The sequence below is a fragment of the Anolis carolinensis genome, chromosome 3 (assembly GCF_035594765.1).
Source record: "Anolis carolinensis isolate JA03-04 chromosome 3, rAnoCar3.1.pri, whole genome shotgun sequence".
Classification (NCBI taxonomy): Eukaryota; Metazoa; Chordata; class Lepidosauria; order Squamata; family Dactyloidae; genus Anolis; species Anolis carolinensis.
Genome location: NC_085843.1, coordinates 35,925,419 through 36,069,597, shown reverse-complemented (window position 1 = coordinate 36,069,597; position 144,179 = coordinate 35,925,419). Strand labels below are relative to the sequence as shown.

At 40.1% G+C, this 144,179-nt stretch overlaps 2 protein-coding genes across 5 annotated transcripts; one reads left to right on the top strand and one right to left on the bottom strand.

Annotated features, from left to right (window-relative positions):
• The first annotated feature begins 40,197 nt into the window (after positions 1-40,197).
• On the top strand, positions 40,198-106,502 carry smad9 (SMAD family member 9). Of its 4 annotated transcripts, XM_062974734.1 has the most exons (8): positions 40,198-40,493; positions 43,369-43,611; positions 67,661-68,275; positions 78,676-78,930; positions 83,158-83,295; positions 86,184-86,405; positions 87,542-87,798; positions 94,744-106,502. In XM_062974734.1, exons 3-8 carry the CDS (start codon positions 67,864-67,866, stop codon positions 94,885-94,887), a joined length of 1,428 nt encoding a protein of 475 aa, XP_062830804.1. In that variant the 5' UTR covers positions 40,198-40,493; positions 43,369-43,611; positions 67,661-67,863; the 3' UTR covers positions 94,888-106,502. The 4 variants fall into 4 exon arrangements, with proteins under 4 accessions (XP_062830804.1, XP_062830803.1, XP_062830805.1 ...); XM_062974733.1 differs by lacking the exon at positions 43,369-43,611; XM_062974735.1 differs by lacking the exon at positions 43,369-43,611 and having other exon boundaries at positions 40,198-40,497.
• A 2,755-nt stretch (positions 106,503-109,257) lies between these two features.
• rfxap (regulatory factor X associated protein) lies at positions 109,258-137,645 on the bottom strand. Its single transcript, XM_062974347.1, has 4 exons — positions 137,600-137,645; positions 118,828-119,666; positions 111,855-111,962; positions 109,258-110,596 (listed from the first exon to the last, which is right to left on the bottom strand). Exons 1-4 carry the CDS (start codon positions 137,643-137,645, stop codon positions 110,486-110,488), a joined length of 1,104 nt encoding a protein of 367 aa, XP_062830417.1. The 3' UTR covers positions 109,258-110,485.
• Between the last annotated feature and the right edge of the window lie 6,534 nt (positions 137,646-144,179).

Genomic DNA, 144,179 nt, shown 5'->3' with positions numbered 1-144,179 from the left:
CTGTCATGCCCTTTTCTCATGATATGACCAAAATGCAACAGTCTCAGGTTAGTCATTTTGGTTCCTAGAAAGAATCCAAGTTTGATTTGATCTAGGACCCATTTATTTGTCTTTGTATCACTCCAAGGTATCTGCAGAACTCTGTGCAAATGCAAATCCCAGGTCTTGTTAAGTATTTGAGCAGATCAAATCAGATCTGTTTGCTTTATTTTTAGCTAATGGCTGATGGAAACAATTACGGAATTGACTGCAAGAAATCTTTGGTAGCTGTTTTAGTTTTACTTTTTTCAATCGAGCCTCCGATGGTGTAGTGGACTAAAGCCTCGTGACTTGAAGGTTGGGTTGCTGACCTGAAAGCTGCCAGGTTCAAATCCCACCCGGGGAGAGTGGGGATGAGCTCCCTCTATCAGCTCCAGCTCCATGCGGGGACATGAGAGAAGCCTCCCACAAGGATGGTAAAAACATCAAAACATCCGGGCATCTCCTGGGCAACGTCCTTGCAGATGGCCAATTCTCTCACTCCAGGAGCGACTCAAGTTGCTCCTGACACACACAAAAAAACTTTTTTCAATTTTCATTAAGGATCATCCAATGTGTAAAAAAATTCAGGCTTACTCCTATTGCTACTTTACCATGTTTTCTGCTTGCATTTACCTGTGTAAATTTTGCTGGGTATTGCATCAATCTTCTCCAATTTAGATGCTTGGGAATACTGGGATGAAAACCCCATTGAAATGTAAAGCATTTCTATTCTGAGAAATAGGCCACTTATCAGCATTCCCATCCCAGTACAACAAACAAGCCAGTAACTTATTGTTCCGTCCCCCAGGACGATGGTTTGCCTTACTTATTGGTCGTTTGTTTGTTTTCCCTCCTTTGCATTTTTTTTCAGCCTCTGGCTGCAAAAGCCCAGGAAAGGTGGCTTGAAGTCTGCAAGAGCTGGCTGCAGTTTTCTTTGCAATGATTGGTCAAAGAGTACAACATCTTAGGACCGCCCTTTTTACCAGGGTCTAGTCTCCATTTTAGAGTTTCATTCTGGCTATAGTCTTCCAACGTGCTGGAGCTGTGCAAGGCTAACTGGGACAAATCATCCTCAAAACCAGGCCAATCTAAGCCTATCCAAATTAGATAAGTATTGAATTATACTGATCTGGAATAGGAAATCTAGTTAGAGGAGCAGGGTTATTCCATCGCTTCTAGAACTAATCTTTGCTGTAAAGATAGGGAAGGAAAGAGTTTCTCCTTCTAATATAGACAGCGTGATTAGGGTATAGTGGTTTTATAATCACCTTTGCCTTCTGGAACCAGGGATAATTCTGCAACTAAAACCTATGGAAATTTGTTTCATTTTCTGCAACTTTAAGATCTGTGCCAGGTTTACAACCTTGTATGAATAAACATCCTTTTTTGAAGTTCTCCAGACTCAGTCGTTCAATATTTTAGGACAGCTTATAGGGATTTGCAGTTCGCCCGGATAAAGGACGGCACGTTTCAGCTTTATAGTTTTTTTTTATTGTCTGGCGGACGGCACAGTTTTGAGGACGATCAGCGGTTTTCCGCTTGAGCTAGCCTGCACGGCCATAGAGACTTTGATTTTGTTGGTCTGTTGCAGTGAAGCTTGCTGCCATTCCTTCAGCCTCTGCAGAATCCTGCTCTTCAGCTGCGGCTGTTTCTGCAATTGCACGGCTGTGCAAAACCCAGCAATCTACCCCGAGCTCCTTCGGTGGCAGGTATCGAGCCGCGGAGCTCCAGCAGCAGTCTTTGGGCTCACACAGAGGTGGTGAGTCCAGAAGCACCAGGCCGGGACCCAGATAAGCCTGGCAACTCCAAAAGAAAGTTCTGGCTGAGTCTTCACAGTGGCTAGGATCTCGGCCGGGACAGTCGCCCGGCGGTGGTGACCTGCCTCATGGTCCGGCGGTGGTGACCTGCCTCATCATCCTGCGGTGGTGACCTGCCTCATTGACCTGCGGCGGTGACCTGTCTCATCATCCTGCGGTGGTGACCTGCCTCATTGACCTGCGGCGGTGACCTGTCTCATCATCCTGCGGTGGTGACCTGCCTCATTGACCTGCGGTGGTGACCTGTCTCATCGTCCTGCGGTGGTGACCTCCCTTCACAGCGGGGAGGAGGCGTCTCTTCTCTCCTCCTTTCCAAAGCCAGCCTCGGTGCTCCTTCGGCGGCAGGCCTCGAGCCGCGGAGCACAAGGTGCTTGAAAATTTGGCGAAGTCGCCATTTTGGCAGTTTACGTCACTCGGGCAAGGGAGGTATCAAGTGGCAAGTTGCTGTCAGTTGGCATTTTGCAGCTTGCCTACCAAAGTTTGGCGCCAAAGGTCACAATCTTTGTAAAGTATAGTTACTTAGTGATATATATTGCTATGGTTAAGTGCTGTGAATTGTATTATATATTGAATTTGCTTTTATTGTAAATTTACTTGCAGGTATATTGCATTTGCCTTTGTTGTAAATTTACTTGCTATTAAGAATACATAATGTCTATGCAATTTCAAGATGATGCAGATGGTATACCTCCTTCTGAGGCTGAAAGTAGGAATGAAAGGCCCCAAAGGATAAAGCACCCTTCAGCCAAGATGCTAGCCCATCTAATAGATGAAAAGGAGCTCCTCCATGTGAGGTTAGGTTCGGCATGGGAGCGAATTGTAACATTAATGGACAGAATTGAGAGCTTGGGTATTACAAGGGTGCCATCCATATTACAGACAGACCTTGAAGAGACCTTCGGTATTTGGAGGGGTTTGGTGTCTAAGATAGTCCAGGTCCTCGAGCGCATTAACGCCAAGGATTCAGAGTTAGAAATAGTGAGTGTCTTAGCTGACACTAATGAGAAAGAAAATAAGGTGAGGGCAATTCTAGATGCCTTGGAATTTAGTTCTCCATCTGTTAATCTAAGGTCTGAGCCAAAAGGAAATCAGTCTTCCTTATGCAGCCATGAGACCAATCTTTTAAAATCACTTGCTGTGGCACTTAGTCTTAAGTCCAACCGCTCTAGCCAGGTATCTAAGCTAAGGGAGTGTGCATCATCTAAACATAGCCACTCTAGCAAGTCTTCTGCTGCTGGGAGTGCCATCTCTTCCCTAGCTGCCTTGCACATTAAGGAGGCTGCACGTCTAGAGCTAAAGAGCAAGGTAGCGGGGGCGGAGGCTGATGCTAAGGCAGCTGATCTCACCCTTCCCTTTAAAGAAGAAGAGCAACGACTGCAAATAGAACAGGCCCGTAGACAAAGCGAAATGCAAATGGAACAGGCCCAAAGGCAAGGTGAAATAGAAATGCTTAGAATAAGGATGGATGCTACTGCCAAAAAGGTAAGGGCTGAGACTTTGGCCAAGGCCCTAATTGAGCCACTCACAGAAGAAAATGTAAGTCAGTTGCCGAAGCAGGACCCTTCTTCCAAGGTGCTTGTGCATCTTAATAGCTTAAACAGCCAGTTTTCGGATGAGGAACAGGAAGACTTCTCTCCTTACCCAGAGCAGGGCCCCAAAGTCACTTTTGAGTTTCCTGCAGAGCAGAGCGTCATAGCGGGGAGCTCACCCTTGCCCGAGCTACCTGTGCCTCCTGCTAAATCCCTAGGTCAGTCAATCAGGGCCTCAAGGCCAAGTGCTAGTTGGCCCTTACAGACAGCTGCACAGGGAGCCACCGATTCGTCAGTGGTCGATGTCATCCCTCCAAGAGGCCAAAGGTTGACGCAAGGTGCACGGTGGGAGTCCACTCCACAACAGCAAACTCCTCAATTGTTCCCTTCGACGCCAGAGTCCCAGCTTGTCTCCATCATCAGAAGCCCCAGAAGAGATCTTAAGGACAAGGGTGTCGAAAAGTTTTCGGACAAGCCTGAGGAATTTCTTCTCTGGAAGGCCACCTTCCAGAGAGCAATCAGAGACTTAAAGTTATTGCCTGAGGAAGAACTGACTCTTCTGGCTGCATGGTTGGGCCCAGCCTCATCCTCACAAGTTAAGAAGATCTACGCAGCCCACGTAGCCGATCCCGACAAAGCCCTGGAAAAGGCCTGGGCCAGGTTGCAGCAGAGGTATGGGGCCAGCACAGAGATTGAAGCATCTCTTATGGACAAGCTCCAAAGGTTCCCAGCTTTGAAACTCAAAGACTTCAAACTCTTGTGGGACCTCAGCGATCTCCTTACGGAATTAGAGTCGGCCAAGGAGAATCCAGAACTGCCCGGTTTGAAGTGCCTCGATCAGCACCTGTCCCAGAGGTAGATCTTGACCAAGCTGCCCTTCACTTTGCAAGAACGCTGGGGACAGGAGGTCTTCAACTACAAGGAGGCCCACTCCCAGGCATACCCTCCATTTTCTCATTTGGTCCAGTTCATCACCAGGGCGGCCAGAGAAAGGAATGATCCGCAGACGGGCCTCCCCACCTTATACCAAGGGACCCAGCCAGAGAAGGCACCTAAAGTGGAGAAAAAACCATCCAGAGAGGCCAAAAGACCGGTTAGTGTTAAGGCTGTTGAAACTCAGCACAGGGCCAACGAATCCAAGTCAGAGGTGAAGGAGGTGCTCTGCCCCATTCACCAAAAGCCTCACAGTTTGGCCAACTGCCGGGAATTTGGCAAGAAGCCTTATAAAGAAAGACAACAGATTGTACAGAAGCTGGGCATATGTTTTAGGTGCTGTGGAGCAACTCCTCACTTTGCATCCAACTGCAAAGAGGACGTCAAATGCGCAAGGTGTAACAGCCTTAAGCATTGCACCGCGATGCACAACTCTGACGCTGTCTCCCGCGCCAAAGGGGACACGTCTTCCAAAGAAGGGTCATCTACTGAAGCCACCAACATGCAGACCGCGTCATGGATGCAGGAGGATGCTCCATCGGTCGCCTGTACTGAACTATGCTCTGACGTGCACCAGTTCAGAGTCTGCCATCCCATCTGCCTAGCAGATGTATATCCAGCCAGAAGACCTTGGCTTAAAAAGAGACTTTACGTGGCTTTGGATTCACAAAGCGACGCCTCCCTGGCGACTCCAGAGTTTTTCCAACTGTTTGACATAAAAACCCAGACGGTCGACTACACCATGTCCACCTGTGTAGGGAAGAAGAAGTTGCAGGGTCGCATAGCATCCGGCTTTGTTGTCTCCTCTTGTGACCAGAAGAGACTGTTCGAGTTACCAGACCTCATTGAGTGTTCCTCTATTCCCCGGAACAAAAGGCAGATTGTCACCAGAGAAGTCGTGGAAGCCCATCCTCACTTGCGAAAGCTGAAGAACGCCTTACCTGCTTTCCGTCCAGATGTGGACATTGCCCTTCTGCTTGGTGCGGACTGTCCGAACTTGTTCTATGTGAACGACCAAGTTAAGGGACCTCCAGGGGCGCCCATTGCTCAGCTGCTACCACTAGGCTGGACAGTTACAGGCCCAGTGTGCATAAATAGGATGCACCCTCCATCGTCGGTGGGCACTCGTCAAGCGCACGTGCTTCAAGGCAGTCGCCCCACACTAATGCATAGCTGTTTGAGTCATATCTCGGTCTATTGTCAGGGGATAACACCAGAGTATTCTTCCATCTTTGAAGTCTCCGAAAGGGATGAAACTACAGCGCTTTCCAAAGATGAACAGAGGTTTTTAGAGATCATGAACTCTCAAGTTTCCCGGAGTCCCGAGGGAAATTGGATAGCCCCTCTGCCTTTTAAAGCAGAAAAACCCACTTTGCCAAACAACAGGCATGTGGCAGAAAATAGACTCTGGTCACTGAAGAAGAAGATGCAGAAAGACCCCAAGGTAAAGGAGCAAATCGTTGGCTTTATGGAAGACATGTTCCAAAGTAACTACGCCGAGGTCTCTGATCAAAGTGAGGTCAATGAAGAAAACTGGTTCCTGCCTTTCCATAAAGTCACGCATCCCCAAAAGCCTAACAAGGTCCGAATTGTATTCGATGCCAGTGCCGCATGCCAAGGCATTTCTCTTAATAATGTTTTGCTAAAGGGACCAGATCTTTTAAACAGTTTGCTCGGAGTCATCTTGAGATTTAGAGAGAAAGAGTTTGCTGTTATTGCAGACATCCACAAGATGTTTTACGCCTTTTTAGTTCGTCCTGATCATCGCAGGTACCTCAAGTTTTTGTGGTACGCGGACACTCAAAATTTGTGTGACGTTCGGGTTTTTCAGATGCGCGTACATGTCTTTGGAAATACCCCGTCTCCAGCCGTTGCAAACTACTGCCTCAAAAGAACCGCAGATGAGTTTGGGCACCAGTTCAGTCCAGAAGTCGCCAGCATAGTTAACCACAACTTCTACGTGGATGATCTTCTGGTTTCGTTTGACTCCGTTCATCAAGCCATCCAAATAGCGCATGAGCTGCAGGCTTTGTTAAAAGGTGCCAACATTCGCCTGCACAAACTATTATCCAACAGCAGACAAATCTTGCAAGCCTTTCCCTCCGAAGACTTAGCGGAAAGCAATGTTCATGAGTTATTCAAAGGGTTAAGCTCCCAGTCTAGTTTAGGACTTCTCTGGGATGTAAAATCGGACCATCTTTCGTTAAGAGCATCTAAATTTCAGTTTGTGAACACTAAGAGACAGATGCTTTCCGCCATCAATGGGATATTTGATCCCTTAGGCATAGCTGCTCCTGTCCTGATCACTGCTAAACTTCTGTTCAGACAGGTGATCCAAGAAAAAATAGGATGGGATCAAGAGCTGTCTCAATCAATAAAAACGGCTTGGTCAAACTGGACTGCCCAAGCTGAAGGCCTGGAAACCATCGCAGTTCCCAGACAATTTGCGCCCTGTAAGGTAATGATAGAACCCACCACAGAACTTCACATCTTCTGTGACGCATCTGAGCGAGCTATAGCAGCTGTGGCATACATGCGACAAAAGGACAGAGATTTTTGTCACGCAGGATTCATCATGGCAAAGGCTAAAATAGCTCCTATGGGAACTTCAATACCCCGGCTGGAATTGTGTGCAGCAGTTCTTGCTGTCCAGCTCTGGCGCATCATCCAGCAAGAGATAGGAGACTTGTTTCAAGATGTCCATTTCCACACGGACAGTACAGTTGTGCTTGGTTACATCAACAACACAACCAAAAGATTCAAGGTGTATGTGGCTAATAGAATCAACAACATTCTATCCAGTTCTACGCCTAGCCAGTGGCACCACGTCGCCACCAGCAACAACCCAGCTGACATCGCTTCCAGAGGAGCTTCAACTCAACGAGTGTTAAGTTCAAGTTGGCTGACAGGCCCCAGATGCTTGACCGAAGTCAATTTTCCATCAGCCTTTTCTCCCACCGATGATACAGAATTGCCCGAGTCCGTTCCAGAGGTGAAAGTTTGCAAGATGACCACAGAAATCAAGATGGGCCAAAGATCTTGCCTGGAACCACACCGTTTTGAATGTTTTTCGGAGTGGCACAGTCTTCTTAGAGCAGTTGCTAGGCTTATACATCGTTTAGCTTGCAAAGATAGTGAGCCTTTACAGGTCCAGGATATGATAAAGGCTAAGAGCGTCATATTCAAGTCAGTACAGAGATCTGCTTTCAAGCAGGAAATAGCTAGGCTAGAGCAAGGGCTCAACATCCCTAATCAAAGTCTTCTAAATGAGTTAAACCCATTTCTAGACAAGGAGGGTATTTTGAGAGTTGGAGGAAGGTTAGCCAAAGCTAAACTCAAGGCGTGCATAAAAAACCCCATCATCATACCCCCTAATAGTCACACTGCATTGCTGCTCGTTCGGCATCACCATGAAAGGATCCATCATCAGGGTAGAACTCTAACTGAGGCAGCCCTTAGAAATGAAGGTCTGTGGGTAGTTAATGCCAAAAGGTTGGTCAACAGTTGTATTTTCAAATGTGTTAAATGCAGGCGCCTTAGGCGAAACTGTCAAAGTCAGTTGATGGCAGAACTACCTCAGGATAGGACTTTGACAGACCCACCCTTTTCCCATGTGGGAATCGATGTGTTTGGTCCTTGGGAGGTTGTCACTAGGAAAACCAGGGGTGGTGTTGTAAATAACAAGAGGTGGGCAGTTTTGTTTACTTGTTTAGTAATACGAGCTGTCCATATAGAAGTCATAGAAGGGATGGACACTTCATCATTTTTAAACGCATTAAAAAGGTTCATAGCCCTCAGAGGGCCAATTAAGTCAATTCGGTCGGACTGTGGCACCAATTTTGTAGGTGCGACCAAAGAACTCAATTGTGTGTCTAGGTTTGGGAGAGACCCAAAGGTTCAGAACTTTACGAATACTGAACAAATTATGTGGACTTTCAATGTTCCTCACGCCTCCCACATGGGTGGTGTTTGGGAGAGGATGATTGGTATTAGTCGCAAAATCCTTAATGCCATGCTTTTGAGTCATAGGTCATTGACGCATGATGTTTTGGTGACACTTATGGCGGAAGTTACCGCAATTATCAACAACCGGCCGCTGGTTCCCCTTACCAGTGACCCTGAGAACTTACAACCACTGACTCCTGCACTTATTTTGACACAAAAGGTGCCAGGATGGAAGGACATCATGTTGCCAGTTCCGGACGGAACTCACCGTGCCCTGTGGAAACAGGTGCAGTCCTTGGCCAACCACTTTTGGAAAAGGTGGAAAGCTGAGTACTTAAGCCAGCTTCAAGCTAGAAGAATCTGGCAAAGCCCACAGGACAACATTGAGGTTAACAACGTTGTGTTGTTAAAGGACAAAGACTTGCCCCGCCATGCATGGCCCATGGGCATTGTATTAAAGACCTTTCCTTGCCCGGATGGTAAGGTCAGGAAAGTTCAATTAAAGACTTGCAACAGAGACAAAGTGTCCATTTTGGACAGACCAATTAGTGACCTCGTGTTGCTTATTGGAGATGTTTAAAGTTCTAGTGTTTGTATTGTCATATGTGCAAAGGTGTTTGTATGTTTTTGAGTGGTAAATTCCCACATCCTGGGAATTTAAGCGGGGAGTGTTCCGTCCCCCAGGACAATGGTTTGCCTTACTTATTGGTCGTTTGTTTGTTTTCCCTCCTTTGCATTTTGTTTCAGCCTCTGGCTGCAAAAGCCCAGGAAAGGTGGCTTGAAGTCTGCAAGAGCTGGCTGCAGTTTTCTTTGCAATGATTGGTCAAAGAGTACAACATCTTAGGACCGCCCTTTTTACCAGGGTCTAGTCTCCATTTTAGAGTTTCATTCTGGCTATAGTCTTCCAACGTGCTGGAGCTGTGCAAGGCTAACTGGGACAAATCATCCTCAAAACCAGGCCAATCTAAGCCTATCCAAATTAGATAAGTATTGAATTATACTGATCTGGAATAGGAAATCTAGTTAGAGGAGCAGGGTTATTCCATCGCTTCTAGAACTAATCTTTGCTGTAAAGATAGGGAAGGAAAGAGTTTCTCCTTCTAATATAGACAGCGTGATTAGGGTATAGTGGTTTTATAATCACCTTTGCCTTCTGGAACCAGGGATAATTCTGCAACTAAAACCTATGGAAATTTGTTTCATTTTCTGCAACTTTAAGATCTGTGCCAGGTTTACAACCTTGTATGAATAAACATCCTTTTTTGAAGTTCTCCAGACTCAGTCGTTCAATATTTTAGGACAGCTTATAGGGATTTGCAGTTCGCCCGGATAAAGGACGGCACGTTTCAGCTTTATAGTTTTTTTTTTATTGTCTGGCGGACGGCACACTTATCCTCCTCCTCTCTGCATTTTTGCAGACTGGGGAAAAAAACGTAAGACTGCATCACACTATCCACTTTAAATGTTGTGGCTGCAGAATTCTGGGATTTGTAGTTTAGGGAGGTGCCTTTAAACTGCTCAGCCAGAGAGGTAATTCCTGGGCCTCACTAAACTACAAACCCCATAATTCTGCAGAAGGCAGCCATAGGGCTGAAAATCTGTCTATGCCCTCCAGTGTGATCATGGCAAATTTCCATCAGATATTGACCATAGAATCATTCTGCAGAAATTAGAGATTCTTAGCAAATACATTTTAATCAATTTGCAAATCATAATATTTGCAAAAATCAAACCCTCAAAATGCTAGTGCTCCAAATCCTTCCATCAACAGGATTTGAGACCAGTTGATTGTTAGACAAGGATGCAAATAACGCCTTTACAGTAGCTTCTACGCCCCCTCAAAACGTCTCTAGAAAAAAGGAAATGGGCACTGCAGAAATAGTTGGAGCAACAATTCCTAGAAGTTGTTAGTCTTCAGCTCTCAGAATGGTCAGTTTAGTGAGAAGTTCTAGGAACTATACTTTAATCTCTCTGAATTGGCAGACTATGAACCACTGAGCAAAAACACCATCCTGGTTGTGGGATAGTGATAAGATGCTTTCGGGCTATGAGAAGGGAGAGATGAGTGTCCTTTCCATTCAGGACTTTAATGCAGTATGATCTCATATCCATGGGGAATATTTTCTATGACCTCTGTGGATACCTGGAACTATGAGGGGAAAGCAAACACCCCATTTTGAATATACTGGAATCACACTGGGAGGTCCTAGCGAGGCCTATGGAAAGATTTTTTTTTAATGTAAGTAAGTGAAATTGTGCATATCAAATCCATGAATAAGGGGGTTGTTCTGTGGTCAGATATCTGAACCCGGCGGTCAACTATCTGGTCCTAAACTTAGCTCAGCTAACAAGAGATAATGGATAAAGGTGGAGTGGGAGGTGGCTTAACATGTCCTTACCAGATGACATCTTATTTATTTATCATAACATCCAGCCTATAAAAAGATCTCTGCAAATCTAGCAGACTTTTGTGACTTTTCAGTAATAAAGGTATTATCCTAGTAATGTTTTTATTCTTTTTTGTGGTCCGCCACAATTGCAGACATTTCTGTAAACAGATCAATTTTTAATAACATTTTATTTTCAAAAATCCCTTTTACTGCAAACTTGTGGCTCATCTCCCGAAATGTGTATTTGTTTAGCAAGTTCATATTCAGTAGAGAAAATGGGTGGGTTAACCATTGTAGCTTCTACCACAGTCAGTATGGAGAAAAAAATCTATAGAGCTATGTGCAATTCACTGTAAATTAGCTGTGAGTTTTTGGATATTCTGAATTTTGGGTAAATTTTATTTAAAAATAGGTTTGGCTTATTTAATGCTCCCCCCCCCCAAAAAAAAAAATCTACAGGATTTAAATTACTTTGGCTAAATCATGTTAATACCTAGACAGGGTAGCATGATGTGTTTATACATTAGTTGCTTACAGTGGGCCCTTAGTAGCCACTAGGTTTTGGGACCTCCTGTGGATACTAGAATGCATGGGTGATCAAATACATGGTATGGTAAAATGTCCCTTAAAGGAAGGGGAAAATCAAGCATTACATTTTCAATTCTATGGATATGGAGGGCCGATTGTACTTTGTTGTTGTTTACTCGTTCATTTGCTTCCGACTTTTCATGACCTCATAGACCAGCCCAAGCCAAAGCTCCCTGTCGGCCATTGCCACCCGCAGCTCCTTCAAGGTCAAGCCAGTCCCTTCAAGGATATCATCCATCCATCTTGCCCTCTTCCTTTTCTCTTCCATTTTCCCCAGCATCATTCTCTTCTCCAAGCTTTCCTTTCTTCTCATTATGTGGCCAAAGTACTTCATCTTTGCTTCTAATATCCTTCTCTCCAGTGAGCAGTCAGGCATTATTTCCTGGAGTATGGACTGGTTGGATCTTTCTGTGGTCCAAGGCACTTTCAGAATTTCCCTCCAATATCACAGTTCAAAAGCGTCCATCTTCCTTCGCTCAGCCTTCCTTATGGTCCAACTCTCACATCCATAGGTTACTACGGGGAATACCATTGCTTTGACTATGCAGACCTTTGTTGCCAGTGTGATGTCTTCACTATTTTATCAAACTGGTCATTGTTCTACTCCCAAAATTGTACTCGTACCTACAACTACATTACAGAACTGCAAATCTTGTCCAACAGAATTGGTTCTCTTATTGCTCTTAGCATTAATGTTTCAGCTTCCAACTAGCCTTCCTTCATACCTAAAAACAAACAAAGCAAAAAAACAAAAACAAACCCTGTACAGCAGATAGTTCAAGAGAAAGCATATCAGACATAGGGGACACTTCTATCTCATTTGCTCATATGTAGCTTTGTTTTTCTCTCTGACTGTACTGGAATAGAGCTCCTGCAGATCCCAAAGGTGAAAAGCACAGATGGATGACACCTGGCTTGAAAAAAAGGACAAGTGAAAAGGATCTAAAAGTCTTAGTAGACCATAACATGCACGAGTCAACAGTGTGATGTGGCAGCTACAAAAGGTAGAATGGAATTCTAGGCTGCACCAATAGAAGTATAGTGTCAGTAGTTAAAGGAAAGTAATAGCCCCACTCTGTTTGATCAGACAGCGTGGGGCTATTCAAGAATATTGACAAGCTGGAATGTATCCACAGAAGGGTGTTCAAAATGGCCAAAGATCTGGAAACCTAAACATTAGGAAGAACTTCCTGATGGTAAGAGCTGCCTCAGAGTGTGGTGGAGTTTTCTTCTCTGGAGGTTTTTAAGCAGAGAGTGGGTGTCAATCTGTCAGAAATGCTTTGATTGTGTGCTCTTGCATGGCAGGACAGGATTGACTGGCTGGTCCTTGTGGTCTTTTCCAACTCTGTCATTCTATGACAACAGAAGTACATAACAGCACAGAAATAATTCTCCATAAATACTTCCAAACAGTCTTACAATTCAGGTTCAGCCTCTGTCCTCACGCTAGTGCCATTCAACCTGGAACTCTTGAATCAAGCACTCTCTCTCTCCCCCCCCCCCCCCCCCCCCGTCCATTCAACTACTGGACCTCTCCACGCAACATACTCCTATTATTTCTAGGTAGAAGGACTACTTCCTAAGATATATGATTTCTGTAGCTGAAAACCAGATACATTTTAATACTTTAAGCATAATTCTGTTTTATTTTGTAGTACATGATGTCCTGCTAAATAAAGTTTTTTAGTTCTGTTTTTGGATTTCAAATTGTTTTCACTTGAACTTGAAATGGAAAAATTGTAGAAGGGGAAGGGACCTCTGGTCATTTTGTTCTCTCGCTGAAAACGATCCCCTCCACAAACACACACACACACACACACACACACACACACACACATGCTTTTTTCTGCGAAGTAAGAAATACAGCTAATGTAGCTCTGTCCTCAAAATCATTTCCTAACATTATTTAGTGTAGAGTTTAAATTGGCTGCCATATACATTCCATTTCAGCTCTAAATTGTTTTTCCACATTTTCAAACTATATATACAGAAGGACAACAAAGAGTGTCATATAAAATTGCTCCTGATCTCTGCAAAATAGGAATAGAAGCGTGAATGCATTTTCAGCAAATATGTTTGCCAACCTTTTTACAGTTAGACTTTGCAAGCAGTGAAACCCTCTCAAGAGCGTCGAACTATTTCAACCAAATCCTTTTTCTTCCTTTTCTTTTTTATTGTTTCAACATTACAACATCTTGCTTACTTAGTTTCCGTTGGTGCTCATACTTATGCAAACTTCATATCCGTGTAACATTACAGCACCTTCTCTTTTTATACACACTTCTCTTAAAAGATGACCTCCAGTCTATCCCAATCTAGTTGCAAAGAAAGCTAGTATTGTATGCTTCACCCTCTAGACCTCTCTATGCTAGTTCTTTTCCCATATGGCAACAACAAAAACCTTTAATTTATTGGTCAAAATGACAAGTCAGAATGGACAAGCCCTTCTTTTCTTCATGCAAAAAGTGAATAAAAGGTTTCCAGTCATTTAAAAAAGTTTTCAATGTCCCTTCTTTAACAAACATGTTAATTTGTCCATTTCAGCTAAGTCTCTCATTTTTATCATCCAATCCTCTGTTGTTGGAATTATTTCTCTTCTATTTCTGCGTGTATAGCAGTCTGGTTGCTGTGGTCATATATTGCCATCTTTAACTGCTCCAGGAAGGCCTTTTCCATCAGCTGCCTGACTGCCTAGCATTCTAATTTTCTCGCTGGCTCATGTTTATCACTGAAGACTAAGCTTAGAGAAATATAATATTTAATGGATGAGTCTCTACAATAATTGTAAATAGTTTAAAATGGCTTTAATGCTTAATATTTATTTATGTCTTATTTCTGGATGTTATTATGCTTTGTGTGATTTTTGTCTTGTATTGTATGTTAAATGTGCTTTGATTTGTATTGTATCATATTTATACACTGTGTATTTGCTATGTGGCACTGAAGTGGACAAAATGTAAGCCGCTCTGAGTCCCCTTTGGGATGAGAAGAGCGGAATAGAAATATAGTAAATAAATAAATAAATAATCTTGCTGATCGGAAGGTCAACAGATCAAATTGGGGTGTGTTTCTGCCATCAGCCACAGCTTCTGCTTACCTAGTAGTTCAAAAAGAGTAATGTGAGTAGATAAATAGGTACCACTTTGGCTGGGAGGTAAAAATGTGTCGTGAAGATATGCCAGCAATTTGATCAGGAAAGCATCCATGGACAACACATTCCTCAACGGAGAAATGGAACAATAGCACCTCCTCATGGCTGAGTTAAGAACGACCTCCAGATGCCAGAAATGAAAAAAGAGGGAAGCCTTGCCTCTGTCTATGTACTGTCTGCCTTTGTTGTTAATTGTATAACGGCATTGAATGTTTGCCGTATATGTATTCTGCAATCCGCTTTGAGTCCCCTTGGGGAGATAGAGTGGAATATAAATAAAGGTTATAAATCTATCCTGGTGATTTTTGTCAGTCAGACCAAGTAGAAAAGTCTCAGGTTTTAGCTGTATGTTTCCTCCTAAAATTTTCTGGATCACTGTGTGTATATGAATTCAGTATTTATTGACATGTTTACATGTCCACCACATATGACAGAAGGACCCCACTTGTTGTTACATGGAAATTTTATTTCAAGTTATCGTGTAACATGAATTGTACCCCTTTATTCCACATTTTATCCCATTGTTCCAACATTATATTGTGCCCCACATTTTGTGCCCACTTTATCATGAATTCTTTAACTTGCTCATCTGCCATTTCATAGAATCATAGAGTCAGAAGAGACCTCATGGGCCATCCAGTCCAACCTCCTGCCAAGAAGTAGGAAAATCGCATTCAAAGCACCCCCGACAGATGGCCATCCAGCCTCTGCTTAAACCTCCACTACACTTCAGGATGGAGAGTTCCACTGCTGAACAGCTCTCACAGTAAGGAAGATCTTCCTAATGTTCAGGTAGGATCTCCTTTCTGTTTGAAAGGAGATTCCTTTCAAAGTAGTTTGAAGCCATTGTTCCGTGTCCTAGTCTCTAGGGCAGCAGAAAACAGCAGAGAAATATTCTCTTCTCAATTTACCCCCATTTCTTTGAGATGCATTTAGAAATGTTTGGTGTGAGTCTTAAAAAACTTAAAAAAAACCAGTTTTGAAACTCAAAAGGCTTTATGCCAGCTTAGCCTTTCTCAACTTTAGGAAATGTGCTGGCCAAAACATCCTCACAGTTTGTCAAGAACAGTGTTCTTTAAGGGCTTGACTTGTGGCTTCTAACCTTCTAAAATATTCCCCTACAGCATTAGAGCAACCTATCAGGTAATTCTTCTGTCTTTTTTATTTTAGAATATAGAAAAAATAACAGTATAATAAATCATAATCTAATATCTTCCTTTTATCTCACAAACCTTCCCACCTCTCCATGAATCAGGTCCTTACAGAAAATATTTCTCTATCAGTTCTCTATGTGATGTATCAGCAAATAATTTATGCAGATCCAAGTAGGATGGCCTTTTGCAGCTGACATATGGTAATTTTGTCAGCGCTAATTGTTTTTAAGTGCTGGCCAAGGTCTTTAGGAACTGCACCCAGTGTGCCAATCACCACTGGGACCATCTTTACTGGCTTGTGCCAGAGTCTTTGCAGTTTGATCTTTAAATCTTCATATCTTGTCAGCTTTTCCTGTTGCTTCTCATCAATTCTACTGTCGCCTGGGATTGCAACATCGACAATCCATACTTTGTTTTTTTCCATGATCGATCATGAGGTCAGGAGTATTGGGCTTCAAAACTCTGTCAGTCTGAATTCAGAAAACCTAGAGTAGTTTTACGTGTTCATTTTCTGTAACCTTTTCAGGCTTGTGATCCAACCAGTTCTTTATCACAGGCAGATGGTATTTGTGGCACAAGTTCCAATGGATCATCTGAGCGACGGTGTTATGCTTATTATTATTATTATTATTATTTCCCACTTTTCTCTCCTAACATAGACTCGAAGGCATAGCACATATTCTATTTAACCATCCTGGTGATTAAATAAAGATGCCCCTCTCAAGTGGACTTTTTCTCCTGTTATTCAGCTTATTCAAGTTAAGACCTCTTCCTCAAACCTTCTGATCTTTGGACATATCAGTCACATATGGATCCCCATATCCTCCCCAGCAGAGAATTCCAAATATAGTACCAAACTGCATATCCCAAGTTTCTGGAGGATGGAGCCATTACTTTTACAAACTGCTATGGATGCAGTTTAGATATACTCCAAGGCATACTTTAACAGATATTCAGAAAAATTCAGGAAGCCAATGGATTTAGTGCAAATATATCATCGAATCCTGACAATTTCTTCCTATTGTTAAGAAAGCATGTCATTGTAGTTTGCAGTGTTTGGGGTAATTTTAGTATACAATTCACACAGATATTCCTTCACTGGTTTGTTATTCCTTTGCTATTTATTAATTTGTTTCACATATGTCATCCTCTGCAGACCTTTGCTAACCAAGCTGTTTATTTAATGTGTATTTGTTCTAAATGTTTAAAAATCAAATGCCATTTTTAGACATTTATCTTACAGTATTTTCAGAGACAAGCCTAGCCGTGCTTGTCTGTTTGATATCAAAACGTTTTGGCTTTCATTTGCTTGTTTTAATAACAAAAGAAAAACCAAACATTTCCCTCTTTCCTCAAAAATAAAGCTTCATTTAGATAAAAGATTGTGGTTAAAGGGTGAAAAGTCCATCAGCATTATCTGCATTTCCAATGCTATTAACCTGTCTCTTCAATAACCAAGTTTGTCTTCATTCTACATTCCGATAAGATGTTATTACGGTAGTTATTTTAATCAAATCTTCAGCTATTACATTAGTGCATACTAACATAGGGTTTCTCTTGGCTGGAATAAAAGAACAATTTTCAGTCATTTATGGTGCCTTTAAGTCTTGTGCCAGAAATAGAAAAGCATTTGATCTTTCTTTCTTAGCTGCAATACTGAATTAAATTGTGAGACTCATGGGTTCTGAATCCATAGATTCAACCAACTGTGACTTAAAAATACAAATAAAAAAAAACAACTTGATTTTGCCACATGCCGAGCACTATACCAGTGTAAGTTGTTTGCCATGTTATCAGATGATATTTTACTACACCATTGTATATAATGGGACTTCAGCATCTATGGATTTAACTATCCGTAGGAAGTCTTAGAACCAAATCTCAGTGGGTATTGAGGTCCCACTGTGTATATATATTTTAGCTGAACTCCAGGTTTTTAAATTAAAACTATGCCCATGAATCCTCTTTGTTCAAGTATGCTTCCTTCAACAAGCTACAAACAATTCTGAAAGTTGGAGATGTACCCAAATTCTTGTCGACCGCCAGTTAACAATACTCTCTAAAGACTCAATCTATTCTATCTGGCCTCTCCTAAAAATAAGGACAGTTAATGATTTGGGCCTGTCTCCATTCAAACAAAATGGAATTATAAAACCACAGCAAAACATGTGTTGGAGTTCTCATTTGTTTGGAAGAAACAAAGGAAAACCTCCAAAATGGATGTCACAGTAAGCAAACCTTCTTGGGGTGTCTGTGCTGTTTAACCACTTTGGATGACAGAAGAATCCAAGCAGGGGCATTTGGGTGATTATCATGGCAGAAAGGAAGTGGCATGAAATAGTCATGGCAAGAAGTAGTCAAGGAATACCTGGCTAGCTACTCTTACTGAATTCAAGTCCCCAGGGCCAGATGAACTATATCCAATAGTTTTGAAGGAACTAGCAAAAGTCATTTCAAAAACACTGACAATATTCTTTTAGAGTTCTTGGAGAACAGGAGAAGTGCCAGCGGACTGGAGGAGGACAAATGTTCAAGAAGGAAAAAAAGAGGACACAAACAATTACCATCCAGTCAGCCTGTCATCAATACTATGAAAGATTCTGGAGCAGATCATTAAGAAGGCAGTCAGTAATCCCTTAGAAAATAATACTGTGATCACTAAAAGTCAACATGAATTTCTCAAAAACAAGTCATGCCAGACTAATCTTATCTCTTTTTTGATAGAGTTACAAGTTTGGTAAATGCAGGGAATGCTGTAGATGTAGTATATCTTGATTTCAGTAATCAAGATGTGATCTTCTTGCAAACTAATTAGTCAAATGTGCACTAAACAATGCGACTGTTAATCAATCTGTAATTTTATAAGTGATCAAACCCAAAGAGTGCTCACCAATGGTTCCTCTTCATCCAGGAAAGAAGTGACTAGTGGAGTGTCACAGGGTTCGGTCCTGGGCCCAGTACTGTTCAATATCTTTATTAAGGGCTTGGATGAAGGTTTAGAGGGCATGCTTATCAAGTTTGCAGATGACTCCAAATTGGGAGGGATAGCTAATATGTTAGCGAGTATAGCAGAATCCAGCAGCGTCCAGTTAACACCATGTGCAAAAGACTCACACCAGGCAGCGGAATTGAAAGAACAAAAGAACTTTACTCTTGCTTGTTGAGTTGAAATATAAAACAGTTCTGCAATCGTACAATGTCCATGTAGTTGCATAAGATCAATAACATCAGCATTCTATTTACAGCATAGCATATTCAAACTGCTACTTGACCGTAGCTAGAGAGCTTCTCCATTTCTGTGCTCTCCCCGCAAGCTCAGATTACCAACTGACAAACCCAGCCATCTGCCAGCAAACCGATACATTGTTTGAGGCGTGGCTTGCCTCTGCAAAAAGCTCAGCTCCCTTTTTGCAGAGATCTTTTGCAAGCAACTTTGCAAGGATTTCTTTACACACACACACATAGCAATTTGGCGCAATATAATATTCCAAAAGACAAGATCAGAATTCAAAATGGCCTCAACAGATTAGAGAGTTGGGCCAAAACTAACAAAATTAATTTCAACAAGGACATATATAAGATACTACACTTAGGCAGAAAAAAAATGAAATGCACAGATACAGAATGGATGAAGTCTGGCTTGACAACAGTGTTACATGTAAAAGAGATCTTGGAGTCTTTGTGGACAACAAGTTGAACATGAGCTAACAATGTGATGCAGCAGTTTAAAAAGACAATGAGATTTTGGGCTGCGTTAAAAGGAGAATAGTGTCCAGATCGAGAGACTTCATGGGGGCTCTCTATTCTGCTTTGGTTAGACCTCAGTTAGAATACTGTGTCCAATTCTGGGCACCACCGTTTAAGAGATATTGACCAGCTGGAAGGTGTCCAGGGGAGGGCAACTAAAATGATGAAAGGTCTGGAGATCATGCCTGATGAAGAGTGTCATAAAGAGCTGGGTGTGTTTGGCCTGCAGAAGAGAAGGTTGGGAGGAGACATGATAGTCATGTATAAATATGTGAAATGATGCCATAAGGAAAATCGGGCAGGCTTGTTTTCTGCTGCTTTGGAGACTAGGACTTGGAGCAATGGGTTCAAATTACAGGAAAGAAGACCTTCCTGACAGCCAGAGCTGTTCAGCAGTGGAACTCTCTGCTTTGGAGTGTGGCAGAATCTCCTTCCTTGGAGGCTTTTAAACAGAGGCTGAATGGCCATCTATCAGGGGTACTTTGATTGTGCTTTTTCTGCATGGCAAGGGGTTAAACTGGTTGGCCTATGTGGTCTCTTCTACTGTAACTCTATGATTCTTTTATTCTATGATTCCATGGTTAACTATGGGCCCTTACAAATTTTTACAGACCCATTTTAAAGCTTGATTATACACTAGTATTCTATAACATGCCTTCTGGCCCTTTTAGTTGGCTTTATAACAAAAGTGGCTTGTGTGATGTTAGCATAACACTAAAATGGATTCTGGAGGAGAAAAAAATCAATATGCTTGCGCCAGACACTGCCCAAACTTAAACTGCTTTTCTCAGATCAGGGATCATTGCATACACCTGATTCCATCCCACCCTAGCCTGACTGCCCAATATACACTAGATATCAGAGTCAAATCCTATCTTTCCCATATATCTTTCATAAGCACTTATTCAATATTCATAGGATAAAAATGGTGCATGAAGGGGTTTAAGAACTCTAGCCCAAGAGATACATGGAATGAAACAACACTTAAAAAGGTATTATTTTATAGGTTGCATCCTTCTGGCCTCTTTGGCTGCAATCCTAAATTTAACTTGAAAATAAGTCCAACTAAACTCAAGGGAGCTTAATTTTTTTTAAAAAACCATACATCTTGATCAAAATAAAACAAAATATTCCACAGAGTAAACAATCAATACACTTCTACAAATGCTGGACATCTACAAGGGGTAAATGATGCCAGAGTAATCATTTTTGTTCCTACCATAATACTGTGCTATGGAGATCAATGAACAAATATGTTCAATTGTGTTGTTATTTTTTCTTCTTATTATTTTTTTCCAAGGAAATGTGTATAGAGATTGTCTTAGCCTTGTGTTGCATGTAAGATTCAAAGAAAAGGAGATTGCTAAATACAAGCTGTAAATGAGTTATTATTTAAGGATGGGAGAACAGCTGCACTTCATTCTTCTGACTCAGGTAGATATGGGAAAGAAAAAAGCTGCTGTTCCTGCCTCTGAGTTGTTAAGGATAGACAGAAGTTATAATACTATCTGTTTTGTAAAATTTAGACTAAGGAATAACATTGGCTAAAAAGAATTAATCATCCCCTTTTAACAAGAGAGTGAGTCACCCCTTTATTTTATTATTGCCGTCTGTCCTTTCTGACCCATGGCGGGCTGGGGTGACTCTATCATAGGGTTCTCTTTGCCACATTTATTCAAAAGGGTTTTGCCATTGCAGCCCTCTGCAACTGAAAGCATGTAATTTGTCCAAAGTAGATGTGAGAAAGTGGGTTTCCAGGTCTGAGTGGGGATTTAAACTCTGGCCTCCCAGAAGCCTTGTCCAACACTCAAACTACTATACCAGTGGTTCTCAACCTTCCTAATGCCACAACCCCTTATTACAGTTCCTCATGTTGTAGTGACCCCCAACCATAAAATATTTTCGATGCTACTTCCTAACTGTAATTTTGGTACTGTTATGAATCGTAATGTAAATATCTGATATGCAGGATGTATTTTCATTCACTGGACTAAATTTGGCACAAATACCCAATACCCCCAAATTTAAATACTGGTGGGATTGGCGAGGGGGGATTATTTTGTCATTTTTGAGTTGTAGTTGCTGGGATTTATAGTTCGCCTAAGCTTTCTGAACTCCACCAATTATGGAATTGAACCAAACTTGGCACATACAACTCCCATGACCAACAGAAAATACTGGGTTTGGTGGGCATTGACCTTGAGTTTTGAAGTTGTAGTTCACCTGCATCTAGAGAGCACTGTGGACTCAAACAATGATGGATCTGGACCAAACTTGGCATGAATACTTAATATGCCCAAACGTGAACACTGTTGGAGTTTGGGGAAAATAGATCTTGACATTTCGGAGTTGTAGTTGTTAGGATTTATAGGTCACCTACAACCAAAGAGCCCTTGAACCCCACCAATGATAGAATTGGGCAAATTGGTCTTTTGGTGGGAGGATTCACCATCTGTTTCCAAATAGGAAGAGAACGACAGGCGAATAGATATTCAGTCTTCTCTGCCAAAGGGGTTCCAAAGAACATCAGAAATATGTGTTTTCTGATAGTCTTTGGCGACCACGCTGACACCCCCTTGCGACTTCCCCAGGCGTCCCAATCCCCAGGTTGAGAAACGTTGCACTATACCATGCTCACTCACTTCTCTCCACCCTCCCCGAAATCCCTAGAGCTGAGTAAATGAAGTAAAATGACTCCCTCACCTCAACATGGAACTATAGCAGTATAGGTGAATGAGACATATTTCAAGGAGCCTGCTGCAATTTCTCTCCTCCCTTCCCCTAGGGATTTGGTAAATCATTCTACACTCACTTCAACAGGATAATTTTCTTTGCCAAAGACCTGTCTAGCACTTCTTTCGTTACTAAGAAGAATGGTTGCACTGCCTCACACCAAATTAATCTTTCTTCCTCTTCTCCTTCAAACTGGGTGGTTTTCAACACCTGCTCAATTGTTTTATCTCGCCTTTCCCTGGTCTTCCCTATCAAGGTCTCTGTTTATCTCCTCTTCCAGTACATCGGAAGAAGTAAAATTAGATAAATGGAGGAAGAAATCTGAACCAACAAGAGGAAAAGGTTTTAAGGGATTCGGAACTGAAACTTTAACATACTGCATGTCACCTTGGATCCTGTATGTGGAGAAATATATGATGTAAATTAAATAAACAAGCACGCAGTATAGGCTCATTCTCTTCCTAGAAGTCTTGCAGATCTGCTTCCCATTGAATATTTAGCTATCTCTGGGTAGCTGTTACAGAGAAAGAAAAACAAAAGGACTGCCTCATGAGAATACCAAGAAAGTATTGTAGATGTTTCAGTTGGTATAAAATGGCATTTCTCTATCTATTGACTCCAAGTCAGCATGAAAATGCTGATTAAAATTAATTCCTCCTCATTATATATATGGAATCCCAGAACATGAGGGAGAGGATATTAGAATCAATAGTTTGGGTGCAGGACTTCAATTTTGGGAGGCCAAAGTTCAAATCCCCACTGAGGCATGAAAATCCACTGTGTTGCCTTACAAGAAGGCACTGGCAAGCCTCCTCCAAATAAAAGCCCTAGGATAATGTTTCATGAGTAAAAGTTGACTGAAGGCACCAGTGTGCTGTGGTAACAATACTGGTAACACTCAAGAAGATCAGGGATTGAATCCCCACCGGGTGATCTCAGGGCAGACATGCTCTCTAAGTCCGAGAGGAAGACTGCCAAGCCTGTGTGTGTGTGTGTGTGTGTGTCCCTTCAAGCCACCTTTTGATTTAAGAATGACCTACTGAATTTCATCGGACTTTCTTAGGAATGCAATAATGCAGAGATGGTTTGTCTCTCATGCAAGTACTCATCAAGTTTCTTGGCTTCTTGGCTTCTAAGTTCAGATGGGATCTAGTGTATGCCAAACCTAAACAGTATGCCATTAGGGTATGCCAAACCTAAACAGAATAAATCTTGCCAAGGAAACTCTATGATAGGTTTGCAGTAAGAATTGACCTGAAGTGACAAAACTACAACACTTGTCTGAGGCCCCATCTACACTGCCATATAATCCAGTTTCCAAATGCAGATTATCTACTTTAAACTTGATTATATGGCAGAGTAGGCTCATATAATCCAGTTTAAATCAGATATCCGTATTCAGAAGATGGATTACAGTGTTTCCTCACTACTTTGTGGTTCTCTTTTATAATAATAATAATATAAGTCATAAAATAACATTATAAATCCTTCTACTTCCTTCCTAAGAAGACGCCTAAGGAAGGAAGGAAGGAAGGAAGGAAGGAAGGAAGGAAGGAAGGAAGGAAGGAAGGAAGGAAGGAAGGAAGGAAGGAGAAGCCGAAGGGAGAGAAAAAGAGGCTGAAGCAGCTTTTCTTTTCTTTTCTTTTTTTTTTTTTGCCTCACAAGGCATGCACGTGCTTGAGAGGCAAGGAGGGGACAGAGTTGCCAGTGAAATTGTAAACAACACAAATATAGCGTCCCTACTTTGCGGATTTTCACTTTTCGCAGTTGGCCTTGGAACGTAACCCCCGCAATAAGTGAGGGAACACTGTATATCAGGGGTCCTCAAACTTTTTAAGCAGAGGGCCGGTCCACTACCCTTCAGACTGTGGAGGGGCCGAATTATCATTTGGAAAAAAAACCCGAACAAATGTCTTATTTGTAGTGCAAAATAACAACAACAACAATGAAACAACAATACAATATTTTAAAATGAAAACAATTGTAACCAGCATAAACCTATCAGGATTTCAATGGGAAGTGTGGGCCTGCTTCTGCCCAATGAGATAGTCAAGTTAATTAGGATTGTTGTTGTGTGCCTTCAAGTCATTTCAGATTTTGGGCGAGCCTAAGTCTAAAATTATTTATTCATTAATTTACTACATTTATTTATTACATTTATATTCCGCCCTTCTCACCCTGAAGGGGACTCAGAGCAGCTGTATGTACATACAATATATTATATTATTAGCATAGCACAATATTAGCATTATATATTACTATATCGAACTATACCACTATATTGTAATATAGATAATATATAACATATAATTAATATTATTATATGGTATTTGTATTAGTATTACAGCAGTCTCTCACTTATCCAAGCTAAACGGGCCGGCAGAAGCTTGGATAAGCGAATATCTTGGATAATAAGGAGGGATTAAGGAAAAGCCTATTAAACATCAAATTAGGTTATGATTTTATAAATTAAGCACCAAAACTTCATGTTATACAACAAATTTGACAGAAAAAGTAGTTCAATACGCAGTAATGTTATGTTGTAATTGTTGTATTTATGAATTTAGCACCAAAATATCATGATGTATTGAAAACATTGACTACAAAAATGGCTTGGATTATCCAGAGGCTTGGATAAGCGAGGCTTGGATTAGTGAGACTATACTGTATATTGTATAACATTATAATATTATTATCAATGTTATATGTAAATACAATATATTATTTAAAATGATATAAAAATATTATATTATAAAACTGAGGGCAGGGGCCAGGTAAATGACCTTGGAGGGCCGCATCCGGCCCCCGGGCCTTAGTTTGGGGACCCCTGCTGTATATGGTCAGTGTGGATGTAGCCTAGGATGGTTATTTCTCTGGCAACTCTTAAAAACATACTAGCTGTGCCTGGCCATGCGTTGTTGTGGCTTATGGGAATAATTTGTTGGTCAGGTGGAATAGCAGTGAATAGCCTTGCAGCCTCAAAGCCTGGCTGTTTCTTCTTTTGGAAATCCTTGCTTGGTGAGCTGGAATGCAACGGAATAGGCCTACTGCTTGGAAGGCTGGGGACTTGCATTCTAGGGGAATGGTTTTTTGGGCTGCTAGAATTGCATTTAATAGCCTCACTACTTCAAAGCCTGGCTGCTTGCTACCTAGGGGGATCTTTGGTTGGTCAGCTTCAATAGTACAGAGTAGTATCACTGCTTCAAAGCCTGGCCGCCTTCTACCAAGGTTAATCCTTTGTTGGTCTGGTTGAATTGCATTGAATAGCCTTGCAGCTTCAATGCCTGGCTGTGTTATAGCTAGGGGAATCCTTGTTTGGTGAGCTAGAGTAGCACCCTCAATCAAAGAGCTGCTTTGAAGCCTGGCTACTTGCTTTGTAGGGGAATCATTGTTTGGCCAGCTTGAATTGCACTGAATAGTCTTGCTCTTGGAAGCCTGGTCGCTTTCTACTTTGTGGAATCCTTGGTTGCCCAGGTTGAATAACAATTAATAGTCTCAGTGCGGAAAGTATGAATGCTGCAATTAGTCACCTTGATTAGCACGTAATGGCCTTGCAGCTTCAAAGCCTGAATACTTCCTGCCTGGGGGAATCCTTTGTTTGGAGGTGTTAGCTGGCCCTGGTTCTTTCCTGTCTGGAATTTCCCTGTTTTGAGAGTGTTGTTCTTTATTTTCTGTCCTGACTTTAGAGATTATATTGTTCTGTATTATTATACTACAGTAATTATTATATATTATATTTATAATCTTATATCATCTGCTTAGAACTAGATTTCAGTGTTCCCTCACTTATCGCGGGGGTTATGTTCCAGGACAACCCGCAATAAGTGAAAATCCGCGAAGTAGGGACACTATATTTATTTTAATATTTATACATTATTTTAGTAGTTATACACTATTTTAAGTCTTTATCAACCAATCGTGTGTTGATAAATCGCCTCCTTCTCCTCCCGTTGTTGCTTGGGCTCCTTTTCTCTCCCTTTGGCTTCTCCTTCCTCCCTTCCTTAGACTGTAAATTGTAATTTTTTATGATTTATAATATTCTTTTAGAGTTTATTGAAAAACTGCGAAACAGCGAATTCGCGAAAAGTGAACCGCAAAGTAATGAGGGAACATTGTATATGAGGCCCCTTCTACACAGCTGTATAAAATCCACACTGAACTGGGTTATATGGCAGTGTGGACTCAAGATAATCCAGTTCAAAGCAGATACTGTAAATTATGTGCCTTGGCATTCTGGGTTATATAGCTGTGTGGAAGGGACTTGAGTCTACACTGCCATATAATCCAGTTCAAATCAGATAATCTGTATTTTATTAGCAGTGGGGATGAGACCTAAGTGCACTCTGCCTGTGCCCTGGGCGCCATTTTGGCTGAGGGAGTTGCTAGGATACAAAGGGGATGGGGGAAAACGGCTCTTTCTCGTCCTCTAATTTGGGCTTTATTATTTTTTTGTTCGAAAGACATAGACTGGATGACTATGTCTTTTGTGGCCAAATTTGGTGTGATTTGGTTCAGTGGTTTTGTTGTTTACTCCATAGTAAAACAGCACATTACATTTTTATATATATACTAGCTGTGCCCGGCCACGCGTTGCTGTGGCGAAGAATGGTGGTATGGGAAATAAAGTATTGAGGAATTGGTGGTAGTTAAGGTAAAGGGTAAACATTTTCCTCTGACATTAAGCCCAGTCATGTATGATTCTGGGGGTTGGTGCTCATCTCCATTTCTAAGCCGAAGAGCCGTCGTTGTCCGTAGACTCCTCCAAGGTCATGTGGGATGACTGCATGGAGCGGCGTTACCTTCCCACCGGAGCAGTACCTATTGATGCACTCACATTTACATGTTTTTGAACTTCTGGGTTGGCAGAAGCTGGGGCTAACAGTGGGGGCTCTGTCAGTTCCCCCAATTCAAACCTGCGGCCTTTCGGTCCAGAAGTTCAGCAGCTCAGTGCTTTAACATGCTGTGCCATCAGGGGACATTATTTCCTAAAGGTTGTGAATATGCAATATTTCTGATTGTTGTTTTTTTTTTTGTCTGTTGGAGGCAAGTATGAATGCTGCAATTAGGAAAAATGATTAGGATGTAATGGCCTTGCAGATTTAAAGCCTAGCTGTTTCCTCCCTGAGTGATTTGTTTGTTGGGAGGTGTTAGCTAGCCCTGATTGTTTCCTGTCTGGAATTACCTTGTTTTCAGAGTGGTGTTGTTTGCGATATTTTATATGCTTCTACTGTCTGTGGCCCTGAGAAAACAGAGGATTGGCCAGACTTTGATGATGGGAATCCTTTGTTGGGAGGTGTTAGCTGGCCCTGATTGTTTTCTGTGTGGAATTCCCCTATTTTCAGAGTGTTGTTCTTTATTTAGTGTTCTGATTTTAGAGATTGTATTGTTCTGTTTTATTATACTACATTAATTTTTATATATTCTGATTTTAGTGTTTTTGAATACTTAGAGCCAGATTGTATTCATTTTCACGGTTGACCGCAACACAATAATAATAATAATAATAATAATAATAGTAAGGATAGTAATAATAATGACTTTGGTAATACATAGTGCTTCACTGCCTTCTCAGCTTCCTTTCTGGAAGAATCCTTTCTTGGGAGGTGTTAGCTGGCCCTGATTGTTTCCTTTGTGGAATTTCCAATTTCCTTGCTTTATTTACTTTCTTTATTTCTTTATTTCTTTATTACTGTCCTGGTTTTAGAGATTATATTGTTCTGCATTATTCTATCCTAGAAATTATTTCATATCAAAGTAGAATCTCACTTATCCAACATTCGCTTATACAATGTTCTGGATTATCCAACACAGTCTGCCTTTTCATAATCAATGTTTTTGTAGTCAGTGTTTCAAATTCATTGTGATATTTTACTGGTAAATTTGTAAATACAGTACAGTAGAGTCTCACTTATCCAACATAAGTGGGCTGGCAAAATGTTGGATAACCGAATATGTTGGATAATAAGGAGGCGTTAAGGAAAAGCCTATTAAATATCAAATTAGGTTATGATTTTACAAATGAAACACCAAAACATCATGTTAGACAACAAATTTGGCAGAAAAAGTAGTTCAATACGCAGTAATGCTATGTAGTAATTACTGTATTTATGAATTTAGCACCAAAATATCATGATATATTGAAAACATTGACTACAAAAATGCGTTGGATAATCCAGAATGTTGGATAAGCGAGTGTTGGATAAGTGAGACTCTACTGTAATTACTACATAGCATTACTGCGCATGGAACTACCTTTTCTGTCAAATTTGTTGTATAATATGATGTTTTGGTGCTTAATTTGTATAACGATTATCTAATTTGATGTTTAATCAGCTTTTCCTGAATCCCTTCTTATTATCCAACATATTTACTTATCCTGCCGGCCTGTTTATGTTGGATAAGTGAGAGTCTACTGTATATTTCTAATCTTATATTATCTGCTCAGAACTGGATTATATGAGGCCCTTTCTTCACAGTTGTATAAAATGCACACTGAAGTGGATTATATGGCAGTGTGGAGTCAAGATAATCCAGTGCAAAGCAGATAATATAAGATTATAAATGGGTTATATAGCTGTGTGGAAGGGCCTTGAGTCTACACTGCCATATAATCCAGTGCAAATTAGATAATCTGTGGAAGAAGCCTAAGTGAGGCCTAAATTTGCCTGTCCCCTAACTGAAACCTGGCTGTCCCTTGGTTGCTAGGCAACCAAGTGGGCAGAGATTAGCCCTCTAAACTGGCAGCAATTGGATAAAAAAATTATTGCTCTCCCTCTAATTAGGACTTTATTTTTCTTTTCTTTTTGTTGTATCAACCTTGAGGCGTGGATGATGGGTTGTGTTGTCAAATTTTGAGGTTGGGGGGCCTGTATTTTTGTTGTTTTGTGAATTGCCGTGATGCCATCACTCTTTTATATATATAGACTAGCTGTGCCCGGCCACGCGTTGCTGTGGCGAAGTATGGTGGTATGGGAAATAAAGTATTGAGGAATTGGTGGTAGTTAAGGTAAAGGGTAAAGGTTTTCCCCTGACATTAAGTCTAGCTGTGTGGAAGGGCCTTGAGTCTACACTGCTATATAATCCAGTTAAAATAAGATAATCTGTGGAAGAGGCCTAAGTGAGGCCTAACTCTGCCTGTCCCCTTGGCTGAGTTGGTTGCAAGGAGACCAAGTGAGCGGAGCTTAGCCTTCTAACTGGCAGTAATTGGATAAAAACAATTATTCCTCTCCCTCTAATTAAGACTTTATTTTTCTTTTCTTTTTGTTGTATGAACATAGAGGCATGGATGAGGGGTTGTGCTGCCAAGTTTAGTGTTTCTGGGATGTGTAGTTTTGTTGTTTTGTCCTAGGCCGAAATTTCATTACCCTTTTATATATATAGATATATAGATTGCCTATTCCATTGCTCAACTGATGTGGAGTATTTTTTGTGATTTAAATTGAAATGATTCAAGTGTCAACCACATTATCTGTTTTTTGAAAATGGGTGAACTATTATATATTATCTGTGAACCACCATGGACTGTTTTCTTGTTAAAAGTAGCATACAAGTATAAAATCCAGCCATCACAGGGGAGCCATTCGCTTCCTGAAAAATGGAGTTCAGGACTTTAAACATTTAGCACACTGCACTACTGACCCTTGCCAATAAACAATCCCCTTCAGTGAAAATATCTTACTGATCTCAGTCTCCCAAGGGCTTTAAGCAGTGATTATCTGTACAGTGTATTGTTTTCTTTTCCCTGTTGGTAGTCAGCTCCCCAGGTAGAGGGAATCGGTGAGGTGAAGAGTTCATAGAGTCCTTAGAAACAGCTATGTGCAAACAGATGGTTCACCTTGTTTGTTACAAGCATTATGAATGAAATTCAGGAGGCAGTGAAGCTGATGGCTGTTTGAAGCAGTGCCAGAAGAAAGAGTGAAACAATTAAACATCTATACCACTAGAGAACTGGTTTAAAAATATATCTAAGTATGCAGCCACTTAGAGTAAATAAGAAAAGATGTGGAAACAGAAACACAGACATTTATCACAGGAGACTAACCATATACCAGGTGGGATTATTTTTGGCCCCTTGGAGACCCTGCAAGGCTGCCCTGCAACCTGCCATTTTTAGCAGCATCCCATCATTGTTGATTGCTTTGGGCTAACCTTTTGGGCCTTCTTCTCACAGTTTGGAGTCAAAACAGTGTTTTAAAGTGTCCCTCTGAGAATTTTGAGCTAAAAAGCATTTCCTACTCTCCAAAATCTTTGTGTTTGTATGCGCGCGCAAGGGGTTTAGAGGAGTCAGGAGAATCTAGAAGGGCAAGAGCTTCATTGGATGACCCAAAAGGCTGTTTGCAGCAGAAGTCAATACCATCACCACTCTTGCTCTAGCCAAGTGGTTCTCAACCTGGGGTCCCCAGATGTTTTTGGCCTACAACTCCCAGAAATCCCAGCCTTTTTACCAGCTGTTAGGATTTCTGGAACCTGAAGACCAAAAACACCTGGGTTTGAGAACCACTGCTCAAGACTAAGACTCCAACTACACTACCATGTAGATGGGGCCTAATATTGTGTATTCTGACTAGCAGCAGCATTCCACCATGGAACCAAGGCAGAGCACAGATTACAAGTTAAGACAAATGAATATTTTTCCCCTCTCAGCTGAGTATGGATCCTTTTAATTAGAGATGTCAGGAAATGAATCTGGGATGTTCTATTTTTAAATGTCACAAAATCTGGGACATTCTATTTTAAAATGGCTCTATCTTCAGATAGCTAAAGTTAATCCAAGTAATCAACAGGCATATACCAGGCATGGGCAAACTTGGGCCCTCCAGGTGTTTTGGACTTCAACTCCCACAATTCCTAACAGCCTCAGGCCCCTACCTTTTCCCCCTCATCTGCTTAAACATAAAAGTATGTAAATAACATAATAAAATTCATATTAAAACTCAAATGAAAACAGCGCTCATCCATCAATAGCGGTTAATGTAAACATTATGGTAACATTATGTCTTTTTAGTATCACTTCATTTTAGGTAAACGGAGTAAAATATCTTAATTGGTCCTAAATATACAGTATTTTTAAATGTTGGGAATTTTGGGCATTTTTGGAATTACCGTTCATGCTTTTTTTTTTTTTAAAGAAAGTTAGCTAATTAAACGAAGAGCAGTTTTCCAGTAATGACCAGTGCATTATGTTGACTTTCTAACTATGGGGAATTTGCAAAGGCAAGAGTTTCTTTTCAAATTGTAGTAGGTAAATGAGGAACAAATTATTCTTTTTAAAGTAATATTTTCTCAGGTTGACATTAGACAAATCTGTTGGTTTCTGTAGGTTTTCTGGGAACCTTTATTATACTGATTTTAGGAACTAATACATATAATCTGTTTGCCATTCAGCAGCATTCTTTCAACCTAAATGTTATGATTGAGCCTCATGGCTCTGCTACTGGCAGACGTGGGCGTAAGACTCCTCGAGAGTCAGATACTCTCGAGGAGCGAGAAAGAAAGAGGCTGCGAGATATCTTTGCAGAACCATCTGACGAAGAGTCTTTTGAGGGGTTTACAGAGAGAATGGAGGAAGAGCTGGTTAGCTCAGAAGAGGATGAGATGGATTGGACTCGGGTAAGGGAGGAATTGGGTGCCACTGGCAATGATGGGATGGAAGATGATTGGGGACCTTCAGGACTAGACCCATGGACAAGCTGGAGGGATGGGACGGGATCCACAGCTGGGGATGCTGTGGGGCGTAGTCAGAGGTGTTCCAGTTCTGATGAGGAAAGTGATGAGGAAACGCCCGGGTTAAGGAGAACAGCTGATAGTGATGAGGAATTGTAACTGGCATAAAATGGGGCTTGGGAGCAATAGCAAATTGCGTTGGGCAAGGTAATCTGGACAAACGCTTGGGATCTGTGTGGGACGTTTTCCTGAAGACGGGTGTGTTTCGTGTGCTGATTACGTAAGTTGTTTTGGAATTTGGGTTCAGACGGCGGGAGGAATTGTGTGGGCTTTTGTTTGTGCAAACCTCTGCTTAATCTCAATAGCTTTGACCTTCCGTCGTCTTCTTGACGGACGCCATCTGCTACTCTGGATTTACGGACTGAACTGACTACGGGCTCGGATTCTCCTACTGGACTTGGGAAAACTGCAAACGTCTGCTTCTGCCTATCGACCTTCGGAAAGAACTGGGACTACTCTACTGCTGCAATCCTCGGCTGTTGTGTTTGTATTGGAAATTTGCCTGCTGTGTGTAGGAGTGACTTCTAAGTTACTCAAAACATAGTACTGGCAGCAGAGAGGCATCTGCTGCCAATTAGTTACATTCTTTTGAACTCTTTGTTTCCCAGCTTCTGTTTTGTTTGTTCCCAAGCTGAAGCAAGCTGTTTTGATTTTACCTGGATTAAACTCCGGTTTAATCCGGTTATCTTTTGAACGTTTTTCTTGCCCCTTTTTGCTTTTTGAGGCTAATATTGCCTAGCCCTTGTCTTTTACGGGCATTTTGAGTTCTGTAAATCCAATAAACTCTGTTATCTTTGATCTTGTGGCGTTCTGTCCTTGACACTAAATGTTGTAAATATGTCATCTTTTACAACCATTATCACATTTTCTGACAGTGATTTCTACAATTTGAATGAATATCCATTTTCCTGTCCTGAAACTCCCAATATTCAATTTCAGTGGTTAGGCCAAATTCCAGGAGCAAAAAGCAGAATCATTTCTCCCTGTTACCTTCCTCCACTCTTTGGATACATAAAAGGGAACTGCAAGAGAAGAGAGGTAACCCTTTTGACAGGACCAACATTTCTGAAGTGCCCAGAAACGATTTGGCACATTGTTTTGGGCTTCATTTAAAGTCAATTTCACCACGTTTTCAGCATGGGGGAACGGCACTGGGGCATTGCAGAGGTAAATATCTTACTTGAGTGGCATTTTAAAGCAGGTTTCAGCGCTTCGGGACAACAAACTCTGCAAAAAGAAAAAAAAGGTATCCAGGTTTTACAAATGCCATTTATGGCAGGTTGTAAAATTAGGTCCTAAGGCTGTTCTGTATCTCCTGTGGAATACTTTCTCCACTTCTGCTCTAGTCATGTGATAATTTTGGTACCTCTATTTTGCACTGGTCAAAACAGTTCACTTGTTTTTCAGAATGGTTTATACGGTAGCATAGAGGCAGTTTGATGACATATTGCTTGTCATTATAGATGCAGTATGGTCTTTAATGTGGAACCCCTAAAATAGCATAAAGTTTTTATCTTACTTCATATAATCAGCAGTCCCTAAAAAAGCACCTCCTTACAATGCACATTATGCATGAAATCTGAAACTGGCAAGAAGCTTGAAAATCACAACAAAGCACTTTTTATACCATCTTTGTGCTTCACTCCAGACATTGCAAAATCTGCTTCAATGAATTGGCTTTAGTGAAAAACAGAACTGCCCCAGGCTAATTTGGATCAATAGTTACCGAGATGCCAATCCTGTCCATGCCTATTACAGTCTACATTCTTTAAACAATGTAAAGCTCAATTAGAATTTCTCTGTATTGAGGGAAATGGCACATGCAGCTTCCAACCTTTTTATATTATCTCAACAAATGGTCAGCAATAATCTACAAGCCAATCAACACAGATTGCCATGAATTTGCAATATGGTTACTGATTGAACATAGTATGGATTAGCTTTTTGCCAACCCTTTGTCATGCTGATATGAGATCACGTGTGTGTGTGTGTGTGTGTGTGTGTGTGTGTGTGTGTGTGAAAGTACCTTTTTCTTTTGTGATATCTGAAAGTGGACTTTGTAGATTTGACAATCATTCTTCTTTGATGTATAAGCTATCACAGTTGTTCCCAATATCTCTGTTATTTGAACCTTATCTAGAAATTAACAGTTTGCAGTAGGTTTTGTTCAGCTTCCCAACAAGGCTAGGGAAAAAAGGCTAAACAATCCTGTTGGCAAATAAGATTAAGGAAGAGAAGCTTTCAAGAAACCAGCTGTTGGATAAAAGAAAAAAAAAAGTAATAACCAATTAAGGTGACATTTACCAGATCACTGTGCAATGTATATTTCCTTTAGGATATACAAGATATATTTTGCAAGAGGTCAACAGCAAGTCACCACACTAGAATTTACAAATATCCCTGGCCCATAAATGACTTAAATCTACTACTGTTTATTCTTGGAAGACTGGTAATGTTAACTGTTGTTGTGTTTCTTCCAGTTATTTTCAATTTATGGCAACCTTTAAGCAAACCTAGAATGGGGTTTTCCTGGCAAGATTGATTCAGAGAGTGTTTGCTGTTTCCTTTTTCTGAGTCTAAGAGTGGATAACTTGCCCAAGGTCATCTCATGGGTTTCATAGACCGGGCAGAAATTTGAACCCTGGTCTCCAAGATCCTAGTGCAACATTGAAACCACCACACCACACTGGCTCTCAGTGTTAACTGCCCACTATTTTTACTAGCATCCTTTAAGTAATGTAGCCAGATACAATCAATATACAGTAGAGTCTCACTAATCCAAGCCTCGCTTGTCCAAGCCTCTGGATAATCCAAGCCATTTTTATAGTCAATGTTTCCAATATATCGTGATATTTTGGTGCTAAATTCGTAAATACAGTAATTACAACATAACATTACTGCGTATTGAACTACTTTTTCTGTCAAATTTGTTGCATAACATGAAGTTTTGGTGCTTAATTTGTAAAATCATAACCTAATTTGATGTTTAATAGGCTTTTCCTTGATCAGTCCTTATAATCCAAGATATTCGCTTATCCAAGCTTCTGCCGGCCCGTTTAGCTTGGATTAGTGAGACTCTACTATTTTACCCAGTTACACTATACACAAGTTATTCTACGCAACACCAGTTAGAAGGGATGCTGGAACTTCTGTGGTCTAGTCCTATTTGGATTAATTCCAATGTTACCTAAGCAAGCAAAATTCATTGTAGAGTGTGTCCATTACTTTGTTTTTCAAATTGGAGCAGAGGAAAAAGCCCGTAAAATACAATGTATTATCTCTAATGTGAGATTTCAAAGTCTGGGAGCAAATCTCTATTTCTTGTGACATTTGACAGACAGAAACAAGTGCACCAAAACTTCTTATAAATTTTGCCTTCGATAAACTGTCCTGCCTCCCTAGAAATTGCCGCTCAGGATTGCTAGTGAAATGTGTCAGAATTTGGATTAGTCTTCTAGGGCAATTTACACTGCTTGCACACACAAAAGCAGAGATCATGAATTAAACAATATACTCTGGGGAACAATCTGGCATTTGGCAGGACCTAGACTGGGTGACCTAGTTAGACTCTATTGTATCTTGTTTCCCACAAAGATATGCCCACAATCCAGACTGATCTAAATAATTCTGCTAAAAAGAGCAGAGGGAGTGTTAATAAGCTGTTTGGCTACCTATATTCATTTCCTCCTAACACGAATAGTAGAATAGAAGCTACATGGTCAAGTTGACCATAATGCAAAGAAAATTGAATACAATTTGGACAGAGACTGAGACACACACATGAGCCAGGAAACTGACCACACCTTGGTTTTGAGACATACAAGGGGGGAAAAAATCAGCATTAAATAGGCAGCACAACCCCACAGATGACAAGAACCATTTTGCTGAATTTGGGAAATTACTTCTATGAATATCAAGCCATACTGAAGACATATACCATTGAGAACTGTTAAGATGACCTTCTGTATTTAATGATATTAATTTTTCGTAAACATTAGAAGAGTTATGGCTTTCCCCCCACTATGTCTAATTATGGGGGAAATCCACTCTTAATTTGCCCAAAAGAGAAAGAAGTTGTGAAGATGTTCAAAGCATGTTAAGAGTATTGCATTAATAGTGGACATAAGCAAGTCTCCACTTGTATTGTTTTGAGGCAGCAGTTAAATCATACACAGCAAAACGGGCAAAGGTGCTTTGGTATCACATGTGACAACACTTTAATAAATTTGCTTGAAAACTATGATTTCACTGTACCAGCCTCATTTCACAAAATGTGGAAGAACCAAGAAGCTTCTCATAAATTAATTTAAAAAAAAAGTCTCCAAAGTTGAGACCTCATCCCATCTGTAAGTGATGGATATAATTAGTGCAAAGAAAGCAATTGAAACGGTCTGTCTGTGATCTTAAGGTGGCCATCTTTGAACAAAAGGACTTCAAAAGACAAGATTCCAGTGAGAAGAGTTCAAGAAGAGTTGAACTCAGAGTTCATCGACAGGTTCAGCTCTGTCTTCTCTGGTTTGAATTGAAGCAAATTAAATTTTTCAAAATCTCACTACATGCATTCATGAACTTATCAGTGTAAGTAGGTCTGTGGGTACATCTGCAATAAAAATTTGATGCCACATTAGCTACTATGGCTCAATGCTATGGAATCCTTTGTGTACTGTTGGTACTACAAGTTGAGCCTCCTTTATCAGGAATTCCAAAATATGAAATACTACAAGATCCAAAATTCTCCACATGGGTCGTTGAGATAGTGATACCTTTACTCATTGTTCCATTCACAAAATTATTAATAACATTATATAAAATTGGGTTGCTGTGAGTTTTCCAGGCTGTATGGCCATGTTCCAGAAGCATTCTCTCCTGACATTGCTTCTGGAACATGGCCATACAGCAATCCAGTGATTCCAGCCATGAAAGTATTCGACAACACATAAAATTATCTTCAGGCTATGTATATAAGATGCATAGGTAAAGGTAAAGCTTTACACTGGCATTAAGTCTAGTTGCATTAAGCCTATGTGGTCAGTGGTTCCCTTGATGTATGGTAAGAACACTTTTCCTTTGGGTGGATCTTTCTCTTTACTCTCACGGCTTGTTCTTGGACTTACAGATCTTCTGATGTCTGTGGTGGAGTTTCCATTGGCCTGTAGAGCCCAGTTTAGGGGGTTTAGTTCACTTTGGAGGAGGTGGGATTTGCAGATTCTTTGTGCATGGTCTGTCAGGACTTTGATTGTGTTATTATTATTATTATTATTATTACTATTATTATTATTATTCCTACTACTAGCTTGGGTACTCGACATTGCTTGGGTTATTAGAAGAAGTAATTTTTTATTTTACAAAATGCATAAGATTGTGGGTGTACTACAACTCATATCATGCCAGGTTAATCCCCAGAAACTTTATATGTATTTAGTTTGTCATGTTGGGCAAATTTGCTCTAGATGCATCATCGGCGGGGTTCAGTATGCTCTCCAGCTGTGGATTTCAATGGCTTCTCTGTGTAGTCTGACATGGTGGTTATTAGAGTGGTCCAGCATTTCTGTGTCCTCAAATAATATTCTGTGTCCAGGATGGTTCATCAAGTGCTCTGCTATGGCTGACTTCCCTGGTTGAGTTAGTCTGCCGTGCCTTTCATGTTTCTTGATTTGAATTTGGGCATTGCTGCTTTTAGTGGTTCCTATGGAGAAGTGTCCACAGCTGCATAGTATACGGTAGACTCCTGCAGAGGTGAGAGGATCCCTCTTGTCCTTTGCTGAACATAGTATTTGTTGCATTTTAATGGTATTGAACAAATTAAAACTGAATCCAGACAAGACAGAGGTACTCCTGGTCAGCTGAAAGGCCGAACAGGGCATAGTGTTACAGCCTGTGTTGGATGGGGTTACAATCCTCCTGAAGATGCAGGTTTGCAGCTTGGGAGTTCTTCTGGACTCATCACTGAGCCTGGAACCCCAGGTTTTGGCGGTAACCAGGGGAGCTTTCGCACAATTAAAACTTATGTGCCAGTTGCTCCCGTACCTTGAGAAGTCTGACTTGGCCACGGTACTAACTTGGCCAGGACTAACTGCCACTCTGGGCCAAAGTGAAGAAGGGGGCCAGGAAGACACCATGTCTCCTGTGTCAATATAACAATATAATAATATATAATACTCATATTATGCTATACTAATAATGTAATATATTGTATATACATATAATATTGATAATCGTATTATAATGTAATACAATATACTGTAATAATAATAATAATACACTATTATAATTGTATATTTATACTACATGTAATATTGCTAATATTGCAATATAGTGTTATAGTACAATACAGTAATATACAGGGTGTTTGATAAGGAATTCCCTAGTTTTAATGTGTTTTAACTTAAAATTAGAGAGTGCTTTTTCAAACACTCTGTATAATGCTTATATTTTGGCAAAGTGTGTTAAAATGCTGAGCTGCTGAACTTGCAGACCGAAAGGTCCCAGGTTCAAATCCTGGGAGCGGAGTGAGCGCCCGCTGTTAGCTCCAGCTTCTGCCAACCTAGCAGTTCGAAAACATTCCCATGTGAGTAGATCAATAGGTACTGCTCCGGCGGGAAGGTAACGGCGCTCCATGCAGTCATGCTGGTCACATGACCTTGGAGGTGTCTACGGACAACGCCGGCTCTTTGGCTTAGAAATGGAGATGAGTACCAACCCCCAGAGTCAGACATGACTGGACTTAAAGTCAGGGGAAACCTTTACCTTTACCTAATAATATAATAGATTGCATGTACATATAACTTGTAAGCCGCCCTGAGTCCCCTTCGGGGTGAGAAGGGTGGGATATAAATGTTGCTAATAATAATAATATCTGCATTCATATGAGGGGGCGAAGTAGCTGGTGAATTTTGCTTCAAAAATGTTTTGAATTCAAGTGAATGGTAAAGTATGTTATACAGCTAAATGGGCCAGCAGAACCTTGGATAAGCGAATATCTTGGATAATAAGGAGGGATTAAGGAAAAGCCTATTGAACATCAAATTAGGCTATGATTAACAAATTAAGCACCAAAACATCATGTTTAACAACAAATCTGACAGAAAAAGTAGTTCAATACACAATAATGCTATGTAGTAATTACTGTATTTACGAATTTAGCACCAAAATATCACAATGTATTGAAAACATTGACTACAAAAATGCGTTGGATAATCCAGAATGTTGGATAAGCAAATGTTGGATAAGTGAGACTCTACTGTACCATTGGTATTTAATTCTGTTTTAATGTTTGTATATTTTAAATTGTATTGAAACCATTTTAATGTAAGACACTGGAGAGAAAATGTAGGGTATAAATAAACATAATAATAATAACAATAACTCCTTGGGGAAGAAAAAAAATAAAAAAATGTGTTGGATAATCCAGAACGTTGGATAAGCGAGTGTTGGATAAGTGAGACTCTACTGTAATATAATAGATTGTATGTACATATAACTTGCAAGCTGCCCTGAGTCCTCTTCGGCGTGAGAAGGGCGGGATATAAATGTTGCTAATAATAATAATAATATCTTCATATGATATGAGGGGGAGAAGTAGCTGGTGAATTTTGCTTTGAAAATGTTTTGAATTCGAGTGAATGGTAAAGTATGTTATACAGTAGAGTCTCACTTATCCAACATTCTGTAGTCAATGTTTTCAATATATCGTGAAATTTTGGTGCTAAATTTGTAAATACAGGAATTACAACATAACATTACTGCGTATTGATCTACTTTTTCTGTCAAATTTGTTGTATAACATGATGTTTTGGTGCTTAATTTGCAAAATCATAACCTAATTGGATGTTTAATAGGCTTTTCCTTAATCCCTCCTTATTATCCAACATATTCGCTTATCCAAGCTTCTGCCGGCCCGTTTAGCTTGGATAAGTGAGACTCTACTGTACTTATTTTGCACAAGTTGCCATTTGAATACAGAGCTAGACTCATTTCATTATTTTTTTTTGAATGTGTATTTTCTGATTGTCTATTAGATTGTTGTGTCAAATAATTAATAATAATTATTATTTTTTTAAAAAGAATGGTTATTGGGTTGTTGTATGTCTTTCGGGCTGTGTGGCCATGTTCCAGAAGCATTCTCTCCTGACGTTTCGCCCACATCTATGGCAGGCATCCTCAGAGGTTGTGAGGATGCCTGCCATAGATGTGGGCGAAACGTCAGGAGAGAATGCTTCTGGAACATGGCCACACAGCCCGAAAGACATACAACAACCCTGTGATCCCGGCCATGAAAGCCTTCGACAACACACAGAATGGTTATTATTATTTCCTCCTCATCTCCCCCAACCTGGTCCCTTTTGCCTCTCTTCCCTGCCCATTCCTAGAGGGAAGGGTCTTGTGTGTTTTGAAAGGCCGGCGCGCGCCCCCTGCAGCGCGCGCCCCCGACTCCCTGCCCGGCTTGGGTTGTCCGTCGCGCGCTCGCCCGCGCGCCCAAAGCCAGCCAGCCAGCCAGAAGGGATTCCTGGCCGCGTTCCAGGTCGGCGCACTAATACAAGCTCCGAGGCTCCCGCCTGACTGACGCCGGCTGGAGGCTGCTTGCTTGCTAGCTAGCTTGCTTGCTTGCTTGCCTGCCTCGTTGCTTGTGGCCGCTTCTTCTTCCTCCTCCTCCTCCGGCGGGGCAATTTCGCAGCCGCGTCCCTCCCCTGTTTGGCCGAGGGAAGGTGCAAAAATTTGCAGAAATTGGCGCAGCCCCCGAGAGAGAATCGCCCTACGGACAGGTAGGTAAGAAGGCTTGGTGATGTTAATACTTTATGCAACCTAATAATAATTGGCTCGGGTCCCTTTTCTTTTCTCTGCACTTCTCTCTGCCGACTTCTCGTCTGCTTCAACTTTGCAAACTTTTTTTTTTTTTTTTTGCATCCTTCAGAAGGTGCGAAGCTGCAAAGTTGCGCGGTGGTGACGAAGCCCCTCGGGAGGACTTTGTTTGCCCGGCTTCCTTGGGAGGGGCTTCGTCACCACCGCGCCTTGGCTTTCAGGAGCTCACCAAAACCCCTCGCGGGCAGGCTGTCCCAGAAAAATGTTTACACCTTTGAACCGCTCGTAGTAACTCTGTGGTAAAGTGTAAGGCTAAGGAAAGGCATGCCTCTGGAAGAAGGAATGTTATAGTAGGGATTGCATCAGAGATATAGGAATTGAATCTTCAGCAACCATTTTGGTCAGGTGCCTCAATTGTCCTGCTGCAGCAATGCACTGGCTTGCAGAGTCCAGGCATGGGGAAAGTTCATCCTTCCAGGGGTTTTGGACTTCAACTCCCACGCTTAAGCGGCTGAGGGGGGAAAGGAAGGGGTCTGAGGCTGTGAGGAATGGTGGGAGTTGAAGTCCAAAACCCCCGGAGGTCTGAACTTTCCCCATCCTGATCCAGACACTTGAGTTGCAAACCTCTCTCTTCAAGCTGGTCATTTCGCCACACTTTGCTACCTTTGCAACCTTTGATGTATTCATTTAAAGGGGGAAATGGCAAAGACAGACAGATTTAAATACGTTAAGGGTGTATGCATATTTATAAGACACCTCTATATACAGTTATATAGGTCATTTGCCTTTGTTCGGCGGTTGCTGTCCCTTGACAGGTCATTGAAATGAAGCCCCATGGATCTGAATGAAGTAAACTGGAAGCAGATCCAGTTCAGGTCACCAGGAAACAAAAAAGTGTCAAGGCTATTGCCGTTCCTTGCTCAATCTTTTGTGGAAGGCTTTCATGGCTGGAATAATTGAGTTGCTGTGAGTTTTCCAAGCTATATGGCTACGTTCCAGAAGCATTCCCTCCTGACATTTCGCCCACATCTATAGCAGGCATTCTCAGAGATTGTGAGGTATATTGGAAGCTAAGGAAAGGAGGTTCATATATCTGTAGAAGGTCCAGGGTGGGAGAAAGAACTCTTCTCTGTTGGAGGCAAGTGTGAATATTGTAATTAATCACCTTGATTAGCATTTAATCACCTTGCAGCTTCAAGGCCTGGCCGATTCCTGCCTGGGGGAATCCTTTGTTGGAAGGTGTTAACTGGCCCTGATTGATTCTTGTCTAGAATTCCCAGATTTTCTTCATGTTTATGGTTTTCGCCTTTCTGTTGAAATTGTCCACATACTTGTGGATTTCAATAGCTTCTCTGTGTACTCTGACATGGTGGTTGTTAGAGTGGTCCAGCATTTCTGTGCTCTCAAAAGAAGCACAAGTGAAACTGCAAAAAGAATACGAACTCCACCCCCTCCAAGGGGAACTGAACCCCCTAAACTGGGCTCTACAGGGCTATGGAGACTCCACCACAGACATCAGAAGAGCTGCAAGACCAAGAACAAGACTCGAGATAAAAGACAAAGATCTACCCAAAGGAAAAGTGTTCCTACCAGACAGCAAGGGAACCACTGACCACATAGAGAAACTGATCAAGAAACACAACCTACAAACAATCTACAGACCCACTAAGGAAATCCAAGAAATGCTACATTCAGCAAAGGACAAGAGGGATCTTCTCACCTCTGCAGGAGTCTACCGTATACCATGCAGCTATGGACAAGTCTATGTAGGGACCACCAAATGCAGCATTGCCCAGACATGAATCAAGGAACATGAAAGGCACAGCAAACTGATTCAACCAGAGAAGTCAACCATAGCAACATAGAAGTCAACTTGATGAACCAACTGGACACAGCATATTATTTGAGAACACAGAAATGCTGTACCACTCTCACGACCACCATGTCAGACTACACAGAAAAGCCATTAAAATCCACAAGCATGTGGCAATTTCAGCAGAAAGGAGGAAACCATGAAAATGGACAAAATCTGGCTACCTGTATTTAAAACCTCTAAAATCAGAACAGTAAATAAGGAGCAACACTCTGAAAATGGGGGAATTCCAGACATGAATCAATCAAGGCTAGCTAACACCTCCCAATAAAGGATTACCCCCAGGCAGGAATCAGCCAAGCCTTGAAGCTGCAAGGCTTTTCAATGCTAATCAAGGTGATCAATTGCAACATTCACACTTGCTTTCAACAGAGAAGAGTTATTTCGCCCATTCTGGACCTTCTGCAGATATATAAGCCTCCCTTGCCTAGTTTCCAATATACAGAACCTCACAACCACTGAGGATACCTACCATAAATGTGGGGGGGGGGGGGGGGGGGAAATCAGGAGAGAATGCTTCTGGAATATGGCTATACCGCCTGGAAAACTCACAGCAACACAGTGATTCCAGCCATGAAAGCCTTCAACAACACATTTATTGTGCCTTTGTTTGGTTGTTACTGTTCCTTGACAGTTCATTGAAATGAAGCTCCATGGATCTGAATGGTGCTTTCCTTGAAATAAACTGGAAAAAGATCCAGCTCAAGTCATCAGGAAACAAAAGAGTGTCAAGACTGTTGTCATTCCTTGCTCAATTGTGGAAAAAATTGACAAAAAAAGATGACATCACCTTTGACTGTTCTCAACTTCTTATGACTTTTGCTGCTGACAATTCTTTAAAAGTTGGAAGCATTGAGGTCGGTATAAATGGGGATTGGCTAAGGACACTTCTCCTTGCCCTGCTGTAATGATGGTGTTTGTTTCTTTTCTCCTTTTGTTTCCCTTTCTCCCTTCGGTGTTCTTAGCTTACAGCGGCAGATCCTTGCAGAAGGGAAGGAAGGAGGGGGAGAGAAGGGATAGATACAGGAGACAAACTGACGCCAGCATTGTGATCGGAAGGAAGGAGGGGCGCAAGGCGAAACGTTTTTATGGCTAATTAAACGCTGTCAGGCCCGACTCAGCCTCTGTTTTGATTTCTTCCTCTGCTCATGGAGAGAGACTGGCAGAAGGCAAGGATCAGTTTCATATTGGAAAAAAACTTTCATTTGGTAGGTTATGCTCTTGAGCTTCTGCCCATTAGCTATGAAATAAGTCATGGTGCTGAAAAAAAGACAATATATGGTCAATATACACCATCCAAACAATTAGGTCTTCTGGCACTTAAGCAACTGACAAAAGGAATTATGGGTTCAGTTACTAATGTCAAAGGTGACACGTGATTTCTTTTTTGTTGTTGTGGAGAGGTCTCTTTAAGAGGGGTAGTGTAGTCCTGAATGCATTTCCTTTATTAACTTCCTTTCCGGAAGTTAATATCATCCGGGGACACCCTGCTCTCAGTCCTACCTCCTTCTCAGATGCAACTTGTGGGGACGAAAGACAGGGCCTTCTCAGTGGTGGCCCTTTCTCTCCTGACATTCAGGAAAAAACTTAAGATGTGGCTTTGGGACCAAGCTTTTGGAAAGTAATTGGAGTAGTGCACTAAGTGACTACGAATCAATAAATGGAATGGCCCTGGATTATAATTTTGAATTGTGTGATTTTATTTGATGTTTTAATTATTCATTTTTTAATTGTTTGGTTTTTAATTATAACTGTTTATTTGATATCTGTATGTATGGCGTCAAATTGTTGCCTGTTGTAAGGCTGCCTTGAGTCCCCTCTGAGGTGGGAAAGACGGGATACAAATATGGTATGGTAGAGTCTCGCTTATCCAACCTTCGCTCACTTAACGTTCTGCATTATCCAACGCAGTCTGCCTCCTGTCCAGATCCACAGCTGTTTCTCTAGGCAGCAACGTGCAACAGGCAAACACATCCAACAGCAACCACACGAAGTGCAGCCACACTCCCAAACAAGTGGCAGACTTGTTGTAAAACATGATGTTTTGGTGCTTAATTTGTAAAATCACAACATAATTTGAGGTGTAATAGGCTTTTCCTTAATCCTTCCTTTTTACCCAACATTTTTGCTTATCCAGCGTTCTGCTGGCCCGTTTACATTGGATAAGTGAGACTCTATTGTAAATAATAAATAAATAAGATCATCTGAATTCAGTGGTACCTAAAAGGCACTGGAGTGGATATTAAATTCATAGAATCATAGCGTTGGAAAAGACCCCAAGGGCCATCTAGTTCAACCCTCTGCCATGCAGGAATGCGCAATCAGAGCACTCCTGACTCCAGCCTCTTTTTTAAAACTTCAGAGAAAGAGACTCCACTACACTCCCGAAGCAGAATATTCCACTGCTGAACAGCTCTAGCCATCAATAAGTTCTTCCTAACATTTAGGTGGAATCTCTTCTCCTGTAGTTTGAATCCTATCTGTTCTTGAAACTGAGCAGGGTCAGTCCTAGGTTGGATCTCCAATAAATTCCAGGTGCTATAGGGTGTGTTTCAGAGGAAGGGATTGGGAAAACCATCTCTGAATCTTCCCTGCTTAAGAAAACCCTAAGGAATTCACAGGAATACTATAACAGGTGACCTGAAGGCAGATAAACACAGGAATGCATAAGATTGTAATGTGATAACGTTTTGGAATTTGGCGTCATCTAAAGTTTAGATATTTCAAGGAGTTTAGATTCCAGAGAGAACAATTTAGAGAAAAACTTTCAATATCAGTTATGATTAACTGTTATTTATGTAAAGGAAGCCTTTGTCAGCCACAGATGGATCAAAACTGCAATTTGCTTAATTAGGAGTGTACTAACTGGGTAATGGGATAATTGGTAGGTAATTATTCAACTTTCATGTTCTTGATATGGGTGGAAGGAAAAATAGTTAGCTTGTTCTGAGGTGTCTTTCCAGTACAGTCGAGTCTCACTTATCCAACATAAACAAGCCAGCAGAACATTGGATAAGCGAAAATGTTGGATAATAAGGAGGGATTAAGGAAAAGCCTATTAAACATCAAATTATGTTATGATTTTACAAATTAAGCACCAAAACATCATGCTTTACAACAAATGGATAGAAAAAGCAGTTCAGTACACAATAACATTATGTAATTTTTTATTGAAAAATTGACTACAAAAACATTGACTACTAAAAGGCAAACTGTGTTGGATAATACAGAACCTTAGATAAGCGGAGCTTGGATAAGGAAGACTCTACTGTACTATTGCTATCTGAAATATTAATTTCCCCCTCAGTATTAACAGAATTTACACACATAAAAAAGCCACACTTACGTAATCATAATCAAAGTTAAACATTAACACTGTAAGAGCAAATTCTGTTGTAAGTTTTGTGTTGGGAGACAACAATGAAAAAATGTCTTAACTAGCAACATTTCTCTCCATGAATGGATTTTCCCATAGCCCAAAGATACAGGAAATGATAAACAGGTTCTTGGGCTATAGCCAACTTTGCGGCTGTCCAAGAAAGACACTGCAGATAAGAGAAAGGTGTAATATTTGTAACTGAGAAGCTTACAAATACATGCTTTAAAAAGGCGCGCTTTAAGGATCAGAGTTTTATTGTCTTCTGCAATGTAATCTGAAGGCATTGTAGTAAAAATGTTTCTAAGGGCAATAAAATTACAAGGTAATGATTATTATCATTGGTATAAATACCACCTTTCTACTTAACTCAGAAAGATCTGATTATTTTCCCAGCCACTGCCAGTGTGTGTAGGTATTCAATTGCTTGGTGTTTTTCTTTTAAAGTGGTGATAATTTGATTCAAATATCAGTGAAGAAAAGTTCTGTTGAAAAATATAGGTAAAGGTTTTCCCCTGACATTAAGCCCAGTTGTGTCTGACTCTGGTGGTTGGTGTTCATCCCCATTTCTAAGTCAGCGTTGTCTGTAGACGCCTCCAAAGTCATGAGGCCAGCATGATTGCATGGAGCGTAGTTACCTTCCCACTGGAGCAGTACCTATTGATCTACTCACATCTACATGTTTTCGAACTGCTAGGTTGACAGAAGCTGGGGCCAACAGCGGGAGCTCACCCCTTCCTGGATTCGAACTGCTGAACTTTGGGTCAGCAAGTTCAGTAGCTCAGTGGTTTAATCTGCTTTGCCACTTGAGGCTCAATTGAAAAATATATACAAAAGCGATTTAAAATATTAGGGATAAGTGTTACACTTATCCCTAAGGGATAAGAAACACACTTTGGCTTGCCATCATTAGGTTCTGGTTCGTGCTCTTGCACAATTCTTACAAACTACCATGGATTTTGAGCAGGAAGACAATCATATCTATGATGACTTGATGGATCTGTAATTGGCTAAGTGAACGAACCCAAAGGGTGCTCACCAATGCTTCCTCTTCATCCTGGAAAGAAGTAACGAGTGGAGGGCCGCAGGGTTCCGTCCTGGGCCCGGTTCTGTTCAACATCTTTATTAATGACTTAGATGAAGGATTAAGGCATGATCATCAAGTTTGCAGACAACACCAAATTGGGAGGGATAGCCAGTACTCCAGAAGATAGGAGCAGAGATCTTAACAGATTAGAGAGATGGACCAAAACTAACCAAATGAAGTTCAACGGACAAATGCAAGATACTTCACTTACGCTGAAAAAAATGAAATGCAAAGATACAGAATGGGGGGCGCCTGACTCAAGAGTAGTACATGTGAAAAAGATCTTGGAGTCCTCATGAACAGCAAGTTAAACATGAGCCAACAATGTGATGTAGCGGCAAAAAAAAAAAGCCAGTGAGATTTTGGCCTGCATACATAGGAGTATAGTGTCTAGATCCAGGGAAGTCATGCTACCCCTCTATTCTGCTTTGGTCAGACCACACCTGGAATCACACTGTGTCCAATTCTGAGCACCGCAATTGAAGGGAGATGTTGACAAATTGGAAAGTGTCCAGAGGAGGGTGACTAAAATGATTAAGGATTTGGAGAACAAGCCCTATGAGGAGCGGCTTAAAGAGCTGGGCATGTTTAGCCTGCAGAACGGAAGGCTGAGAGGAGACAAGATGGCCATGTATACATGTGAGGGGAAGGGAGGAGGGAGCAAGCTTGTTTTCTGCTGCCCTGGAGGCTAGGATGCGGAACAATGGCTTCAAACTACAAGAAAGGAGATTCCACCTGAACTTTAGGAAGAACTTCCTAACTGAGAGCTGTTCAGCAGTGGAACATTCTGCCCCGGACTGTGGTGGAGGCTCCTTTTTTTGAGGCTTTTAAACAGAGGCTGGATGTCCCTCTGGCGGGGATGCTTTGTATGCGATTTTCTTTCTTCTTGGCAGGGGGTTGGACTGGATGGCCCATGAGGCCTCTTCCAACTATGATTCTATGGCTTGTTCCTACATACTTTATTCACTACATTTTTTTCAAAGCAACCAGTGAATTATTACCTAAAACCTGTTAATTGCTACAAGGTCATCATCAATTTCAGGTTGTCCAAGTCACTCTGTCATCAAGCCCTGCAAACTTGACTTCCTTGACTGAATTCATCATCTGCGATGAGACCTTTCTCTTTTCTTACTGCTTTCCATCTTACCAAGTAATATGGTCTTTTCTAATGGGTCATATCTTCTCATATGAGCAAGGTATGGTAGTCTCAGTTTAGCCTTTTTGGGCAGTTAGTAGATCTTCCAGGACCACATTTCAAATTAATCATAGAATCATATAGTTGGAAGAGAACCCATGGACCATCCTATCCAACTCCCTGCCAAGAATCAGGAAAATCACATTCAAAGCTAGATTTTCTTCTTGGCCCCTTTCTTCACCAACTGTACATAGAAATATGATATAATATGCTATGGTTGATTCTGATTTGGATATTCAGTTGTATATATTTTCTCTAGTTGCTTCACAACTGCCCTACCAAGCCTTTAACCTCTGCATTTCTTTACTCCATTTCTGATTCCTTTTAGAACTCGTGAATAATTAACAGTGGAATCTGATTGTAATCCCTTCTGTGATGTTCAAACAGATTGTACATGGCTAAAATTAGAAATGGTCTTTTAGCGTTTTTGCTGATTCCAGAAAGGGTGTTTGCAAATATACCACAGAAATCAGAACTGTATTGACCTCTAAGATAAACATACACAATTTTTTTCAAGCCTACAATGGAGACTTGTGCTCCCAGAAGCTATTGGGGTTTGATTCTTAATTTTATATTTCGGGCTCCAAAGGACAGTTAATAACATTTATAGATTTCAGAAAAGTTAGGATGATAATTCAGTACTGTTGAGGGTGATAGAAACTTAGTGTGAACCTAAAATGTGTCATTATGTTATGTTTGGGTGATGAGTCTTACGTTGTTTAAAGAAAAGAGGAAGCTACCTTATATATGGAATTATATTATCGGAGTTAATTGCTATCAAATCAGCTTCAACTTGTTGAGTCAATTTCCTTCTTTCAGCCTGTCTACCTGGAGTGCAGTTTTCCTCTTCTCCTACTGTCTTCTTCCTTGCTAACCATCATGATATTTTCTAATTAGTCATGTCTTCGCACAATATGTCCTGTCAGTTTAGTCATCTTGGCTTCTAGGGAAGAATTCAGGCTTTATTTGCTCTAGGACCCATTGATTCATCTGTCCAAGTGTAAATGGCACAGGCTAGCAGTGGCTTTGAGGTCAAGTATGGTGTGATGCTGTGAGCATTGTACTTTGACTCTGCAAGCCATGGTTCAATTCCCAAATTGGCCATGGAAATCCATTGGGTGACCTTGGATGAGTCACACACTTTCAGCCGAAGAAATCCCCATGATTAGTTCATCTTAGAGTCACCATAATTCTGAAGCAACTTGAAGAGACACAACAACAACAATTGTAAAGTATTGACTTGCAAGGTTTTCAGGCCTTTTCTGAAGGTGAAGTAAGGACCTTGTACAAGCAAAGTATGCACTCTTCTACTGAATTGCATTCCAGCATCCATTTTACACTATTATATAATATATTTACTGTGGGCCAGATAGGAAAGTGAAGCTAGTGAACATTCATTTTGGTAATGACTCAGCTCCTGCATGATTTACAGGATATTGCTCCTCTTCTGTCTATAACTTAGGTGAAGGAGTTCATACTTGGTTTTAGTTGGCTGTTAACCTGTCATCTAAGCTGAAAGCAAGTTTCTTTCGGGGTTGTTTGTGACATGATATTAAGTTAAGGGAGCAAGAGGTGCAAATGACTTGTACTTCCTGTTCTCTGTGGTTGCCTGACTCACTCAGAATTGATATTGTGCATTTCCTTGCCAAAGAGGTGGCATACTAGGAGTGATGCACAAGACGAATTTGGGCAAAATAAAGGGAAGACAAATGTAGACTTTCAGTTTATGTCTTATCCTTTCTAGTCATGTTTCAAACAACTCATACTTGTCAGACTTGCTTTTCTCTGTTAGCCTGCCTTTTCTCAGTAATAGGGCGAATATTGGGAAGGGTAGTTTCCAACATTTGTTCATAGAGGGTTTTGTCATTGTCTTTCTCTGAGTGCTGAGAGACTGAGTGCTTAGGGCCTTTCCAGACAGGCCCCATATCCCAGGAGTCGATCCCAAGTTTTCTGTTTATCCCAGATTATCTGGCAGTGCAGGTTCATATAATTCGGTTTCAAGCAGAAAACCTGGCATCAGATCCTGGGATATAGGGCCTGTCTGGAAGGGTGCTTGTTGGGTTTCCATGGACAACTGGAGATTTGAATCCTGGTCTCACAGAGTCCAAGGATTCATCTACACTATAGAATTAATGCATTTGACACCAATTTAACTGCTATAACTCAGTGTTGTGAAATCATGGTACAGTAGAGTCTTGCTTATCCAACCTTTGATTATCCAACATTCTGGATTATCCAACGCAGTCTGCCTCCCATCCAGATTCACAGCTGTTTCTCTAGGCAGCAAGGACTGAACTTTTTACAGATTTTATTTCCAACAATGTTGTTACTGTAAGTTCATTTTATGCAATTCTGTCTTTATTTGTAGTCATTTCTTAGTAACCAATGTTTTTGTAGTCAATGATTTCAATATATTGTGATGTTTTGGTTCTAAATTTGTAAATACAGTAATTCCTACACAACGTTACTGTGTATTGAACTGCTTTTTCCTTCGATTTTTTGTAAAACATGATGTTTTGGTGCTTAATTTGTAAAATCATAATGTAATTTGATGTTTAATAGGCTTTCCTTAATCCCTCATTGGCTTTTCCTTAATCCCTTACTATCCAACATTTTTGCTTATTCAACGTTCTGCCGGCCCGTTTATGTTGGATGTCTCTGCTGTAATTGTGGTTTTTATAAGGTGTTTAGCCTTCTGTGCCCACAGTATAGATGTACTCCTAGAGTGCTAGTGCCTCACCAAATTACAACTCACAGGAGTCCATAGCATTGAGAATAGCAGTTTGCGTGGTGTTAAACTGATCAGGTTTAAGTAATGTTTGGGACATTAGATTGCAGCTCCCGTCAATCCTAGGCAACAATAATGTATGAGAACTGCAATCCAGTAGCATCTGGAGAGCTACTAATTCTTCTCTCTGTAGTTCATGACTGCTTATCTCACTCTGAAATTTAATTATTGCCCTTTTTCAATATTGAATGGCATTCATATTAGAATATTATGAACATGCAAATAATAATTAGATTGTGTATCATATTAAACATACACAGCTATCACAATCATTATTTACATTCCTGTTGTCTTCCAGACCCACTCTGTAAACTTGCCTATTCCTCCAGCTCAGTTTGTCTGAATATGCATTTATCTGTTATCTTCAGTACTATACTTCTTGATAAACAAGAGTCACATGAGATCATGTCATGTTAGGAAATGAATGATGAAGGTGCCTTTAGATCCAGTCTGTCCAGGTGTTCTTTTATGCAAGCCCCTACTGAAAGGAAAAATTCAATTATGCAACTGAGTTGTATAAAATCACATCTGATTGCATTTCTTCAGTTACTTTCAAGTGGGAGAACATGTGACAAATTTGATGCTTGAGGCTGCAAATTTCGAAGAAGAAACCAGTTCTTGGATACTTATGTTTCGTTTATGGTCCTTCCCGTATTTATGCCTTTTTATATAGGCAACTGGTTTCAGAGCCCTGCTGTTCTTCTTATTGGTAGACATGTTTATCTGCTCATTGATCACAAGCCTCCATCTACAGTTAGCTCTTTAGTCATCGGCAGTCACAACAACTCAAATTAACAACTCATGCCCTAGAATTGAACATCCAAGCAGAAATAATTGGGTGCGGTGTCATGGTTTGTGACATTGTGGTGGCAGATCATTATATGCCTTCCAAGCACATTTTCAAGTGAGAATTTAACTGGGCTGCAGAATCATATTTTCTGCATCAGTACATACCCATACTTTACCAGAGGTGAGCCCTGCATTTTCAGTTGAGAACATAAGACCTCTGGCTTGTGTCCATTGTTTTGTGGCGGTTTTTTCTGGTGTAAAAATAATTCAGAGACACCGACAGGTTATGAAATGAAATATACTCTCTGGTACTTTTAAAAGCTTGCACATATATGGAAGTTGGCTTTTCGCATTTGAAGGTCATGTTATAGAACTGTGCACGTTCAAGGTGTCTTGATTTGACCTGATTTGTGATCAAATCTATTTTTGCAGGTTTGTTTTCAAGTCTTAAGTGGGATCTGGAAAAAGCGGAAAACATCCTACATCACTAATACACACTTACTGGATCACTTTTAGAATAGGTTTTGAAGTTTGAAATTATGTGTAAGTGAATGGAAGAATAAGAATAAAAGAAAAATTGTGCTGGATCAGATCAGTATTCTGTTCATATAAGGTCCACCCATGCAGGGTCCATAATGTGGGAGTTCCCTGCTTTGTCCCAAATTAATTTGATTCCTGGTGAGACCTGGATCTTTGGTAAGATTCGGGCCTTACCAGGTGTGGACCCAGTATGGATTGAGCCTGGAGACTGTGTCACGTGATTTCTGGGTCCAATCCACATAGCCCTCGGGTTTTTGGGGGCTGAATGAGCCTGGAAAACCCATTAAGTACCCCCCCCCCCCACACACACACACCCAAAGGCTTTAAAATAGAAAATAACTTAACCGTTTGCCATTAAAGTTCTTCCGGAGTCCTCCTGGCACATAGAAATGATGCGCCTGGGCGGGGGGGGGGGGGGGGAGCAATTTTCTTTCTACGTGCCAGGAGGACTCCAGTAGGACACTAATGGTGACTGGGTAAGTTATGTTATATTTTAAAGCCCAGTGGCACCCACTGGGAAATGCACATGCTTTGGGGGGCAGTGTGGGAACTAAAAGCCACCCCAACCCGGGTTTCTTGAACCCAGGTCAGTCCTAACATTAATGTTGTCTTGAAGCTCCCATAGTGACAAACTAAATGTCCTAAAAGCAGGACATACATACAATAGAATCTTCATGCTTCCAACCGGCTGATGCAGTCTTACCTATCCACACCTGTCACTATGAAGTCTACATTTTTATCGATGTCCTATCAAGTTCTTTTTTCCCCATTTACAATTCTGTTAGCAATTTGTTTTAATCAGTCATTTCATTATATAACTGTAGCATGAAAGTATGGGAGAGTGTTACAACAGAAGTCAGGATAGAAACAAAGATAGAAACTATGACAAAACATGAGGCTATCTAATGTTCTGTGTGTGAACTAATTCTAGTAACAGTGATCGGATTTAGATTGTTCTATGTCATGCAGATTTATATAGGTACTGTATTAGTAAAGCTGCTGTATGAGCTTAAAATGTTTAAACTCTGGTCTTGAAAACTAAGTAGGGTTGTTGTGGTCGGTACTTTGATGGGAGACCACAATCAAATGCAAGGTGTTGTGGGTATATTTAAGAGGAAAGAATTAGCAAAACGTACCCCTAGTATTCCTTGCCTAGGAAAATTCTATAAAATTTATAGGGTTGCCTTAAGTTGACAGGCAACGTGAAAGCACACGAATACACAAAACTACTGCAGTGCAGTAGAGCTACTTGAGTTCTTGTTTTTCTATGGTCCCATCTACACTGCCATATACAATCAGCTTATCTGCTATGAACTGGATTATATGGCACTGCAGAACCAGCTTGTGATAAGTGCTAGTTCGGCTGTTTAAGTTGAAGAGGCATGCCTTGTTGTAGCGGAAGCCAGATTTCCCCTCTTCCCGGCTTCTCGTGTGTCTGTGCGGACGCAGTGGAAGTAGGAGACAGACAACTGGAGGTTTTTCCAAAGAAAGCAGTTTTACCTGCAGCTGCAGAGGTTCATCCCACGCACAACTAGATGCTGAAAAGGGAGAACCCCGCAGACAGGGTCGAGTGTCTATTTATACAATTCAGTGGGTTCAGTTTACGACCGCCCACATATCAAACCATTGGTGCATATTTGTGGTGCAGTATTACATTTCATTACTTTCGTTTCTCTCAAAACACATGATTTCAGGGAAACCATGTGATAACCCATCGGCTGTGTTCCTGGCCTGCTCGTACCTCCTTATATGGCCATTTCCTCCTACCCCTTCATTCCTGCCTTATTGTCTTAAGTCTCTCTGGCAGACATCATGGTAACCTATAGTAGTCCACTTGCTTACAAAAATGTGGGTCTCTTCCTATTTTTCTATCATCAACTATATGACAAGATGCTGCATTTCATCATGGTTGGGGATACAACAGATTTGATGTAGTGAAATATGGGATTGAGGGTGGGGTATACAGTGTCCTTGTGACTTCTGCAAACACACACACATGCACACACACATTAGGCAAAACATTCCAATGCTATAGTTCCATTTGTATTAAACACTACGGCTCATTTTCCCCCACGTTGCAGTGTACAATGTCAGTGTTCAGGAAAGAGCAGTACAGATCCACTATGGTTGCATGCCAGTAGTGCTAAATTGTTAAAACCAAAATGCAATGCACGTATGTGCTTATTTTTTAAAAAATCATTCTGCACTCTCACCCACAACTATTTCTTGGCATCAGTGGTACCAGTGGCTTGCATCTCTTTGATGTATTTTAGTAAACTCATTTATGATCACATAAAGATTGAATTGCACTGTTAAGCAATGTTCATGTTCTCAGGAGGGAAATGGATATATAGATAGGCTATTGGTACCGTTGCAAAAGAACTGTAGAGCAAGCAGCGTATATATTGTGAAATGGTCCCATAATGGCAGCCCTCTTGTTCAACAGGACATCTTGTGCAATCCAGTGTTGTGTATGGTTGTGTATCACGTCAGCAATGCATCTCAGTCTTGGTCATAAAAGACGGCAGTATTGAACCTGAGGACTTGGTCAAGGGCCAAAGGACCAGGCCCGTGTTCTCATTAGGGCTTTTGAGTTTATCTCCAAATGAATCAGCAGCTCTTTCCCATCCTCCGCTCTAACCCTGAACAGAGGCCTAATGAAACTCAAGGGATTTTTAAAAGTAGTTTGTAATACAATACGGAAAGCTGCTGCTCCATTTTAAAAAGAATTCCACTGGGAAAATGCAGTCATGTGAGTTATCCTTTTAAAAAAGCTTCTGGGTTATGTTTCTTAAAATGTATTTTCTGGCTAAAATGTACATAGAGAGATAGTAATTAGGCAACTAAGGATTATTCCGGAGTTCTAGATGCCACATAATTGTGGTGTTGTGAATCATTTGGAAAAATACTTTGCTTGCTGGAGCTAGAAATGGACTGGTGGTGGTTTGTAGTCTGTCAACTCTTAACAAGCAGTGCAAATGCACCAGTAAGGTTTTATCGCTGAAGATTTAGCCTAATATAGACGGGTGTGTGCTCAGTTGAAGAATCACTGTGAATGGCTTAGAATAATTGGCTTTAGAATACTATGAAAAAAGTATCCATAACTGACTAATCTTTATTTGGGGCATTGAAATAAACAAAATGTGACATTTCTTGAAGAGGAAATTCATAAACCAAAAGAGTTCATTATTTTATTTCCAGTGAAGTATACTCCTAGGTAAGCAAGCAAAGGAGTACAGCCCTAGTCTATCTTCTACATGGTGCCCTGAAAGAGTTTCGTGGGGAAAAGGTGTTTTATTACCAGTCCTTGTTTCCACAACAAGCCAATTTTTTTTTTCAAAATCCAATTATTACAGGGACAGAAAGTGAGGTGAAACCTTGAACAGGGGCACAGACAGCAAAACAAACACCACAGGGATGTTAACCCTTCCTTATGCTATCCAAAGCTAAAAAATAGATGATTTTGGCTGGAGTTAAACTTTAAAAAATGCACCTATTCCAACTTACATAGAAATTCAACTTAAGAACAAACCTACAGAAACTATCTTGTTTGTACGTTGCGGACTGCCTGCATTGGTTTATTGTTATGTAGGGCTTTATGTCATTTCTGACTCAAAGAGACCCTGTCACAGGATTTTTCTTGGCAGATTGGTTTGAGTGGGGGTATTGTCTTTGTCTTCCTTTGAGGCTGAGAGAGTGTGAACTGCCCAAGTGGATTTTCATGGCCAAGTAAGGATTTAGACCCTGGTTTCCACAGTTCTACTCCATTACTGAAACCACTACACCGTGCAGGCTCTATAGAATACAAACTGACTTTATTAATTGGTATATTATGGTGAAAATTGTATGAAGATGATGTGTACTTTGTGTGTGTGCGAAAGAGAAGGGTCCTTTGTTTTTGTGTCATGTCATTTTGTGAATGTGAAAAAAATCAGAGGAAATGTTTCTGTTGCCACTTTGAATTGTATTAGCAAAATAATTGGGGAACTACACAGGCCAACAGGGTATACAGGGAAATTATTGAGATAGAAGGTGGGAATGCGTGCTTAGCTGAGGTGAGGAAATTGGATTATTCTTTCAGCATTGAAAACCCAATCCTATATATATAGAGAGAGAGAGAGAGAGAGAGAGAGAGAGAGAGCAAGCTTCAAGACGTTCCTCCTCTCATTGTGATTATGTGCAATACGGAAAGAGATCTCCCCTCTCAGTGCCATCCCAGTGTACCTGGATTACAGTGTAAAGTATGAAGAAGTTCTGAAAAAATACTTTCTCCTCTGCCTGTCTAATAGCTATATACATGACAACTTTCTGCAGTTTCAGTATTTTATTGCAAAACCAGAAGGGTGGGAAGTATTTCTAGGTAAGGCAGATAGCTATTGATTTGATATTAACTGCAATACTAACATAAAGGAGTCATACAGACTGAAAACGCTGTGTATCATTGTGATGCTCGAATAACATCTTTTTATTGAAATAATACAAGTAAATAAGAACTGCTCCAATAGGATGGGACTAATATGTTTGCAAGCATTTTTCTTATTTTAGTTGATCCAAATTGTCATCTTTGGATTCTAGTAAGCAGAGTGCCAATGTGTTGTTCCCTCTCCCCATCACCCAACAGTACAGAAAGGTTGAGTGCGACATCTGTCTAGACAGGCCTCTCTTGAGCCCATGAATTGATTTGGCACTTTTGGTGACATTGAGACCGATGACATCATCTAGCAGTTTTTTTCTGTGTAGATATTGAAGTCACTTGTACAGTTTTAGAGATCAAATGAGGGCGAAGATCTTACTAATCTCATAAAGTACGCAAAGATCCTTTCATAATGAAAAAAAGGAACACTTTGAACCTTTAGAGTAAAGGGTAAAAAAACTTCATTTCACCCTTGCATATTAAGTGGAATCTTTCCTCATTTTCTGTCTTGTGCAAAGCAATGTGCTTCCGTTTGATTCCAGCATGGATGTACTGCGCACTTTTTGTTGTACATCAGGCTTGTGTTTAGGCAGCAGTGGACACCCAGGACCTATCAAACAAGTAATCCCCAATTAGTCATGGGAAGGCATCAAGGAGTGCATCTACACTGCGGAATTAATGCAGTTTGACACCACATTTAGGTACCATGGCTCAATGGTATGGAATCATGGGAGTTGTACTTTTTATGAAGTTTATACCTTTGTCTGTGTAAAAGTAAATATTCCTCACCCAACTACAAATCCCAAGATTGATTTCCCCTAAATGAAGGGGATGGTCTGTTGGAAGAAAACTGCAGCCTTCCATCCTTCTTCTACTCCCAGTGTAGAAATTAACTCCCCTTCTCCATGCATAACATGGAAACACATTTTGCCCCTTTCCCTGTCAGCTCCCACCAAGCTAGTAACTTTGGTAGTCATACTTACTAGGGTGTTATAAATGTTTATGTTTTTAACTTCACATTTCTCAGAGCCAGTACTATATACAGTAGAGTCACTTATCCAAGCTAAACGGACTGGCAGAAGCTTGGATAAGCAAATATCTTGGATAATAAGGATTAAGGAAAAGCCTATTAAACATCAAATTAGGTTATGATTTTACAAATTAAGCACCAAAACATCATGTTTTACAACAAATTTGACAGAAAAAGCAGTTCAATACGCAGTAATGTTATATTGTAATTACTGTATTTACAAATTTAGCATCAAAATATCACGATCTATTGAAAACATTGACTACAAAAACATATCATGTTGATGACACACTTTTTAGACATGCATCATTTTGTGACAAAGAAATTCAGTTTTAGTAGCAAACTAGAGATTGCTTGTAAGAGATACAGACACATACATAAAGTGTGAAATGAAATGTATGGGGACACAACATATTTCATGAAAACTTTTCCTGTGTGTGTGTGTGTATGTATGGTAAAGGTTTTCCCCTGACATTAAATCCAGTCTTGTCTGACTCTGGGGGTTGATGCTCATCTCCATTTCTAAGCCGAAGAGCCAGCGTTGTCCGTAGACACCTCCAAGGTCATGTGGCTGGCATGACTGCATGGAGCGCCGTTACCTTCCCGCAGGAGCGGCATCTATTGATCTCCTCATATTTGCATGTTTTTGAATTGCTAGGTTGGCAGAAGCTGGGGCTAACAGCAGGTGCTCACTCCGCTCCCCTGATTCGAACCTGGGACCTTTCGGTCCACAAGTTCAGCAGTTCAGCGCTTTAATACGCTGCACCACCAGGGGCCCATGTAAATGTATGGCCGATTTCACATAGACTTAGAGGTTTCCCATTACATTTGCACAATACACCTACACAATGCAGCCGACTCACTAATATGTCACAACATACAGTTTGGAAAGCTCTGATCTACACTGTAGAATGAATGCAGTTTAACACCATTTAACTCCTGTGGCCTAATGCTGTGGAATCATTCTGACGGGGTTAAAGATCTTGTAAAACTACAACTCCCATGCTTCCATAGCAGTGAGCCATAGCAGTGAAAATAATATCATACTGAATTAATTCTACAGTGTAGATGCACCCTAAATCTAAAAAAACTTACGTTATCAGCTTGGTTCGTTTCGTTATTCTCTCATGTACTACAAGATCCCTTTGCATGTTTTCTTTCATTGTGTTGTGTCAAAGCTTAGAACATTTTCTCTTACCTGAAAACCCTCATGACTGTGCTAGCTACAAAATCCTGGGAGTTCTCATTCCGCAAACAAAACAAATAATGTTTCCAAGTCTTGATGCAATACCTGTTTTTGTTTTTATTTAAATCTGATCAGGCATCCTGATAAGAACAGTATCTGTGGTTGTATTCTGTCTGAGGCCCAAGATAGGAAAGTGACAGTGAAACCCAGTGATAGGCTTCCTTTATATAGGACCTCCGTATCAAGCAAATTCTCCCCCTTCCTTCTTCAAATTGCCATCATTTTTACATCTTAGAGCGCAAATATTTATCAGGCAGAGGGCTGGCATCATGCCCAGCCACCTTGGCATGATGATATGACATGCATTCCTTATTCTTGGGAACATAGTAATCGTCTTACTGCATTGTTGACATCAGAAATGAAAGATGAAGCCACACCAAATCTAGTAAGAGGTGCTCCTTATGAAACAACATTCCTAGTCTGTGAAAACAATGCAAGGACATTTTAACCAAAAAATACTGGTGCCCGCACAGATATTTTTGTAACAGCAATTTAAACATTTTGAAGTTAGCAGGCCTCATTGCGCCATCTGTGATTGCTGTGTTGTTTCTCCTATCAACATTTACTGGATATTTTCATCTATTGCCAGTAAACAAGAATACTTGGCATAAATGGGAGCATGCTGAGACTTTATTTTGGTTCATGTAGTTTATAGGATTCTGTTTTAGAGCTCTAATCTCTTGGTTTCAGATTGTGACTGGATAGGTATTTGTCATATGCAGACATGTTTGAAGTTCCACAGTAGGCAGCATTAAGGAAGTTCTCTGAGATCTGAGTACCATCAAGACAGTTTTGACTTTAAGTCAGTTTAAAAGAGCAGTGGGTTCCAGCTCTGGAGACCAGGGATTTGAATCCCATTGAGCCATGTTAACCCTTTTCATAACTTTGGGCAAATTATGCTCTCTCAACCTTAGACAAAATCAAAACCAACCTCCCTCTTGTTGTCGACCGCGTTTTAGGGGATCGGGCCCTTAAGGAGAGACCCGATCCGGTCCTGAGGGAACGGACCTTGGCGAAGCCAAAAGGAGAATTACGAGCCGCAATACAACCTGAAGCCGAAATGAAGAAGGTCCGCCAAAGTTGAAGAAAAATCCGCCAAGGAGTCTTTATTGAGCAATTCAGCTGAAGAGGACTCTAGTAGCGATCATTCGGTCTACTAGGGTACCATACAATCAAAATAAAGCCATATTTATACAAAATTTCAGTCTGACAGCCCTTTGAATTTCCCGCCCTGCTCCCCCGCCCATCTGATCGTTGATAGGCTAGAAGGTTGAACGAGGCGGGCTTTCGTTTCCCGCCTTGCTCCGTTGGCCCAATAGGAAGCTGCCTTTTGTCTCTACTCGGGCCAATCAGGAAAGAGAAGGCGGGAGTTATTGAAACAATGAGGTGACAGGACAGGAACTGGCGGATTAAGTCCTGCTAGACCGATTTCTAAAGGGTGCTTAATTTATTAATGGCAGCAATCAAGGGTGTCCGGGTTTCTGTCACGTATACAGATTTTAGATATGCCTTGGGGTGTCAGAGATGGAAGCAAAGATGAAAAAAGAGTTCTGGGGTGATGAGCCATATTGACAGGCTCTGCAGGGCACCTTCCTGAGGTGTCCTGGTTTTTCCTTTGGGTGAGATATGACAATGTTTGCCTTGGGGCAAATCACCTTTAGGTCAGCAAACTCCGAATTCGGCGACTCAAGCCCTATATTGTCCATGCAATTTGAATTTGATTGGGTTTTGCGGTGGCAGATTATCCTTTTGTTTTTGGGAAAGGAAGCCTGGGTCATAGGAAATGGGATAAGTTCTGGGGTTATTTATTTATTTATTTATTTATTTCCAACATTTATATCCCGCCCTTCTCACGCGAAGGGACTCAGGGCGGCGTACAAAATTGGCAACAATTCGATGCCTATACATAATTAAAACAGCTATAAAAATCCAATAAAACAATTAAAACAATATAAAAAATATAAAAACATATGATTAAAATCCATTCAGGTTCAGGTTGAGTTCAAAATATTTCCTATTTGATTTCATGACTTGACAATTATATGAAATAAAATGAAAAATAAAATAAAGTTGGAATATAAACCATGCTGGGAAAAATACATATTTTCCGGGGATCCCAAAGAGTACAAATACATATAGGCAGATAGATAGATTTCATGGAAATAAGGGAGAATCCATAAAAGTGAGTTACATTGCATAAAGGGGAATCATGAATGATATAAACAATTGAAAATATTTGATAACGAAGTTCATAACATCTGGAGAACCCAGCATGGAAATTCATAAAAGTGGAGTTTTAGCAGCATGATTTTACAATTCATGAAGTTGTTATCTCTTGCCTCAGAGTGCAGGGATAATCCACAGTAAACTCCAGTAAAAAGTCTCAATCACCTTCTACTATAAATATATGGAATATAGAACATAAAGTCTTGATTTTTGAACTATCTTTTACAAAGTCCTGGGGGGGGGGGTGGTCACCTCGATCACACTCTGAATCAATCTTGTCAAGAAAACCCAATAATGGGTTGTTTACATGTAGGGTTGCCGTACATGGAAAATGACTTGAAGGCACACAGCAACAATAAGCCATCTCAGGGCCTTGGAGAGTTCAGTCTCGAATGCTGAAATCAACTGGGCTTGCTCTTTCCTAGGCAAACCTTTCCTCTTTTCCTTATTTGTCATCTCTTCCTGATATTCTGAAACCAAAAATAAAATGAACAGTGCTTTGTTGGAAGCATAGCTCTTTTTTCAGTTCAGATTATTACTTGGCAGTGATAAGCACATACTGATACTTAATCAGAACATTGTCCTACCAAGTATGGTGTCATTTACAACACAGTCATGCAACTACCTGGGAACTGTATACATTTCCATGGAACTGGGGCTGGTGGGGGGCACACTCCCCTTCATTCCCATTGCTTGCTTTTAATTTTAATATATTTTAATTTGTGGCCTTTCTGGAGCTCTTTGTGAACTTGGGCAGTTGCACTACCATCATGGACTTTTTCATACACGGGATGTAAGTAGATGTCATCTTGGTTTTGTCCATCCTGAGCCTGAAATTGCTGGTTGTGGTTGTAAAATTGTGCCCAAGGGCTTTCCTAAAAAACTGTGGGGATATTTTCAGAAAAAAAGTATTTTTAAAGAATTTAAAAGAGGTCCTTGGGACCTCCATGCTGCTTCTTTTTAATATGTATTCTCTATAGGTACAGAATGCTTTTTACATTCCAAGATGGATATGACTTAGGGTTAATTAGACTGTAGCATTAATGCAGCTTGGCACTACTTTAACTACCATGGTTCAGTGCTACGGAGTCCTGAGATCAGTAGTTTGGTGAGGTACTCACATGATTCCATAGCATTGAGACCTGGTAGTAAGTGGTATGAAATTGCATTAATTCTACAGAATACATGCACTCGTAGACTCTGGAGCTCACAATAGGTTTGTGACTCAGATTGGGTGTCTTTAAACGGAGGTTGTATGGCATCTCTCAAGGTTGTTTTAGTTACGTATTCCTTCATGAGTAAAGATTGCACTAGATAGCCCTTGCAGTTCCTTCCAACTCCGTGATACTGTAATTCAATGTTTCAAGGACTGTTCTTTCAAATGAAAGTATCATGTTCCTCATGAAATACTGTACAAATGAGTAACAAAACAAAACTGTTTGTCATGCTGGGATTATTGACATCACCTGAATAAAAAATAATAATCTCAGGAATCACGTCGGAACAAGTATATCATAAACCCTCCAATACTTTTTGATTTGTCACTGCAGTCATTAATTTCCCACTGGTGCTATTATGTGCACAATGTACATTAGTTGATCATGCTGACTCATTGCATATTGTATTCTGGACGATAAGGGCCCTTTTGTCAAAGGTGAAGGAAGTGAAGCATTTTGACTCTTCTCTAATGGCTACTCTTGAGGGCTTCAGGATCCTTCCAGTCCTGTAGTTTGACACACTTGATACAATATTTCTGTCTTTACTTCACCCACACAGAAATGAAGCTGAAAGAAAGCAGTAAACCCATAGGGACCCATAGGCTAGACAGCCAAAGGATGTGTTGCAATATGCAATTTAGAAGCTATGAAACTTGGATCTTTCAGTTGTGGATTCATCACAGAGTGTTTTAGCTTATATCTATTATTTATCAAAGTTCCATCTCCAAATTGCTCAGGGTGATCTGATATGCTCCTCCTCCTCCTCACAATGTATGGGTCTCCTGGATGATGTAGTATTCCAGCTCCCATTCCAAAACAGGATGCACCTACATTGTAAATCAATGCAGTTTGACATCACTTTAACTGCCATAGCTCAATGTGCTGGAATCCTGGGAGTTATAACTTGATGAAGCACCAGCACTCTTTGGTAGAGAAGACTAAAGACCTTGTAAAGCTACAGCTCCCATGATTCCATAGTATTGTGGCTTGGCAATTAGTGGTGTCACACTGCATTAATTCTACAGTCTAGATGCACCTATAGTTGAGTAGAAGGATTGTAGGAGTTCAGCCACATATTTCCCTATCCTTATAAGACAGCAACTGTTGGGGAATGATGGGAAAGACTTACGAAGCTGTTTAAGTAAACTGAGAAGTGATTTCTATCTGGAATTCTTGTATTAGACCAGGTATGCATTGATAGGTATAGCCTGATAGCAAGACATTTATCAGTGACTTGTGCAAGTTGCGGCCTCCATATTGAGACTGACACTAATTATAGAACATACAACTATATTATATGATCAGTTTACCTGTATCTCCTGCAAACTTCTGGTTATCTTGAGGAGCGTCCAGCCCAAAGATAGACAACTTCTGAGTGTTGGAGACTATTTTTGCTCTCCTTTGAGCCATTCCCCCAATCTTCCCCAAATAGTATATTGTACCATTTAGAACAGTGCTTCCCAGAGTTGAGAACAATCCAGGGTGGTGACAGTATCCCAGTGTGAAATTGGGGGGCATTGAATAAAAATAAGAGGGTGGTAGAAAAATAAAGAAGAGAGAAAATGGGGAAAAAACCCTACATTCGTGCAAAGAGTTGAAATCAGATTTATTGCTTTATTTTCCATAAATGGAAGTTATAACCGATCAGTGGTCAAGTCTGCCAACAGCAATCAAGTGTGGGCAGGCAAATGTGTTGTGTACTGCTGGAAAGTCCAGCAGGAATATGTGTGTGTGTAATGACTTGTTTACAGTATGGTTCTATAAATAGGTGCCATATTATGAAATCTATTTAGATTCTTTCTGAATTAAGTGTCAAGCAGTTAATAATAGTGCAAGTGCAATAAGCATTTCAAAATTTTCATTCATTCTGCTGACAAAAATAGAGCTGAACATTAATAAATTGATAGTAGCACACCAGGTCATCCTTGTCATTTAGGATTATTATTATTTATTTAAAAGGTTAGCAATTATATAGACATATATGAAACATAAATTCGCCATTCTGATTTAGAAGCATCTGGAAGACACAATTTACTTTTTCAATATAAATATCTCCACCAGGGTTGAAGAGGCAAAATATAGCCTATTTTTAGAATTATAAGTAACTTGATAGTCACACCCATATATGTACTGTAAGTATAAATGACAAAACTGAATCTCCCAGAGATTTTGGGGAATGCAGTTTGCCATTATTAGGGTGATCTCTGTCTTTCTCTTCCTCTCTTTTTGTCCTAGGATTTGGCATTCAGGTTGTACTTTGCCCAGTCTAACACAGGGAACTATCACCCCTCACTTTGCCTTGTAGCACCATGATGCTGCTTGCCTGAACTTTGTAATTTACAATTCTTAACCAGAGAATTCTAGTGCCACACTAAACTACAAATTCCATAGGTTGCATCCATAGCAGTTAAAATGGAATTTGAGCGATATAATTGTCTAGTATGAATAGTCCTTATAGAAGACTGTTGAAGAATTCAAAAGATTGCATACCTCTTTATGACTTAATTGTTAATTTTATTTCCTCTTCTTCCATGGACCAGCATGGCTCCTTTTGTTTTTGAGAACAATGCATTGGTTCTCTCACTGGCATTTTAGCATCAGAGATTATCTGACAGTGTCATGTTGGGAGCAATGCAGCTTGATATTTCTACTGACACTTATGAACTATGCCTTTTAAAAAGTTAATGTTTACTTTGGAAAATCAGTTAATATGCTTATTCTTGAGTCCCATCAAACAGCATGTCTTTTATTGATTGATTTATAGCACAAATGCCTGCATCCTCGGCTGGCCCTCTCACACTATAAATAACAGTGTTACAAAGTCATGCTGATGTCACAGCTAACTCATTTAATCTCACTGAAAGAGATAATTGTATTTGTTTAAAACCGTGTTGAATAATTGCAAGCAGGGGAAAAAGGCCCCAGGATAGAACTGCGAAATGGAAATACTAATTTTTGAAATCTGGTGACTGAAGTTACATAAGCTTATCAGGAAACCTGGGGTTAAGCATGATAATCATTGTATAGTTTCCACATCCACAGATAAGAATAAAACAGAACTTACCCAACATGATTAATTCTTATATACTTACCAGCATTCTCTCTCTCTTCCAATTAGCTTCCTGCTTAAAAGCCAAAAGCAGTTGCACCAAATCATCTTCCTCTCCCAGCCTCTTTACTTAAGAGATTTGGGTGACCTGGACTCAAATCACCCCTGGCTCACTCATTCTCTAGGACTTAGAAGGTTTGAGGTCCATTAAGTATAATTTTTGAAGGTTTGCCTCCTTGGTATGATTATGACCTCTCCTTGTATATAGAATCATAGAGTTGGAAGAGGCCCCAAGGGCCATTCAGTCCAACCTCCTGACATGCAGGAAAACAGTCTAAATAGTCCAAACAGATGGCCATATAGCCTCTGTTTAAAGACTTCCGGAAAGTACAATTCCAGCACACTCCCAGACAATGTATCCCACTGCTGAACAGCTCTTACCATTAGGAAGTTTTTCATAAAATTTAAATGTAATATCTTTTCCTGTGGCTTGAATCCCGTTGCTCTGTGTCTCACTCTTTGGAAGAGAAAACGAGCTTCTCCTCTTCTCAATATGATATCCTATCATGTTCCATCGGAACCTTCCCTTCTCCAAGGTAAACAGCCAGCTCTTTCAGCCGTCCCTCATAGGGCTTGGTTTCAAAACCTTTAATCATTTTGATTGCCCTTCTCTCTCTGGACATGTTCCATCTTGACAATATCCTTCTTGAATTATGGGGCCCAGAACAGGACACAATATTTCAGGTGGGGAATAGAGTGAGTGAGAATATCCTTAACGTGAGTTTGGTGTGTGGCTGGACATGCACAAGAAAGACTACTTTTCTCTTTGTTTAATTGTTGGAACTTCCTTTCTGTCACTGCCGGTGTGTAACCCCCTAGTTTACATTTTTTGTAAATAAAATATTTTAATTTTCATAGACAAGATTTTAATGACTTTTTCAAAATGTCTGCTATTGTGAGTTTCTAATTTCTCATTGCATTACATTTTAAATAGTTAAGCTACAAATTAATCCTCCCTTGAAACTACTGTGGGAAGTAGATACTTTTTTCAATCTGACTGTGTGAGTATATGCTTTCAGGTCACCTGTTGACTTATTGCAACCACATGAATTTAATAGGCTTTCTAAGACAAGGAATACTCAAGCTGTTTTGGCTAGTTCCTGAGGTATAGTCTACAGCACCTGGTATGCATTGGTGATCTCTCATCCAAGTAGTAATTGGAGCCGACACTGCTTAGCTTCCAAGATCAGACAGAATCTGGTGCCTTTCATGTTTTAGGCCTGATTCACCAAAATTCTCTGAGGGAGACTTCTCTAGGACTGGGCTCACCCTTAGCAATATCTCCAATATTTGCCCCCAGTTCCTGCTACAGTTGGCAACAACAAACATCTAGCATTCTCTAGTCCAGTGGTTCCCAAACTTATTTGGCTACCGCCCCCTTTCCAGAAAAAAATATTACTCAGTGCAACCTGGAAATTATTATTTTTTATTTTAATAGCAATTAAACAGAAAGATATATGTATTAATGCATATGGCAAATGCACCTGTGGCCATCACCGTCCCCCTGGATCACTGCAGCGCCCACCAGGGGGCGGTAGCGCCCACTTTGGTAAACACTGTTCTAGTCTATAAAACTGTGAATTTGTCTTCTTTAATGTGTGGTGTTAGAGAACAGGAATGCTCTTAGGAATAGCTTGTTCTTAAGATCTTGGAACCTTGTGAGAAGAGGCATAATTATAACTAATTTGTAACTGATCCAGCAGTTTGAGTATTGGACTAGGACTATGATTCAGATCCCTGCTTGGTCTTGGAAACTCACTGTCAACTATTAGGAAATTCATATACTCTCAGCCTCTGAATAGATTTTCTGGAAAAAAAAACATAATAGGTTTTCCTTAGGATCTCTGTAAGTTGGAAGCAAATGGAAAGCATTCAACAGAAGAGCAGGCTTTGTTGTAGTAATATTTAGACAGTAATTTGAAAGCAGGCTTAGATACCCTAAGGGCACCAGATCCCATCTGATTTTGGAAGCTAAAAAGTGTCTAACCTGGTTAGTACTTGGGTGAGAATTGCCAGTGACTCCAAAGTGCTGTGGGCTACATTTCAGAAGAAGGAACTGGCAAAACCTCCTCTGGGTATTTCTTGCAAAAGAGAACCCTATGAAATTCCTGGAGTCACCATAAATCAACAGGCACATTACACACAACAATGAAAGAAAGACTTAAGTGAACAAAAAGATAGTATGTGGGAGCAAAAAAGGTTTTCCCTTAGTCTTATTCAAAATTATTCTTTTATTGCAGAATTTGTCAACATTTGAAGACACTTGAGGCAAAGTATACTTCCAGCAATATCCAAGATATGTTTGAAAGAACCTGATTTTTGAAGGCAGTTACTCTCTTCATACTAAGATTCACACCCTATTTAAAAAAAAAGAAGAAGAAGCAGCAGAGGGGGAAAAAAATCTAGGTCTCCGTCTGCAATCATAACATCATCTGTGATTCATATGCACCCCAGCACCCCTATCAGTTCTTTGTTCTCCTTCACCAGCCCAGCTGTGAAACGACTGCTGGGCTGGAAGCAAGGAGATGAAGAGGAAAAGTGGGCAGAAAAAGCTGTTGACTCCTTAGTGAAGAAGCTGAAGAAAAAAAAGGGTGCCATGGAGGAACTGGAGAGGGCACTCAGCTGTCCTGGGCAGCCCAGTAAGTGTGTGACAATTCCACGCTCTTTGGATGGAAGATTGCAAGTGTCTCATCGCAAAGGTTTGCCGCATGTCATTTACTGCCGAGTGTGGCGTTGGCCTGACCTGCAATCGCACCATGAATTGAAACCACTGGAATGTTGTGAGTTTCCATTTGGCTCAAAACAGAAAGAAGTGTGTATTAATCCTTACCATTATCGTCGTGTGGAAACTCCAGGTAAGTAAATCATTTTGCAAAAACTTTGGCAAAGAATATATGTGGATAATTGTTGTTCAAAATCAGAACAAAAAAAGTAAGATCTGAACTTCATTTGGTCCAAAGAACTGCAGCCCAGTTGCTCACTGGGGATGGCTACAACCTCCCTTTTTGCTGCAGCTCCACTAGCTAGCAGTTTGTTTCCAGGCACAATTCAAAGTGCTGGTTATGACCTTTAAAGCCCTAGACAGGAGAGGCTTCTCCTGGTCCGATTTTCATCTCAAGCTCGGTTGGTGGAAACGAGAGAGCTGGCCTTCCTTCTTGGAGGCTGCCCCTTGACTCTGGAACTCCCTGCCCAAGGAAACCAGAATGCCCCCCTCCCTGCTGGCCTTCCATTGGCAGGCTTTTAAAGAAGAAAGATTTTAAGATCAAGTCACAAGGGTGTTGTGGTTTTTAGCTTTGGGTATCTTTTTATGGATTTAAACTGTGAACTTTTAAAATACCATTGCTATTTAATTCTGTTTTAATGTTTGTATATTTTAAATTGTATTGAAATCATTTTAATGTAAGCCACTGGAGAGAAAAAGTGGGGTATAAATAAACATAATGATAACAATAACACCTTGGAGAAGAAAAAAAATACTTTTTTCTGAGTCCTAGAGGAGATGTTAACAGAAGATGCTTAAAAAGAAAAGAAACCAGGCCAGTTCTTTAACCTAGTGTGATTTTGACAGGAATGACAAGTTTACAATAATGATGGATGCCAGTTTTTTTTTTAAAGGCACAGGGCTCCTGTCCTTTTCATGGCTGCATAGAAGAGGGAAGGAATGTTGCTTATCACGAAAACTTTACTTGCTGAAATTCCTTCTGTGCAGCCATTAAATTCCCCAGTTGTCGCCCCCCGGCTTCCCCTAACCATAGAATCAAGCAGTGAGGAATAAAGTAGAATAAGGATGAACAGGACATTGTTTTGGTGGGTGAAGTGTTAGGGACAGTATATTCATCAATCTTCCATCACTTTTCCCAGGCATCACATCAAGCAACATAGTCATTTTTGAATGTACATCTTGCATTGAATTAAGTTTAGGTTATGTTTTTGTGAGTATACTTACTTACATCATAGCATTCTTGGATTGGTTTTGAGAATGTGATATGTGTTGCATTAGAGACCCAAAGATCACATGACTTCAGCTTTCATCCCTTATCCTTCTTGTTTGCAATGCATGGGGTCTTTCACAGCATTGGACTGTTTGGATTGAAAACTGGTTGGTCATTTGCTGGTTCTAGTACTCTTGATACGAAGAAAATGATATGGTATGTAGGTGAAGCATTGGGATCAGCCCTTATGGGCATATAGTCAGTGATTCCCAAACTCTGTATCAGGGATTCCCAAACGAAGGCCTGTGGGCCAGATGCAATCCTCCAAGGTCATTTACCCAGCCCATGCCCTAAATTTTAAACTAAGTCTGAAATAACTTGAAAGCACACAACAATCCTATTTTACTTGACTATCTCCTCAGTCAAAGCAGGCCCACACTTCCCACTGAAATACTGGTAAGTTTATGTTGGTTAAAACTTCTTCATTTTAAATATTGCATTGTTCTTTAATTTTTTTGCACCATAAATAAGATGTGTGCATTGTGTATAGGAACTCATGTTTTTTTCCCAACTACTATAGTCCAGCCCCTCTAATAGTCTTAGGGAAACTTAAAAAGTTTGAGGACCCCTATTCTAAACCTCCAAGTGTTTTGAACTTCAAATCCCTGAATCTTTTATATATTGTATTTTACTGTTTAACTATTTTAACTGTTTTGTTCTTACTTTATTGTATTATGATGTACTGGTAGTGATCCTACCAGTTGTGTAAGCCGCCCTGAGTCCCCTCAGGGAGAAGGGTGGGGTAGAAATACTGGAAATAAATAAATAAACTTCAGCTATCTTAGGCAATCAGGGATTCTGGGATCCAAAGTAAAAAAACATCTGGAAGACTAAAGTTTGTGAAACACTGGTATAGATCATACCTGATGATGTTTGGAAACCATAGTAAAGCTATTGGATTTCTGCAGAATTTCTTAGCTCTTGTTTCTGAACATGACAGATGTCTTTACCCAGGCTAGTCCCCAGACTCCTGCCTCTAGGAATCCTGCCACTCACTCTTCTCATGTTCTCCCAATCATACCCATGATTGATTGGGTTGCTGGGCCTCATTTGTGGACTTGTTTTTGCATGGACATGTTTTGTGTGTGTGTGTGGCTACCCAGCTACCCAGTGGACAGTTTAAGACAACAGCAGTATTTTTATTACCATAGAACCAGAACCCAAGCAGCTGGAACATTCAAGCAGCAGGCAAAAATCCAAGTAAAATTATCTACTAAATTCACAAAGTTGTTTTTATAATACAGTAAAACTGTGTTACATTAAGTTTAGTGTGTGTTTTATTTGTGTTAATTTATTTTTAATTATTGTATTTCAGTATTTTCAGGTCAATAGAGATTTTATGGTATCGTATAGTATGAGGTATAGTATTGGGCCTATTTTCAAAAGTAATTCTCAAGCAAACAGAAACTACATGTATTTGGCATCTACAAATCCCCAAGGGTGCTAGCTAACTGAGAGTGTACTATAGAAAATTTTGACTTGGAGGAGATCAATAGAGTGGTTTACCTGTTTTTTTTTTTTTTCAAAGACTATGTGGGATTTTCCAGTTAATGCAACTGGTTGTTCTCCTAATTGCTCTGGCCAGTTTTTGGAATCAAAAGATAGCCAGAGAGTAGTCTTGGTTCTATAGTTTTCCTCCTCCAAGTTAAAGCATCGTACTTAGTGGAGGAACTTGGGGGGGGGGTGGTTAATGATTTACAATAACTAGTTGGAATGATGACTAGAGTGACAGTAGGAACACAGATAAGTCCAAGTGGACATGGATTAAAATTCATTATCGAGGCTGTTGTGTGTCAGTGATAACATTAAAGCCTCATCTAAAAAAAAGAATTTGGGATAAATTAACCATATCACTGTGAACTTTTGACTGATTTTTCCTTTTGTTTGCCATTCCTATATTGCTGTTCAGATTGTTTTTATATTGGTTCATTTTGACAAAAGATAAAACCCAGCTGTCAGGGTCACTGACCCAAAAGCACAATAGAATAGAATATGGATAAATACCCAGCTTATCCAATTTGGGGCAACCAGGACAAAATGTTAAAAGAGATCAGTGAATAAGTCTTCCATCTTTTTGACAGCGGTAAATATGATCTAACTGTTCACTCCTGCTCTGTGCTCCTGATATAAATCACACATAACCCAAACTGGCATTTGTTCTCGTAAGTTAGTTGAAGTGTTATGATAGAAAACAATTTTGTTTTTGTTTTGCCATGAATAATAGTTATGACTCAATTCATGGTAAGAGGTAAACAGGTTCAGAACTGACGTGGAAAATCTGGACTCAGCTATGAGTTCTTCTCTTAATGAAGAAATTACTTTGCCACAAGTGGAACTTCATCTAGGTGAACTCAGTGGACATTCTTACTTTTCTGGCTTGATCAGCTGACACTTTATCCTGTCTTTTGGCTGCCATCCTAAGTTAGGGCTTTGCAAGTCAAATGTGTATTGTGTTGGGGAAAACAATGACAGCACTTGGCTAGAACATTTACTAGTATTTGTTTTTCAGTTATTGTGATCCTTGTTGACTATTTAGTAGCTGAATTAGTAAATAATTTTTTCATTCATGTTCTTTTTAAAAAAACACATTGTGAATCTGTCTTTTAGTGTTCCTAGTATTTGTTCTTGTCCAGGGTGCTGAAACTTTGAAGGCTCATGTTTGCTCATATGCTGGCCTTCAAGTTCCTTGTCCACTTAGGACAATTTCATGAATTTCATAGTTTTTTTAGGTAAGGAATTCTCAGTAGTACTTTTGTCAGTTCCTTTCCCTGAAATTTAGCTCATTGCATTTGGTATTCTTTGGCAGACTCCCTTCCAAATACAAATCAGGCTGCTCTGCTGAGCTTCCAAGATCAGACAGGATCTGTTGTATTTAAGGTATTTATTTAGCCTGGTTGACAATCAAGATACAATCCGAAGATTTTCCGTATATGAAAGAAAATAAATATGCTCTGTAGATGGCCATTTATTTCTTATATAGCCAAATCAGATACTACATCTATACACATAATAAAAGTGAAAATCTGTATGTGTGTATGTGGCAGGGGTGTCCATTCACACAGACAGCCTCCACAAATAGGCTATAATTCCCAGTGCTGAGGAGCCATCAACTCATTACTTCCCAGGACATTACAAGCACATTCCAGTGTTCCTTTCTCTCATCATTTGCATGATCCTGCCCACAGACCCAACATGGCCAACTGTAAATTACTGGCAGGCTGTTATAGTTCATCCATATTCAGAGAACACTGAACCCAGCAGATGACAGATCTGGACCAAATTTGCCACAGACTCAACATGGCCAAGTGTGAATACTGGCACATTTTTGGGGTGATTGTCCTGGGAATCTGGGAGTTGTAGTTCACCCTTATCCAGAGGACACTGAATCCTGCAAGTGATGAATCTGGACCAAACTTGACACACAGGCCCAACATGGTCAACTGTGAACACTGGGTGAGTTTTGGAAGGGTTGGCCCAAGATTTTTTTGGGAATTATATTTCACCCACATCCTTATGCATTTTCTAATGGGAGCATTCATAAAAAACCAAAGCAAAGACAGATTTTTTCTAAGACATAGCTTAACATACGACCAAACTGATATTACCTAACATCCAAAACCAAACAAGGCCCTTTTCAAATAACCCGGGCACCGCCAGCTACCCAAGCTTAGTAATAAATAAATTATATCTACATACGTTTTCCTGCCATACACAGAACAGAAATCTCTAATCTTCATCCTGGATAAACTTGTTACTTTGGGTACTGTTAGTCTCCATGGAAAACCAGAGATAATTTTATAAGGATGCAATAGAAATCTCAAAAAATCAAAACAAATACATTTAGAGAAAACATTACCAAACTTGTTCCTTTTCTCCCTACAATTTTACTGCACCTCTCTTTTTTAAAAGATTGAAGAAACCTGTTAATGATTTAGATATGAGAAAGTCCTGAGGGTCTACAATTTGAACATGCTTCATCCTCTTCATTCTTTATTGGTAAGGCCCCTTAAGCAAGTAAATAGCAAGAGACAAGAGAAGAAATAATCAGTTATGAAAAGATAATGTGAGAATTTGTTCATGTACAAACCCCCATAGGACATTCATATTACAAGGCTTACGGGAATTTAGAAATTAAAATGCAACATAATTAAATATACAAAAGATCAACATTAAAATGTAATTAAGGAATTAACCACATTTAAAAACAATAGAAAAAATAGCTGAAATAGCACCTTCATAAACACCTTCAATTTCCAAAGGATTGTTGGAATGAAAAAAAAGGGGGGGGGCTTTTCTGTCCTCCTTATGAAAGGAGTTCTGGAGTGTAGGAGCAGCCACCAAAAATACCTTATATACTGTAGCCATTAACTGTGCCTTTGAAGATTTGTATTAGCTGCCAGTGCCTTCAACTTATGATATGCTTATGTATGAGATACCTTCATGTCACCCTATCTTCATCAGTCCTACTCAGATGTTGAATACTTGGGACTATGGGTTCCTTGATTGAGTTTATCCATCTGGAATGTGGTCTTCCTCTTTTTCTACTGCCGTCTACCTTGCCATGCATTATTATCTTTTCTAGTCCGTCATCTCTTATAATATTTCCAAAGTATATCAGTTTCAATTTAGTCATCTTGGCATCCAGGGAGAGTTTAGATGTGATCTGATCTAGGGCACATTTATTTGGGTTTTTTTTGTTTTTGTTTTTTTTAGCATTCTGCAGTATTTGTTGAAATCTTCTCCAGCACCACACTACAAATGAGTTGACATTCTTCTTAAGAGACATCTTTACAATCTGGGTTTACAATTATACATAGTAATTGGAAATACGATGACATGGACATGTCTAGTTTCCTCATAGTCACCCTTCTGAGTCTGGAAAATCTTGAAATATTTCTGTGTTTTGATTGTTTATTTTTAAGTTACATAAACGATCTGCAGTTATTTTTTTCATTGGGACGTAAACTTGAATTATATTTATACTGATGGATTTTCTCTGAAGTCTTATTAATTTGATTCAGATTTTGAATGATATCTTGGTTTTGCTACATCTCTCTGCACTAAATGCCACTCCATTTCTTCTTAATCATTTCCTGAGTATGACATCCTAATTATCTATCTCAAAATCTCTCATTCCTGTTCACTTTCACTCACTTATCCCAAGTATTGCAATGCTTATGTGACCCATTTCTTGTTTTACTGTGTCCAGCTTTCTTTGATATACACTTCTCCCATTCTGTGTTCATAAAGTATATATTATGCAACTTTAGATTTTCTTTTCACCTCTGAGTACGTCAGCAGCTGAACATCTTTTTGGCTTGAGTCTGGTTGCATCTCAAGCCTCAGTGCTACTCCTATCTGTCCACTGATTTATCTCAGTAGCTCATTAAGTGTTTTCTGACTGGGAATTTTATCTTCTGGCATTAGCCTGTTTCATTTTGTATCATCTTATTGTAGGGATTTCTGAGTAAAAAATATTCAAAGGGGATTTACTTTGCCTCTTTCTTGGCAGTACTAGCAAGCATGTCCATCATAGGCCGGTTCTCTGTTGCCTGATCAACTTTTTGAGGGATTATGAGCACCTCAGTGTTGACTGGATTAATTCTCAGTTTGTTCGCATTCAAACAATCTGATCCAGACATTGCTTTAGAATTGAAAGAGGTTGCTTGGATTTTAATAAAAGAAGTAGCCTAAACTACCAGACCAATTTTCCTAACTGTTCTATATAGACGCTTAAATAGTATGAGAGATGGCCTACACATATCAGGAATTGTCCTGTTTTGTCTTTTAAGAACAGCCTTAAAACAATGTGGTAAGTAAATGAAAACTGCTTTACTTCAGCAAAACATAAAGAACAGCACACTCAGTTGTATAATGCAAAAGAAAGCAAGGAAGTCTTAGGGCAAATACAGTTCTTAGTCTCTGAAAAATTCCTAAATCAGAAAAAGAAACAGCAGTAAATCCTTAGGAGCAGTTTCCTGGATGCAGGCTCGAAGCAGGCACAAGGGGAGCAAAGGCTTAGGCATTAAAGTCAGCTTGTTACCAGCAAAAGCTGACTGCACCTGCTTCTGCTTTATAGCCCCGAGTCCCCTCACAGCTGCTAGGGCTGTTCCCAATTACTCAGCTGCATTTCTGGCAGCTATTTTAGCTGAACGACATCTCTGCTCTGTTTCCTTTTGCCTCTCCTGAAATGTGGGTGCTTGCAAAATCTCCCCTTCAGATTCATGAACACTTTCCTTCTCCCCTTCCTCTTCTGAAGAAGAGGAATTCCTAACCGGAACTAAGGATTCAAATGGGAATCCCCTAGTGTCAAGGATGCCTTGTCAGTGGCTTGGCAGCGTAAGTACCCAGACGCAGAAGGAGACTCTTTTAATCTTTACAGCAGCAGGTAAACTCAAGGCTAGACCGAATTCCAAACTCAGGCAGATCACCAATGTTTCCAGACATAGTACCAGGTCATACACAAATGGCAATCCAAACACAACATCAGGCAAAACACATTATCCAAGTATTCAGTCAGAGGTCAAAACACCACAGAGCATAATGCAGGTCCGAAACTCCACTCACTGGCCGAAGATATCCACAGAATGATTACTTCCAACAATTGTTCTGTTCTCAGTGTCCTTCTTTTATGCTGCCTTTCTAAGCATTCTACAGCTGGTCTTCCCTCTGCTAAGCCAATCTCTTTGACCGGCATAGCTGGATCGAGTCTACTGTCATCTACAGTTGGGCGGAGCGTGTCAAATCCTGCCTTTCCTCCTGGAGATCTTCAACTGCCCCGACAGAGCCCTGATTCTGCACAGCAGTAGCATACTCCAGCAGATCCAACTGTTCCATAGGCTCTGTTTCAGCTACTGAGAGCCAAACCCGCTCCTCCTTCTCTTGGCCCATGGTCCTGACACCCAGCACAACTTATTGGACAGGAAGGAATAGAGCTGCTGCAAAATAGTGCCTCCCAAGGCCTCCCCCTCTCAACTAAATAAAATCCCACATTATCTGCTTTGAAGTGGAATATGTACAGTGTAGACTTAGGGCCCTTCCAGACAAGCCCTATATTCCAGGATCTGATCCCAGGTTTTCTGCTTTAAACTTGATTATATGAGTCCCCACTGCCAGATAATCTGGTATAAACAGAAAACCTGGGATCAGATCCTGGGATATAGGGCTTGTCTGGAAGGCCCCTAAAATAATCCAATTCAAAGCAGATATTGTGGGATTATCTGCTTTGATATTCTGAGTCATATGGCTGTGTGGAAGGGCCCTTAGTCCCATCCCAATAAGGTATCTCGGGAGGATTCTTTGGGAGACAGCATTGAGGCAGGAAGAAACTGGCAGAAACTGTTGTCCTCCAATCCAAGAGTAGGTCACACACAACCTGCCCAGACAACAAGGCTGTCAAAGGCTGTTTCTGCTGTCATTCAACAAGGCTGTCAAAACTGTTTCTGCTTTATAATTTGGCCTGAAACCAGACTGAAATAGATTAAGATAATCCGTTTCACCCTGGAACCCCTGAAGCTGGTAGATTACCACACACTCAAGAACTTTTCCCAAACACAGAATATTGGATATTGGGCAATAGTTATCCAGTATAAAGACATTCAGATACTTGTTAAAACATCTATGTTTTTTCACGCATTCAGGGAACAAACAAATATTTGATCTGTCTTTTACTTCTCCTTCTCTATATTTTTTTTTCCTGGTAGTCATTGTAATGTGTTTTTTATATATATATTTAATTTTCTAGTCTAGATATTTGTAATTTAGTATTGTAACTGAGGCTTTTATGTAGATAGTTAGCCATCTTGGCTTTTATGAGGAAGGACAATACAGTAACAAATTGGATTAACATGTTTATGTTTGGCATTCCAGGAAAATGTAAGATAAAATATGTTTTAATGATGTGACTGATGGTCCGATATCTCACAGGAAAGGAAGGATGGTCTCCTGCTCAGTAGCTGTGTGATCATAATACTGATTTACAATCTCATGTTTGGGATTTAGGTTTATTGTCATGAAGGGTCACACACGACCATCAGAACATATATTTTCAGTCAGATAATGCCCAACAAAGTGGGTTTCTAAAGCACTGCAGATTGGGGCACTGTGGATGGACATTTGTTGTATTCTCCTGATCCCAAGGTGCACTGAAAGAAGTAGCTGAGGCAGAATTTCAAGGGATCTCGCCTGTGCTTAGTGCACCTCACGGCTGGTAGAGTTTTGCTATCCCTCAGTCTTCAGTGCCTTGGAACCCCTTCAACTGGTCTGAAAAGCTAGTTTTTGTAGGGATGGTTTTATCAGACATAGTTACAAATGATGATACAGTAGAGTTTCACTTATCCAACACTCACTTATCCAACATTCTGGATTATCCAACGCATTTTTGTAGTCAATGTTTTCAATGCATTGTGATATTTTGGTGCTAAATTCGTAAATACAGCAATTACTACATAGCATTAATGTGTAATGAACTATTTTTTTCTGTCAAATTTGTTGTATAACATGATGTTTTGGTGCTTAATTTGTAAAATTATAACCTATTTTGATGTTTAATAGGCTTTTTCTTAATCTCTCCTTATTATCCAACTTATTCGCTTATCCAACGTTCTGCCGGCCCGTTTATGTTGGATAAGTAAGACTCTACTGTACTTCATTATCGTTGTTATGACTGAATGCAGGATCATGGCTACATTTTGCTACTATGGAGAGTCATAATTTGATTAGACAACACATGCCTCGCATGCAGGAGATCCTAGAATCATCCCTTGGTATTTGTAATTAAAAGACCAGATGATAGACTAGACTGTGACTTTGGAAAGCTGATCCCAGTCAAAGCCGACAATAGTAATTAAACCAAATCAACATTTATTAGCATTTGAGGGATGAGGTCAATATAAGAATTATTATTATTAAAGATGAATAAATGTCCCATTCACTCCTGAAAGAGTTCATGGGGAAAAGGTGTCTCCACTGAAGTTATATCACAACAAGTCAAATTTTTCAAAATGTTTCACAGGGACAGAAATTGAGGTGAAATCTTCTGAACAGGGGCACAAATAGCCAAACATACACCACAGGGGTATTAACCCTTCCCTTTGCTACAGAAAGCTCAAAAAGACATGTATTTGGCTGGAGTTACACTTAAAAATGTACCTATTCCAACTTACATACAAATTCAACTTAATAACATACCTGTGGAACCTCTCTTGTTTGTAATTTGGGGACTGCCTGTACTGAAATGTGACATTTCCCCTCTCTTGTTCCAGTTTTACCTCCAGTCCTGGTTCCAAGACATAGTGAATTCAACCCACACCTCAGTCTCCTTGCCAAATTCCGGAACACATCCCTTCACAGTGAGCCACTGATGCCTCATAATGCTACCTATCCAGAATCTTTTGAGCAAAATCCCTGCCCTCCTTTCCCGGCATCACCCAACATGTATTCTCAGTCACCTAACAGTATGACCTACCCTGATTCCCCAGGAAGTTCTTCTGCGCCGGGAAGTCCGTACCAAATCACAGGTAAGAAATGACCCAAAAAGCCTTCCAGTGCTGATGAATGTGTCCACAATGACTGGGAACATGGTGCTGCATCATTCCAACAGTTACCACTTTATGCTACCCAAATGATTTAAAAGTGTCCAGCACATACACTTGCGTTGTGAGAGTTGTTTTGGATGATAATTTTGGGTGAAACAGTCTGTTAAATATTAAAAAATATTAAAAGCTACAATTTTAAAATTTTGGAAGTTTAAGACTAAAAAAAGTAATTTCCTCAGTATATGAGTTGAATACAGGGAGGAAGCTGCACTGTTGACGGAGAGACTTGTACATTTCTCTTAAGGATCTTTAGGAGGCTCCACTATATGCCAGTGTAAGTTTCTCTGTTCCACTTGTTTTGCTTTGACAAGTAACCGAGTTGTAAGAAGACCCAGTCACTTTTTCCATAACTGCTGAAATTTACTTAGGAGGTTTTGATGAGAGTCTTTTTCAGAAATGTTTGTTGACCCTACAAGAATTCCAAAAGGGTGATAATGCGAAAGCTGTGCTAACCCATTGTCACTAATGTTTGTTCTTATGTAGCCCTATACAGGTGTTCAGTTATAGCACACCCAGTTCCATTACCATTTACTAATGGAGAGCAATAAGGAAAATAGTATATTTCCATGTACTAAAGACTTAAATGGTTTATTCAGCACCAAAATAGAATGTCTGCATGGGGTTATGTGTGTTTAAGAATTACAGTTTTAATACACTAACCAACAAACATTTTGGAATGTCACATGTTAGCTTTGTTTCTGGGAATATTTGATCTTCTGATTCCAAAAATGACACCAGTTCCCCCATCAGCTCTAGGTTTTGAGATACAGAACATATGCCACCTACCAGTTACCATCTGTTTGCCCATATAAAACCACTTGCTGTGCCCGGCCACACATTGCTGTGGCGAAGTATAGTGGTATGGGAAATAAAGTATTGAGGAATTGGTGGTAGTTAAGGTAAAGGGTCAAGCTTTTCCTCTGACATTAAGTGTCAGAGACAGAACGCCAGTGGGTAAAGCAAAACTCAGTTTATTGAGATTACAGAACTAAAAATGCCCGTAGGAGACAAAGAACAGGGCAAACACTTGACTTCAGTGTGATAGGTAACAAAAAACAACTCAGATTGAGCTTAAACAACTCAAAGGGAAAAACCGGGTTAAACAGAAGTATAATCCGGATTAAATCAAAAGTGCTTACTTCAGCCTGGCAAACAATGCAAACAAAGGAGGATCAACAGAAGTCAGAATGTAAACAACAGGCTGGTAGCAGATTCCTCTCTGCTACTCAGAAACAGCAGGAGACTAAACCAGGCTTGTTTATTCCTCCCTGCAGCGAAGGAAAACGTGGTCGTAGTCAGGATTCAATTTAAGGTTCAACAGCCAACGATATCCAGGTCCAGGCTCAGCAGTCAGGGAAACGGCAGTCAGCAGGGTCCCAATCCGGTCCAGAGGTCAATAGCCAAACGTAGTCGTCTAGGAATCCAAAGGTCTCACCGATAAGCAGCAGAAGGAATAATCCAGAATCGAAGTCAGTCAGTCCAGCGTCAATCCAGTGTGAGTAGGTATTGCCCGTCAAAAAGACGACGGAGGTCCAAGCTATTGAGATTAAACACAAGTTGCACAGAGAAAAACCCCGCACAGTTCCTCTCGCCGTCGATGCCCAGTGTCCTTGGTAAACTTACGTATCCAGCAACGAATCACACCCGTCTTCAGGAAGTTCCCCAACAAAAGCCCAAGCGTCTGTCCAGATTACCTTGCCCAACGCAATTAGACATTGATCCCAAACCCCAATTTATCCCAGTTCAAGCTCATCATCGCTGTCAGCTGCCATCCCAATTCCAGGCGCCCCAAACTCATCATCCTCATCAGAGCTAAAGCACCTTTGACTACGCCCCACAGCATCCCCAGCTGTGGATCCCGCTCCATCCCTCCAGCCAGTCCATGGGTCTGATCCTGCAACCCGCCACTCACCTCCCATGCTTTCATTGCCTGTTTCCCTAACACCCAAATCCTCCCTCACACGAGTCCATTCCATGTCATCCTCCTCCGAGCTGGCCATCTCTTCCTCCAAACCCTCAGAAAAACCCTCAAATGAGTCCTCATCTGTCGGGTCTGTAAACAAATCCCGGAGCCGTTTTCATTCACGCTCCTCGAAAGAGTCTGACTCTCAAGGAGTCTTATGCCTCCTCCTTCTATTATCGGAGCCCGAAGGCTCAACCATAACATTAAGTCCATTATAAATGGGTTATATAGCTATGTGGAAGGGTCTACACTGCCATATAATCCAGTTAAAGTCAGATAATCTGTATTTTATAGGCAGTGTGGAAGAGGCCTAAGTGAGGCCTATCTCTGCTTGTCCCCTAGGCTGAGTGGGTTGCTAGGAGACCAAGTGGGCGTAGCTTAGCCTTCTAACTAGCAGCAATTGGATAAAAACAATTATTCCTCTCTCTCTCTAATTAGGACTTTATTTTTCTTTTCTTTTTGTTGTATGAACGTAGAGGCATGGATGAGGGGTTGTGCTGCCAAGTTTAGTGTTTCTGGGATGTGCAGTTTTGTTGTTTTGTCCTAGGCTGAAATTTCATTACCCTTTTATATATATAGATGGTAACCATATCTAAGAAACTAGAGCTGATGTAGTTGAGCCAATGCAGTTTTCTGAATCAATGACCCAAATAACCCCAGGATCAGGCCTAAAAACCAAGAAAAAATGGGGTGGGACTGTGTAATGCATTTTGTGAATTTGCCTGGGATAGAAATTAGTCTGACCAGTAGACATGTGTTAGACATGTGTGTGAAATTTGTCCCTACTGTTTTTTCCTGTTTCTTTCGTGTCTTCCACTTATCCGGAAGCACGAAACAGGAAGCCTCCTTCTGGCACGGAAATCTATTCGACACAAAAGCTGAAATTTGCGTCCTTGCCTGAATGTAGACAGGCCTGGAGCTAGGCTGCAGGTAGGCTATGGGCCTGCTTGCAAGCCCCTCCACACACACAAACTCTGAGAGTGTGGAGGGCATGTTTGGCAGTTGGCGGGGTCTGCACGTGGGCTCCAGGCCTGCTTGCAAGCCCTGCCACACACACACACACTCACGGGAGTGTGTGTTTTGTGGCTGGCGGGCTCTGCAGGTGAGCTCCAGGCCTACTTGCAAGGCTCCGCCACATACACACCAGTTTGCCCATGCCTGATCTAGATTCTAGCATTTGCGAAGGCATAACTCCACTGGGTGCTCGTGGACCAGTTTGACCTCCTGCAAAGGTCACTCGTACTTATGAAGGAAAAGTTGGGTAGAGGAGAGTGTGTGTGTGGTGAGGCCTGCAAGCAGGCCCAGAGCTAGCTGTCTGCATGTGAACTCCGAGCCTGATTTCAGGCCCCGCTACACACACTCTCTCAGAGTGTGGCAGGGCATGTGTGGCAGCTGGCAAGGTATGCAGGCAGGCCTGGAGTCTACCTGCAACTGAATGCCTTACTCCAGAGGAGCAGCAGCAGGTGCAAGCAGGTAAGAACATCAGGAAGGGTCCCCATAATGGTCAGAATTTCGGTCCCCTGATCCACCCCCCCCCCACCCCCCCCCGATTTTGGGAGGCTCTTGAAAACAAATCAGGGCCTCAAACAAAAGCCAAGACACAAAACGGGGCAAGGTTTGTCACAAAAGCACAAGACTACTGACCAGTCTACAAACTTCCAGATCTTCCAGAATCATTTAAAAATTGTTGACCACCCTCAGTTTCTCTGATTAAGGGCCCTTCCACACAGCCATATAGCCCAGAATATCATGGCAGAAAATCCCACAATATTTGCTTTGAACAGGGTTATCTGAGTCCACACTGTCATATATTCCAGTTCAAAGCAGATATTGTGGGATTTCCTGCCTTGATATTCTGGGTTGTATGGCTGTGTGGAAGGGCCCTAAGTAACATTATTTTAACCAGTAATTCGTTCACTATAATCTGCCATTTTGTTTGTATTCTACTATGATATGTAACTTTTCTCCTTCTTTTAGTGCAGAAAGTAAGCAATACTTACATTTTACCCGTATGAAGGAATCTTTGAGCTGGATAGATGAATCACACCCTTGAAACAAATGTTTTGTCTCCATGCATATTTAGATAAGTTTTTGAATTCAAGACCAATCTGTTTTTTTAGCAAATGCTGTATATCCTAGACAACTAATGCAATATCTGGTCTCTTATTTTTTTTTCTTTTCCTTAGTTGAAACGCCTCCTCCTCCTTACAATGCAAGAGAAACATCAGTACATCACAATGGACGATCTGTACACTCGGTTGCAGACAGTCAGTTACTTCTGTCTTTGCCCAATGGAGGTAAATCTGATGATGACAAACTGGAAAGTATGTACATACTTGTGTTGCATTGATTTCAGGGGGAGGGGGCAACTTGGACAATGCCATTTGAAAGGCTTCTGTCAGAAAAATAGAAAGTTTTATAGCTTTCATTAAAGATGATCTTTTACCAAAATGCTTCTAATTGAGGACTGAATTTTTTTTCTGTGTTCTTGGAGGAGCTGTATTGATATTTCTGGAATATGGATAGTTCTGCTGTCTCTAAAGTTGTTTGATGACTTAGTCTTATGTTTGCAAAACTTGGCTGTAGGATTATTAGTTACATTTATATTGTTTTATCTTTTAATGAACCAAGGATGTTATGCAGACTTCTCCTCTACCCAACCTTTCCTTCATAAGCACAAGTAACCTATGCAGAAGGTCAAACTGATCCATGAGAACCCAGTGGAGTTATACCTTCGCAAATGTTAGAATCTAGATCAGGCATGGGCAAACTTGAGCCCTCCAGATTATTGGGATTCAGCTTCCACAATTCTTAACAGCCAATAGGCTGCCCATGCCTGATCTTTATCTCCTAAATCCCAGTCCAGCTTGCACTATATACCAGCGATTATTTATTAAACAAATATGTCAGAGTTCAAGAAACTGAGATTCTCAAGTTATGTTTTAGGTCATGTCATGTAGAGATTGGGAGAAGACCTTTGCTCTAGCTTTTACTACAAAGGTTATGTTACCATGGCTAATAATATTTGATATCTCTGATATCATGTATACAGTGGATTTTTTAAATAGAAGAATTTATCATTGATTATTATGGGTCTGTGTGGGAAGCTCAAGACTACAGTTAATTTAAGCACATAGTGAACCCATATAATATTATGTAGCAGTGTGTTTCTCCAGTTGGATCTTCACTGTCATATAATCCAGTTCCAGAATGCAGAATAATTGCATTGAACTGAATGATATGCCAGTGTAGATCCAGCATCAGAGTATTTTACCAGTAGTGGTTCTCAAACTTTTAAAGCAACAGAGCCTTTTTTGAAGCAAAAGTTTATTGTGGAGCCCCAAGAAATGTTTATATATTATTATAAAGGTGCCCCGGTGGCGAAGTGTGTTAAAGCACAGAGCTGCTGAACTTGCAGACCGAAAGGTCCCAGGTTCAAATCCCGGAAGTGGAGTGAGCGCCCGCTGTTGCTCCAGCTTCTGCCAACCTAGCAGTTGGAAAACATGCCAATGTGAGTAAATCAATAGGTACTGCTGAGGCGGGAAGGTAACGGCGTTCCATGCAGTCATGTTGGCCACATGACCTTGGAGGTGTCTACGGACAACGCCGGCTCTTCGGCTTAGAAATGGAGATGAGCACCAACCCCCAGAGTCAGACATGACTGGACTTAACGTCAGGGGGAACCTTTACCTTTACCTATAATGTATATATATCAGGCATGGGCCGAGCCAGTGGCTGATAGATGGAGAATGTTTGTGTGTACTAAAAAAAAGGAAAGAAATAATTAAAAAAAATACAATATTAAAAATGAATAACAATTTTAACCAACATAAACTTAACAATGGAAGACCCCCGGGGCCATCCAGTCCAACACCCTTCTGCAGTAAAGGAAAAACACAATGAAAGCACCTCCAACAGATGGCCACCCATCCTTTGTAATAATAATAATAGTAGTAATAATAGTAGTAATAATAATAATAATAGCAGAAAACCCAGTAGCTATGCAGTACAATCCCCTTGTGCTATGCAGGAAAAACACAATCAAAACACACACACCCCCAGTGGTGGGAGGGGAATAGGGTTTTTGAAGGAAATTGCGGAGAGGAGGGGGAGGGTCAGGGCTGTGAGGAAAAGAGTCTGGGCAACGTGGGAGGCAAAGGAGAACGGGTCTGTTCCCTGGGAGGATGCTGTTTCTGTCTGCTCAAAACTTTAATTTCCCTGCATTTCTCAAGAGGGGGAAAAAGGAGGAGGCAGGAAACAGCATGGTACTGTGGAGCCCCCAAGGGCTCCACGAAGCACAGTTTGAGAATCCCTGTGCTAAAGAACACTTTGTTTTCTTTGACTTATCATCCAGACACTTACAACAAACATGCTAAATCTACTGGGATTGAAGTTCATTCTCATTAACTTAATTCACATTCTTCATTACATCCCTTAATCTATTGCAAAAGCTTTATATCTTGTACTTTGAGCAAGGGAAGACTTTATTTGCTGCTCATCCCCACAAACATCTCTGATTATCCTGATTATGTTTTTTGCAAGGTATGTTAGGTCTGGACAAGGTGGAATTGAAGTAGATTACTATTCTTTTCTGTATCTACCCTTTCCACCTCTAATATTATTTCAGATATGAATTGCCCATAAATTTGATATATGTGGGTTTTGGAGCCAGTTGCAGTGGTATAGTGAAACATATCATAACACCTCAATAGTACAGAGATAGTAGCAGAGCTTGAGAGAGTTAATTGTTTTAGGCAATTTCCGGTGACCATGGATCTTTATATTAGTAAATGGCATTGACACCCTGAAGTGTTCATGTTCATGTTAGTAATACGGGCCATGACTGCATATTTTCTTTTCCTCAAAATCGGTGGTTCTCAACCTGTGGGTCCCCAGATGTTTTGGCCTTCAACTCCCAGAAATCCTAACATCTGGTAAACTGGCTGGGATTTCTGGGAGTTGTAGGCCAAAACATCTGGGTTGTTGAGAACCACTGCTGGAAATGAAGCCCCATAGATATATCAGGGGCATAGACTACATACTGAACGTGTATCAGAGTTGTCAAGTTGGAAAACATTGGAATTGAGGGGAACATTTCCTGTAGCATCTTCTCTTGGTGATGTATGTGATTGAACACTTGGTTATGATGGTACTGTTCTTCCTTTTCTCCATTACCCTTCTATTTTAATTAATCCTGGATCTCTCCTTCCAGACTTCCGGCCTGTTTGCTACGAGGAACCACAGCACTGGTGTTCGGTGGCATACTATGAACTCAATAATCGAGTAGGAGAGACTTTTCAGGCCTCTTCTCGGAGTATACTTATTGATGGCTTTACAGATCCTTCTAACAATAAGAACAGGTTCTGCCTTGGACTGCTGTCTAATGTAAATAGGAATTCTACTATAGAAAACACTAGGAGACACATAGGAAAGGGTAAGAGCAAGCAACTTGTTTTATTGCAATTAACAAATGTACTTTGAAGCATTACATGATCCAGAATTTTCCAAAAAGGAAGCTGTGGACATTTTATGTTAATGAAAAAAACCCTCATTTTTTCTGAAAAGTGGGTGATGGATCTGATTTTTGGTTTGTGGAAGTATTTTTAAACATTTCATTGTTCACTGTTTGATTGAATTGAATACATTCAGCAGTCATTATTGATAGATCATTGTACATTCACCACTGATAATTTCAGATAAGCATCTGATACGTGCTTTTAAAATGAATAGGTCTAGGTCTGTGCAAAACGTTTGGGTAGGAAAAGGCCTTCTGAGTTATTTGCAGTTTTTTGAAGTTGGTGGTTATTTTGCTAGTAGTTTCCCTGTGATTTTCAAGAATGTCCATAAAACCTTTATTCAATTTCTGCTCTTGTTTTGACACTGCAGTGTGAGTAGCCATTGCAACTGGTAACTTCTGTGTCAGTAGGACAGTAATTTCCCCCAAGGTTTTACTTTAGGCTTTAAAGAAGCTATCCAGGGTGCTGAAGCATATCCCCAACAAGCCCAATACTTTGGAGAACACTTTAAAAAGCTCATACTAAAACCTGGGAGAGATGCATTCCTCCACTTGCATGAAAGCCATCAACTGCTACTGAAAGGAGGGTTCTCAAGGACACATCTGGTTCATTAAACTGAGATATACCTGCATTGCGAAACTTAGATTTGGAATGGCCAACACCTGAAACTCTGGATCGTAAATGTTTAAGACTGTATTTTTGTAAAAGCAAAGAAAGGGGTCCTGCTGGATTAAATCCAGCATTCTCCATCGGGCAATCAGATGCCTGTGGGAAAACAGCAACAGAACATGAACACAATAGTACTTTACTGCTCTTTCCCCCAGCAATTGGCATTGAGAGGCCTATTGCACCTGATGCTAAATGTAGTCATCAGTAGTATTATCCTCCATGAAATCTGTTTTTATATCTGTTCTGTTTGTATATTCTTTACACATCATAGCACACTACATTGGAAGGTGTGTGTTTTTCTGTGACATGTTTTGTTTTAATGAATGGCAACTCTTGCTTTAATCTGTGCTGAGATTTGCCCTTTTGGTTTTGTCTTCCATTGAAGGTGTTCATCTGTATTACGTTGGAGGCGAGGTATATGCAGAGTGTGTGAGTGACAGCAGCATTTTTGTACAGAGCCGCAACTGTAACTATCAGCATGGCTTCCACCCAGCCACCGTTTGTAAAATTCCCAGCGGCTGCAGCTTGAAGATTTTCAACAACCAGCTCTTTGCCCAGTTGCTTGCCCAGTCAGTTAACCATGGATTTGAGGTGGTGTATGAGCTAACCAAGATGTGTACCATTCGGATGAGCTTTGTCAAAGTAAGGACTTCTCTTTTTCTTTTTTTGATGATTGTTCAGTATGTAGTGGCATTGTCATATTCTTTACTACGGGAGCATTTTGTAATCGCAGCCAGCTAAAATAACGCCTACAAAGCTTGAGTTATTTAGATGAAACTTGGAATGTCATGTTTTCATAAGATTTGCAGAACCTAAAGACTAAGAACAGTAAGCCCTCTACTTTTCAGTTGTTGCGGCATAAGATCCCCTATAGAAGTCGGTAAAATCACAGGTAAAAAAAACGCTATTTTTAGAAATCTCTTAAGTTCTCCTGGGCAATTGTATGGACTACCCCTGTTGGAAGCTGACCATAGAATCACCCTGAAGGAACAAGAGATTCCTAGGTAAGTGCTCTATGGGAATCTCTTGGCCCTCCAGAGTTATTCTGTAGTCAGTTTGCATCATCCAGGAGGACCTAGAGCTTCCTAGAAAGAACATATTACTCATATATGTGAACAAGCTAATCCACAAAAATTAAACTCGCAAAAATGGAAGGCTGATTGGTTTTATTTCAACATATGTTTGTGTATCTGAAGACGTGGTCTGACACCCACAAATGTTTATACTTTATATTAATCTTTAAGATGCCTCAAAACTCCTTTTTATCTGGCATACCAGGGTTTACATTCAGAAAATAATTTCATGGGCAAGACCTTCTTTTTGACCTGATTCTTTACTTCCTAGAGGTCTTGCATACTAGTTGTTTTTGCTTAGGATCTCAATCCTGGTTTCAGTTCAAAATGAGTTCTACGGCATCTCTCTTTTTAATGCTTTGAAAAAAATGGAGACCCCTCCTAGCCCCTAGGGCAGTAGTTCTAAACCTGGGGTCCCCATGTGTTTTTGACCAACAACTCCCAGAAATCCCAGCCAGTTTACCAGCTATTAAGATTTCTGGGAGTTAAAGGCCAAAAATATCTGGGGACCCCAATTTGAGAATCCTAGGGTTTAGTATGGACTGTGCAGCCCCTCAAAACTGTATAAAAGCCTTTGGGGGATTTTGCACAGCTCACTGAGCTGTAATTAGTTTCCAAAATGGATGAAAATCCAAAAATACATGCTGATGGTTGTGCAGTTTGCTTAGTTACTCATTGAAAGCATTTGCCTTTCAAACATCCACAATTAGCATTAAAAAGCATGAAAAATTTCTCAGCTCTATTTAGAACAAATCTGTACTTTCTCATTAGTTGTTTGTCTGCCAAATAATTCTGGATTTGCATACTAAGGAAAAGATGCTGCTTTTGCATTCATGAAGTATGTGATGTTGTTTTACCAAAAGCAGCTTTATTGGCTTGGCTTGTTCAAGTATGGCTTAAATCTTCATTTAGATCAGCTTATAGACTGTGTTCAGAGGAACAATGCTGAAATTATCAAGGTGGTCCCTGGCAAATTGTCCACTATCCAGGCAATACGTAGTGTTGCTTAATGACGTCTTAATATCAGTATACAGGATTTTTCCATAATACTGCTCTTTTTACTGAGTTGTACTGTTCTTTTTACCAAGACCTTCATAAACATTTTATAAATCCAATTTTAGAAAGTTTACCAGGAAGATCTGTAAGGTTTTATGTTGATTAACTTTTGGCTGACTAACATCCCAAAATTACTGCCAAAGTTGCTAGCTTTTGTGCAGCAGCATAGCTTATTGGTGCAAGATGCTGTCACAGTCTTAGGAGGTTTTTAATATTTATTCCAGTATTTTCCATTGTCATCTTAGCATATACACATTTAATACCATTTTAACTATCATATTCAATACTGGGTTTAACTTAAGTGTTTCTTAATACTTCAATGTAAATGTTCTTATTCCAATGTTTGTTGTTTTTTGATGCTGGTCATCGACTATAATTACACACACACACACAGATATAGACAAATACAAAAACTTGTTCAATCCTCTGTCATACCACTTTCTGACTCGGAATGAGTCCCGCACATCCTAATTTGTGATATTTTAATTATAAGCAAAGATTATTGTGTCTTTAAAACTATACTGTCCCATCTACAGTTGTTACCTAGATAGAAAAACCTCTCAGGAATACAATCTCTCAAACGTGTATATTCCTGGAACCCCATTGTACAAAACAAATATAGATAAGTTAGTTTTCATGAAATCAGTTCCAATGTTTATGCCACTGTAGGAAAAGAGAATCCAAGTACAACAAGTGGTTATTTCCATGACAATGGGCAAATGACTCTGTTCCACGGTTTAGTCAGAACTTTTAAAGAGGAGATCCATGATGCTGAACCTTAATATTTCTGGCTCTTCCCAACAAGTAGGAGTTTTATATAATTACAGTAGAGTCTCACTTATCCAACATAAACGGGCCGGAAGAATGTTGGATAAGCGAATATGTTGGATAATAAGGAGGGATTAAGGAAAAGCCTCTTAAACATCAAATTAGGTTATGATTTTACAAATTAAGCACCAAAACATCATGTTATAAAACCAATTTGACAGAAAAGGTAGTTCAATACGCAGTAATGCTATGTAGTAATTACTGTATTTATGAATTTAGCACCAAAATATCACGATATATTGAAAACATTGACTACAAAAATGCGTTGGATAATCCAGAGTGTTGGATAAGCGAGTGTTGGATAAATGAGATTCTACTGTACTATCATTCTTCAGATGGGTTGTCTACTACCTCTAGCCCTATGTGCTAAAATGTGCATTTTTGTTGTTGTTTTTTTTAAAACAAAAAAAAAACCCTCCCTTCAAGAAACCCAGGATGGTGTTCATTATTGCCTTCTTCCCGCTGCTGATTGCCCAATTTTGTGTTCACAACAACTCCAAAATACTTAGATCCTTAAGATCTAAGCTCATGTTGAGAGAGAGTGACTGGCCCCCAAATGAAGTAGTGAGGCTTCAGGATACACAGAAATTGCACCTGAATTTCCCTGATCCTGTTTGGATGCTTGAAACATAACAGCAGTTTCTGATCTCCTTGTGGGATGGTGGCATAAATTTTCTAAGAAGAGAGGTGTTGGGAAATGCTGTGCATGAGTGCCTCCAGTTGAAAATTGAAGGAGAACGTTTCCTCTCAGCTTGATGAAGGGAAGAAGATGGTGTATCTGCCAAGAATCCAGCAATCTCTACACACTCCTTCAAGATGTGCCTTGAAACATAATTCAAAGTTACTGTCTGCCATTCTGTAGAGGCTGCACTAACTGTCACATAACACTCTGAAAAAGAGACACGGTGACAGCCTTGATGTTATATGTCTTGCAGAACAAGTACTAATAACACAAAGTCATCCTGAAACATTTTTCAAGCCACCAGCAGATGGAGATGGTGAACCATTGAATGAACCAAAAATGTAGCAGGTTCCATGCTGTGTTAGAACAAGTCTCATTCATAATAAGTCAGATACAAAACTGCACACAATACAAAGCAGTTTTTGATGGAGGTGTTTACATCATTATAACAAATCAGTGTCTAGAAGAGAAATTGTATTTGATTTATGCAGAGGTGATACAGTAGCATTTATTGAAAATGTGTAAATCAAGATACATAAATATGTTAAAGTTTGCACTTTAAATTAAAACAATAGTTCCCGGAGGAAGATGTTGATATAAATAGAGCAGAAATCATATCATGCTTTGACAGCAGAATATGTATATTTCCAGAAGTTGGATGGAATCCTGTATCAGCTCCTTAGTTAAGCAGCTTCTCCTGCACGCACACACCCCTCTCCAAACCTGATGGAAATGTCACCCAAGGCTTCTTCCATGGATATCATGAACTGCTAAAATGACAAATAAATGGGTCTTAGAATTAGAGGGCCAGTAATGGCATACTGTAGTGGTTTGAGCATTGGATTTAGCTTTGAAAATACACTGGATGACCTTAGGCAAGTCATACACTCTTAGCCTATGTCAGAAGCAGCTTGAAGGCACAGAAGAAGGAGAAGAGGAGGTAGAGGAAACAGAAGAAGGTGTAGTAGTAGTAGCAGCAACAGCAGCAGCAATAGTAGTAGTAGTTTGGCCTGAACTGTCGCCAGAAGCCAAGATGACTAAACTGAGGCTATTACACTTTGGCCATACCATCAAAAGACATGATTCACTAGAAAAGACAGAAAAGATAAAGGCAGTAGGAAAATAGGAAGATCACATTACAGATGGATAGACTACTCAAGGAACGCTGAGTCTACAAAAGCTGAGCAGGGCTCCTGATGATAGGGTGACTTTGGAGATCCATAGGGTCACCATGGGTTGAAGTAAACTTCAAGACAATTAACAACAACAAATTTAGTTATGGCTGCTGCAATCATAACTTCAATATCTGAAAAATATGCACCACGATAAAGGTTCAAAGCATAGAACACAATATGTATATTAGAGCAGCATATACATAATAATGTTAACAGTAATACAAATAATAATACAACTGATTACCAAATTCAGTCAGCTGTAGTGGCACACAGTCATAACTTACAGAGTAGTAACTTACAGAGTATATATACATATTGTGTTCTATGCTTTGAACCTTTATCGTGGTGCATATTTTTCAGATATTGTTTAGAATAGACAGCTGTGTTTAGTTATTATTATATTTGCGATCATAACTTCACCCTAGAATTATGTTACTGGACCTCAGTTATGTAGGAAGAAGGAGATCTATTGGGCTAATGGTTAGAACGTGGATAAAGGACATTTTGGTCAGATTTGGGTGTGAGGCAGTATGTGTGCCAGGAGGGTTTACTTTAGTTAAGTACCTAACTAATTAGCCGATACAGGATTCCAGCCATAATTGGATTGCAATTCCCATCACTTCCAGCTCACAGTGTAGGTGTTGAGGAATGATAGAAAACCCAGTATCCTCTGAATGGTCACACATTCCACATCTCTGTCTTAAAATCAACATTTCAGTATTAGATGCCATTGTGTGAGAAGTTTTCTAGAGAAACTCAGGTTCTGTAATGTGCCAGCATAGTTCTAAACTCCTGACCAGCTTGTTCTGTTCATTAATTTACATTGTTATTGTTAGAAACACTCTACAGGGCAGACAAATGCATTATAGCTATGGACAGCCTGTCCATATTTTGAAGTCATATATAGATTCTTCCTTCCAAGTGTTCTTACTAATAAAAGTCTGATGAACAGAGTCTCCTTGGATAGTGTTGTTTCTATGGAATTTCTTCGTCAGGAATTTGCTTGGGAGACATATTTTTTTACTTTTGTTTTTAGATACAATACAATTTCCTGTATTCATGGAACCAATATCTGCAGGCTCACTTATTCACTTAGGGTCTCCCGAACAAGCTACATCCTCTTCCTAGTACCTCTGTCATTCATCCCATTGAAAAGAATAGGGTTTACTATTATAATACATCTACACAAAGTTTGGGAACATATATCCCACATATATGGGGATCATAATGTATTATATTTTTCAATGTGCCATTATTACTTGGACTCTTTGGGATACTACACTATAGTAAGAATAGTTTTGCAGGTGGTTATACTTCTTTTGAGGTTGCATGAAGGGCAATGGCAGGTCTAGCCAGTGCCACCCATTTTGCAGGCCAGTGCAGATCCTTATTTCTTACATTTGATTTGTTGGGTGGGGCTAAGTAAACTCAAGGCTAACTGTGGTATCGTTTATAACTACAATGATAAATGTTTACATTACACTAAAAGTGTGCAGGATTTTGACTATCATGTTTTGTAGCTTGTTTTTTGTTAGTAGTTCTGGAAGCTTTGACTAGAGAATGGCAGATAAATCTTTGAAATAATTGAGGATAGTAGTACTGCTAGGTCATTTCAAAAGTTGCTCAAATTAGCAAAGATCTGACTAAGTTTACATTAACTATTAGTTGCAGGTTGTGGGGTTTTTAAAAAAACAAAACAAAAATATATCCAGAGAAGGTGTCTCAACAGAAAAGAAAAATACCAATTAAAGAAAAATTGGTCAGATATTACATCAATCAAAAGAGAGAACAACAACACATTATTTCCAGGAATGCTCATAGGGATTTATCTGTGGGAGAGCATTTCCCAGACAACTAAACAAGCCTATATGAATTTATACATTCATCAGCCTGCAGAATCAAGTGATGACTTGCCTGGGTGCAAGAGCAATGAGACATCAAATGACGCAAAGAATTTATTTTTATATGTTAATCACCTTCACCTGAAAGTGCAGTAACTCTTAATGTAGCAATTATTGTGTTTACAAGTCTTTTTTAATCAGTGATGAGCCTCTATTATGTGAAATAACTCAGTAAGTTCAAAAATCATCCTCAAATTCACAGTATGCAAATTAGAAAATTATTGCACTGAGCCAGGGTTCTCAGCCTTTGATCCTCCAGCTATTTTGTTCTTCAACTCCCAGAAGTCTCCACCAGCATGGCTTTTTATGATGGATTCTGAAAGCTGAAGTCCAAAACATTTGGAAGATTAGAGGCTGAGAACCACGAATCAAAAGGGTGATGTGTGAGAGAGTAAATTTTGTAGAATTTAGAGAAAGCATAACATGTTTTCAAGATTTTTTTTACTTTACTGCCAGTCAATTTTAGTCTACTTCCTTGAAATAGTCAAATCTTTTTTGCTATTTATCTTGAACTTTTATATTTGAGGATCCCTTATTTGGAAAACCAAAATGCTCCAGAACTATCCACATGGGTGGCTGAGATAATACCTTGCTTTCTAATGGCTCAGTGTACACAAACGTTGTTTCATGCATAACATTATTAAAACATATATTAAATTACCTTATGGCTATGCGTATGAGATGTATATGAAACATAAATGAATTGCCTAGTTAGACTTGGGTCCCATCTCCAAGATATCTCATTGTGTGTGTGTGTGTGTGTGCACGCGTGTGCAGATACAGGTATTCAACAGAAATATTTTTCCTTAAATGGGATGAAAAACAAGGCAAATATCCTGTTAATGCTTAGCATTTCTTCATTTTTTTTGTAGGGCTGGGGAGCAGAGTACCATCGTCAGGACGTTACAAGTACTCCGTGCTGGATTGAGGTCCATCTGCATGGACCATTGCAGTGGTTAGATAAGGTGCTGACACAAATGGGTTCCCCTCATAATCCAATTTCGTCTGTTTCCTAAGAATCATCTCCACAGACTACCAATGAGATGAATAATGTTGCATGTGTGGCTAGTGGAAGTCTCACATGGGAGCCAACCTGAATTCCTGTATGTAGCTGTAAATATATTAATGTACATAGTATATCACCAGTGGAGTTTTTCATGTCATTACTACATGTTTACTAGCTAATAAGATGGTGGTATGTTGCATTCTGTTCTGTTCACTGGCAACGTTATCGAAATTTGGATTTAGCAAGCCTGTCTCTGGGTATGGAAAAGTACTAGTGTTGTTTGTACTCTGCAATAAATCATCTAAATAAACATAAATTCTACATCTTATGTACAATTTTAGAAGTAAGTAATTTGGCATGTAAAATGATAAAAACTGTCATGTTAGACAAGATGAAATACCATCTGGTCAACATTCTGTTTCTTAAGAACAGTCTGTGCATCTGGACCCTCTGAAGCAGAGTATAATGACTTTGGCTCTTCTTCATTTTACTTTTGGCCTCCTATCAATTGTTTTTAGTATTTACTGCTAAGCACAAGGGTATATTGTTTTTGAACACAAAGATTACATGTAGCTTACATTTCAGCTTTCTATTTGAATCGTTGAATTGTTTTTTCCTGCTTTTTGGTGAGTGGGAAGGCAATTTATTGGGATAAGGGAGAGTAATGAATGACAATGAAGTACCATATTTTGAACCACCAGAAATCATGCTGGTTCTTCATATATCACACATATCCATCATTTCTGAGATTTGATAAGACACGTCATATTCCTAGTCCATTCATTTTCATTTCTTGGTTTTATGAGAACTGCGCAGTGCAAAACTTATAATTTATTCGTTAGAAGTAAGTACATTGGCATGTAAAATAATATTGTAGCACCTTCAAAATGGAGTGAAACATTTTTCGTAATATAGCACTCTTTGGCAGAGAAGACTATAAAACTACAATTTCCAGGATTTGATTGCATTGAGCCATGGCAGCTAAAGTGATGTCAAACTGTATTAATTCTACACTGCAGATGCACCCTTGGTCTACTGCATTATCATGGAATACCAGTTTATTTTTGTTTAGGGGTTTCAGGAACCTAAATCCCTCCAGTGTTTTCTTTTGGTCATGGGGATTCTGTGTGGAAAGTTTGGCCTAATTCTGTCATTGTTGGGGTTCAATGGGTTCTTGATTGTAGGTGAACTATTAATTCAAGGAACTACAACTCCCAAATGTCAAGGTCTATTTTTCCCAAACTCCAGCAGTGTTGACATTTGGGCATATTGAGTATTTGTGCCAGGTTTGGTCCAGATCCATCATTGTTTGGAGTCCACAATGCTCTCTGGATGTAGATAAACTACAACTCCAAAGCTCAAGGTCAATGCCCACCAAATCCTTCCAGGATTTTCTGTTGGTCATTGGAATTCTGTGTGCCAAGTTTGGTTCAATTTCATTGTTGGTGGATTTCAGAATGCTTTTTGATTTCAGTTAACTATAAATCCCAGCAACTACAACTCCCAAATGACAAAATCAATCCCCTCCCAATCCCACCAGTATTCAAATTTGGGCGTATTAGATATTTGTGCCAAATTTGGTCCAGTGAGTGAAAATACATTCTGCATATCAGATATTTACATTACGGTTAATAACAGTAGCAAATTACAGTTATGAAGTAGCAACGAAAATAATTGTATGGTTGAGGGTCACCACAACATGAAAAACTGTATTCAGGGGTCACAACATCAGGAAGATTGAGAACCACTGGTTTAGGGTCACCACCTGGCTGACTCTGACCAAATCTTGCCCTCTTAGTAAGTGTCAATCATCCTCTCCCTGAATAACTGGTCTAAAAACAAAATATCTGCTGAGAAATTCTATCACTGATCACAGAATGTGAAAGCAGACAACTTAAAATCAAATTGAGGTTTAGCATCTCAAAATTTGTTTCTAGGAGACCCTGAGTAAAATCCTACTCCAAAATGAAATTATCAGTGGGTAAATTTCCCAGATGTTGCATGGATTTCTGCTGGAGTTATTAAAACTTTGATAGTTATAAGACAGCTGCTTAAAAGATGTGATAAGAGGGAGCCCTAGCAGAACATGTCACCTCCTAAAGCTGTGTTTTGGTATCCAACTGATACATTTTTTATCATCAGGTTATTTTATTATCACCAAGTCTCATAATCAGAGCTTTCATTAAAATATTTTCACTTATTTTTAGAAATAATAAAAGTAACTACTCAAACATTATCATAGGAATGACCATAGAAGAATAAGGTAGCCGGGGAGAGGGGGGCGGGATTGGTACCGAGTTGTATAACACTGTAGTGCAGATAGTCTTATTTCCATTGGTTGTGTTACACAGTAGGGCTCTGGCAAAATCAAGAACAGCAAACATGTACATAAAAGGGCTGGAGTGATGCTCCATTTAGAAGCCATGGTGAGGCAATACTATTAATGATGTTTTCAAGAAGCATATGAGATAGAAATATGCATCATTTGCAAATACATACTGATCTCTGGAAGATAATGGTGGTGATGATTATAATGATCATAATAGCCTTCATCTTTGCTGGTTGTTGGTCTTTGTTGTTTGAGTGCATAAGAGAAAATACCACTTGCAGGGCATCTTTTAAAGGCTTTCAGGAATGAACCTTGGGAATTGAGTGGTTGCACATAGCCAGGCATATTTCAAAGAGCAAAAGAGGAAAAGAAATTAACAATTATCCTGGTTTTTTTTTAAAGTAGGCTGGAATCTTCTTTGGGATTTATCGATTTACACATGTAAGAATCAGAATGGGTCAGTTTTGTAATATTGAGGGCTGTTGTCATGTTACTGTGTAGTAGAGAACAGCAAAATGTCCCCTGTGCATTGCATGCTGAATCCTATCATACACCATCTGGCACACTTGCTCATTTTCTGATACACGTCTTCTCAGTTCACTGTCAGCATTTCCCAGCACCTCTCTTTTTAAGCTAAGTATAAAGTTATATTAAGTAAAAGATGATACAGGATTCTGGAGAAATTATAATAAAAGACATGCAGGAGATAATTATAACTGGTGATCTTTTCCAGAGCTCACTGATGAACAGTGTTGTGGATAGGTTTTACAGTGACATTTCCATCTTTAATATAAATAAATTACAAATATCTTCAGGATTATTTCATTTTTCAAAACAACAGAACCCTATTGGCTCTACAAAGGCAAATGTGTCAAAATAAGAAAGGCTGCAGGAATGATAACTTCATTGGTGGCTCTAATCTTCATCAGTGGCCATGATCTAACAGTTTCTAAAGCCTGGCTTCTATAGTGTGCATATGTTATTCTTCCTCTCAAGGATTTCTTGTCAGATCAGGAAGAATCCTGACCCTGTGAGCAATTAGAGTGAGAGAGCCAGGACATAAATTACGAGACAACTACAAAACAGGCAGTGGTTTTTTTCCAGTTCTAAGTGAAAGTTCAAAAGTTAGAAGTGAACTGATCATTCCTCCTGATAGAGATACTAGTTGAAAAAACTGGCTCACTACCATTTTTTTAAATATAATACTTAGGTACAAAGGGTGTTGGAAGAGGGCAACAAAAAGGGCTGGAAGCTTTGGCTTAAAAGCTTTCCATTAATATTCAGTCTTTGCTAGAAGCGAAGCATCTCTTCCATCTGAACATTAGGAAGAACTTCCTGACCATGAGAGCTGTTCAACAGTGGAACTCTCTGCCTTGGATTCTGTTGGAAGCTCCTTCTTTGGAGGCTTTTGAACAAGCTGGATGGCCATCTGTCAGGGGTGCTTTGATTATGCTTTTCCTGCATGGCAAGGGGTTGGATTGGATGGCCCATGTGGTCTCTTCCAACTCTTAGGATTCTATATTTAAACTTTCAGCTAGAAGCAAAGCATCTCTTTCCTTTAAAAATCTCTTTTATCACTTGTAGTCTAGATACTTATTTCCAGGAGCTTTTTGAACTCCAGATGCTAATATATGTCTGGCTCTTGGCACATGCTCATTTTTGACAAACATTTAAGCAGATCCCAGACTTGGCATGTCAGATATTGACCATTCAGTTTTTTTTCAGCTAGCCTCAGCTGGCTGAGCCCCTAGCACTGTAGTGGCAGAGAGACAGCTCTGTCCAAAGTAGAACAGAGACAGGGTGAGTTTTTGGTGCCAAACTACTCTGGTAATATTTCAGGATTAATATTCTGCACCATCTGGTTGCCACACAGACCACCAAAGAACAAAATTGAACATGGTCCAAAGTACCATACATGTCTATTTTGACAAACTTCCTACAACTTATTTAAAAGGGGTATTGGAACCTGGAAAATACATTAATTCACCTAATTTCCATTTTTAACCAGAAAAAGGGAAAATCATTGGATATGGAGGAAAGCTTGAAGGCTGAAGAAAACACTTCTTGGTGTGCCGGTGTGCTAACATAGTTTTATCAATAAGGAATAATATACTGGTAATCCTTCATTTTCAAGGCAGACAGAGTTTACCAATAGGAACTGACAGCTCATAATCAGACTCACCCTTCCTGCTTTTTAACTAAATCAATGGTTCTCAACCTGTGGGCTGCAAGAACAAAAATCTGGTCCACGCACTTCCTTCCTCTATTTATTTTATTTCCGCTCCTTTCCGCAGAGCTGGCCATTTCATTGGATAGACCACATAAGCTCTAGATTGTTAAATATGGTTTTCTGTAGGCGAGCAGATGGCAACTACTGGCTGGCATATGTTTTGTATCAGAAACTAGAGCTGATGTGGTCTATCCAATGTAATTTTCTGAATCAGCACCCCAAATAACCAAACAATCCAAAGTTAACCAAAAATTGATTTGTAACCCTTTTGGTACTAATGTTGGAGAGTGGTCAAAGTGGGCCCTGTTCAAGTGGGCCCTGGTCAAAAAAAAAAAAAAAAAAGGTTGGGAACCACTGAACTAAATGAAGGATTTTGTCCATATGGAATCCCTAGCTTTCTGAGAGATGGCACTTGGTGCTGTACAAGGGTACTTCCAAGAGCCTGGAAAGCCATGAAATCATAGGTCAGGAGATGTCCTCAAAGGCAGTCTTGTTCAACTAATTGTCAGTTAAGGAAATCCACAGTTAAAGCAACCATGTTTAAAAACCTCCAGAAAAATAAAGTTCACTTCCCTCTGAGGCAGTCTTTTCTACTATCAAAATAGCTTTCACCATCAAGAAATTCTTCCTAGCATTTTACTGAAATCTCTTTTCTTGTAATCGAAATCTACTGGTTTCATTCCTTCCCTTTGAAATGGAAAAACCAGCATTCTCCATCTTCTATAGGACAAATATCTCAAGATGCTAAAAGATACCACTTTTCAGTCTTCTTCTAGAGTGAACATATCCAGTCCCCATAGACATCATAGACCCTTTACTATTTCTATCACATTCCTGGACAAAGCACTGTAGGTGAGGTTTGATGACAGCTCATTTGAGCAGAACAATATACTTCTGTTGTTGTAGCCATGAATTGCATTAGGTCCCAGACTTTTCCCTCCCTGTGGCATCATTATGTTGACTCATACTTGTCTTGTTTGTGGATCTGATTTATCCAGCCTTTACATTTATTTATTCTGGCTGAAATGCAGGTACTTTATTTGGACCAGGGTGTACAATCTGTTATAAATCATCTTGAAATATTGATTCTATCCTCTAAGGCAGGCATGGGCAAACTTGGTCCCTCCAGGTGTTTGGACTTCAACTCCCACTGTTCCTAACAGCCTCAGGCCCCTTCTTTTCCCCCTCAGCCGCTTAAGCGGCTGAGGGGAGAAAGGAAAGGGCCTGAGGCTGTTAGGAACGGTGGGAGTTGAAGTCCAAAACACCTGGAGGGCCAAAGTTTGCCCATGCCTGCTCTAAGGTATTAGCTAACTTTTCCAGAGCAGTGTGATTTTGAAATTTGGTAACTCAGTTTCCCTGATGTATGAAGCTAGTTTCCACTCCACCTGCATATTGAACAAGACCCCAAACTTTGCCACATTGAAGGTCTCTTTTAGACACCAACATACCAAGATGAAGCTAGAGACGCCTGGGAAAAACAAAACCAGGATCTATCCCAGACTTTTATCAAGCGTAGTCAGACACAAAGAGAGTAACTGAACATTCCACACAGAAATGAACCATGATTGCTGCTTAAAGTGCCTTTGAAAAACTTATAAAATGGACTGTTTTCTTCAGTATTCATTTCAGAATCCTCCTATAAAAATGACCCCATAAATAGTCCTTTTTGTGTCTCGATGTCATTGTGCAGCTATCAGTATTAAACTTAAAGCCTTCAGATGTGGTCATAAATATGTCATCCTTTAAGATGGTCTTCTTGAAAGATTTAAAAGTTGTTTACTAGAAAGGCTATTTATTGATGGCCAATTTAAGGAAAAGAAGACATAATTTATAATAGGCATTTATCTGTGTCGACAGTATAAAGTGCACTTTCAGGCTTCTTGTGGACAATCTTTATGTTCCATTGGGGGCTTACGGGCATTTAAGCCTGCTTTTCACACACAAAAATACATAACAATATTGCGGTGCTATTTTCTTACTAAGAAATCTGTCTGTAAAATAATACCCATAAGAAGAAGATAGATTAGCTACATTTGGTATTTTATGTTGATTGTTTTTAAACTAGTGATTATAAAGCAAAAGTCCAAAAGGTGTGGGTTTAGTTGCAGAATTAGATCATTATTTTCATCGGACAAAAGGAAATGTTGTCTGTGTTGGCAGATATCATCTTCACAATTATATTTTAGCAGTTCTTGGAAAGGAACATTTTAACATCAACAGATGGAGAAATGGGTGATGATAATAAATGTTATTCAGTTTATGCATGAGAAATAAGCATTTAATATGTTGTTGAAGGCTTTCATGGCTGGAATCACTGTGTTGCTGTGAGTTTTCTAAACTGTATGGCCATGTTCCAGAAGCATTCTCTCCTTATGTTTTGCCCACATCTATGGCAGGCATTCTCAGAGGTTGTGAGGTCTGTTGGAAACTGGGCAAGTGGGACCCAAACATGAATCAGTGAACATGAAAGGCACTGCACACTAGCTCACCAGAGAAGCCAGCCATAGCAGAGCACTTGACAACCTGGACACAGCATATTATTTGGGAACAAAGAAAGGCTGGACTACTCAAACAACTACCATGTCAGACTACACAGCGAAGCCATTGAAATCCACAAACATGTGGACAATTTCAACAGAAAGGAGGAAACCATGAAAATGAACAAAATCTGACTACCAGAATTTAAAAAAATAAGGAACGACACTCTGAAAACTGAGGAATTCCAGACAAGAAACAATCAGGGCCAGCTAACACCTTCCAACAGGATTCCCCAGGTAGGAAGCAGCCAGGCTTTGATGCTGCAAAGCTATTTGATGGCCAATTGCAACATTCATACTTGCCTCAGGCAGATAAGAGTTCTTTCTCCCACCCTGGACATTCCAGATATATAAACCCCACTTGCTCAGTTTCCAAGAGACCTCACAACCTCTTGAGGATGCCTGCCATAGATGTGGATGAAACGTCAGGAGAAAATGCTTCTAGGACATGGCCATCCCAGAAAACTCACAGCAACCCAATAAGCATTTAACCTCACAATGAAGGATTAAATCTACGGTAGTGGTCCTCAATGTTTAGCTTCTCGATGTTCGGTTTTAGTTTCTAGTATACCTGGTCCTTTTGTCCTATTTAAGGCATTTGTGAGTTAAAGTCAAGTCACTTGACAGGCCAAATGTTTAGAGGCATTGGTGTTTCCCTTTATATCCTCCATCCCAGCTTCTATATAAATAATCTGCCAATAAAAGCTGAATTCTGTGCACATGATGAAGTGGTTTATAGTCTACAAATGCCTGTGCAGAATACAACTTGTTAGTCTTTTTAAGATGCCACCATACTTTTGTTTGTCTTTGTTGCATCATGCTGCCATGGCTATCTCCTTAGAAATAATCTGTCAGAAAAAAATCCTGGATTTTCAAATTTAATGCAACTATTCGGGGGTTTTAAAAAGTGGTAACTATAGTTGGTAAAACATTCCAGCTTTCATAAATAGAATTTTAAAGTGCTGTTGTTCAAGGCAATGCTTCAGCATTCTGTGCTGGATCAGATCAGTGGTTCTCTTTAATATGATGTTCTGTTTTGAAGTGGAATACTGTGTCCAGTTTTGGGCACCACAGTTGAAGGGAGATGTTGACAAGCTGGAAAGCGTCCAGAGGAGGGCGACTAAAATGATTAAGGGTCTGGAGAACAAGCCCTATGAGGAGAGGCTTAAAGAGCTGGGCATGTTTAGCCTGCAGAAGAGAAGGCTGAGAGGAGACATGATAGCCATGTACAAATATGTGAGGGAAAGTCATAGGGAGGAGGGAGCAAGCTTATTTTCTGCTGCCCTGCAGACTAGGACACGGAACAATGGCTTCAAACTACAGGAAAGGAGATTCCACCTGAACATCAGGAAGAACTTCCTCACTGTGAGGGCTGTTCGGCAGTGGAACTCTCTCCCCCGGGCCGTGGTGGAGGCTCCTTCTTTGGAGGCTTTTAAGCAGAGGCTGGATGGCCATCTGTCGGGGGTGCTTTGAATGCGATTTCCTGCTTCTTAGCGGGGGGTTGGACTAGATGGCCCTTGAGGTCTCTTCCAACTCTACTATTCTATGATTCTATGATTCTATGATTCTATGATTCTATGGTCATCATTCATATCTTTCCTGAATCTGGCTATCAATCCTAGCCAGGTGCTTTAAAAAAAAATCCCATTGCTTCTAATAGTGGAACATTTCTGGCACTTCCAAGGATAACATACTCCTGAGCCAAGAGAGAGATCCAAAACATTCCTGTATCATCCTCCTAAAAACAGGATTGCATCCGAAAACAAAGTTGCTGACTTCATATAGTTATATGCATGTTTGTATGAGTCATAAAGCCTGTTGCTATACGTTGATACTCAGAAGTAATTCCTGACGAATTCTGTTGAGGTGACTCTCAGTAAAAATTGTAGCCTTAATAAAGGATTGTGGAACCACACTTAATTATGCCGCACATAAACCCACAGAAATGAATGAGTCTTACATGAGTTATTACTAAGGTGTCCCATTGGTTTCAGTTGCTCTACTTTAATCAGAATTAAATCTAGATCCAACCAAGTGTAAATTAATTTTAGGAAACATATTAAACTCAGGCTGCTAAGAGTTTGATTTAAATAGGTAATTTTGAATTAATGATTTAGTAATTACAACTTTGACCTCATCCTTCATGCAATAGTTTTCAAGAATTTATACTTAGCAATTTTTGTGTAATCTAGGTTGTTAGAAACAAGTTTTGAAGTGTGTAAAGTACAAGGTATTATAGGGCGGAGACTAAAAATGCTATAGATGGATTCTGTATAGCCATATGCATAACAGTGTGAAGTAATATATAGGGGACACTTAACATTCTATAAACAGATTCTGAAGGTTTGCTAGACCCATAGACCACGCTTGGGCAGTGAAGCTGCTTTCAGGTTGTACAGGACTGGAGAAGAAATGTTACTCATGATGTATATTTGCATAATTATTGTTCTGTAATCTATCAGATAATGTATGTTGCCTACTTTTGATAAAATACTTCGCAACAAGGAGTGTGTGAATATCAATACAAGCATTCATTGAAATCAAGATTAGGCAAACTGAACTCTTTCAGCCCCAGTCAACATGACCAATGGAGAAAAAGCATGGCAGTTGTAGTCTCAAACACTTGAATGACACCAGGTCGTGTTCTTTGCCAAGAAGCCCCTTTACAAACAACACAAAGTATTTGGCAGAACATAAATTTTCTATGTATGCTCTGTAGTCCACTTGCAAAGGGTGCCAATAAAAATGGCAGACCCCAGTAACTGACCAAAAAGCATTGTTCCCTGAAAGGCGTATTACAAATACGACATAGGAATCTAGACTGTCAGATGAGATGGTAGGTTATTTACACTTAAATGTTTCCTACCAAAAGAGGTACTAAAGCCAGCTGGGATTATTAGCCTTTACTCCCAAGCTCTTTCCATCATTCAAACCCATTAACACAGTTTTCATTGTAATGTTGTTAATGGATTCCTAAAAGAAAAATTGTTCCCCATTACAGGTCTCTGCCTTAATTCTGACACTGCAGTGGGTTACATCAGAACAATTTGGAAAAGTATAATTAAATGACCCACAGCCCCAGGAAAATGGGTAGAGACAATGGCACTTTGAAACTGCAGCAAATGTTGGCCTGATATGCTTTCAGTGAAAAAAAAACTTCCAACATAGCTGTGTCTCCTTTATGCATGCATCTTTAGACATTAAATGGTCTTTTTTAAACCCAATTCTTTTTAACATGGTACTAAGTGATACTGCGATGTAGGTTCTCTTTATTGACTTAATTTGTTTACTCATATGAAAAATGTTTACTGCTTTGATTTTAAACACTGTTGTGGAAAAATATGTCCTTGCTTAGCATTTTCTGATGTAGGAGGCTTCTACTTGGCCATGCATTTTTCCTATGGAAACTGGTCACTCAGCTCAAACATGCAACAAGTACAGATGTGACATCAATTTTAGATCTACCCAAATAAAATAGCCATTATCCTTTCAAACATCATCATGTGAATCATTGTTTAGAAAAATGAAAACCTAGAAGAGAATGTCTTGTGGATTTTGTGATGCTTCTCTTAATACTGACATCAATATAACAAGTTGTTTGTGAATATTTCTATGTGCCGATTCTTTCTTGTCCATCTTGCTGTACTGCCTCTTGAACAAGACTTTAAAACTCACAAATAAGGTGTAAATAAATTTGTCTAAGTTCTCTGAGTGTTTGTTCAAACCACAGGCCCTTTGTCTTGTCAAATTGTTTATGATGCTGTCTGTAATAAAGTATTTTCCCTGTGGTAGAACTTCATTCCTAAAGCATTAGAATACTTTATTAACAAATAGATGATTTTTCAACAAAAGGTCTAACAAATTTCTATATTTCATGGCTATGAAGAATGAATTGTAGTATGTATTCTGTAAGGTACGGGAAACTGCTCTAGAATGTGTGGCATTGATAAGGCTACATCTGTCCTTTAACCTTGAGAAAAAGGATAACAATTTTTAAGAGAATGCTAAATTATTAATACCCTGTACATAATCTTAATCTACATCCATACATGTGGCTTTGCAAGGTTCATAGCCAAGTTGACTGAGACAGCCATTTGGAAACACTCAAAAGCACGAGTTGTTCTGCAATCAGTTTCTACATTTTCTTTCCTTGCTATAACAACCAGAGCAAAGCTGCTACAAGAAATGTCTTTTATGTTCTTGTGAGACGTATTAATAGCACATTGTAGACAGATTAATATAAATATAGTACTGACACTTAGTACCTTTGAGTTAAGATTATAAAAATGTGCAGGTATCGGAAGCCACTCTAAAATCTGCATCAGATTTGCCTTACAAAAACCCCTACAATATAACTCATTAAAATTAAAAAGTTGAATGGCACAGGTGTTTGTTATCTGTAACTTAGTGTTTAAAACTGCTAATGAATAAATCTGACAAGCTGCCATAACAAATTTGTTTGACAAGAATGCTGCTTCTGTTTCAAGAGTGATGTCTTAATTGTTAATAAAGTTACTCTATAAACAAAAGGCTCAGTTTCATGTCAGTTTTTCATTTCCAGACTTCTGATTTCTAGAAAGACATTTCTATTGGAGAAGCAATAAATAACCTACCACAGAAATGGGGCAATGACAAGATTCACAGCAGCAGTTTGAAATAACTAAGATCAAATGTAATTAATGGATACAGAAAGATGTTTTTAATCAGAAAAGACCAAGCACTATTGTGACAATTTGTTTATATTGTCTTTATAGGACAGTTTATACTGTTCTTTATAGGATTGTTAGTAAAGCCAAGTTGCACACTTGAGCTTTCACATTATGCTTCCAGTTGTTACATGACTTTTAACAATAACAGTTGCTCTGTAACCATGAAGCAGACAATTTATAATTTTTATGATGAAAAATTTATTTCGTATCAAAAGTATTGCATAAATCAGTATAAAACTGATAAAAATAGTGGCTAAATATCTTTTAACCAAAAATGGGCAACAGCACCCACATTGTAGCCTCAAACAATTCTTCCTCTGTACATGAGGCAAGATATTGCAGACAAACATACAGATGCAGTTGCCTGTTCCGCTCCATAGTCGCACAATGTGGAGGATTCTTTTAGGTAGTGCCATTTTGCCAGGTTGCCTTTTGATCTGCCCACTCCACTTCTGAGGGGAAATAATGGGTTATTTGTGACAGGTATATGCAGGTGATTTGAAATGCACTACCCCACCCATTAGTTTTGTAATGGTTCATTATATATCTAAGAATATATAAGAACTGGAATATATGGCAGTGTGAACTCTGATAACCCAGTTCAAGGCAGATATTGTGGGAATTTCTGTCTTGATATTCTGGGTTATATGGCTGTGTGGAAGGGCCCATATAATCCTATTTTGTTGTGAGACAATCACATTTCAATTTATGTTTTATAATGTAATCATAATAGTATATTGCAGTGGAATTCTATACTGGGAGTGTCTTTAACAATTACATATTATGCATGTGTGTGTGTTTTTTAGATCTACATAAATGGATCAACCAGGGAGGGTTATTGAATTAAATACAATGATTAGAATTGTAGGTAATCCAACAAAAAACCAATGCACAAGAGAAGAACCAATGTACAATAGGACTGGAATACCAGCTGGGAAATGCTAATGGAACACACTCAACCGTCTCCGTTATTCATTGTTGCAATTCAGACAGGATTTCTTGGCTCCTCTGCTACACAGCTTAGTGTACATAAAATTATGTGCTGTACATTGTTATAGAGGATGCCAGCTGTTCATTTAATTTTTACAAGAAACAGAATAAGGATCTGGTTATAAATCTGTTTTATGTGTCTCATTATAGTACTAATTAATGGAAGCAAACTGAAATTGCTAACCATATTATGATAGCATAGAGGAAACTGGAGGGAACCAATCTGAACAGCATTTGATTATTTACAATAACCAGAACTTCCTAGGACAAAAAGACCAGTGTGAAGCCAAATGCACCCACATTATTTCACATTAAAACCAAGACTGTCAGTTGCTCCCTTCAGCCTAAGTTCTCTACCATTTCCTCTTGCTACTTCAACAGGTAAATTAGCATGAATGATATTGTTGACTTCTTTCAGAATAAGTGTTACCAAATTTCCCCGAAGTATATGACCATTAATTTCTCAGTATAAAACGATAACTGAAATGAATGGAGGTGAATCTATATAATTTCACATATCAGGCAAAGGTCTATTTGATGTAATGCCTAAATGGTTGCCTAAAGGAAACTCAGCAGGAGATCAGAAGTCCAACTGCACCTGCCACCTCTTCTCAGGAATTGATATATACAGCTGTGTGATAATCGGTACTAGAGATTTAATATCTTGACGAATTGATGGTTCTCATCCCCCAGTCAAATGGGAAGCCATTGTTACATGTTGCAGCTAGCAGCATAGTTTTTACCAGTTTCTAGGCTTCCATTCTCCAGGTGACCACGGTTTTTGTTATGAAAGGGAAGAAACTGCTGCTTTCTCCACCCACGCACTTTATCATGATTCCACTTGTTTGCCTTTTTTGCTAAGTTGAACAGCCCAAGATCTTCTAACGATTTCTCACATGGAATTACATACCCATAATCCAGATATTGTTGGAAGACTAGCTAAGACTGGTGAGGAATGATGGGAAACACATTTAGAGGGCCACACAATTCTCTTGCTTGATTACTTTGGTTGCCTTTTTTGAAACTTTCTCAGCTCTTCCAAAAAAAATCTTTAATAAACCAACTACATATGCTGGGAGAGCATAGTCTATAGTGCCAGCCAGGTATATAACTACAGGCAAAGGTATCAAGCTATGTTTTTAATTCAAGTGTTTGTATCACGTATCTCTATATCTGCTGCTGCCATCACTAAAAAGAACTCTGAAAATGGTCTCATGGCATTTTCTACTTGCCTTTAAAAAAAAAAAAGCAACCATTGAATTTTCACCTGTATATCTGCTCCTAGAAAAGTAACTGCCTCAATGCTTTTTTTGTTTAGTTAGCTCCAAAGTTAATTCGATTTCAAGTCCAAGGGATGTGTGTCCAACAAGTCTCACAAATTTATTATTTGCAAGGGAGCAGCTAGTCTTGAATATGACATGACTTTCAGGCACAAACTGCCACTTTTGATCAGAGAAATGTACTCTGGAACATTTAAGGAAACCAGATCCAATTGTTAGCAGCAAGGAGATACAAAATTCTGAAAAGTGTCAGTCACAATTTACTTCACAGTAGGATGCACCATAATGAGTATAGCAGACAGGGAAGAGTTTAAAAACAAATGTATTTAACTATTCTCTTCATGCAAAATTGAAAAAGGTTACTCACAAGTAAGCATCTAATTCAGAAATGGAAGAACAAACAAGCACCATGTATATTTTAAATCTGAGTATTTTATCACAGTTCAGATTTCCTTCCCTAAGGCAAGCCAGAAATACAAGGTTTATTTCGGCTTATCAATAGGCAAGACACCTTTTATATGACTGGATCCAGTCCATCATATTTCCAGTACATCCAGTGAAATAAGTATGACTTAATTTAGGCATTACTAACTCAAGTTACTTTATTTCAATTGATGTACTTTAAGTATGTCCAAGTGTGGACCCAGTCCAATATCTACAGTTGATAAATATTTCAAAAGTCTGATGTAAAAAAGTTAACTTAAATGACATTCTTTTAAAAAGTATTTTTTAAAAAGTCCTAAACATGTTCAAAGGTATGAAAAATTACAAAGATACAAAAATGATGTATCAATATATCCTTATAAGAATTACTTAGGTTCATCAATACAAATAAGTCATTTAAAATATAAAATTAATATAAATAAGCTTAAATGGAAAAATCACACTCATTTTTTTAACCATGTGTAAAAACAGTATGAAATTAACAACCTGGGACACATTAATTTATAATGCAATATAGAAACCAATCAACCAGAATGGCCAAAGGGACAAATCAATGCTGGAACAGCAACTGTTCCTCAACAAAGAAACAGTGATTGAGTTTCCCCCAGAAAACTGTAAACCCAGCATTCTGCATTGCCTTGTCCCTAAACCGACTAACAGATTGGCTCAAAGTTTACCACTTAAAACTTCCACAGAAAGTAAGTATTGCTTTCTTCAATGACAGTCATTAAAGAATAATGTTCTGCATGATATTAAATCAATTCACGCCATAAAGAACTGAGTAGTCAAACTGAGCTATTAATTTATCTTTCTGTAAAGCTCAACACAGTTCCAAAAAATTAATGCAAGGTTTCAATGGAACAAGGAGAATGAATAAAGCTATCAAAAGTATTTTCAAATAAATACAAGTCAAACACAATTCCTGAAACAAGCAAACAGGTTCCTCCAAGCTTTCTGACTTGTTTGGGAAACAAAAAAACAAAACAAAACACTGTCTACAATATCTGGAGCAGTTTGATGGTCTGTCATCCAAGTCTTGCTTTGATCTCAGATGCTGACGTGAAGCTAAGTTGAGGGGCTTTACTGCCATCACGCTGAAGCGCCTGAAAACTGTTGTTGCCTTTGTTCCAAAGCCTGTTGACTTAGGAGTTGCTGCCGTTTTTGCAGAAAGTGTACAACTTCAGGACTTCTCAGAAGTGACTAGACAGATAAGAGACCTCAAGTTAAACACTGACTCCAATGCAGACTTTTTAATGTGTTTAAATTATTTGTTATTGTAAAACTGTTGTTTCAAATCATTTTATTTTAAGTAATTTTTATTAAAATACCTTATAACATATATAAAAGTAGTAAAGGGAGGTAGAAGGGAGGGAAGGAGGGGAGAGAAAGAGAAACATCATAGCTAAAGAGAAGAAGTAAAAAAAGAGAAAAGGGTATGGGGGTAAGTATGGGAGGAAAGTTGACTTCCAATCTGTTATCATAGTCCTTTTCTTCTCCTATCTGTGTTTCTTGCTTCAGCTTTCCCTCCTCTGGAGAGCAATTTTGGTTTCATCCATCAGTCCCTCTGTCCATTTTATTTTTTCTTGTTTCATATATTGTAGTAATGGTGACCAATCTATTGGGTTTTTTACCCGGGAGATCCTGACAGTATTTGAGTTTATTTATAATTATAATGTATCCATTTTTTTAAAAATCCATTGATCTGCTGTTGGTAATTCTTCTGTTCTCCATTTCTGGATATATACTATTCTGGCTGCTGTTGAGAGGTATGTAAATAATTTCTCTTTTTCGTGACTTATTTCAAAGTCTATAATTCCTAATAGGAAATATTTAGGTCTAATTTGAAATCTTTTGTCTGGTAGTATTTGGATTTTCCCTTGACTGCAAGGGCCCCTATCTTTATTTTGTAAGAAACAAATATCCATGGACCCAAAAATTCAGGTACTTGTGAAAAGTGCTAGCCTTCATAAGATTTCAAGAGAAAAGGCAATATTTGAGGATGGAAAAAGAAGACAGGTAAAACATCTTCCTTCTCCATCCTCATATATTGCATTTTCTTTTGAAATCTCATGAAGGCTAGCATTGTTCACAAATCTCAGCCAGCATACATACTAAGAGGATATTTCTGCAACTCTGTTTTTTAAGATGTTAAAATATGAAGCTTCCAAACTTGAACAAAGCATCTACAGGACTGCTAGAGGCATGCATTTGCTGATTTGATGCAATTCATCCCCCAATCAGAACCTGCACAATCAAGGTACCATCAGGTTGTGCTGTTTTGTGACTAGCAGCATTCATCCTCCGAAACACTGTTGTAGAAAATAACTGTAAAGTCCACATTGGTTCCTGATGCATCAAACAAACAAATAAAAATCAGCATTTCTGCTATGCAAAGGTCTCAAAAAATAATAAAAAGAATTCATATAGGTTTCTTCATTCAAAGATCAGAAGCTCTTACCAGTCTTTTCTGGTTCAATACTTGTTCCAAAAGTGTAGGTTTTGCTGGACGATCTCCCACGGTTCCTGTCCTTTGTTTTGATGCAGAAACTGAATTTTCAGTGCAATCCTAAATGCATAGAGAGAGAAAGAGATGGGGAAAAATATTGTAATGTTTCATTAGAAAAAATAATTACTGGTGGAGGGGGGCACAATTTCTAGAAATTATGCACAACTGGGTCCCTACAGATTTATTATTTCAGCCCTTTCAATCACTCGAATATCCTGAAAGTCTAAACATTGTTTATTTATTCAATTTATATTCTACATTTCTCACATAAATGGGACACAAAGTAGTTTGGAAATTAAAAGTACACTGGATCAATAAAACTTTAACTCATTTAATTGAATATCAAAGATTAAGTTTTAGCAATCAAAAAGACACTAAATCACTATTGAAGGGCAGAAAAATCAGTTATTGTACAACAGATATTTCATACTGTTACCATATAAAACACCATGTCTGAACTACAAATTTAAACTAGTTAACTTGAATATGGAATCATGAGCTGATTGAAGCCCATGTTTTTGTGACAGAAATGGTTCAAAGCAAAAAGCTCTCTGGTCACCAGAGTCCACAAAAGTCCCATGTCAGGAAGTCTGTGAACTACAGTATTTACAATTTATAGTATAATCCTAGAAAGAAAGAAAAAAGCCACAAAATGAACTTTGCTATTTGTAAGATTGCACTACAATTACTCTGCATTTCCAAGTATTTTGTAGTTATATGTCTCTGCTGCACACCTTGTTATTGCAGATAGTCAAGACAACGTATTTTTGGTGTACAACTCTTGGAAACTAACACAGTGTTGCACCCAAGCAACTATAAGTATAAGGCAGCATGAAGAACAAATCTACCCAAACAATTATTATATATTTTCCATTGTGTCACTATTTTAGTAGAGGGTGGGAATACTGTGGATGTCATTTATCTGGATTTCAGCAATGCATGTGATAACTTTTGATATTTTTGATTCACAAACTGATGAAATGTAGACTGGATGTAGACTGGATGTAGACTGGATGGGAACAATGTAATTAGATAACAGAACCAAGTCTAATGGTTTCCGTTATTGCTGTTTTTAAATTGCTTATATTTTAGCTTGTTTTTGTAAGCCACTCTGAGCCCTGGGGGAGTGTTTTTAAGATGTTTTTTTAAAAGCTATTTTAAAGATGTTTTTAAATTGTTAGATTTTAGCCTTTCTTGTAAGCTGCCCCAAGCCCTAGGGGAGTGGCGGCATATACGTTTAAATAATAAATAAATAAATAAAGTTACAAATAGGTTGATTTCAGCAGGAACTTCTTAACAGCAATGACTAGAAAAGTAGTGCCGTCTCCATCTTTGGATGTCTTCAAAAACAGGCTGGACAGCTACCTACAGTGGATGCTTTAGTCAGGGATCCTGCATTGTGCAGGTTGGACTGGAATGGCCCATGAGACCCCTTCCAGCTCTATGATTCTTTATGTATAACTATCAGAAAGTAGCTACCAACAAAACTGTGCATTATCACAAAATACAAAAAAGTGTTGATTTCACCTAATTTATTAATATATCATCAATACTTTTAAATGACACAACACACGTTTCTATCTTTACGAAGGGCCACAGTTCCAAAGATGGGTTTTTGGGGTTTTTTTGCCATCTCATCCAGTCAATCATTCCCACAGATTACGGACAATGTTGCTAATTTTGTGCAACTGTCATTGTTGCTCGTAGACAGATGATAAAACAGTAATAGAAAATGACACTAAAGACACATGGATCATGTAGAAACCTTGGGCTCAGTTGAGAGTTACCTTATGCATGGTTGCTATGATGATGATAATGATGATGATTATTAAATGAGAATTTTATGTATATGCATTGTACAGGTTGAACATTTCTTATCCAGGATTCCAAAATACTCCAAAATTATTCACATGGTTGAGACACTACACTTGATCTGAGTCAAAAGGCTGAGAAGTGGAGACAGTGACAACGTTGGTTTTTTGATGGTTCAACATAAACACACTTTACTTCACTCACAATCTTATTAAAACAATTCTGTATAAAGCTATGCATATAAGGTGTGTGTGAAACACAAATGAATTTCATGTTGATACTTGGCTTACAGCTCCAAGATACTATGTACATATATGCAAATACAGGTATTCCAAAATCCAAAAAACTTCTTGTCCCACACATTTCAGATAAGGTATTCACAATCTGTATTTTATGTCACCTTAAGGCATGATAATGATAGTTATTCATTATTTTACCTACCTCTCTACAAGGATTGAGGCAAGTGGCAGTTACACATTATGAACCATCAGTTAAAATATATAAAAATGATATTGATAATATATTAATACTATGACAATAACAGAATAATAATAATAATAATGGAGAAGACAATTCTATAGGTAATCTGGACCGACACCTACCCTTCATTATTCAACTTAAATAATACTATGCAACATGATTTTTGTGTTGCCAAAGGCTTTCATGGCCAGAATCATTGGGTTGCTATGAGTTTTCCAGGCTGTACGGCCATGTTCCAGAAGCATTCTTTCCTGACGTTTCACCTGCATCTATGGCAGGCATCCTCAGAGGTTGTGAGGTCTGTTGAAAACTAGGCAAGAGGGGTTTATATATCTGTGGACCACTCTAACAACTATCATGTCAGACTACACAGAGAAGCCATTGAAATCCACAAGCATGCGGACAATTTCAACAGAAATGGGGAAACCATGAAAATGAACAAAACCTGGCTACCAGTATTTTAAAAAAACTCTCAAATTTGGACAGTAAATAAAGAACAACACTCAGAAAACAGGAGATTTCCAGAAAGAAAACAATCATGGCCAGCTAACACCTCCTAACAGAAAAATTCACCTGGGCAGTAAGCAGCCAGTCCAATGCTAATCAAGGTGATCAACTGCTATATTAATACTTGCCTCAAACAGACAAGAGTTTTTTCTCCCACTCTAGACTTCCCACATATATAAATAAATCCTTTTGCCTAGTTTTCAACAGATCTCACAACCTCTGAGGATGCCTGCCATAGATGCAGGCAGTGTCAGGAGAGAATGCTTCTGGAACAGGGCCATACAGTCTGGAATACTTACAGCAACCCAACATGAATTTTGTTCCTAGGTTTATAAATACATTTCCTACTTGGTTCTATCATAAACACATGGAAAAAGTTTCTGGAGTAGATCAACTACTTTCAAAGTAAGTATGGTACAATTAAACAAAAAATAACATTCAAACCAGGAACAGACATTTTTGAAATTTTGTTACAAAGTGTAATTGGGGGATTTGAATTAAAAAATAAACCCATCTTTTTCAGAGGATGCAGAGCAAAGAGAAATAAGAGGAACCAAGTAGATTGACTGTGGTTAGCTGAAGTGGCCCTCTGTCATGTGCCTGGGAAATAAAGGTAGTGGAGAGGATTGCTTGTTGCTAGGGGACAAGTGTATAAGGGGAAGGGAGGGAGGGGGAAGGATGGGAGAAAAAAAGAAAAAGGAGGGAAGGAAGAGAAAGGAAAAGAAATAGAAAGTGGGAGGGAGCCAGCCTAACTCCAGGCACTCTCTAAACAGCCGCTGAGAGGCTCTCCCGCCATCTTTAACTGCCATTCCAATGGCCGCTGAGTGGGAGGGAGCCAGTCTATCAACCAGGCACTCTCCAGCAGCCAGAGAGGTCTCCCATCATCTTTAACTGCCGTTCTTTAACTGCCATTCCACCAGCCACTGAGTGGGAGGGAGCATGTCTACCAACCAGGCACTCTCCAGTGGTCGCAGAGAGGCTCTCCCATCATCTTTAACTGTTCCGGGATGGCCTTTTCCATCTGCTGCTTGGCTGACTAGTGTTCTGCTAAAGGCCTGATTCCATTGGGGCACCTATGGTCCACGCAGACCTGACCACTGGCAAGATGAGCTCTGCTGCAACCCGACTGGCGGCTTCCCTGAGCTGTGCTCCACTCGGCCTTCCCCCCACTGCCCAACATCAACCTGGAGAGGTTGGTACAGCAACCTCTACCATCGCTACCATTTCTCATTATCAAACTCTACCATCGCTACCATTTCTCATTATCATGACCTCGCTGCTAGTTAGCCATAGCCCAAAGTTACTTTGAGTCATAGACAGGCCTGTAGCAAGGGGGCGGTTTTAGGGGTTCAACCCCCCCCCCCCCGAAATTTTTCAGGTTATAAAAAAACCCTGGTTTACTCATGAATTTTAACTGGTTAACCAAATCCCCATGCTAAGTCTAGGAGACACAAAACATTAAGAGTCCCTCCAGGCACTATCTCAAGCAGATATTGACAGGTTTGTAGCGGGGAGGGGTGTGTGCTAGGGGTTAACCCCCCCCCCCAAATTTTCAAACCCCCTCCCGAAATTTTTTTCTGGCTACGGCCCTGGTCAGATACCTTATAGGATGACAGTAGTGGGGATTGTTACCAACCAGCTCCCCTTTAACCACCAACTTAATACTGAAACCGGGCTTGGCGCCGCTGACTTCTCTGCTGACGCTCAACTGTTGTCTCTGTTTCTCCTGGGCTTGAGGACTTTTGGTTTGTTTTCAGATTTTATTTAATTTCTATTTCTTTATTTATTTTGTGGAGGCTTCTCTTAATTTTCTAGCTAGCTAATGTTTATCACTGATGACTGATCTTAGAGAAATATACTGTTTAGTTGAGGAGTCTCCACAATAATTGTAATTGGCTCCTGACAAGTTTCCGGGCCCAATTCAAAGTGCAGGTGATTACCTATAAAGCCCTATACTCTTTGGGTCCAACCTATCTCCTTCTACAAACCGGTGCAGGAATTGAGATCTGCTGGGGAGTCCCTTCTCTTGGTTCCACCACTGTCTCAAATACAGTTGGTGGGGATGAGAGAGGGGGCCTTCTCAGTGGTGACTTTCCAACTCTGGAATGCCCTCCCTAAAGGTATTAGATTAGCCCCCACTCTTCAAGGCTTTCAGGTGAGTTTAAAAACATGGCTCTTCAGACAGGCCTTTGATCCTGAGTAATCTATGGTCAGCTTGATGAATCACTGTTCTGCACGTGGACTGATACAGCAGATAGCCTGCCTTCCGCAGGTTCTACTGCATTTTAGGAATTTTTATAATTTTATACTTTTACATTTTAATATTTTTACAAGGAGCCCCCGGTGCGCAGCGGGTTAAACCAATGAGCTGCTGAACTTACTGACTAAAAGGTAAGCGGAACGAATTCAGAGAGTGGGATGAGCTCCTGCTGTTAGCTCCAGCTTCTGCCAACCTAGCAGTTCGAAAACATGTAAATGTGAGTAGATCAATAGGTACCGCTCCAGCAGGAAGGTAACAGCCGGCCAGATAACCCTGGAGGTGTCTATGGACAACGCCAGTTCTTCGGCTTAGAAATGGAGATGAGCACCTACCGCCAGAGTCTGACACGATTAGACTTAATGTCTGGGAAAACCTTTACCTATGCTTTTACAGTTTTATTTATGGGATTTTAAATGCGCTGTTGATTTTACTTATGTCTTTGTATTTATACTTGTGTTTATTTGCAGCATTTGGAGTGCTTCTGAGAGCCGCCCCGAGTCCCTTTGGGGAGATGGTGGCGGCGTACAAATAAAGATTTATTATTATTATAGGTTTTAAATGTTTTTAATGCTTCATCTTTATTTATATCTTATTTCCAGATGTTATTATTATGCTTTGTGTGATTTTTGTCATGTATTTTATGTTAAATGTGCTTTGATTTGTATTGTATTATAGTAATACATCGTGTATTTGCAGTGTGGCACTTAAGTGGTGAAATTGTTAGCCGCTCTGAATCTCCTTTGGGGTAAGAAGAACGGGGTAGAAATACACAGTAAATAAATACAGTAGAGTCTCACTTATCCAACACTCGCTTATCCAACGTTCTGGATTATCCAACGCATTTTTGTAGTCAATGTTTTCAATACATAGTGATATTTTGGTGCTAAATTCGTAAATACAGTAATTACTACATAGCATTACTGTGTATTGAACTACTTTTTCTGTCAAATTTGTTGTATGACATGACATTTTGGTGCTTAATTTGTAAAATCATAACCTAATTTGATGTTTAATAGGCTTTTCCTTAATCTCTCACTATCCAACATATCTGCTTATCCAAAGTTCTGCTGGCCCATTTACGTTGGATAAGCAAGACTGTACTGTAGATTCATTCAATAGAGTCCCTTTGGGGAGATGGTGGCGGGGTACAAATAAAGATTTATTATTATTACTAGCTTTGCCTGGCCATGAGTTACTGTGGCTTATGTTGGCCAGGTAGAATAGCAGTGAATAGCCTTGCAGTCTCAAAGCCTGGCCGTTTTCTGGAGTAGCTGGAGCTTTTTGTTGTATGAATGTAGAGGCATGGATGAGGGGTTGTGCTGCCAAGTTTAGTGTTTCTGGGATGTGTAGTTTTGTTGTTTTGTCCTAGGCCTAAATTTCATTACCCTTTTATATAGATTGGTTTTTAATGCTTAATCTTAATTTGTATCTTATTTCCGGACGTTCTTATTATGCTTTGTGTGGGTTTGTCATGCCTTGCCGCCCTATATGAGAGCCATGCGTGAGTTAGGGCCTTTTACCCTAGCACTTAAGACCTGGCTTTTTACTAGAGCTTTTGATCTATGTTAATTTTATCAGTATTTGTATGTATGTATTTTTATCCTTTACAATTTAGCTTGTAAATCGCCTAGAGCATCTTGGATGGAGGGCGATTAATAAGTAATTAAATGATGATGATGATTTTATGTTAAATGTGCTTTGATTTGTATTATATTATATTTATACACCTTGTATTTGCAATGTGGCACTGAAGTGGAGAAACTGTAAACCGCCCTGAGTCCCCTTCGGGATGAGAAGAGCGGGGTAGAAATACAGTAAATAGATTCCGTCAAAGGCTCAGGCCCCCCCTGGCAAAGCCGCCCTCACCTCGTTGCGCCCGCCGCTCCCCGGGGCTGTTCCCGTGGGCGCCGCGGCTCCTGGAGACACAGAAACGGAGGCAGGAGCCGAGACAGGGCCGCCTCCTCCTGAGGGCGCGGCTGCAACTGCTGCTGCTCCCCCTGCAGGGCCGCCGCCGCCGCCGCCGCCGCCTCCTCCCGCTCCCGCTCCGCTTCCCAGGGCCTGGTCGCTCTTCTTGCGCTTGTACTTGTCCTTGTACATCTTGTTCCGGTGCCTCTTGCACATCCAGGGCTTCCGCTGCTTGGCCACCTGCGTGGTGGTCTCGCGGCAGCCTTCGTAGGTGCAGCTCTTGCATCCCCCGGACTGGGCCCCGCTCTCGTCCTCGTCCTCCAGCTCCTCCAGGCTGCCGCCTCCTCCTCCGCCGCCTCCCCCTCCGGGGCTCCCCGCGCTGTCGCCCCCGCCGCCCCCCTCCGCCTCGGCCGCGGGGCCCAGCTCGTAGAAGAGCACGAGGCCTCCCTGGGCCGAGGCGGAGGAGGGCGGCGGCGGCGTCGCCTCGGGGGCCTGGGCGTTGGCCGAGCGGAGGCCCTCCGCGGCCCCGCCTCCCCCGCCGCAGGGCTGCATCACCAGCAGCGTGAGCGCCTGCGGCGGGGAAGGGGCCGAGGAGGAGCGGAGAGCGGCGGCGTGCTTCCCCGAGGCCTCCGTCCCGCCCCAAGGGCCTCGCAGCCGGGCCTCGCAGGGCCCTCGGCTGCCACAGCAACGCCCGGCGGAGCGCCCACGGATGACAGCTTGCCCCCGCGACCACGCAATCGCGCAGGCGCGCTCGGCACCGCTTCCTCTTGCGCCCCGGAAGCTCCCGGAGTGCGCAGGCGCTGAAGCGGGGCACAGACGTCACGCACCCCATGCATGACCGCTACTCTTTGGAGTCACGTGGTTAGATGTTGGCTAACCAAAGGGGGTTTTTTTGGACTTCAACTCCCAGAAGACTCTGCTATAGCAGACAATGGCAAGGCATTCTGGGAGCTGAAGTCCAAAACAGCAAGCAAAAGCTTGAGAGTATTTGACGCTTTCAGACTAGTGACGTAAGAAAGCGCATGCGTACGGCTAGGAGGGCGCTTGAGCGTTCAAGGCGGCATAAGGGGAAGCAGGAAATGCACTCCTCGCTCCACTTGGGTGCTTTTTTGTCTTTTGCTGGTTTGATTAAAATGTTCCCCCCTGGGAATCTCTAGGTCGCCCAAAACAATTCTATGGCCAGCTTCCAGCTTGAGTTGGCCATAAAATCATGCTGGAAGACCTAGAAACCCCCCAGATGTCTTTATTCTCGGTTTTCTAGCTTAGAATCATAAGAGTTGGAAGAGACCTCTTGGGCCATCCAGTCCAACCCTCTGCCAAGAAGCAGGAAACCCGCATTCAAAGCACCCCTGACAGATGGCCATCCAGCCTCTGCTTAGAAGCCTCCAAAGAAGGAGCCTCCACCACATTCCCTCTGGGGCAGAGAGTTCCATTGCTGAACAGCTCTCATAGTTAGGAAGTTCTTCCTAATGTTCAGGTGGAATTTCCTTTCTTGTAGTTTTAAGCCATTGTTCCGCGCCCTAATCTTCACAGCAGCAGAAAACAAGTTTGCTCCCTCCTCCCTATGACTTCCCCTGACATATTTATATATGGCCAGGCATGTAGCCTTGAGGGGCTTCAGCCCCCCCCCCCCCCGAAATTCTCAGGGTGGTCTGCGAGAAGGCCTTACATTTCTTATTTAAACTGTTATTATTTAAATTTATTTAAACTGTATCTGAGGAAGCCTCTCAGATACTGGACCAGTGCTTGGCAGCTGTGATGGGCTGGATGAGGGCGAATAAGCTGAAGCTTAATCCCAACAAGACAGAGGTCCTCCAGGTCAGTTGTATGTCCGATCGGGGCATAGGGTGGCAACCTGTGCTTGACAGGGTCACATTCCCCCTGAAGGCGCAGGTCCGCAGTTTGGGGGTCCTCCTGGACTCAGTGCTGACGCTTGATGCTCAGGTGTCGGCCGCGGCCGGGAGGGCCTTTGCACAATTAAAACTTGTGCGCCAACTGCAACCTTACCTCGTGAAGCTTGAAAACCTGGCTCTTCACTCAGATCTTTGGATAAAGATTGCTCATCCCCATAACAATCTGGTATCCGTGACAGTTTTTGTACCAATTTGCACTTTTTACCTTTGTCCACTTGATATAGACACAGGGTCTACTCCCATCCCAATTTGCACTTCCAAGAATTTGCAGCACTTTATCAGTCACCTTGTGTTTACAATATTTATATGGTGCACTTTACCCAGTCTACTTTTGCAACCTCTCCGTTTTAATCCATGTTTTTATTAGTTTTTGTCATTTATTTTTATTGGGTAGTGTTAAAATTTTTATAATTGTGCATGTCTCTTGTCTATTGTGTTTTATATTGCTATTGTTTTTATTCGGGCTTGGCCCCATGTAAGCCGCCCTGAGTCCCCTTTGGGGAGATAGGTATACAAATAAAGTTGTTGTTGTTGTTATTATTATTATTATTATTATTATGTTTATTCATATTATGATCTGATCACCATGCTCAATATATATGGGATATATTGAGGGGGTCTTGGGATAACAATACAAAAGGTATACAAAAGCCCTTCTCATAACTGATAATTGTCCATGTGCTTTACCTAGGCCTTGGTCATTCCATGCACTTTATTACCTTTAGTCATTCCCATCCCTAGTCACTGAAGAATATGCATTTTCAGATTTCCATTCCCCTAAAAATGGCCCCTGGCCTATTGTGCTTGACTACGGATTGGGATTACTGTCTATGTTTTAAACTATTTTAACTTTTGTAAAATGTGTTATATTGCGATTTTATTATGTTACTGTTTTTATTGATGTAATACTGTTTTGGGCTTGTCCCAGTGTAAGCCGCCCTGAGTCCTTTGGGAGATGGAGCGGGGTATAAATAAAGTTTTATTATTATTATTATTTATTGTCAACATCTCCCTTAAATTGTGATGCCCAGAATTGGACACAGTATTCCAGGTGTGGTCTGACCAAGGCAGAATAGAGGGGTAGCTTGACTTCCCTGGATCTATATAAAATACTCCTATTTATGTAGGCCAAAATCCCATTGGCTTTTTTAGCCACCGCATCACATTGTTGGCTCATGTTTAACTTGTTGTCCATGAGGACTCCAAGATCTTTTTTACATGTCCTGCTGTTTAGCCAGGCATCCCCCATTCTGTTTCTTTGCATTTCATTTTTTTCTGCCGAAGTTGAGTATCTTGCATTTGTCCCTGTTGAACTTCATTTTGATAATTTTGGCCCATCTCTCTAATCTGTTAAGATTGTTTTTTATTCTGCTCCTGTCTTCTGGAGTATTGGCTATCCCTCCCAATTTGGTGTCATCTGCAAACTTGATGATCATGCTTTCTAACTCTTCATCTAAGTCATTAATAAAGATGTTGAACAGAACATGGTGGTATTGTGCTCCTAACCCCACTGAATGTAGAAACCTGACTGTATTATTCAACTCCCACAGTTATGTACATAATAATAATAATAATAATAATAATAATAATAATAATAATAATAATTTATATTTGTATCCTGCTTTTCTCGCACAATGGGACCCAAAGCGACTTACAACATATTAAAAGTGACTCATGTCAAAAACAGCATATACAACACATAAACCATATTTACATCAATAAGCATTTAAAACCAAATACATTATTCTAGAGCCTCATCGGACCATATCATATCCTACATTCGGTGAAGTAACTGAAACATTTCTGTTCTATCGGGCCTTTTTACAGATTGATGCGTGTTGAGCTGCTAATGTTGTGTGTTTTGTTTTGAAGATTTTTTATAGTATTGTAAGAAAAAAAACCAATTTAATACATCGATTGTTTAGTGTTTAAATGTATGCTTTTATTCTTATTTTAATTACTATTTTAAACTTATATTGTTTTTAATGTGCTTTTAGCCATCTTGAGTGTTAATATGATACAATGACATTTTAAAAAAAATGTGAATTCAATACTATATGTATGTGTATGTGTGTTAAAAATAATTAAACCCTTTGTATCATTAACACCATTACATATTTAAATGCATTCCACCCCAATCACAGTATCCACAGGGACTAACCCAAAATCGTTGTTTTCCATGGGCTGACTATAGCAGGCACGGGCAAACCTTAACCCGCTAGGTGTTTTGGACTTCAACTCCCACAATTCCTAACAGCTGGCTGTTAGGAATTGTGGGAGTTGAAGTCCAAAACACCTGGAGGGCCCAAGTTTGCCCATTCCTGCAAGAGACAGCCCATGGAAGCAAGTAGCCTATTCCCTGAGCAAATAAGAAGGAATATGAAGGAACTTTACAGCCTAATTTTTTTGGCATCCCAACATTGAGCGTAGGGGACCCAATCTGAGGTTGGGACTTATTGCAACATTAGTCAAAGAGTCTGAAAGCCAGCCCAGAGATAGTTGTTTGAAGATTGGATTAGGACTCCAAGGAACTAAGGGTGCATCTACACTATAGATTTAATGCAGCTTGACACCACCTTCTGCCTATGCCTGTACAGCAGGGGTGTCAAACCCATTTTCAGCAAGGGCAATGTCAAAGGGCCATTGAATCCACGGATGGAGAATCCATGGATACACAGGACTAACTATATATATATCTATATATATAGATATATATATAAAGGTAAAGGTAAAGGTTTTCCCCTGACGATAAGTCCAGTCGTGACCGACTCTGGGGGTTGGTGCTCATCTCCATTTCTAAGCTGAAGAGCTGGCGTTGTCTGTAGACACCTCCAAGGTCATGTGGCTGGCATGACTGCATGGAGCGCCGTTACCTTCCCGCCGGAGCAGTACCTATTGATCTACTCACTTTGCATGTTTTCGAACTGCTAGGTTGGCAGGAGCTGGGGCTAACAGCGGGCGCTCATTCCGCTCCTGGGATTTGAACCTGACACCTTTTGGTCCACAGGTTCAGCAGCTCAGCGCTTTAACGCACTGTGCCACCAGGGGATATATATATATACACACACACACACCCCTAGTGGTAGTCATATTTAATTTGTACCCTATTTGGGTCCCCAGATGTTATTGAATGACAACTACCATCACTTTTGATTATCCGCAACACAGACTGGGGATAATGAGAATTGCAACCCCAACAGCACTTGTGGTCCTGGGGTGGGGGAAAGTTTAATGTCAGGCATCATATTCACAAGCCTTGTATTTAAATTCAAATCCGAGTATCCTGGTTAAACAACAAAATGCATCCTTCCAGATGTTACTGTATCACAACTCTCATCGGCTGTAGTCAAAATATCCAGCATTTGGGGGGCCACATAAAATGACATGGCAGGCCGGATTTGCCCGCAAACTTTGTGTTTGACACATGTGAGCTAAGGGAACCCCATTTGGGTTTGAGACCCACAGTTCAAGAACCAGTGAGTTAAACTATAAAAACATAGCATTTAGCCTTGGTGGTTCATAAAAATGGAAAGTTAATATTAGTTCTGATTGCTTCATTTACAAATAAATAGGGTTGATACAATAGTTCAGAATCATCTCAGCCCACAAGTTTTTTGGGCCAATAGTCATTAAAAGATGTGCATTAAGTACCAGTCATAGATAATTACAGCTTATTTTTCAAACACACACACCATATTTCCCTATCTGTAAAATAACATAAAACTACTACTGTTGTGTGCCTTCCAGTCATTTCCAAATTATATTTACCTAAAGGCAATCCTATTACAAGATTTTCTTGGGAAAATTTGTTCAGAGGGAGTTTAGAATCCTAGAATCATAGAGTTGGAAGAGACCTCATGGGTCATCCAGTCCAACCCCCCTGCCAAGAAGCAGGAAAATCGCATTCAAAGCACCCCCGACAGATGGCCATCCAGCCTCTGTTTAAAAGCCTCCAAAGAAGGAGCCTCCACCACAGCCCGGGGGAGAGAGTTCCACTGCCGAACAGCCCTCACAGTGAGGAAGTTCTTCCTGATGTTCAGGTGGAATCTCCTTTCCTGTAGTTTGAAGCCATTGTTCCGCGTCCTAGTCTCCAGGGCAGCAGAAAACAAGCTTGTTCCCTCCTTCCTATGACTTCCCCTCACATACTTACACATGGCTATCATGTCTCCACTCAGCCTTCCCTTCTACAGGCTAAACATGCCCAGTTCTTTAAGCCGCTCCTCATACGCCTTGTTCTCCAGACCCGTGATCATTTTAGTCTCCCTCCTCTGGACACATTCCAGCTTGACAAAATCCCCCTTCAACTGAGGTGCCCAGAATTGGACACAATATTCCAGGTGTAGTCTGACTAAGGCGGAATAGAGGGGTAGCATGACTTCCCTGGATCTTTCTTTTTACATAATGTGTTTCTTGTGCTGTTCAAGGAGGAAAAATTCATAGCTCAGAAGCAAGGTGCCCAACTTGCTGACAGAATATTGTAAAACAGAGCTTTATGTGAGACCAGATAGACTGAGAGCATCAGTCACTGAATACAGACTATTCTAAACTAGCAAGAGTAATAGTGTGGCTGGTGCATCTACAGTGTAGAATTAATGCAGTTTGACACCACTTTAATTGCCAGGGCTCAGTGCTATGGGATCCTGGATTTATACTTTCACAAGGTCTTTAGTTTCCTCTGCCGAAGAGCTCTAGTGCCTCATCCATCATAGAATCATAGAATAGTAGAGTTGGAAGAGACCTCATGGGCCATCCAGTCCAACCCCCTGCCAAGAAGCAGGAAATCGCATTCAAAGCACCCCCAACAGATGGCCATCCAGCCTCTGCTTAAAAGCCTCCAAGGAAGGAGCCTCTACCACGGCCCGGGGGAGAGAGTTCCACTGTCGAACAGCCCTCACAGTGAGGAAGTTCTTCCTGATGTTCAGGTGGAATCTCCTTTCCTGTAGTTTGAAGCCATTGTTCCGTGTCCTAGTCTGCAGGGCAGCAGAAAACAAGCTTGCTCCCTCCTCCCTATGACTTCCCTTCACGTATTTGTACATGGCTATCATGTCTCCTCTCAGCCTTCTCTTCTGCAGGCTAAACATGCCAAGCTCTTTAAGCCGCTCCTCATAGGGCTTGTTCTCCAGACCCTTAATCATTTTAGTCGCCCTCCTCTGGACGCTTTCCAGCTTGTCAACATCTCCCTTCAACTGTGGTGCCCAGAATTGGACGCAGTATTCCAGGTGTGGTCTGACCAAGGCAGAATAGAGGGGGAGCATGACTTCCCTGGATCTAGACACTATACCCCTATTGATGCAGGCCAGAATCCCGTTGGCTTTTTTAGCTGCTGCATCACATTGTTGGCTCATGTTTAACTTGTTGTCCACAAGGACTCCAAGGTCTTTTTTGCACACACTGCTGTCAAGCCAGGCGTCCCCCATTCTGTATCTTTGATTTCCTTTTTTCTGCCGAAATGAAGTATCTTGCATTTGTCCCTGTTGAACTTCATTTTGTTAGTTTCGGCCCATCTCTCTAGTCTGTCAAGATCGTTTTGAATTCTGCTCCTGTCAATAGCCCATTTACATTTATTGTATAATCCAGTTTCTGAAACCCGATTATCTGCTTTGAAGTGGATTATATGGCAGTGTAGACTCATATAATTCAGTTCAAATCTGATCATCTAGATTCAGAAACTGGTTTATATGGCAATGTAGACCCAGCCTACAATGCCCATGATTTTATAGGATTGAGCCTTGGCAGTTAAAGTGGAGGCAAACAACATTGATGTAACTTTAGAGTAAAACAGATTCCTAAGTAGAATGTTTTCTTTTTTTGTAAAGCAGCATTTAATTTCAAATTTATCTACAAAAAAAATCATTATGCCTTTTTCTATTGTATATTTTTTTACAAGGGAATTGTCTTTAAAATGTTTTTCCATCAGGTGTAGCATTAAAAAAGTCACTGAAAAGCAAGCCTTAGAAGTGTTTATAATGACATGTTAACTGTATAGGGAAAACCATCTAAATGCAAATTAACTTATAACCACATTGTATTAGCATTAAAATGTGAACAAAAACACCTCAAGAAGAATATTGGGGATTTTAGAACGCTGCTTTGAAAGATACATGAAGATGCGATAAAATTCAAAATGGGTTGCATTGTATTGTATAGCGTTTCTACAGCTAATCCTCTACAGAGTCAAGGCACACTGAAACACATGCCTAATTGCAAAGGATTAAGTGGTTAAAATTACATTTTACAAATTATTTCAAAATCATCTTGTCTTCTCCCATTTTTAACTCATGTCCTATTGCTAAATAAGAATCACTCTATTATGAGAGTGTGAATTAGCTTACAGGCAAGTATCTGTAGATGAAAAATCTTAGCAGTTATGTTACAATAAAAAAGTTAAATAAGAGAACCGATGTGGAATAGTGGTTTCTGGGAGACCAGGGTTTGAATGGAAACCCATTGGATGACTATGGGCAAGTCACACTCTCTCAGACTCAGAGAAAAGGCAAAACCATTTGGAACACATTCTACCAAGAAAATCCAATCATAAGTTCACTTTAGGGATGCCATGTCAGAAATGACTTCGTAGCACATAACAATAAAGGTAAATGTTTGCATCATGATGGTTATGCAGCAAGAAGTCCGATTTTGTTTAGAGATAGGGCTTTCAAAATTGTGTTCTCTCAGTCCTGAACTGCACATAACACTTTTTAGGTTTGGTTCAAGGGCTAGGAAGTTGTTGGATCATACATTTCACAGATTTAGGCATATTGCAGTTGACAAAGTCTCTGACAAAGAAGCTTCTTTTTATAAAATCTTTTTATGCCCACCCAGATCCACCTTTTCCTCCTGGTCCTTGAGGAATAGTATTTTTTCCCATCTTTTAGCTCTCATTGTGCCTTTAAAAACAGAATACAGCAGGGTAAATCAGGTGATCCATAGGCATAGTCCAGGGCCATTCCATCAGTCAATTACACATATTTCGTATCTAATTATTGCACCACATTTCCAAAGGCTTGATCAAAGAGCCACGTCTTCACTTTTTGCAGAAGGTTAGGAGGGAGCGGGCTGATCTAATCTCACTGGGGAGGGAGTTCTCAGCAGAATATGGAACTGGAGGGGGAAATAAATGGGAAATAATAAGGTAAAGAGCAGATAAGGTAACAGTGTTTTGAATATTGGATTATGACTCTCAACTCCCCACTCCCCATAAAAACCCATTAGGTGCCCTTGGGCAAGTCGCACTCTCTACGCCTCAAAGAAAGGCAAAAGCAAACTCCTGAACAAATAATGCTTAGAATATCCTATGATTGTTTTTTTTTTTGGGGGGGGGGAGGAGGTTATCATAAACCAGAAGCCACAAGAAGATATGTAACAACAGGTGTCTATAAAAATTTAACTACTTCAACAACTTTTTATTCACAACTAACAATATGCACACCGGATATGAAACAACTAGGTCAGGTAAGCCTTGCATAAGTAAATATAAAGATTTTGGAAACTTCTAGAGATAAACTGAAATGCACCCATGGATGAATTTTTCTTTCTCTAATTTTTACTTTTCTTTTGAAGATGAACACTTGACAAATCTATGCTGTTAAAAATTACATTGGGGTAACTGGTGAAGCAGGCTCATCTACTCTTCCTTTTCTCTCAGTTTTGCTGTTAATGGATTCTAGGGGAACCTGCTATTTGCCTTGCCTGCTGTAGGCAAGCACATATGCCTACAGTAGGTTTGATTAGGTTAGAGTAGAGCCCTCTTCATTCCCATCTTAGGTTTTGTTTATCACATTGCTTTCTGCAAACATGCTGATGCAACTCAACACAGAACATGTCTTTTTCTCCATCCCTTTTCCACTGCCCTCCCAGATAAACAGAAAATCATGACAAAAATGGGGGCTATGTGGGCATAAAAAGATCTTGTAAAAAATGAGATTCTTTGTCGGAGACTTTGATAGCAGAGGAATAACTGATTTTGATCAAGGCAGGTTGAAATGTATCCCAATACGAAAGAGAAACAAAGTATCAGAATATATTTCAAATATATCTAAAATGAGATTTATCTTGTTCTCCCGTCATAATGTTTGAACAAAATCAATTTGTGTAGATTTTGTCTTTCTTTTGCATTGTAAACTTTTGATTTCTTTTGCATTCAGCATGAACAGAAGGCACAAATGTGCTGCACTCTTACAGTTTTCTACTGTTTTGGTTGTTTTCATGACAAGCATTTGCTTCTCTGACATTTTCTTTTTAATGACATCTCTCAACCCTATCCTCACCAGTTTTATCAATGGATGGAATAATTTCGAAATAGGTAAGCTGGCCATCCCAATGACAATACGGCAGTTTCATGTGTACCTCTTATATAAACAATTTTGCATGTAAAATGCCATTGTGGTACAGTGATTTGAATGTTATACTTGGACACTGGGAGACTAGGGTTTAATTTTCTCCACTCAGTCATAGGAACCCAGTGGCTAATTTGGGAAAGTCACACTCTCAGCCTCAGGAAAAGGCAGGAGCAAGCTCACTCAATGAATTCTTCTAAGAAAACCTTTTCGGACATACAAGTCAGAGAAGACTTGAACACATACAGTATCAACAATTAAATAGACAATTGTGCATGTGCATATAAAATATCAATGTTATGCAATAGAAATGGTTACTTTGTTGCCTTATTTATAGATCACTGTGGTTTTACGCAATTTTTACGCAATTCCTGATTAAGAATTTGCCATAATGTGCCAAACACAGGTACGTAACCGGACAGTAGAAATCTGCTTACTTTATAGGATTACTGGGATAATCTAGCTGTAAGCAGCTTGAGTCGTATTTTAAAATACTAGATAGGTAGCCTCACTTTTAGTTTGCAATATAGGAAGATTTTTAAGGCAGAATCATATTATTCTTTGCTCTAATAGACAGTCAGTGGGAATCGTGGCTCCCAGACCACTTCTGAATCCCCAAAACACCCCCCAAAGAGTCTTTCCCACAATTTTAGCCAACATCCATTCCTTTTTTAAGCAACACCACTTATGCTGAAGGACATAATAATCTCTATTGTTTCAGGGGATTCCTACTGTGAAGAGAAACAGATCCCTCTTTAAAGCACCAAAAGATGATCAGGATTGATAACTTCTGGCCTCTCAATATGGCAGTAGATCCAAAAAAAATGCCCTCCAAGTACTCTACAATCTGTTGAAAGTGCTTTAATAGTGTGTTCCTGCATGGCAGGGTGTTGAACTGGATTGCCATTGTGTTCCCATCTAACTCTTATGTTCCCATTCTGAATCTTTCTGACTGAGCAGCTCTTGGGGTCTTTTATCTTGATTTATCTTGGTTTGCATAATTTGCTTTTAACTACAATTTATTGTTATGCTTCATTGGTTATTTTATTTTAATTGAGATGTTTTCTATGAATTTTTGTAAGCTGTTATTTGCCGGAGCCCCCAGATGGCGTAGTGGACTAAGTGGCTGGAAGGTTGGGTTGCTGACCTGAAAGTTGCCAGGTTCGAATCCCACCTGGGGAGAGTGTGGATGAGCTCCCTCTATCAGCTCCAGCTCCATGCGGGGACATGAGAGAAGCCTCCCACAAGGATGGTAAAACATCAAAACATCCGGGCGTCCCCTGGGCAACGTCATTGCAGACGGCCAATTCTCTCACTCCAGAAGCAACTTCGGTTGCTCCTGACACGAAAAAAAAAGCTGTTATTTTATGTTACTTGGTGCTGCTCATTTTTTGGGCAAATTCATGTTGTATTTTATATGTTCTATGTCTCACTTTTGTTGACTTATAAGCCACCCTGTGTCCCTTTAGGGGGATGGTGATGGGATATAAATAAAGATATTATCATCATCATCATCATCATCATCATCATCATCATCATCATCATCTTTCATATCACTTCCAGTGGTGATGAATACATTAAACTTGGTTCTAGTAAACCTTGGCCCTTTGGTGTACACAAACTAAGTTCTAATGATCTGAGCTCTGTCCTCTTCCTCCCAAAATCTAGCGCTTGAACTCCTTCTTGTTAGCTTATAAACCTGAATTAAAGAGAGACTGCGTTTATTCAATATAACCATTGTTATGGTGCACCCCTCTGTGCCATTTGACTTTGTTAAGCATTAGGACAATCAATATTTGCCCTTATTCACAGTACAGATTACTAAAACATCAGGTTATGTTATCTTTTAAAACATTAGGTTACCTACTATCCAATGCCAATTGCTCAGGATCTTCATTTAGATAGGTTTGGTGTATTCTAATTACATCTCAGGAAATGGAATAAATGATCAGCTGTGAAATTGACAGGGCTTGGGAATAATTAAATTTTGCCATAACAATGATACTCATATAAAAGGCACATTAATGTTGTAACTCAATGATGAATAACCCCTTCTTTCCGTGTAAATCTAAATTTCAGATTGTATAGTTATAGGGTGGATGGACTTGTTACATGCTGGAGCAAGAAGTACAGGTGGTACAAAATGCCACTTTGTTGTTCACCCTGAAGTCCCAAAAGCTTATGCTAGAAACATCTTTTTTTTTCAGTTTCAAATGTGCTATTGGGTTCTTTCATAACTGGAGGACACCATTTGAGAGCTAATTGTTGCTTATGGTTGTGTGCTTTCTTGTCATTATAAACTTATGGGGACCCTATCAGGATGTTTTTGTGGCAATATTTATACAAAGTAAGTTTGCCATTGCTTTGCCCTGAGGCTCAGAGAGTGTGACTTGCCTAAGATCATTCTGTGGGTTTCTGTTGACAATAATAATAATAATAATAATAATAATAATAATAATAATAATAATAATAATAATTTTATTCTTATATCCCGCCCCATCTCCCCGGAGGGACTCGGGGCGGCTTACATGGGGCCATGCCCAGACACGACAGCACAAATCAGATAAAACATTAAACCGAGCAGTAAAACTTCAACATGATTAAAAACAGTCATAAAAGTCAAAATACACAATAATATTAAAATCCCGATTTGGGTCAAAAGATCCAGGCCAAGGTGCAAAGCAATATCAAGTTATCAGGGAGGGATAATTATACAGCAGGTGTAATACTTAAAGTGCTGAATGAATCCTAAAAACAATCCAGAGGGTCTACTGCTTAATAGGTAAATAACATGATCCCACAAGGATCAGTCAACGAAGGCCTTCTGGAATAGCCAAGTTTTCAGGCTCTTCCTGAAAGAAAGTAGGGTAGGGGCCTGCCTAATCTCCCTGGGGAGCGAGTTCCACAGCCGGGGGGCCACGGCGGAGAAGGTCCTCTCCCTCGTCCCCACCAACCGCAACTGCGAAGTTGGTGGAAGCGAGAGGAAGGCCTTCCCCGACGAGCGAAGAGGTCGTGCGGGTTCATAGGGGGAAATGCGGTCTCGAAGGTAGGTGGGTCCCAAACCGTTTAGGGCTTTGTAGGTGATAACCTGCACCTTGAATTGGGCTCGGAAAATAAATGGCAGCCAGTGGAGCTCTTTAAACAGCGGCGTTGAGCGCGCCCTGTAATCTGCCCCAGTTAGAAACCTGGCTGCCGATCGTTGTACTAGTTGTACTTTCCGAGCCGTCTTCAAAGGCAGCCCCACGTAGAGTGCATTGCAGTAATCCAGTCTAGAGGTAACTAAGGCATGGACCACCATGGTCAGATCTGACTTCTCGAGGTATGGTCGCAGCTGGCGCACAAGTTTTAGTTGTGCAAAGGCCCTCCCAGCCACGGCCGACACCTGGGCCTCAAGTGTCAGCGCAGAGTCCAGGAGGACCCCCAAGCTGCGGACCTGCGCCTTCAGGGGGAGTGCGACCCCGTCAAGCACAGGTTGCCACCCAATACCCCGATCAGACGTACGACTGACCTGGAGGACCTCTGTCTTGTCAGGATTGAGCTTCAGCTTGTTCGTCCTCATCCAGGCCAATACAGCGGCCAGACACTGGTCCAGTATCCGAGGGGCTTCCTTGGAATTAGGTGGAAAGGAGTAGTAGAGTTGGGTGTCATCCGCGTAGAGATGGCACCGCACTCCAAAACTCCGGATGACCTCACCCAGCGGTTTCATGTAGATATTAAAAAGCATGGGGGACAAAATGGAACCTTGCGGGACCCCACAGGTCAATGGCCAGGGGTCCGAGCAGGTGTCCCCCAGCTTCACCAACTGGGAACGGCCCTCTAGGAAGGACTGGAGCCACTGCAATGCAGTGCCCCCAAGGCCCATCCCAGAGAGCCGTCCCAGAAGGATACCATGGTCGATGGTATCGAAAGCTGCTGAGATGTCCAAGAGAACCAGCAGGGTCACACTCCCCCTGTCCAGCTCTCTGCGGAGGTCATCCACCAAGGCAACCAAAGCCGTCTCGGTACTATAGCCAGGTCTGAAACCAGACTGCGATTGGTCCAGAAAATCCGTAATCCATCTTAATTGGTCCACCACCCCTGCGGAGGTTGGAAGAGACGGTTAGTCTTAAACTGATCAGATAGTGGTCGGACCATGACAATGGAAGAATAATTTGCTCTTCCACTCCAACCAAACCGTCGCCCGCAACAAAAACCAGGTCGAGTGTATGTCCAGCTTGATGAGTGGGACCCGATATTATTTGGGACAGACCCATGGTCGTCATGGCGGCCATGAATTCCTGAGCTGCACCTGTCAAGGTGGTCTCAGCATGAATGTTGAAGTCGCCCAGCACCAACAGGCGCTGGGAACCCAACACCATGCTAGAAACCACCTCTGCTAGCTCAGGCAGGGAGGCTGCTGTGTCGCGGGGTGGACGGTACACCAGCAGAATCCCCAAACTGTCCCGGGTACCCACCTTCAAGTGGAGACACTCAAACCCGACCGATTGCAAAGCGACGCATCTGACCAGGGCGATGGACTGCCTAAAGACCACCGCAACCCCACCTCCCCACCCTCCTGGCCTGGCCTGCTGATGCACCCCGAAACCCGGAGGACAAAGCTGGGTAAGACTAACCCCACTCTAAATGGGTTCCTGAGTCAACTCAAACACAAATGACCTCCTATATATACAATTGAAAATGAATCAGTTCAGTAAACAATATATCTGGCAAATTAGTATACTGTTTAAATTCACAGTAATATCAAACACCATCAAATGGATTGTCCAATATACATTGAAATGCAGTCGGCGTTAAATTCACAGTAATAACAAGCAGCCTCAAATGGATTGTCCAATATACATTGAAATGCAATCAGCGTTGTGTATTCTAATGACGAGAAGAGTAAGTCCGCCACGACCGGTTTCGGCCCTGCATCAGGCCTTCCTCTGGTGGTCTGAAAATAGTTACGTACACTAACATAAGTAACAAAATATATCCATAAAACATCATCCATTGCCTAATACTAACATGGTTCCAAACTTAACACTTGTTCTCTTTAGAGATACATGTCATTTACATTATGAAATGTATATCAAAGACACCAATAGTTACATACACAAAATATAAGTAACTACCTATCCATTGAATAACAACTATAAACAACATTGCAATATACTTACATAGTTCCAAATTTAACACTTGTTCTCCTTAGAGATACCTGTTTTTTACAGTGGAATCTAGGTCAAAGGAACAAGGAGTGGCCATAAGCATTAAAGAGTTACATACATCCAAAAAATTGTTTTTAAACAAATTGTATATTTCTAAAACAGTATATACTCACGGGATACTCTGCTGTGTGTTAGGTTCTAATTGCGAGTATGAAAAGCATCAAGGGGTTGCCTCAATTTAAAGGGGAAGATGTTAAAGAAACAGAAAGGTTTATATGAAGATATAGAAGAAATACCACCAGATGGTGCTATGAGTACCCTTATTGTATTGGGTGTATTCAATTAGGGATTTATAGTATGCTAAGGTTCTATATATAACAACTGTATGAATTTTGTTCATTTAAGCCCTGTGGATGTTCTGTCCGTAATCTGAAAATCCAATATGTTTCCCTTTGCAAAAGTTTATTATTGAAGTCCATATGTTTGGATTGTGATACTACTTCCAGTATGTGGTATTTGAATGATTCAGGACTATGCTGTAGATCATAGAAATGTTTGTACAGTATGGATTCTCTGACATGATTTCGTATTTTGCTCCTGTGCTCTATAATTCTGCTCTTAACTTCTCGACGAGTCTGCCCCACATATGATAAATTACAATCACAAATTATCATGTAAATAACCCCTTTGGTTGTACAGGTGGCAAAATGGGGAAATTTAAATTCGAATGATAGATGTTGGTGTGTCAAGATTTTGGTCTCTATCAATTGGCTGCATACTGAACAATGATGGCAGCGATAGTTGCCCACCAGATTAGATTTTACAGTCCGGGGCCTATTGGTTATGTTTGAATGTACCAATATATCCCCAATATTCCTTGTTCTTTTATATGCTACCAAAGGGGGTCTATCACATCCAGGGATGTCTCTTATTAAGTTCCAGTATTTTTTAACAGTTTTGATGGCTAGATTGGACAAACTTGTAAGTGTGAGTGGCCATATCAATCTGTCTACTCCTGGTCTAGTTTTGTCCTCTAGGAGTTTAGATCTAGGAATACTGGCAACCTTCGAGTAGGCTGATTGTATTATGGACTCTGGGTAACCTCGATTTCTGAACCTGCTTTTTGTCTCTTCCATTTCCTGATTGAAGTCCTGTAGGGTAGAGGAGTTGCGTTTAATCCTGAGCATCTGTGTAAAGGGTAAATTATTTTTTAATGCCCAATGATGGTAACTGTTGTAATGTAACAAAGAGTTTCTATCAGTGGTTTTACGGTGGTTACTCACTTTCAATCGATCATTTTTCTTTGTAACCACGACATCTAGAAAAATCAAGGATGTAGAACTGATGTTTCCTGTAAATTTAATTTTGAGGTGAATTGTATTGATCCAGGATAATAACGTTACTGCCTCCTGATGTGAATTAACAATGATAAAGATATCATCAATAAATCTACAATATTTGATAATGCCGTCTGCTACAGGGTTCTTTGTGTGATTCAAGATAGTTTCATTCTCCAAATTATCCATGAATAAATTGGCTATCGCTGGCTATCGCTGGCTACACCTTGTATTTGGAAATAGTATTTTTCATCAAATTTAAAGTAATTTTTTTCAAGAATAATATCAAGAAGATCCAACAAAAAAAAGGTGGGAGGGTGGTGATTAGGCCTCCTGTTCAAGGTTGATTCACATATATATCGTGCCTCCTCTAACGGAATATTGGTATACAGTGATATTACATCTACAGACATCAGGACTGCATCTGTTGGGATCACCAAGGATTCAATAATGTTAATAAAATGTTTTGTATCTCTAACATAGGAAGAAGTCTGTTTCACAAAAGGTTGTAAATAGTGGTCCACAAATTTAGCTAGTGGTTCTAAGACTGAGCCCGATCCGGATACAATAGGACGGCCAGGTACCGGTCTGATGTTTTTATGTATTTTGGATAGAGTATATAGTACAGGGATTCTGGGCCATGGTGTATGTAGAAATTTATATACATCCTCTGATATATATCCAAGTGCCAGCCCTTCCAATGTCACCGTTCTTATAATTGACTGGATATGGTGTGTAGGGTCCCGTTCTATATTGAGATAATGTTCTCTTACAGATAATTGTCTATGGATCTCATCCATATAATCAGTGCGATTCATTAATACTATGGCTCCACCTTTATCAGCTGGCTTCCAAACCAGATCTTGTTATTACTGTGAATTTAACGCCGACTGCATTTCAATGTATATTGGACAATCCATTTGATGGTGTTTCATATTACTGTGAATTTAAACAGTATACTAATTTGCCAGATATATTGTTTACTGAACTGATTCATTTTCAATTGTATATATAGGAGGTCATTTGTGTTTGAGTTGACTCAGGAACCCATTTAGAGTGTTCTTTCCAAAGCTTTGCTTTGTCATGGCTGAGTGGCAACAAGGATTAAGTTTTGATGATAAATTTAAGGAATCCTTAATCAAAGACAGATCATTATTTGAATCTGGGGAATCTACTTCTGGTAACCCCAACACGGCAACAGGCATAAGGGAGTATGAAAAACTGAAACGCAGAGAGATTAGATTAGATTTACATGCTTCAACATTGGCAGAATATATCAGAGCTAACAGAATTCCTAGGGGATTACGGATTTTTAAACCCCCAGGAATGTTTCATGATGATGAATCCTTTAATCAAAAATGGGTGGCAATTCTCAATAAGTGCTCGCAGGATTTGATGCTCTTACTTATTGCACGCTCCAATGATGAAATTGCCAATGTAAGAACCCAAACTCAGGTTATATTGGAGAGACTCAACTCTGAGGATCAGTTTAAAACTGATTTGGACACCCTCACATGTAAACTTAAAGAATTTTCCCAACAACTTAGATCTTTCAAACTTAAAAAGTTTGAGCGGGATGAAAATGATTACAACAATAACAGAGTTTACCAGTGGCTATACTCTAAACGCCAATATTCTAAAAAACAAGTAAGGTTTAGTGAATATACTTCTGAAGAAGACACAGAATCTATGTCAGACAGTTCAGGACGTAGCATGGCCTCTACTAGGAGTGATAACATTCGGGTACCCAGACGTACGGGGCGTACTAGGAATAGACCCAATTGTTTTTTTTTAAGAGGCTCCAAATGCCAAACGGAAGACCTAGTCGTGAATTTATCTAGAAGAGTTCTAACCCCTCAAGAGAGGGAGGTTGTCAACAAAGGTCTATCATTTGTCCCTAAACCTAAGTATAATCCATTTAGGATGCGAATAGAATTAGCTAGGTTATTTCGCACCATTAGATTAAGACATCATTTTGGAACCAAAATAAACCCTATTACCTCCACTTTCAAACCACGGAGTAATTTTTTTCCTACGACTGACCATATTGGCCTCAGAGTTTTTGAGAAGACAGTATCTGAAGAATTATGTTGTACAATTATAAAGCACAAAAGATCATACAGTATAAATTTTTCCAGTAAGGAATGGCACATCCTTCACAATTTAGCTAATGACAAAGATCTGGTTTGGAAGCCAGCTGATGTCGTGGTTACAAAGGAAAATGATCGATTGAAAGTGAGTAACCACCGTAAAACCACTGATAGAAACTCTTTGTTACATTACAACAGTTACCATCATTGGACATTAAAAAATAATTTACCCTTTACACAGATGCTCAGGATCAAACGCAACTCCTCTACTCTACAGGACTTCAATCAGGAAATGGAAGAGACAAAAAGCAGGTTCAGAAATCGAGGTTACCCAGAGTCCATAATACAATCAGCCTACTCGAAGGTTGCCAGTATTCCTAGATCTAAACTCCTAGAGGACAAAATTAGACCAGGAGTAGACAGATTGATATGGCCACTCACACTTACAAGTTTGTCCAATCTAGCCATCAAAACTGTTAAAAAATACTGGAACTTAATAAGAGACATCCCTGGATGTGATCGACCCCCTTTGGTAGCATATAAAAGAACAAGGAATATTGGGGATATATTGGTACATTCAAACATAACCAATAGGCCCCGGACTGTAAAATCTAATCTGGTGGGCAACTATCGCTGCCATCATTGTTCAGTATGCAGCCAATTGATAGAGACCAAAATCTTGACACACCAACATCTATCATTCGAATTTAAATTTCCCCATTTTGCCACCTGTACAACCAAAGGGGTTATTTACATGATAATTTGTGATTGTAATTTATCATATGTGGGGCAGACTCGTCGAGAAGTTAAGAGCAGAATTATAGAGCACAGGAGCAAAATACGAAATCATGTCAGAGAATCCATACTGTACAAACATTTCTATGATCTACAGCATAGTCCTGAATCATTCAAATACCACATACTGGAAGTAGTATCACAATCCAAACATATGGACTTCAATAATAAACTTTTGCAAAGGGAAACATATTGGATTTTCAGATTACGGACAGAACATCCACAGGGCTTAAATGAACAAAATTCATACAGTTGTTATATATAGAACCTTAGCATACTATAAATCCCTAATTGAATACACCCAATACAATAAGGGTACTCATAGCACCATCTGGTGGTATTTCTTCTATATCTTCATATAAACCTTTCTGTTTCTTTAACATCTTCCCCTTTAAATTGAGGCAACCCCTTGATGCTTTTCATACTCGCAATTAGAACCTAACACACAGCAGAGTATCCCGTGAGTATATACTGTTTTAGAAATATACAATTTGTTTAAAAACAATTTTTTGGATGTATGTAACTCTTTAATGCTTATGGCCACTCCTTGTTCCTTTGACCTAGATTCCACTGTAAAAAACAGGTATCTCTAAGGAGAACAAGTGTTAAATTTGGAACTATGTAAGTATATTGCAATGTTGTTTATAGTTGTTATTCAATGGATAGGTAGTTACTTATATTTTGTGTATGTAACTATTGGTGTCTTTGATATACATTTCATAATGTAAAGGACATGTATCTCTAAAGAGAACAAGTGTTAAGTTTGGAACCATGTTAGTATTAGGCAATGGATGATGTTTTATGGATATATTTTGTTACTTATGTTAGTGTACGTAACTATTTTCAGACCACCAGAGGAAGGCCTGATGCAGGGCCGAAACCGGTCGTGGCGGACTTACTCTTCTCCTCATTGGAATACACAACGCTGATTGCATTTCAATGTATATTGGGACAATCCATTTGAGGCTGCTTGTTATTACTGTGAATTTAACGCCGACTGCATTTCAATGTATATTGGACAATCCATTTGATGGTGTTTGATATTACTGTGAATTTAAACAGTATACTAATTTGCCAGATATATTGTTTACTGAACTGATTCATTTTCAATTGTATATATAGGAGGTCATTTGTGTAAGACTAACCCCACCCAGATCATCCAACCAGGTTTCGGTGCTGCAGGCCAGATCTGCATGTTCACCCATGATTAGATCCTGGATAATAGATGATTTACCTTTGACGGATCTGGCATTAAACAGCAGGACCTTCAGCCGGGAGGGGCTACCATGGAGGCTACCACACCTATCCTTCTCCAGGGTCGCAAAAACCCTGTTGCGCTTCTCTCTGGAAATTCGTTGACGGCAATTCCTCCTCCTCCCCCACACGACCTCGATGGAGCCACCCCTCGCCTGTTCCCCACCCCCCAAGGAGTCTGGCTCAATTGGAGCATCCTTAAGAGAATCTAGTCAGCTCCCTGGATCCAAAAGGTTACTAAACACACCATCTAACTTTACTTCAAAAGAAGGGGATAAATTGGGCCTACTGGAAAAACGTAGTGAGGTTGAAGAGGGTGAAAGTTGCCAGTCTGGTACGGAAAATGATTGGGCCAGAGTCTCTAATTGAGACTTTTCTAAAGGGGGGAGCCTATGCTGAGGACTACACATCCTATTGTCTCTGGGCCTAACAGATGGTTGAGTGTGTAAAGATAGGTTGGCCACCAAAGGGCGAATCACGGGGTCCACAAATACTCTTCTAATGGTAATGCCCCATGAGAGCAGCCGGAACCTAAGGGCCCATAATTCCTCTGTTATAGACTTATCCTCAAAAGTGAAGATAAGGCGTAAAGAGCGATCATATGATTGATAGCCCTTATGGAGCCAAGTGATCATCTTTATCTTGACTGTCGTCAGGCTCCTTGAAAGAATTTGACCCAAGGACCTCTGGATCACTCTTTCCGAGGTCCATCTACCCCTGTTCAATATAGAGTCTTCAATTTGAAAAGCCAGCTGTTTCGTCTGTACAAGATGTTCATAGTAATCCTCTACGTATGGAGGAGAGAAATCCCTCTCCAACGGAGAATTAGTTATCGGCTTCACCGCTGCCAAATCTAGATCTATACCTTCCCTCCTTTGAACAGTTTGAACAACAAACAAATAATCCCCTCCCTCAACCTCGTCATTTTCTAATCTTAGCTCCTTACTACCCTTTTGGAGCCCAAGTTCTACCTCTCCCACCAAATCTGAAGGACAACTGGCCTCCTTTAGATCATAACCAGTATTATTATTATCCTCCCCAGGAACATCCTGTAGTCTAGTGGTGTTTACCAGTAACAAAATTCCTTTGAGGAGATGATCTAATTTCTCATTCACTGTTACAAGCTGAGAGAGGACGAGGCTCTTGTCCACTCTTGTCCACTTGTTGACAAGTGGACACTTGAACCCTGATCTCCAGTCCAACACTCAAGCCACTAAGGTCAGTCTTTCACATTCATTCAGTCTTTCACATTCACATTCTGCATCCATGGATTCCACCAACCATGATTTTAAAAAATTAAATCCATAAATCTTGATTTTGCCATTAAAACAAATAAAGGATACCATTTTACTACATCGTTGTATTTATTGAGACATCAGTATCCATGGATTTTTGTATCCACAAAGGTCCTGGAACCATATCCCAGTGGATACCACACACCCATTGTACTCTGGCTCCTTGCAACTAATTACTTTTAATAACTTTTCATGCTTTAGAAACAGATGTCTCTATCAATCTTCAATGGGTGAAACACTTCCAATGCATTTAGGACTCCGTGTCTCAGTTGGGCCACCTGTCCTTTTGAAGATCAAAAATACACTGCCCAATTAGATGGGTGTGGGAAGAGATGAAGAAAGTGATTCATAGCAACTGTGGGGAAAGGGTTGAAGCGTACATCAGAAATGGAGAATGGTCACTAAAATTGCTTCCATCTGTTCATGTTGGCTCCAGTTGTAAATCTGGTGTTTCAACATAATAATGCTATAACAATGGGGTTGGTGGTGTTTTTGTTTCTTGCTGAAACAATTGCACACAATTGGATGCTGGGATGCTTGCTGTTCCATGCCACTCAGTGTCTCAGCAAAAGCCTATTAATTTTAATGGAATTTTCATAAACTCTAACTGAGGGAAACAGAGGTTGGATGGGGAGAACATCCTGTATTTTTTTTTTTAAAAAAAGGATTACATAATCAACTTGCTTACATCAGAGTGTGCAGAAGATGGTTCTCTGGATTATTTGAAGCAAATTATAAAATTTTCGAACTTCCCAAAGCAACAGTATTACCTTTCCCACCCCAAACCATACCATTAACCAGGTGCAATGCTTGCCTTGTGTGATAAAGTCCTAGGAAACTGCCTATTTCAGCTGTGAGAAGAAGAAAAATGAGGCTGTTTTTCTGCTGGGAGCTTCCTATTCCCTGCTGTTTCATCTGAAGTGAGTGTTTCTTAATGTCTTGAGGTACTCCTCTGTTTATTTATTTATTTATTTATTATTACATGCATTTATACCCCGCCCTTCTCCCCGAGGGGACTCAGAGCGGCTTACAGTCTGCCACGAGGGCCAGCAACAAGTATACTATAAAACAAAACAATTAAAACATGATAAAAAGTATACAAAAATTAAAACGCTGCAAGGCAGAGATATTGCACCATCCTCAGTCATTCAATACTGCTACAATTACAGATTTGCGACCCGATTACATCAGCCAATGAGCTTATTCGCTGAATGCCTGGGCAGATATGCTGGTCTGTTCTGATCAGCAGCATATATACACACTCAATCTTGACAACTGCTTTGGAGAGACATTTTGTATATACTTCCTAGTGCACCATCCAAATGAAGACATGAACACATTTAACCCTGAGTTACATCTATGTTTCACCTCTGTGTGTGTATATGTGTGCCTTCATATCGCTTGTAAACTTACAGTGACCGGATTAATTTCATAAGCTTTTTGAAAGGCTAGGGATACTCAAAAGGTGATTTTGTCAGGTCCTTCTCTTTGAAATGTAGCCTAGCAGCACCTGCAATCCATGGGTGGTCTCCCATCCAAGAGTTAACCAGGGGCTGATTCTGCTCAGGATCTGATTCATTCAGATACATGGCTTTTGCATCCTCTCGCACTTTAAACAGATCTTATTTGGGACAAGCTTTCACAGTTTGCTTTCTGTGAAAGTCCTTAGACCAAATAAAACTTTAAGATGCTGCACAATTCTTTATTATTTGTGCTGCAAAAGACTATCACTGCTACATTCCTTCCCCACCAGAAATTACTGCTCACACATGCAAATGTGAAGGGCATTGTTAAGCCTTGGCCCGTGGTTGTACATTATAATCATTGATACCCCCCCACACACACACACACACCCTTTTGGGTATCTCAGCACATTGAACATGATCTGGTTTTGTCTAAATTTGTGGCAAATTACATTCTCCCACTTTCACATTCTGCTGCTCACTTGCAAGATGATGACCGCTCATGCAGGAAAGTACTTCTGAGCCAATGAAATGCCCATCCCTGGAGGACTTCTTTCTTTCAAGACACCACTTCATTAGCAAACACACATTCTGTTTTAGTGTCATCATCCATCCAGGGATTCTGAGCTAATGCCACTGACAGAATCAACACTGATGAAGAGATGTAGTGTGCAACCAGGCAGGTAAACTACACAGTAGTCTCCACCCTCATAGAAAATACAAACCTTATATATAGTTTGTTTTTTTTCCTTTAAATACATATCTAGGATGTAAGTCACTACTACTTAAATTGTGAGTCCCAAATGGGGTCCTGTAAGAGAAAACGGAAGTCGCAAAAAATTGGCAACAGTATAAGGTGTCTGAATCCCACCTAGTGTTTTAGACATTTACACAAATCTGTTAACAACGATGTGCTTACATTGAACTCCACAATGCTTCAGTTGTACATAATAAAAAGAAATTCTGTTTGTTTAGGAAGCCTTGGAAATGATGATTTATTATTAGCAAACATTGATTTTTATATCTATTTTATATACCTATATACCTGGGGTCATGTAAACATTTCTCAGGTGTAAAGGGGTCATGAGTGGAAAAAAGTTTAAGTAGCCATGATTTAAGAGACTTAAGCATGGGTATCTTATACAGTGTGGATATTCTGGACAAAGGGATAATTTGTGTCCAACTGGATGGCATAAAATTTTATCATGCTACTCCAAATAATGAACTTATGAGTTGTTTATTTCAGGAATGTACCATTCAATATTTTTTTATTTTTAAATGATTTTTATTGATTTCCAAAGTGAAAAGGATAAAAAGCATAGCATAGAAAATAAAATAAATAAAAGATAAAAAAAGAGAGGCTAGGGGGAAGTGTGTAGGGCTAGAGGTATTTTCAAATGTCTTTCATTCAACATTTTTAGACTGGGGCTGGCAGCAGGTAACTGAAACCAGACAACATTTCATGGCTTAGGAGAGTTATTGTATACGGACAGCAAAACTCTTAAGGATAGATGTTTCTTCTTTGTGGTTTTTGTGAAATCACACACATGGTATTTCCAGGGAGTGTTGACACTAATATACAGGGAGCATTTGGCATTCTCGGGTGTAAGGGGAAGAAGAAAGCAGTTCAAATTTAGAAACATTGGTTTTTGGACTGGTTTTCCAGGTAGCATGGGAATCAAT

Bases quoted from the DNA above. Each gene is read 5' to 3' on its own strand.
- smad9 (XM_062974733.1), top strand. From the start codon at position 67,864: ATGCACCCCAGCACCCCTATCAGTTCTTTGTTCTCCTTCACCAGCCCA. The intron at 78,931-83,157 runs GTAAGAAATGAC...TCTTTTCCTTAG, and splicing joins AAGTCCGTACCAAATCACAG to TTGAAACGCCTCCTCCTCCT. The intron at 83,296-86,183 runs GTATGTACATAC...CTCTCCTTCCAG, and splicing joins TGATGATGACAAACTGGAAA to ACTTCCGGCCTGTTTGCTAC.
- rfxap (XM_062974347.1), bottom strand. From the start codon at position 137,645: ATGGTCAGTCGTAGGAAAAAAATTACTCCGTGGTTTGAAAGTGGAG. The intron at 119,667-137,599 runs GTAATAGGGTTT...GCCCCGCTTCAG, and splicing joins TCCGTGGTTTGAAAGTGGAG to CGCCTGCGCACTCCGGGAGC. The intron at 111,963-118,827 runs GTGAGGGCGGCT...CTATGCATTTAG, and splicing joins GGAGCGGCGGGCGCAACGAG to GATTGCACTGAAAATTCAGT.